The 143840-nt window shown below is 44.4% G+C and overlaps 4 protein-coding genes, 2 long non-coding RNA genes and 1 other non-coding gene across 32 annotated transcripts in view; 2 read left to right on the top strand and 5 right to left on the bottom strand.

Annotated features, from left to right (window-relative positions):
- Positions 1-10398, bottom strand: part of Dclk1 (doublecortin-like kinase 1) — a 293874-nt gene extending 283476 nt beyond the window's left edge. For all 10 annotated transcript variants that reach the window (XM_039103249.2, XM_039103254.2, XM_039103247.2 and 7 more), the window contains exons 1-2: positions 9966-10398; positions 5235-5630 (exon numbers count right to left, since the gene is read on the bottom strand). In XM_039103249.2, the coding sequence (XP_038959177.1) occupies positions 5235-5610 (376 nt within the window). In that variant the 5' untranslated portion in view covers positions 5611-5630; positions 9966-10398. The remainder of the gene's footprint in view (positions 1-5234; positions 5631-9965) is intronic.
- A 32350-nt stretch (positions 10399-42748) lies between these two features.
- Sohlh2 (spermatogenesis and oogenesis specific basic helix-loop-helix 2) lies at positions 42749-65203 on the bottom strand. Its single transcript, NM_001034961.1, has 11 exons — positions 65124-65203; positions 57875-58089; positions 56891-56952; positions 56704-56808; positions 54948-55044; positions 52028-52138; positions 50403-50550; positions 50194-50282; positions 48494-48615; positions 45289-45533; positions 42749-43813 (listed from the first exon to the last, which is right to left on the bottom strand). The coding sequence occupies exons 1-11, from the start codon at positions 65169-65171 to the stop codon at positions 43667-43669; spliced, it is 1389 nt and encodes a 462-aa protein (NP_001030133.1). The 5' UTR covers positions 65172-65203; the 3' UTR covers positions 42749-43666.
- LOC120101148 (U6 spliceosomal RNA) lies at positions 48979-49085 on the top strand. The gene has a single exon (XR_005501545.1). It is a non-coding gene; the product is annotated as a U6 spliceosomal RNA (small nuclear RNA).
- Positions 65204-76287: 11084 nt separating the features above from the next.
- Ccdc169 (coiled-coil domain containing 169) lies at positions 76288-105851 on the bottom strand. 14 transcript variants are annotated; one of them, XM_006232368.5, is made up of 9 exons: positions 105673-105851; positions 103532-103611; positions 96744-96854; positions 96624-96664; positions 91661-91759; positions 89750-89803; positions 85601-85677; positions 77905-77965; positions 77328-77499 (listed from the first exon to the last, which is right to left on the bottom strand). In XM_006232368.5, exons 1-9 carry the CDS (start codon positions 105753-105755, stop codon positions 77452-77454), a joined length of 654 nt encoding a protein of 217 aa, XP_006232430.1. In that variant the 5' UTR covers positions 105756-105851; the 3' UTR covers positions 77328-77451. The 14 variants fall into 14 exon arrangements, 10 of the variants coding, with proteins under 10 accessions (NP_001102654.1, XP_006232430.1, XP_038958814.1 ...); XM_039102886.2 differs by having other exon boundaries at positions 96763-96850; positions 105673-105723; XM_039102885.2 differs by having other exon boundaries at positions 96744-96850; positions 105673-105721.
- Positions 105852-108224: 2373 nt separating this feature from the next.
- Spart (spartin) lies at positions 108225-134843 on the bottom strand. Of its 4 annotated transcripts, none has more exons than NM_001106433.3 (9): positions 134755-134843; positions 129097-129899; positions 125352-125549; positions 122479-122664; positions 120973-121096; positions 118403-118597; positions 117644-117802; positions 117436-117526; positions 108225-110113 (listed from the first exon to the last, which is right to left on the bottom strand). In NM_001106433.3, the coding sequence occupies exons 2-9, from the start codon at positions 129895-129897 to the stop codon at positions 109843-109845; spliced, it is 2025 nt and encodes a 674-aa protein (NP_001099903.3). In that variant the 5' UTR covers positions 129898-129899; positions 134755-134843; the 3' UTR covers positions 108225-109842. The 4 variants fall into 4 exon arrangements, with proteins under 4 accessions (NP_001099903.3, XP_006232429.2, XP_006232427.2 ...); XM_006232367.5 differs by lacking the exon at positions 134755-134843 and adding an exon at positions 134543-134684 and having other exon boundaries at positions 108231-110113; XM_006232365.5 differs by lacking the exon at positions 134755-134843 and adding an exon at positions 134120-134567 and having other exon boundaries at positions 108231-110113.
- LOC134485916 (uncharacterized) lies at positions 134735-138896 on the top strand. The gene is made up of 2 exons (XR_010064285.1): positions 134735-135113; positions 138704-138896. It is a non-coding gene; the product is annotated as an uncharacterized LOC134485916 (long non-coding RNA).
- A 3724-nt stretch (positions 138897-142620) lies between these two features.
- The window catches only part of LOC134485736 (uncharacterized), a 4052-nt gene continuing 2832 nt past the window's right edge, over positions 142621-143840 (bottom strand). Inside the window, exon 2 of the long non-coding RNA XR_010063998.1 lies at positions 142621-142793. This is a non-coding gene — a long non-coding RNA (uncharacterized LOC134485736). The remainder of the gene's footprint in view (positions 142794-143840) is intronic.

Genomic DNA, 143840 nt, shown 5'->3' with positions numbered 1-143840 from the left:
TGGCCAAGAGGAAGACAGTAACTTTGGAATGAAGATTCACCTTAAGTGGCTACCTCTGGGTAAGACTCATGTCAGAACATTTCACTGAAATAAGACCCTGAGGATGATTTAAAGTTACTCCTGGAATCCCTACATTAAATACTCAATCCTGAACTGATTTGCTTGCAGACGGACATTCTGCAGGCTAACAGAACAGTATTCAAACTCTCAAGAGTTGTCCCTGCTTGACAGAGGTCACAGACATGGCAGCTGAATACAATGTCTGGTTGTACAACAAAGGCAAAATCCCCAACCGATGTGGGGAAACTGATGGGGCTCAGTTGCTGTGTCGCTGTGTCCTGTTCCTCTGTACACTGTGTTAAGTTGTAGACCTTCCATTACGGAAGCTGGTCAAGGGGAGAACAAGGCACCCATCCTGTGATTCTTCTGTGAAACCAAGCTAATTTCTACATGAAATGTTTGTAATTTATTCAAATGATTTCATTCAAAAATAAAATCTAGTCCTCAATTCACATACTATGTCAATATTTCTCTTAATTAAAATGCTTTGATTAAAATACTACAAGAAAGTAAGGAGAAATGACTTCTTGACCTCAGAGCACACAGTGCATGGCATCCAGCAGGCATGAAAATAAAGCCATAAATTGAAAGACTTGTATATTTAATTATGCAATTTTATATAAATTTGCATGACAGAAAACACAATCAACAATGTCACTGGGTTGAGTTGAATACAGGAAAAGCTCATTCATTAAAACAAAGGAATGACACTGTAAAAAATAGATCCTATGTCAGTAAAGATGATCCCCATGTGGCAAAAAGGGACAAAGGTTACAAAGCAAAAGGCATAGAGAATATTTAAATGTCCTTTAAACACATGAAATGATGGAAATTTAAACCATAATAGGATAGACGTGTTTCCTTGATGGGTTGGCAAATGGCAAACCATAACAATGTCTCCTTGAAGTAGGCAGGGTGCAAACTGGAACCACCTGTGTGAATAGACACCAATAACCTCCAGTAACCTCCAGTAACCTCCAATAACCTCCAATAACCTCCAAGAACCTCCAAGAACCTCCAAGAACCCCCGTACCTTCACCCAGCCATTTCCTGTGCAGATCCTAAAATAGCCTCTAACATGAACAGACAACAAACCCAAGTGTGCTCACTGCAAGCTTATGCGTGGCAAAGGGTCACAAACATCCTGAAACCTCACCAAGAGCAGGCTGGTTAAGTGAATTAAGGTATATTCCTATGAGAAGTAATGGATCTCCAAGGTTACAGGAAAAGCAAAGTGCAGAACCGGACACATGCGGAGTTACCATTCTGGGTTGATTACATGTAGATTGTAACATGTTGGCAACACTGAGGAAGAACTTGCCTCTGGGACTTTTATGGAAAGCCTGCATTAGAGCTTTACAGGCATTAATTTTTAAATTTTGACATGTCAGAGAGAGAGAGAGAGACAGTGAAAGTAAATGAGCTACAGAAAGAGAAAAGTTAGAAAGAAATCCACGCTGAGAATCAGACAAGCGGAAGTCAAGACAGAAGAGAAATCACTTAACTGTGAGATGAAATTCGGTTCATTGAGCAGAGCCTTTCTATAGTCTAGAGTTAGACAACTCCTGAAAAGACCAATGAGAGGCCAAGACGCAAGCGGGAAGAGAGAAAGAGGCGGATTCCACTGTTTCTGACAGAGCAGACCTACTAAGCACCTGACTTATTGATATCCAGGGACTGGGTATCTGTGTCATTTGTACCCCGAGAAAGAGAGGCTCTGACCTCTCACGCTGCCTCACAGATATGAATGCAGAGGAGAAATCAGCCAGCCATTGCTCGGGATCTGCTACATCCCTCCTGAGAGTTTGAAGGATTCGGGTGTGGTTCTCTAATTTATCCACAACAGCTGTATCCCCAAAGTAGACTCCAAAGGGCTCAAAGCTGGAGGAGGAGGCCACACCCCAGGTAGACACTGCAGTGCACTACAGCTGTCTTTAGTGAGCCTTGTGGTTTGTGGAAACACACCAAGACCATTTTGAAACATGTGCTAACATACCCATATGTGTGCCCGCCGATCCAGTCATATATCCACTTGTTTGCACAAACACACACTCACTTGTTACATAATCTGAGCCCAGAACTGCTCTCTCAGTGTGCCTCAAGTATGCCTGTGCACAGTGATGAGAGGCTAATAATAAAACAGAAAGTGCCCGTAGCATTTATAAATAAAGCCCACATTTGTCAGAGTTACTTGGAATTTTTAGCCCGAGATCAAGTGCGAAAGAACAAACTTTGAAAAATAATTGCAAGCCGAACACTCTTGTCATTGCGTCGACTAAAGAGGCTTAAATTAAAACTCAAACAGTGTCGTACCAGGAGGAGAAGCAGAAAGCTGATATCATGAACTGATGTTTGCATAAATTACTATGGAAAGTGAGGGATGTGGGTCTAACGAGGATGAAGCAGCGTCTTGCATTTTAATGGGCTAAGCAAAAATGTAATAGACAAGAAAGCAAATATCAATGAATTTCCAGCTATTTAAACACTCAGTGCAGCTGCTTGCTAATTGTCAGTATTATGAAATAGAAAAGAAAGTTTTAACTGGAAATTTAAAAAAAAATGTAGACTCACACATGCAACAAAGACATCATTCAACCAGAGGGGTGGGGGGGGGAAGTGTATTAAAAATAAAAAGTTAAAACAATTTTAAACATCAGAATATTCCTTCAATAATCACTTTTTGTTGAGGGGAGTGATAATGGGAGAAAATTCAAAAGATGACGTCAGAAGCTGTAAAGTGAGCTCAGTGGTTAATAGCACTTTGTGCTCTTACAGAGAACCCAGGTTCAGTTCCCAGCACCACATGGTGTTTCATACCATCTCTAACTCCAGTTTCAGGGTATCCAACACCCTCTTCTAGCCTCTGCAGGCACTGAACACATGGTATAAATACATACACACAGACAAAACATCCATACATATACAATAAATATTTTAAAGAGATGTGTTTCTGATATCAGCAGTTTCCATTTTTAAAATTAAGTGAGTAATAAAAACATTAGTAAAGATAAAAACAAAAAAACTTGTTTTTTTAAGAAATAGTAGAGCAAAAATATATTTTGGTGAGATCCACTACCAGGGATAGGAAATAGTGGTATTTAGATAAATTTGTGCTAGAATATCTACCTTCCCAGTACATCGGAAGACAACATATTGAAACAAGTACAAAGGAGCCTTTTGTAGGAGCTAAATTCACAGCATAACACATCTTAGCACCTGTCTGACTGGGTTCAAATCCTACCTCTTCCACTTCCTGTTGTGTCCTTTCACAGGATCACTGTGAAAGCCACAAGGACTCACACATTCAAGAGGGCTCTGAGGGCTGAACCCACACTCATAACTTCAGCCATCATAACTGTCTTCAACCAAGACAACAGTAGCTCGGAGCAGGCATTATATTAGTATAATTATATTATATTGGTAAAATGAACAGGAGAGTGAGGAGAGGGGGTGTTGACCAGCCATGCCATTGCTAGGAAGGCAGTGCCATCATCATCAGCACCTTCCCACAGCCACTCTGACCAATGGGAGTGGTGAGTGCAGATCAATTTTGAATGGAAAAAGCAGAATCAGCCCAGCCTTCAAGATGCCACCCAAGTGACTCTCGGATAGAAGGAGGCGTCAGTCCCCAGATTTCTGAGGACATGCTGTGATCTAAGCACATTTTTCTACAACACCAGTACCCCACACAGGATGCCTTGTTCACTGGTCAGATACCTGACTCATCTGCTCTTGCTACAGAGCCCTTGGAAGTCACCAAATGTTTTACTTTCCCTTGTAGTTACCAAGGTCATACGAAGGACGTGGCACAAAAAAAATCAAAGTTGACACAAAGAGACTTCATGTCACTCTTTCCCTTTAATTTGCTGGAAGTGCCGACCTCTGAATAGAAGGAAAAGAGCCAAGGCTACAGGCGTCTTGGCAGGGCGACAAGCCACCAAAGATGTGAATTCCCGAAAAGTAAACACACACAGCTCAGGCTGCTGGGCACCGGCTAGAGTCCAGTCCTACTGTGCCTGGACTGGCACTCCTGCCAAGGGACCACGGGAAAGCAGGGGGTGGGGTGGGGGAAGTCACATGCAAGCTCCAGCCAGTTCTAGAGGAAGACAAGAGGGACTCTGCCAGAGTGCAGCCATGCGACTGCAAACCTGGACTCCAATCCAGCAGGATAGGATGCTCCCTGCTACCTATGCAAGCCCAGGACGCAGCTGGACAGTGGGGCCTGGCCAAATCCTGCAGGAAGAGAGACAAAGTCAGAGTAGCATTAGACCGGATTCGTTCTGATGACGGTGCCACCTTCTTTGTCTTTGCCTTCGAAACTCAAGCTCAGGAAGACTTTCCCAACGGAAGCTTAGGGACGCTCTCACCAGTGATTGCTCCCAACGTCATTAAAATAGTTATGATTCCTTTGGCAATGAAAGACTTCATGCTGTGTTCAAATGATGGCCAGCCAAGGCAAACATGAACAAGGGCAGACAAGCGTCTCATTTACAAGGAACCAAGGCTTGTCCCTGGAACAAAACTGTCCCGTTCTCACATTAAATGTCCACAACAGATTTTATGTCAACATGAACTGGATTTTAAAATAATACGAACAGACTCATTTCCTCCTGTTCTTGGATGTCCCTGGAAGACAGTAAGCCTCCTCAAGAGGCACCCAGTGGGAGGCATTGTCAGATGACCCTATTTTGGGGTCACCACTAACTTACCATACAACCATAGACATATTATTTCACTTTTCTAGTCTCAGGTCCCCAGTGAGAAAAATGAATGCTTTTTGAAATATCTTTCTCTCTACTCTAAAATTCTCTCTCTACTCTACAATTTCACATCCTTGGTTCAAGACCTTTTGGACATCACGGTCCAAAAGCTCAGTTGTGCCTAGAAACACCCCTGAACTCTGAGCTATACGACTGAGGACAAAAAATGAGCTTTTAAGACGAGCAGGACGTGGGTTTGAGAGAACAGACAAAACACTCTGGGATTTGATAACCTTTTCCTTCTGCCATCATCAAGGGCTACTGGCTGAATACCATTCACTTTTTTTTCATTTTGCCAGAACAGTAAATTTAAGCATGTTAAACAGCAGAGGCTCTTAGCCATGGGCTAAAAGACAAGTGACCCTCAGTGACTTTTGTTGCCTGCAGAGTCCCCAGAGGCTCTCAAAGGCTTACCTTCCACCAGCTGATCCAGGCTGGAGATCTTCTTGAGTCCATCGATGGTGTAGATGGTTCTCACCCCCTGGGGCAAATTCACATTATCCGAGAGAGTTCGGGTCAAATCAGCCAGCAGGGCCTCGAAGGATCTGAAGCGGTCTGGGGAGATGGCATACACAATTCCTTTGAAGTAGCGGTCGCCGTTTCTGTAGAATCGAACCTTTTTGGCTTTCTTCTCGGAGCTGAGCGTCTGCAGTGTGCGGGTGCGGTAGAAGCTGCAGTGGGCGCTGTGTGTGGGGCTGGGCAGGCCATTCACACGGGACCCCCTGCTGTACCTCTGAGCCTTGTCCCGCTCATCAAAATGCTCCAACTCCATATCTCTGCCGAACGACATGACTGGCTTGTGTATGGAACCTGTGAGCCCCAAAAAGAGATACAGACTGGTTATGTGAAGATCGTGGGTTGAGAGACTCTGAGAGCAGCTGAGTTTAAACACTGGTGATGTATTTGGGTTGTGGTGGGAGAGAATGAGGAGGAGGAAAAGAAGAAGCAGCAGCAAGGAATGGAAAAACAGATCTCAGTGGTAACGGCCTATTACTCAACCACAGTTTGGTTATACACAACTCCCACCATTGTCTGCCTATCAATCTCTCAGGCAGCAGTCACAACCTCTCAAGGTATCACCCTCCCTGTTTATAGGTCAAGAAACTGAGGCCTGGAATATTTCCTCTTAAATTTTCTGAAGTAAGAGATACTTCAACTGAAAACACCCTCTCTCACCCCCACACCCCAGCTTTGCCTGACTATCATGCTCACTGTGAACTGTGCCTAGGTAGTGTGCCAATCCCACAAACAGGTTTAAAAGAGGAAGGAATGGCTTTCATATACTAAGCTAGGGATTGGGAGGATGAGGAGTGGCGGGAAGTGGGGGGATCAAACTGTAGAGGCTTTAATAAGTGTGCACTTCTATGGCCAGGCGGAAAGGAAATTGAATCCAGAGAGTCTATGCACTTTTAAGAAAGACTTTGAACATAAATGTGTATCCCATATGCTAAAATGTGACTTCATCTCAACCCTTTGCTTGTGCTTGGTAATAAAATGGAATGAAAAAGAGAAGATGACAAAAAGATGGTCGGGGGAGAGAAAGAGAAAGGGTAAGATGCAGAAAGGAAAGGAAAGGAGGTAGAAGAGGGGAAAGGTAGGTTAAGAGAGTGAAGATGTCATTCAGGCTGTTGGACACACTTGACTTAGTACCAACTGTACAAGCTGAGAAATCTACTTGATTGGCACATGTAAGACTCACAAACAGAAGTAAGAATAGTATCTACTTCATTGTTCATATTCACTATTAATACCTATAAAGCTTGTATATGAGGAGCATTGATTTATTTATGGAAAATGTGGCACAGAGATAACCAGGGGAAACAGAATCATCTAGTACCGCCTTTTGCCAGGAAGGCATCTGCTTATTGGATAAATCCACTCTCGCTAGAAGTGAACTGATAAGGAATTGTCACCCTTGAAGGAGTATCAGTGTTTCAATGCGGCAATCTGGAAACAGGGAAAGCCTCTATTAGAGGGTACGCTTTCTTCACGATAAAATTTCAGGCACACTGAAATAGACTACGAGTGAGGTTGAAATCTGAAGGAAGAACTGAGCTTCCTACTACTTCCCAAGTCACTGGTGTGAAGTTCAACCCAAACTCAGCAAAATGTCTGCTTCTTCTTGTGACTTTTCCTGCACCTTCAGCAAACTGACCCCTCAGCCATTCAGAGACAGTAGAGTTTACCTATCAGTTGAAAAGTCAATTTAATTTAAAATGTGTATAAACTGAGCATGATGGGCCATCCTCAGCCACAAACAGTAAGTTCAAGGTTAACCTGGGCTACATGAGTCCCTGTGTCAAAAAGCTCTAACTTTAACCAGTTAATTACCCAAGACTTGCCATAAGAAAACTCACACGGGAAATCATAGTGAGAGAATCTGTAGAAATCATTCCAGAAATGAATCAAATAAAAGAGACCAATATTGATGACTCGGTGGTTCAAAGATCAGTGATGAGAGAAGAGAACACACAGAACCCTCTTCTAAAACTCACCTTGCTCCAACAAGGCAGCTAGTCTCATTAAAGCTGGGTCTGGAGACGGGGTTTACCCAGAGTCTCCAAGTTACAATTAGGGAGTTGGATTTTCGAGCTCAATTTATCGGGATTCCAAAGTTAGTGCTTTTGCTCCCCAGCCCTGTGACACTAGGTTCTGTTCCTATGGTGAACACAAGTTTTGTCTAGACTTTGTACTGGACACCTCTCTTCTGTTGTTAAGTCCACTGAGAGGTCTGGGAGCACAGGGGAAGGATCACATAATTAAAACCCTTCCTTTGAATTCAGAGTGTCTTCACTACAAGCAGAAAAGCTGTCTCTTGTGCCGCATAAACAGCCCATTGTAACCTAATTCTGCATCTTTACAAAAGCTCTGCTAGCTGTGAATGGTTTTGTTGGATTTCAAGTAAATAACTTCAAAATGGTCTCCACCAGGACCAGTCCTGTGGCTATTAGCTGCATAACAGAACCAAAATTGGTTTCTGCTCCTACTTGGTTCATACATTGGTTAAGTGATCGGTCTCCAAAAAGGTGTGTGGGTTAAGTTAGGAAGGCCATGGAGGAGACTGCGATGCTATGCCCACACACTAAGCTCGTCATAACTTTAGTAGTAAACGCCAAGGTGACTTCTGATTGCGTTTGTTCTCTTTTTAAAGGCACTGGCCATTCTGCCATTCCCAGGGGCTTCCTCCCAAGTTGACCTAAGCAAAAAGGAAACACAAAGAGGAACCCAGCAAAGAGTGGCACAGTTATGTGACCAAAGATGATCAGGTCCCAAGGGTCTTCAGTGACTCACAATTGGCAAAAGCCAGAAAAGTCTTGGCAGCAGTTTGAACTGGGAATGCTTTTAGGAACAAGAACCCACACTAAATGAAAAGAAAATCTATTCCAAACAGAAGGGTTTGTTTGCTTTCGTCACGGGTTCACCCAGGGCAGGCATTACATCTTCTACTTCCCCTCAGTGAGCAGGCAGTGATGGTGCCAGCATGGCAGAACTGTGCTGGAAGTGAAATCGCTGTCGAAGCCACAGCTTCCACCAAATGAAAGTTAAGGCCCACTGTGCACACTTTGGTCTTCTGGAGATCATGTGTGGAGTGGAAACAGGTGCCCTGCCCTCCCCTCTGCTGGCTCAGCTTTCAGAGTCTTAGTCACATATGAACTACGAACTCTACAAGAAAATTCTCTGGGCTCGCACAGGTTCACACTTCCTGTAGAGGAAGCTAGCTAGAACACACTTGGCCAGCATTCACAGAGCATGGGTGGCTAGGAGACTCTGGACACAAGGACAGGCACCAAGAAGGTGCTCAGAGCTCTCAGCCGCAGAAACTACAAACCATGGGTGGGAAAGAGCTTGGACTCTTACCGTTTTCTGTAAATATTACACAGCCAGAAAAGCAGTGTTGCTCATTGTCAGATTTCTCACCATTCTGAGGAATATCTATATTCACCTTTCTGTGAAGGAGCTCCCATTTCAGCAATTTACACACACACACACACACACACACACACACACACACACACACACACACTCACACGCATCTAGCATAAATCCTAGCTATCTCATATTTTAGCAGTTGGATTAGGATTCAGGTGGATAGAGAGGCATAGAATAAAAGACATGCATGTGTATCTTCTGAGTGCGTGCACCACCCCGAGCCAGCACATCACAGGATGTGTGAGCTTCTTTTACATTTTCTTACATATAACCTCTCAAAACCTCTCCTAACCTGCATTCATGAAACATTCCATACTTAAAATGCTGCCCTACTTTCCTTTCCCATTGAAGGGCGATATATTTAGGAACAGTCATGACACGGTCGTCGCCCCCCACCCCCACCCCCGCCCCGGTCCCCTTCGGAACACCCTGCAGTGTGGCAGCTGAGGGCGCTTGCACAGTAACCTGGGCACACGTTCACAGATGCAGTCAGAGAGGGAGCCCTGTTTGAATGAAACCTTCTTGTTGCTTCTCTCACCCACAAGGATTTCCTTGCCAAACCCAGCGGTGATGCCTCACAAACCTGGTTTTCAAAAGCAGCCTCTTTTGTGGGGCAATGCGGCGCTGTGTGTGCGCTCCCCCTAGGAGGAAAATGTCTTTTCCTCTCTGCATGCTTTTAGCACTGCAGGTACTAATTCGTACACGAGGCTGCCTGGCTGTCCCCAGAGGAACTTGAGGCCATGCAAAAAGGTACTTGCAACGCCTACACTGCACCAGGCACATGCCACCCTCCTGGGCACTCAGGAAAGCATACACACAATAAGAGGCCAGGCCCAGCCACTCCTTCCTTGCCCACTTGGTCCTAGCTCCACATCCAGTCCTGACAATGACAAGCGCCTCTCCCAGCTCCTCCGCGGCTCTCTATCTCCAACAACAAGGCGATGGAAAGACTGGAGGGCCCAGCCCGCCAGACTCCCTATTTAAAGCCAGTGGCACCAGACAAAAGAGGCAGGAGCCAGCAGCCGTGGGGCCGCGGGCACACAACGCCTCCTGGTCGGACCAAACTAGCCAGCCCAGGGCAGCCTTCTTTCGAGGAACGGCGGGCGGGGCGGCTGCTTCCCAGTGGGGTCCACCCTGGCCAGGGCTCCCAGGGCTGTGGTCAGACGGCACCACGGGGCCTGCCGGCACCTTCCCCAGCCCAGGCTAAGCACGCACCGGTTGCGAGTGGAGGCTGGGTCGTCTGTGGCCGGCTGCTGGAGCTGTCCTCGCCGGGCTGGGCGCGGCTGGGGCGGCGGAGCAGGAGCGTCTGGAATCTGCGGCCGCTAGTGCACTGATGCGCTGGAGCTGGTCCTCATTGAAATGCGGTTCTCCGCTCAGCTTCACTCCAGCCTCTCTCCCGAGGAGGGCGGTGGCGCGCAAGCTTTTCTTGTGTCTCACTCGCTCACATGCCCTCCCTTCTCCCTCCTTCTCCTGCTCCGCCCTCCGCCCTCCTTGGCAGGGCGCGCCCACCGTGGCTGAGTCCAGGGTCCTCCCTCCTCTAGCCAGGCTTCTGGCTGCAATGATCTTGGTGATCTGGATTGCCTGGACCCCCCTCCGTTCCCAATCCTCCCCAGTCCCTAGAAGGACTTGCCAGCGGATGGGGGCAGATAGGATGGTGGCTCAGAGAACTGAGAAAGAATATGGACAGAGATGGATCTGAAGCAAGTCATGTGCTAGGCAGAGAGGTGGACCAGTATTGAGGTTGCCTTCCTCAAAGGAGACCAGAGGAACTCACCCACCTACCCTCACCCCCACCTACCCTTACATCTTTTGATTTGGCATCGTGGTTTGACACACCCTTCCCAGGAATAGAGAATAGGAATAGAGAAGGATTGCCCTTCAAAGCTGCTTTTTCTGAAATGTCCTGGGGGACCAGATCTGGACCCCTCAAACTAAGCACTGTGAAGTAATCCCCAGCACTCCTACTTGGGAAGGGCTACATTCCACTAGTCATCTGCGATGGACCCCAAGACATGAGTCACTGTTGAGATGGTGACCTCCCGCTTAGGGCTTTATTTCACAATAAGTCTTTGATAACTTAGGGCCACAGTAGACTACTCTTGGAGGCCTCTTGGCTGCAAGACTGGCAGTCTGTCAGGGTGGAAAGTCCCATAAGCTTACACAAGCCTTCCCTCCCCGAACAAAAATGTTCTCAGAGCCCAGATGGTCACAGCTTCCTCTGGATTAAAGTATCCTTTGGAAACAATTCTAGGGACTGCGAGCCCATCCCAGGTGTCTTTGAAACATTTGCATGGCTCAGTATGCAGCTTAAATATTTTTAAAAAAGTCATTAGACAATACATAGACATACGCCAATATATGTATTTGTTTGTGTTACTGCTCAGTGGAAAATACAAAATTAATTTTCCCTGCCCACTGGGTCCAGTTATGTATTTTACTATTTATTATTACTAAAAGTTATCCTGCAATACTCTGGAAGTGTTTGTTCATGCTAATTACCCTTTGTTAGAAATGCAGCTAACCGAGCTATTTATTACATATTCAATCAGTGGTGGGATATCTACTTCTGGGCTACTTAAGAGGCCAGAAATGAGTGTACAATGTACTGGCCATACTAACTAGATGTACAAATACTGCACTCTGCTTCTTCAAATTCTGATGCAAAAGTTAGCCCCGAGGTAAGCCAAGAGATTCGCAGAAAACAAGTCTGTTTATTAAGACCAGAAATCAGGACCTCTTGCCAATGATGAATGCTGACTGATTTCTGCCAAGTGTCTAACTAACAGAGATCCCACATCAAACCTCCCCTCAATGTACACGTTGTCAAGATAATTTCATCTTTTTAAATGATTCATTTATTTCAATTCTGTGTATATGGCTGTTTGCCTGCATGTATGTATGCACAGCATGTGTGTGCTGTGCTCCTGGAGGCCAGCAGAGGATGTTGTATCCTCTAGAACTTGAGTTGCAGGTGGCTGTGAACCACTGCGTGAGTGCTGGGAACAGAGCCCAGGTCTTCTGCAAATGTAATAAGTGCTTCTATCCACTGAGCCATCTCTCCAGCCCTCTCGGGGTAATTTATTAAGCATTTCATATGACTCACCCACCTCTTACCATTGTCCTAGTGTTATAGGTCTGCTTAAATCCATCATAACTCAAATACCAGGTCAATGAAGAAGACAAAAGTGTATTGTAAGCGAGCTGCTACTAATCAATCAGGGCCTCAGAACAGACTCGGCAGCTGAACTGAAGCAAACAGCCAGAATATCACAGATTATTTCAGCTCACAAATCATAAACACCTATGCCAAGCTGTTGTTACATTTTTCCACCAGTTAGGATAGGAATTGGTTCTTGGGCCTGGGAACATGACATTAGGTCAACCCTGCCAGCAAGATGGAGTTGTCTATGAGCAATCTGGATTCAGACAACCGTCTCCTTACAAGTTATCCCTGAGATGTCTGGACTCAGACAAGTGTCTCATTTCAATAGAAGCTGTTCAGCTATTGGGAAGTCCCCAGTTCCCCTAGAGCCTAGAACCTTGACTTTCGTTTGCCCCTGTGATTAGGAGTCTGAAAACAAAATGGCAGTATTTAGAAGAAGTTGTGTTTTGTTTGATTGGTTTTTGCTAATTCTCATTCAACACTAGGGTGTTTACTTGAAAAATGAGAATAATGTGTTAAAATAAACAAGATTGTGGTTGACTTTTTTTAGTGGGAATATCTTCTAGACATCATTTACCTTCTCCCAAAACTATAATAACAAGTGAGTGGATGGATACCCTCAATAGTACCCCGACCACCAAGCTATGGCTGTTTCACAGCAGGAAAGCATACTGGGTAAGCCACACCAGGAATCTGACTAAACCGAAGCCTACAGCTGTCCCAAGGTAGCTTAAGTCTTCAGAGAACATAACTCATGTTCATTAAAAATTCCTAATTTAAAAAAATTCCTAATTTTAATGAGCTGTAACCAGTGAACAAACAACTCAAGGAATTTTTATTTGTATTATTTTTATTTGTATATTTTATTCTTTGAGACTTTCATATGATGTAATTTGATCACATTTACCTCTCTGCTCTACTTTCTCCTAGATTTACCCTCTCTTCCCTACCCATTCAGCTTCACGCTTTCTTTTAAATCCATCCAGCTGCCTTGTAACAGCTTCCTCCAAGACTGAAACAAACATCCCGTCCTTCAGAAAGCTCCTTTAGCTGTTTTCCTAAAGTGACCCAACATAGAGAAAGTCCTGAAACTGATCAGATTTACTAACTTCGGCCAGTGTAACCAGGAATGCCGGAGAGTCCTTCTCAGACAAGCAGAGCTGCAAAGACAACAATGAAACCGTACCCTGGTCAGAAGGAGGTTTAGATCAGAGGCGCCCAGGAAGAACACTGTCCGCCCTGCTGAGCTGCCTGTTAGCCACTTCATTTTCCTAGACTTCTTGAGCCTTCACTTATGCTTAGTGAACCTTGGTGGCACAACTGTCACTGAGTCATTTCTACTCCTGTAAGTAACCCAATAAAACTCAATGGGTCACCAAGTTAGACTTTGGGGTATCCATACATTGGTCTGTTGTGGGTTCCCAATCTGGGGTAAATAGGTGCGGGTAGGTGTCACATTTCCCAAATATGTCTTGTTACACACCAGTCCAGTTTGTCTTACCCAGCTATTCTGGGAAGTAGGGCCTGCCCTGCAAAGTCACTTACTTACCATGGTCACACATGTTTTTTTAAAACAAAAACAAAAACAAAACAAAAACAAAAAACAGACTCTTTCCCAACAGAGGATGCCAGCAGATCCTCAGCTGGAGTGGGAATTTTTGTGCCCAGCTCCCTGTATTGGGATTGTGCCTGTCCTGAGTTTTTCCTGGGTCTTGTGCACTCTACCACAAGTCACTGTGAGTTCATATGGGCAGCCATCATGCTGTGTCCAGAGAACATGATTTCCTTGAAGCATCACCACCTCTGGCTCTTAGAATCTGCCTACCCTGTATTCATCAATGGTTCCTATGTCTTAGAGAGAAAAACGTGGTAAGTGTTTGTGATGCAGGGTCTCGCTGTGTCACCTTGGCTGGCCTAAAACTCGCATACAGACTAGAATGACCTCAGACTCACAGAGATCTATCTGTCTGCCACCACCACCCTAGTATTGTGCCACCAAGTCTGGGTCAAGAAAGTTTTTAAATTGACAGTATTCCCTTCTATAAGAAGGGATTGATCCAAAAATTGTATATGCATATATAGTCTGGCCTAACAGGTGTAACCTAAAGGGGGGGGTATTCTTTTTCACTCAAAATTTCAAGAAATATAGTCCATTATGTTGATAAATGCCAAGTCCAGCTCCACTTTCTAAAACTACCCGTGTTTTGAAATTCAAGTCAATTTTACCACTGCCTTGGTCATTATGCTTACAAGGCAACCCCGGATTCTAGTGTGTTGTGTAATCTTCTCTAGAAAATGCAGTCTTTAAATCAAGGAGCTTATCGGGGCTGAAGAGATTTCTCAGTGGTTAGAGCATTGGCTACTCTCACGAGGATCCAAGTTTGAAACCCAGCACCTACATGGCAGTTCCCAACCATTTGTAACCCTAGTATCAGGAGCTCCAGCTCCTTCTTCTCTCCTCCATGGGCACTAACCACACAAGTGGTGCTCATACATGCGCCCAGGAAAAACACCTATAAGCATAAAATAAAACAACTTTAAAAAAAAAAACAGTACTTGCTATATAGCTTTCGTATGCAGCCCAGACTCATCTGCCTACACATGGCGTCATACACGTGGCATTGCACACGTGACATCACACACAGTGGTCGGGGCCCTTGTGCACTGATTAGCAATCAAGAAACACACCCCACGGACCTGCCCACAAGCGATCTGATGGAAGGGTTCTACTTTCTGGAGTTTCCCTGTTTGTCCCAAAATCCACTTTTGAGGGACTCTGGTCAGCTCGGGTGGGTGTGACAAGCATCGCTCTGGCAGACCTTGCCTTTCCCCCAGTCCCTCTGTAGAAAGCTAGCCACCAAGGTCTACTTCCTTCCTCCTTCAAAAGGCTGCCTTCCAGCTCTCAAAGTATTGACGTCCAGCAATCAAAAGCCCCCTTAGTTCATCCAATTAACACGCCTAATCAAAATATACCACCACAACCCAACCCGTTCCAACACAGACCACTTCTTTCCTCTCCTTTAAGAATTACACCTGCAAGGTCATTGGCTGCCGGTTTTTTGCTGGAGTCAGAAAGAAGCCGCTTTGACTTTTCTTCCCTGCTTAATAAAGGATCTCACTGTGAAAACAGGTGCTTGGGTGTGGCTTGTCCCTGATCCAGGGTTGGAGGGAGGAGGAACCCCCACTGTGCTTCACACCCTTTTCACTTGCACGTGATATTTCACACCCCCACTGCAGGCTCCTAAATCCCCCTTAGTTATGTGGGGAGCCTCAGCCTCCTACTCTTTCTCATCGTAACAGTTTGGAAGCCCTGCAGCCACCTGACCCTTGCCATCTCCCTACACGTTGTCTGCTAGAGACCTGGATGTGACAGGGCAAGGGTGGTCCCCCCAGGGAAGAACTAGGATTTCAAAGGGTATTGACACACTGTTCCTATTGACGAACCCCAACAGCAAATCAATGTCCCTGACAAACATGCCACGAAATAGACTCAGCTAGCGAGTTAGAATCTCCGAACGGGTCGGGTGTAAGTCTTCAGATCCCTCATTCTGTGTCTTCTCAGTTACATTTAGAGGAGCCTAGGTTCTCTCTCAAATTTCCTTTGAGTTACATATTGTTCTTTGGTCTTCTTGATCCGTACCGTGAGGTCCCTTTGGACTCTGATTGTATCACCTTGCCCCTGAATAGGCCCTTCAGCTGCCCATCAGGCTGATGGGCAATGCACCAAGGCCCTCATCTCAGTTGCTAATGAAAGCTGTCAGCAGGAACACAGTCCCAGCAGGCATGATCTCGATGCAGGTAAATGGTTGATGCCCAAGGACTCTCTCAATACACCTGGGTAATTACATAGCTAGACATGGCCTCCTCTGCAAATAAATACAGAGAGCCAATGGTGTCTAAAACTCACATTTATACACCTAGGAGTACATGTTTGGTGCCAAATCGAGGCCGTGACTATCTACAGAGCACCTGATTCTGCAATCATCCATCCAATAAATAAGGTCTGTGTCTTCCCAACACATCAGGTACTGTAATTTGGTAAGAGTAACTCAATCATGAGACCGAGTGATAAGAAATATGTGGCCTGCTGTGGCGGAGCTTGGAGGGAGTGTAATGTTAAACCTACACTTACACGAATAATCATTTAAGTTCTGCTAGGAGGAGGAGAACAAAAAGAGGGTTGTTTTCCTTTACCCAGTGAAGGAGTAATGTATAAATAAGACCTCAAGCCAGCTTCACAATAAGGTGTAGTGTAATCAGAAGGACACTCAAGGTGAAGGTTCTGGTAGGAAGATGTGTGCTTACTAAAGGAACAAAAGTCTTGTGTGGTCTGATGGAAAGAAGACTGGGAAGAGGCAGCTGAGAGGGCTGGCAGGCACTGGATCTTCAGGGCCTCGAGCAGGAGGGACTCTCCTATGAAACAAGCGATATTACTGAAGGATTTTAAGCAGAAAGCTATTACAACCTAATATGCACATCTGAAAGCACTGCTGGCTTTCCTGGCTGTGTTATAGTGAAGAAGGACTAGAGTGTGGGAGCCATTTTAGTGTCCAGGCCGTGGCTGGAGAGGGTGGAAGGGAACCTTTAGTCATTACTCGCCTTAGCTTATAAGTATATCCAGATCCACACAGCTTTGGAAACTGATTGGTTAAATATGACAACTCTTCTTAGCATGTAGGCTTCCAGGCTGTTCTTAACAACAGTTGTTCCATGCAACAACTTCATTAAAAATATCTTGAAATCATTTTTGTACACTTTGTGTGCGTGCACATGGAAGCCAGAGGGCAGCCTTGGGTGTCTCTCCCTTGTCTCATGAGACAAGGATTTGTCATTCAGACGCAGGGGCTTGTGACTGAGGCTACACCGCCTGGTCCCCCTGCCCCAGTGCTAGTGGAGGACACACACACACACACACACACACACACACACACACACACACACACGCTTTAATGTTACCGAGGCTAAGAATTGAACTTTGATCTTCACATCTATACAGAAAACAGTTTACTGACAAAGCTTTCTCCCCAGTCACATTACTTGAGGGTCTCCTAGAATTTAAGGATCCCAAAGTTAACCTTTCGAAAATTCTAACTTGAGTGAAATTTTTTTCAACTACATTCTGCCAGAAGTTTATTACGAAGACAAGGAATTCACTCATTGTATTCACGTCACGAAGACACTTATATTAAATCTACTGCTTTGCTAATTAGCATTACCGGTGAACTCTTGGTAAGCTTATAGAACACAGACATAATGCTGAAGAAGACATAAACGGTGACCTAATTCTCTGAGAATGTAGCACTCCAGAAACACCACAAAAATTTGGACCTGAAGCTCAGAAGTCCTCTCATTAGATAGATATATCTACCAGATGAAGAAGTTCATCCAAAATGTCAAAGAACCTTGAGCAGGTTTTTAACAAATCCCAAGGTGTAAAATAAAAATATAAAATAGTAAATTTAATTAAATTTAATTTTTATTTAGTATAACTTCAACTTTTAGAAGTAGATATGTGTGTGTGTGTGTGTGTGTGTGTGTGTGTGTGTGTGTTAAGCATACTAGTGCATGGATGCACTTGCCTGTACAACAACTACATGTGAAAGCAAGGGGCTTATATCAAGATATCTTTCTCAATCATTTCTGCTCCTTACCTTTGAAGTCTGATCAGACAGTCTGTCTCCAAGATCTGCCTGTCTCTCTCTCCCTAAGCCCTGAAGTTACAAGAGGATGCTGCCACACCTAGATTTCTACGTGGATGCCAGGGATTTGAACTTATGTCCTGTGTTTGTGCATCAAGCACTCTGCCCATTAAGCCATCCTCTAGCCCTTGAAATTGATTCTTAATGTACTTTCTAGGCATCAAAGCATCATGTCATCATGTAGAATTCACTCTCAAGAGATTTTCAGTTGAGTTTCAAAAAATATCACATGTCTAAGTCATTTTCCAATGTTGTGTTGAGCCTCAGTAGTACCTATCCTGGGAACATGTAGTCTGTATGCCTCTGGTCAGATAAACTTATAAGGGGATAAGGCATGTAGCCCAGTGAAAAAGCACTCCCATAAGGCCCTAGGTCCAAGCTCTAGTTCGGGGAAAAAAGTAATACAGCACTTGCTATAATTACACTGCTGATAAACTAAATTAAAAATATTCAAAACGTGTGTTTCTTTCACATGTACATAGAGCAAAAATATAATTTTAAATAAAATGTGAAATGCAAATGTTATAATGTTTAGCACTCTTCTTCATTTAATAATTGACTGTAAACATGTTGGATCGAACCTTAAGGGTAGACATTTCTAAAACACTTGGTAAAACTTCCAAACAAAGATGAAGGAAATGAACCCTTTGTGACCTTTGGCTACACAGAGGTTCTTTAAAGAAAATGCAAATTTGAACCAAACAGAAATCATTAAGTTGCCTTCCACAAAATTTTAAGGCTTACACTCTATACAACTCCTAAGAAAAAGAAAAGGTTATCACAAAGCAGAAATTATTTCCAAAGCATGTTGAGAAACGAATCTCAATGTCAGAATAAAGATCCCTTATAGGTCAACAATAAAAACATAAAAGGGGGGAATAGCTGAATAAATACGCCACACAAAAGGACATAAGAGTGTTCAACATCATTAGACACCAGGAGAATGCAAAACAAAGCCACAATAAGACACCAGTACAGCCCCAACAGCAACTCCCTGTAAGACTGTTGGAGTGAAGGAGAGGACAAAGAGCCACTGCTGGAACTTGTCACTCTTACTCATGAAGACAGAAAGTTACACAACTATGTTTAAAATATGTTGCTGGCTTTGTAAGTACACACACACACACACACACACACACACACACACACACCTGCCACTCAACAATTCTGTTCCTTGGCACAAAGGCTGGCAAGCAAATTTTCGTGGAAGGTTTTATTCATAGTAGCTAAAATGTATCCAAATATCCCTCTGATGGCAAATGGGTAAACAAATTTGGGCTTAGCCATACAATGAACACTATTGAGCTAGTTTTAAATTGGGTAAACTGGAACTCAAAACACACAGTGCCACAGATCTCAAAGCAGAATAAGAAAGTATTAATTGAAAGAAGTCTAGCCCAACTGAAAAATCAGCACTGACAGGAACTGTAACTGGGAAAAGCTTGACTGTAAACGACACACATGAAATTAGAGGGATAAAGAAAATATTCTATATCATCACGGCTTCTGGCTACAGGGCAGTACCCATTTGGTGAAACTCGACACATTACACACCCCAAAGTTGTCTTTTTAAACACATGGAAATTATAGCTCAACAGAGCTGATTAAAAATTTTCACATGTCAAATACAAAGTCAAAAGGCAAATGACAGCCTGGGAGAAAATATTTGGGAGGTGTAGGGCCAACAAAAGTTTCTGATTCCTAACTGAAAATTCAGGTCATCATAAACAAGACTAAAACACAATGCGTTTTCTCTCACCAACCTGGCATCTACGGGAAAGATTTGATAATTATTTCTAGTGAAAATGTGAGGAACAGAGATCCTGATGCAACCGTGATAATCTCTGTGGGAAGTAAATGGTAAGTAAACAGAGCCTTGGATTCAGTAGACACCATTCTACAGAGTTAAAGGTATCTATCTATGAAGATATGAAAATGCTAATTTCTGTACTTTCCCAGTTTGTAAATAGGGAAATGACAGGTTACAGAGCTACAGAACATAGTGAGCTATAGAATATCACGCTGCTACTGAGGGCATGTGTTGTTAGGCTGAATGCACTGCAGGAATGAGTGCGCTATTCTGGTCTATGGAGAGTAGAGCTATAGAAATGCATATGGGGTGAGCATTACTTGGCAATGTGAGCGAAGAAAACCTGCATTTTGTATCTGTTTGCATATGGTCCTGCGAGTTCATAATATTAAAAAGATAAGCGTCTGGCTGAAGGAGTCAACCCCAGCTCCTGGAGAGGAGGGGAGAGATGGGTTGTCGCACTTTTCTTTGTGTATCTTTCAAGTCTGTCCTGCTGCAATGAGGACTTGCTGCTTTGACAATCTGAAAGGGAAACAGTTCTGAGACCTGGGTGCAGAATGAATCTCACACCTTCACTCCTCTTCTTGGGCACTTTCAAAATTCTCATGTGCCACAGGCGCATGTGACAAGGACCCTGGAGTTATTCCAACCTTGGTTCCAGTGATAGAGGAGGCCACTTCATAGCATCCTAGGAACTTTTGTTGATGTTATCATTTGTTTTTAATTCAGAAGGTGAGGTTCAAATAGCAAAGATACGGAGTGATGGGAAAGAAGATAGACTGGGATTAATGAAGACTCTGGGACTCAGCTCTCACGGTTTTAGGGTGAAGCATGGGTAGGTTGACACAAAACCAGGGAGCTGCACAGGGCCGGGGCCTAAAAGGGCCGTACCCTCAGGATGATGCTGTCTTAATGTCTGGTGCTAGCCAAGGCTGCCGACCAGACTGGCTGGGTGGGTGAGCACACTGTAAGGATGGGTCCATGCTCTCTTGACTCTTTCCGTATTAGTCTCTGCTGTTCTTTGGCATGTTTGAGTGTAGGATAAAAATGAACGAATCACCCCAAAGGCATGAAATAGTTCTAAAATAAAAAGCAAGGCAGGGATTTCTCCTGAGGCTCTATAATAAGAGCCCTGTGGGAGAAAACAGTGTCTTAAATCTTCGCAGTAGATGCAGCAATGAACTCCAGAAGACTCCTTCGGCTCTGATCGATACACAGGGACCTGGCAGCACATCACAGTTGAGCTCATCAGGAGGCAGTGTGGGCAAGTGGGATGCAGAGCCCACTTTCCATCCCAGGGTGAAGCAGCCGTGCTTTGGACATGTTTTCGTTTGCTTGCTGCTGCTGTGGTAAACACCATGGCCATAAACAAGTAGGGAAGGGAAGGGAAGGGAAGAAGGGAAGGGAAGGGAAGGGAAGGGAAGGGAAGGAAAGGGGAGGGGAAGGGAGGGGAGGGGAGGGGAGGGGAGGGGAGGGAAGGGAAGGGGAGGGGAAGGGAGGGGAGGGGAGGGGAGGGGAGGGGAGGGGAGGGGAGGGAAGGGAAGGGAAGGGAAGGGTTTATTTCACTCTATACTTTACAGTCCATCATGGGGGGGAAGTGGGGGAAGGGAGCTCATGGCTGGAACCTGAAGGCCGGAGCTGGAACCGAGGCCATAAAGCGGAACACTGCTTACTGGCTTGCTTCCTATAGATTACTCAGTTTGCTTTCTTAATAGTCCAGGACCACCTGCCCAGGGGTGTCACCACTCACAGTGAGCTGGGTCCTCCAGCCTCAGTCATCATCCAAGAAATGACCCACAGATGTGCCCGCAGGCCAATCTGACAGGCAATCCTCACATAGGGTCCCTTTTCCCAGGTGAGTCAAGCTGACAGCCTTTTAGGTAGTACAGGGTCAGGTTTTATTATGTGGTTCAATTTGAAATTTGTTCTTTTTCTTTTATTTTTAATCTTGGTTTTAACTGACACATAGTAGCATTCCGGTGAGATCATGCAGCTTGTCCTTTTGGGCCCGATTTATTTCACTGAGTCTAACATCTTCAGTTCAATCTATGTTGCCATAAATGACAGGGCTTCCTTCTCTGTTGGGAGGAAGCAGCACCTTGCTGTGTTATTGATACTCACTGCACCTCAGGCACGTGAGCACATTCATTGATGAGCACTTAGCTTGATTTGGTATTACAGGGCTGTGACTAACACTAAAATAAGGCTTGGTGTGGTGGCACACAGCTTTGATCCCAGCACTCTAGAGGCAGAAGCAGGAAGATCTCGGAGAGCTCAAAGGCCAGCCTGATCTATGTGGTAAGTTCAAGACCAGCCAAGGCTGCAGAGTGAGACCCGGTCTCAAATAAATAAACAAACAGGCAAGCATCCTTGTGTTTCCATGGGAGATGGGAAGTGGGGACCAAGCAATGTCTTAGAAGCTGGAGGGCAACCTAGTAGGAACAAGAAAGATCCTGCCTCAAACAAGGAGGGAGATGGCTTCCTGACCTTTATTTGCACAGGATAGCAGACGCACACATAGTCACTATCTTCCTTCTCTCCTCTCCCCTTCTCCACCCCAGGCACAAGTGTGCACAAATAGCTTTTCTGTTCTAGTTTTCATTCATGTGTCTATGTGCATATGCCACATGCTTGTGAGTGCCCAAGAGACAAGAAGAGGGGTTCAGGTTCCCTTAGAAGTAGAGTTGCAGACAGAGGTGAGCTGCCCCATGTGGGTGCTGGGAATTGAAATCTGTGCACTCTAGAAGGGAAGCAAGCACTGTTAGCCATTGACATCTCTCTCAGTCCCTGAAAGGAGAATTTAATTTTATGTGTCTGAGTATGCACCTCACTTTGTGCATGTGTCATGCAGAATTTTAAATATTTCAAATCACTTTATGCTTCAGGAAGGTTTTCATTTTCAGTGGATGTTTTATGTTTTTGTTATTTATAGCTCTATTAATCAGGATCTCTTATTTTTTCTTATTTAATAAGTACTTTTGCAGCATTATCTCCATTCTGTGTTTTTATTCTACACACAAATATATTAATTTTCCATCTTGTGCTGGTTTCCCTCGTTGCCTGTTAGATGAATAAGCTATGTAGGAATCCCAGAAAGGGTTTTGTTTGAGTTATCGCACATGCAAATTGTTTTTTAAATACTTTTGGTAATTGGCGGCCATTTTAGCTATGTTAAGAAGTTCTGGCATTGTTTTTTATTTCCCTGGGATTCTGGGAAGTCTTGCTTTGTGATTACTGTCCCTGCAAGTTGAACTTAGGGACTATGGTAACAACCTGGCTCTCATACAGGTAACTTGGCTTTCTTTTTTATTATTATTTTTTTCCTTTTTTTCTTTTATTGGATTTTTTCTTTTTTACATTTTAAATGTTATTCCCTTTCCCATTTTCTGCTCCAGAAACCTGCTATCCCATCTCTTCTCCTCCCACTGCCTCAATAAGGGTGCTCCCTTATCCACCCACCCACCCACCCACCTCCCTGCCCTGGCATTTCCCTACACTGGGGCATCAAGCCTTGACAGAACCAAGGGCCTCTACTCCCATTGATTCCTGGCAAGGCCACCCTCTGCTACATATGCAGATGGAGCCATAGGTCTATCCCTGTGTACTCTTGGGATGGTGGTTTAGTCCCTGGGCCCTCTGGGGTTTCTGGTTGGTTGATATTGTTGTTCTTATGGAATTGCAAACCCCTTCAGCTACTACAGTTCTTTCTCTAACTCCTCCATTGGGCACCCTGTTCTCAGTTTGATGGTTGGCTATGAGCATCTGTATTTGTCACACTCTGGCAGAGCCTCTCAGGAGACAGCTATATCAGACTCCTGTCAGCATGTACTTCTTGGCATCTTCAATAGTGTCTGGGTTTAGTGTCTGCATATGGGATGGATCCCCAGGTAGGGAAGTCTCTGGATGGCCTTTCCTTCAGTCTCTGCTCCACACTTTGTCTCCATAGTTCCTCCTTTGAGTATTTTTGTTCCTCCTTCTAAGAAAGACTGAAGCATCCACACTTTGGTCTTCCTTCTTCTTGAGCTTCACATGGTTTGTGAATTGTATCTTGGATATTCCGAGCGTTTGGACTAATATCCACTTATCAGTGAGTACATACCATGTGTGTTTTTTGTGACTGGGCTACCTCACTCAGGATGATATTTTCTAGTTCCATCCATTTGCCTAAGAATTTCATGAAGTAATTGTTTTTAATAGCTCACTAGTACTCCATTGTGTAAATGTACCACATTTTCTGTGTCCATTCCTCTGTTGAAGGACATCTGGGTTCTTTCCAGCTTCTAACTATTATAAATAAGGCTGCTATGAACATAGTGGAGCATGTGTCTCTGTTGTATGTTGAAGCATCTTTCAGGTATATGCCCAGGAGAGGTATAGCTGGGTCCTCAGGTAGTACTATGTCCAATTTTCTGAGGAACCTCCAGACTGATTTCCAGAATGGTTGTACCAGTTTGCAATCCCACCAACAATGAAGGAGTGTTCCTCTTTCTCCATATCCTTGCCAGCATCTGCTGTCACCTGAGTTTTTGATCTTAGCCATTCTGACTGATATGAGGTGGACTCTCAGGGTTGTTTTGATTTGCATTTCTCTGATGACTAGAGATGTTGAACATTTCTTTAGGTGCTTCTTGGCCGTTTGAGATTCCTCAGTTGAGAATTTTTTGGTTAGCTCTGTAGCCCATTTTTAACAGGGTTATTTGGTTCTCTGGAGTCTAACTTCTTCAGTTCTTTGTATTAATTGGATATTAGCCCTCCATAGGGTGTAGGATTGGTAAAGATCTTTTCCCAATCTTTTGGCTGACATTTTGTCCTCTTGAGAGTGCCCTTTGCTTTACAGAAGCTTTGCAGTTTTATGAGGTCCCATTTGTTGATTCTTGATCTAAAGAACCTTTCCATTTTCCTAGGATATACATCAGAATTAATCTTTGCAGGTTCCCAATCAACCTGCCCATCAGCAACCTAGTTACTCTCTTATTGGTAGAATGATTTCTTAGGTTCTGTATTTCAACACTATTTTGTGGGTTATCTGCTCCTTAGGAAACCCTCTCAGTATGCCTTGGCCTTTCCTTGTCTGCTGCTCCATCTCTTTTCCTCCCGCTGATCCTTTCTGCTTTCCTGTCATTGCTTTACTTTTCTTTGCTGTCTTCCTGTCTTGATGTTTATTATCAGATTTATGTTTAATTCTACTCTCACTTGGTCACTTTAAGCTTATCCCATTATCTACTTCTGAAATCAGACACTGTAAGACAAAAGGATTACCAACATCGAGTAGAAAAATAGGTGTTAATGGGTGATTCAATCTATATAATTTATCTACTTAGGTTCTGGGCTACTTGGTGAGGGCACCAAGGCCATAGGCATGGTCTCTGCTCTCGGGGAGACAGATCAAGTGTGCTAATGAGCAGAGATGGAGGCCTGGTTGAATCTAGACAGAGGACTGTGAAAAGCTTTTAGATGACATCACACAGCAAGGGGTATCGGAATGAGAACACAGGTGACCAGTACATTATTGTGATTTATGCTGGGCCCCAAACTCCATTGTCGACAGGAGGCCCAGGAGACCTGCTTGCCATCCATCCACACCAGCGTGTTCCAAACACTTGTTTTATTCCAAGGAGACTCACATCCTCACCTCCACATTCCTGGGTTCCCTTTTGTACTCCAGCGTTTTCCCCAGTTTTTAGTGTTTCACATGGTAATCCTGCTTATCGAACAGGGAAATAAATCTCCAATCTTCTAAAGCCAACTAAGAATCTGCCTGGCTTTTAAAGAGATCTAAATCTACTTTAAAAGGCAGTAAACAGGGCTGGCGACATGACTCAGTGGTTAAGTGCTTCCTGGCAAGCATGAGGACCCGAGTTCAATCCCCGCACCCGTATAAAAGCCAGGTGTGGCAGCACACTCCTGTTACTCCAGCAGTGGAGGTGGAAGACAGACCGAATCTGGGAGCTCACAGGACCAGCCAGCCATCCTAACCAAAATACCAATCTCCAGGTTCAGTTAGAGCCACTGTCTCAAAAATTAAGGTGGAAAGGTTGTTGAGGAAGCAAGTCCACATTAACCTCTGGTCTCCATGCAAATCCACTGGGGTGAGTACACCCAATACACACACACACACACACACACACACACACACACACACACACACACACACCAGGCCTGCAGGAATTGAAGTAGAATGCATAAACATTGACTATGAAGGTTCCTGCTGCTCTGTGACACTCCTCCGGGGAATACATCTATTATTATCCTGTCTTCCCCGAGGCACTAACATACCACCCTACGGTCCGCGATGAAGCCTCTGTAATCACCCAGCTACTGCGACTGATGTTGGATCAGATTAGCGAAATAGTCTTGTGCCTTAGCTCCTTGGCCTAAGCTAATTCTCACCCGTTCTCCTCTAAAGAAAGGGAGAGCGGGCCACAGAACCCCCAGACTCTAAATCAGGACCCGGAATGTAACAACCTCCTGGTAAATATGTGTTGAACAAGCAAGTGACAAGGTTAAATCCAGAGACATCTGGGTGAGAAGTATTACTTTGAAGAACGTACTCAACAGAAAAGCAGGCTTCGTAGTAACTTGGTGGTAAATAATCCTGCGGTTTCCACGGTTTACATTGATACTATTCTACAGGTAGGACCATTGAGAAACAGAGAAACGTTTCTACCAGGGTGCGAGGCACTGACAGAATATAATGCTAGCTTTTTCCCCTGGACATATGTCATCTTGTCAAAGAGGAACTGTGTATTTGGAAGGAGTCGGCCCTACTAAATTTCAAAGTGGGCAAGTTACAGGTTTTATAGCTAGATTTTGGTACCGATGGATAAAGATATATTTTTCTTTTCTATGTCGTAAGCCAATATGCACAGAACACCTTTGAAAGAGTGTTACTAGGTAGCATCTCTGCCATATGTCACGATTCTATGGACAAGAAGGGCCATTTTCACACGCTCTGACAGTTTACTGGATCATTTGTTTTAGTGCCCAGAAATTGATTTTTTTAAAAAATTTGCAGTGACTTTGACACTATATCAATCTGCACCACCCACTGAGTCACCTTTTATACACGCAGGAAAATATTCATTCACATAAAGTAAGTCAGTCTTATAAAGAAGAAAATAAACATATGCATAAAAGTCAATCATACAAATTCAAACATAACTGTAGAAATAAGGCGTACTGTGAATCTGCAATCCTCAAAAGGAATACAAACAGCATACACATAATTTACACTTGCATGTGCTTGAATACACACACACGGCATGCTAAGATGAAAATTTAGCAGTAAATGACAATAACTGTCTTACTTAATAGTATCAGATCAATAAAAGAAAAGACCATGTTCTATCATGTGGTTATCAGTTCTGGGGGAAACACAGCCCTTACACACAAACAAACGGTTCCAGGGTTGATTAACCCCTGGGGCAGAAACAGAGGCAGTGACAGTGAGGGCTAAGCATGGGCTCATGAAGAGCTCAAGGCGGCTTAAGCCACTTCCACAGGACTGTCAGCTTTCTCCGTGTCTCAGCAGAAGTGGCCTGAAGATCTCTGATGTAATCCCTTACCATGATGGAGTAAAGGTTAGCAAAGCCAGTACAGGGGAATTCAATCAAAGCTCATTTTCCCGTGCACTGCGGTAGAAATAGTGATAGGCTTGTTACTGACATTAAGGTGAGGTGGAGTCCACACATGATCAGAAAAGCCGCTTAAATTTGGAGGCTTATCTTAGAATTGAGAAAGCTGGGGGCCAGGAGTTTGCACCCATCAGCGGTAACTCCCACAGTCCGGTTATTGACAGATGCGACAATCATATTCTGTCACTGTCCTTCTGGACAGAAAGGGGGAAAGAACTGAGAGACAGACACATGTGACGGAGGTGGAGGTAGAATTATTCCTCGGGGAACAGGGCTTTTCTGAGCTGTAGCATGGTCTCCAACCCAGGGGAAGAGCTGAAACCCCACAATTCAATCCCATTTCAAATGCAGAAGCCTCAGAGAGCTAAGTCAGGTGCCGCCCAGTGGGTGGTGTCAAGATGACTAATCTCTAATTACACCCTAGAAGTGACAGCAGAGGCGGGTGAGCGCAGACACTCAGCTGTCAGGCGAAAGAGCAGAGGTCAGGAGGGAGTGGCTGGTGACAGGTGCAGTTGGGGGCAGGCCCAGAGAGGCCGGGAGGCGGTTGTGGGACATGCAGGGCGCAGTCTGGAAGCTCTTCAGTGCTCATTGCCTGCAAGCGCTGCCTTCTCCAGGTTCCCAAATAGCAGTGCACCTCCCCCCGCCCCACCCTCCTCCCCTCCCCTCCCCTCCCTACCCCTGCTCCCTCACTGCAACCCTTCCCCAGCCAAGGTTCTTAAGGGCTCTGTCAGTCTTCTCAGAGCTGGGCTAGACCCACAACAGCTGCTCAGGCCACGTGAGACCCACAAGGTCTGAAGCAGCATAATAAGGGGATGAATATTTCCACGCAGGAATTACACGACTGGATTAGGGAATGTAAAACACACAGCCTCACAAATAAATAGCTTTGTGGGTAGAATGCTCAAAGTTAAGTCATGGCTTCCCAGACTCTCTTCGGACATCAGCCCTACTTAACGTTCTGAGAAGCTTGGGAGACTGAGGAGGCCGCACCCTTGGCCAATCGGGCTGGTCTGCGTTTCTCTACTTCTTCAATACAAGAGTCTTGATTTTGTGCTTCCCTGAGCAGTTTTCTGTAATTGAGAATCCCTGAACTAAGAGCAGACAAAACACAACCAGCCGAACAGTACTAGCTAGAAAAACAATGGTTACAAAGGCGAACGCCTGTGCTTGGATTTAAATTCCTACAGTCCTCACGTGACCGGCTCTTTAAAATAAGAAATGCTTTAAAAATGGAAAAGCAACCATGTGTTGAAGATAAGGGAGAACAAAGAAAATTTACCTCGCCATATCTTTAAGACATAAGCTTTCCATCTGGGCCCTTAGACCCTTCTAGAAACGAAGCATATTTGACCTTGCAACTTGCTTGTGGGTGTTGGCTGCAGAAACGAAGACACCCATAACGTAGGGGAGGTTCCTATCACAGTGAGCCCTCTGAACAAGGACCTGAATAGAACGTTAGCTACGCAATGTCTCCAAGTAAGTGGCTCATGGGAGAGAACTGTAAACACAATGGCCTTGGGGAGGCCAAATCCAGGAGCTGAAGCGCAGCATGGGAGGAAAAGAGCTGTGAGAAACGGTGTTGTCCTGGGAGGACCAGGATTGTAAAAGGACTCCTAACCTTGTGACCAGGATCTTGTTTTCTCACTGAATGGGTTGAGACCCCACTGCAAAGGGATAAATGGGATATTTGGAGGCTGGGACTATCGCTCAGTTAGCAGAGTGCTTGCGTGGCTTGCGTGGCTTGCGTGGCTTGCGTGAGGCCTTGGGTTCTACCTCCAGAATCCCATGACTTGAGTGCAGCAGGACATGTCTGTAAACTCCTTACCTGGGAAATAGAAGCAGGAGGCTCCCAAGTTCAAGGTCATGCCCAAACAGTGAATTTGAGACCAGACCCTGTCTCTACTAGTAAGTAAATAAATAGATAATCAGATTTAAAGTTTGAAAGACCATGCTAGCTAGTGTGGGAACAAAAGCGAACTTTTTGTAGCAGGGGGACTGGGTGAGAGCATTTCCAGTGACCATGGCTTAGATCAGGGTGACCACAGCAGAGTGGTTGAGACGTAGCCCGGTTTAGCAATCCAGTGCTTAGAAACGAAAGGATGGGCCTGCCAAGCAATAACCCAGGCAGTAAAAAGATCCAAGGATGAGCCAAAGTCTCCTGGCTTAGAAACAGTGGACTTGCTGTCGGTGCTGGGATAGAGGGCAAAGGTAGAACAGACAGCCAAGGGGTCAGCCTTTGTCTATCTCAGAGGCCTCTCCTAACCCAGCGTCTTCCCACACAGTATGTTAGTTAGCTATAAGTCCATGGCCACCTTGTCCTTTAACTGACTTTGGATTTTCTGCATCCTGCTCTCATTTCCGTGGACAGAAAAAGGTTGATTGAGCAGTATTTTCAATGGAGTCTTTTTTATTTTTTCAATCTTGTGCATGAGACATCAAAGAGTCACCTTTTTTTTTAATTTAAGCAATAAATCCTGTTTTCCAAGCAGATTCTGAACTGTTAACAAGACAGCAAACTTCAAAGCCCTTTCAGTGCAGACAGAGGCCGGAGCACTCACAGGGAGCACTCACAGGGAGCATTCACAGGGAGCACTCACAGGGGGCCTCTTCTGGGATCGAGGCTCCAGTGCTGTGGCTTTCAGACTCTTGTTCTCTACAGCTCTATAACTTCTCAGGTAAATGAGACACTCGCTTGTATAAATCCACAGAAAAGAGACTGAGGCCAGCATCCTGAGAAGGACAATGGTCGGTTTAATGCTATTATTATCCACGTCAGGGGTGCGGGTTTTCAGACCTGTCAATACTTTCCTTCCCATCATGCTCCTTTCCTCTTTTGCTTCTCCCCCTGCTCCCACTCCCCCCTACCTCCTCCCTTCTCCCCATCCCCTCCCCTCCTTCTCCCCCTCTTCCTCCTCCTTCTCCCTTCTTCTTAAACCCAGGGTACAGTTATCATCAAAGGTTTTGATTTCTGTCTGGAACACTCAGGAAGTGGCCTAGCAGCTGCTCAGCAGTTCTGGGAGGAATCTATCGGTGCAGACCTCCTTGCTCCCATTGGCTTCAGATAGAAACAGCAATGACAACATCAGCCTTACCAATAACAACAGAAGCCGACACATACGGTGCTTCTGCGCACTTGGCCTGTTCTCTAATCTGCCCACAGCCTTGCCAAGAAGGTCTATGGATCCTGTTTTAACTGATCAGGATGTTGAAGCGTAGGGGTCTAAGTGACCCTGTCTGTTCACCCTACCCCCAAAGGTCTTGACCATTGTTTCCGGTCCAACCCAGGTTAACATTCTCATTTAAATGATTTTGTTTTCTTAGTCAGAAGACAAAGCAAAGGAATTATCTGCAGAAGGTAGATAGAAAGCAAACAGCTCATTTGAATTATTGGCATAGCAACAGCCATGTGCAGGGCTTTACCTTGACGGGTTCACGATGGAGACAAAAATCTGGATGAATATAAATGACCCCCTTGCTCTGAGAGAGCACTTCTTTAAAGGGTGTCCACGCTAGTGCCAAGGTATGGATGGACAGGACATTCCGGTGAAGGCAGCAGCCATGGACCTGTGGCTAGGAAATAAGCAAGATCATGTTTAAGACTGCAGTGGGCCTCGGTCCACCGACCATGACATGACGACTGCCATCTTCAGTCAGAGCAATATGAAGGAGACATTCATGAGATCACGGCTGTTGCCTTACCCCAGACTTAGGGAGTCATCGGACTCTCATTTGAGGTTCCAGCTACCACTCCCTCTTAACCCCAGCTCAGTGTGCTTTTGTGGGGAGATACGAAGTTGATTGTGGTTTGGGACCACAGTGATTTAGCTTTCCTGAGTCATCTCCCATTCTGGGGTAAGGATTTTCTGTCGTGTCTGTTAGGACCAATGTTGGGGTTTAAATCTTGGCCCACACCCGGACAAAGCACACCAAACCAACATGGTTCCATGTGGAGAGTGAGAGGAGAGTAGAAGAGAGGAAAGGTCAGCCATGGGCACAGGGGGTGGGGGTAAAAAGGGGGATAGGGAGAGAAAGGACAGGGACAAAGAGGGTGTGAGAAGAGGAAGAGCAAGAGAGAGAGGAGGGGGCAAGCAGCCCCCATTATAATCAGGCACAGCTGGATGTTGCTAGGCAACTGTGGGGTGGAGCCTACCTGGCTATTGCCAGGCAGCTGTGGGGGTGGAGCTTAGGCAGAATACCAACAATGTTAATCTTCAGAGTCATCCAAGTTTCTCTAAGTTATCTGATTAAATTCATTAGCTCACCTAGCTGGGCTTGGATGACATTGGGTTTTGTGGCCTGGTGGGTATCCCATCTCAGGCAACTAGACACTTCCTATTACTCCTCAGGAGAAATAGTCCAGTGGGGATCAATTAAAAATTAAATCACATTTATTTACTGAATGTGATCCCAGTAGAATACCATGTATGTGTAGATGTCAGGAGACAACTTGTAGGCATCGGTTTTCTCCGTCCAACAAATGGATCCTGGAGATGGAACTCAAGCTATCTGGCTTGGCAGGGAATGTTTTTACCTGCTGAGCCATCTCAGTGGCCTTGAGATCAGTCTTTGGATGTTGTCATGCCATGAAGTAACTGGGTGTCTCTACAAAAATTCCCACTGGTCTCACTGCCCCAGGCAAGTTACAGAATTGGACAAAGCAGGGGTGCTATTAATGCCAAGGTTCTAGATTTAAAATAGATCAACTTACAGGCCCACTTTTTCCCCGAGTTCTTTGAAAACAACATAGACTTAAATATATAGACTGATAGACAAGCAGAATGCTAAATGAGACTACTAAATGGGCATTTCATCAGCTTGGAATACTCAGCACCAAGAAAAATATGCAGGCCTAAATGAAAACTAGACTTCGACTTTGTGTGGGTAAAGTAATGGCTCTTGTCCCCAAAACCCCAAGACTTTGTGATGCTTCCAATGTTAAGAATGCAGAGCCTTGGGGCTGAGCTGTGGCCCAAGGGTTTCTAGAGACCCTGGGCTTGCTTCCTGCATGGTGTCTCACAACTGTCTGTAATTACAGGTCAAGAGGGCTCTAACACCCTCTTGTGGCCTTTTTGGGCAGTGCACACACGTGGTGCACAAACACAGGCCAAAGCACTCCCGTACATGAAATTTCAAACAAATCAGAGGTGTCTGTGAATAGCAATGCAAACTGCCCGCCCTGGCCAGGTTGTGACTCTGCATCTCTAATTACCATCTCCAGGGGATCCATATTTTCCCTATGGCTGATCAATCTCTAAGGGATCCATGTTTTCCCCATTGCTGATCCATCAGCCATGTCCTTGCCTTTATAACTGAAGTTATTCTGGTCTTCAGGCCTTGAGTAAGCTCCCTGTGTTTGATAAAGTATTGATTCTACTATCCAAGGACTCAATATCGAAGCCTCTATTTATTCTCAGCTGTAAAGTATCCCATTCTCATTTTAAGAATTACAGTTGTTTCCGAGAGCTATTTTTGTTGTGGAGGTGTTTTCTGGGCTAAATCCTGGAAGCTGACCTAATTATCACAGGTCCTTGCCTGAGGGTTGCTTTATGGCTATGACTCAGCTCCTCGGAGGGATTGACCTAAAACTTTTCTTTTTAAAGCTGGAAGATGCAATCCTACCATTGGTTTACCACAACAGTTTCCACCCTCTGGGCCTTCATCCTCAACCTTATCCTCCAACCCACAGTCTGCCCTCAAGGTAACAACTAGGTGCAAATCCAGCCTGACCCTCCTCTGTGGAAACCCGCACACACTCAGGAAAAGGAGAAAGACAACTGATCAGGCCCTGAGTGGCTCCTGTTCGGTGTAAAAAACCACTCATGGTACTGGTAAAGAGACAGACAAGCAAATCAATGAAATAGAAATGAAGACCCAGAAATGAACCCACAGATCTATGGTCACTCGATCTTTGACAAAAGAGCTAAAACCATCCAGTGGGGGGAAAAAAGATAGCATTTTCAAAAAATGGTGCTGGTTCAACTGGAACTGGCAATCAGCATGTAGAAGAATGCAAATCGATCCATTCTTATCTCCTTGTACAAAGCTCAAGTCCAAGTGGACCAAGGACCTCCACATAAAACAAGATACACTGAATGTAATAGAAGAGAAAGTGGGAAGGAGGCTTGAACACATCTGCACAGGGGAAATTTTCCTGAACAGAACACCAATGGCTCATGCTCTAAGATCAACTATTGACAAATGGGAACTCATAAAACGGAGGCAAAGGACACTGTTGTTAGGACAAAATAGCAACCTACAGATTGGGAAAAGATCTTTACCAACCCCACTTCTGATAGAGGGCTAATATCTAATACATACAAAGAACTCAAGAAATTAGATTCCAGAGACCCAAATAACCCTATTAAAAATGGAGTACAGAGCTAAACAAAGAATTCTCAACTGAGGAATCTGGAATGGCCAAGAAACACCTAAAGAAATGTTCAACATCCTTAGTCGTCAGGGAAATGCAAATCAAAACAATCCTGAGATTCAACATCACACTAATCAGCATGGCTAAGATCAAAAACTCAGGTGACAACAGATGCTGGCAAAGAGGTGGAGAAAGAGGAACGCTCCTCCATTGTTGGTGGGATTGTAAGCTAGTACAACCACTATGGAAATCAATCTGGTGGTTCCTCAGAAAATTGGAAATAGTTCTATACCCAGCTATACCACTCCTGGGCATATACCCAAAAGATGTTCCAACATTTAACAAAGACACATGCTCCACTATGTTCATAGCAGCCTTATTTATAATAGCCAGAAGCTGGAAAGAACCCAAATGTCCCTCAACAGAGGAATGGATACAGAAAATGTGGTACTTTACACAATGGAGTTCTACTCAGCTATCAAAAACAATGACTTCATGAAATTTATAGGCAAATGGATGGAACTAGAAAACATCATCCTAAATGAAGTAACCCAGACACAAAACAACACACACGGTAACATGGTATATACTCACTGATAAGTGATTATTAGCCCAAAAGCTCAGAATACCCACGATACTACTCACAGACCATATGAAGCTTAAGAAGAAGGAAGACCAAAGTGTGGATGCTTCAATCCTTCTTAAAAGAGGGAACAAAATAATCACAGGAGATAGAGGGAGAGAAGCACCTTGGAGGGAGGGGGGAGAAAGGGGGGGCAGGATCAGGTGTGAGAAGAGACTGGAGAGAAGTACAGGGGTCAGGAAATTGAGCAGAAGTGTGTAGCAGTGGGGGATGGGGAGCAGGGGCAGCCACTAGAAAGTCCCAGACGCAGGGAAGCGAGAGGCTCCCAGGACCCAACAGGGATGGCGATAGCCACTGTTACTGTTAACATCCTTTCAAATGTCTTTTTTCCTTATGTTGCTCCTTCCTTAGTGACAGGCTAGCTATGACCTCTGCCCGTTTTTCTCTCTGATCACTTATCTTTTCTGTATGAATTTGAAGAGCACTTTGCATGTTAGGGAAACAAGCCATTTGACAGTCATATTTATTGAAAATGTGGGCATGGGCGGGGATGTGTAAACATGTAGACTTAGGCGTCATTGTGACTCTTTGAAAGAAGCCAGCACTTCGTTTATAAAAATGGATGTCTGTCTTAAGGGCTTTTACACCTTCATTTGTAAATTCCCAACATCTATCGAATATCACATATTGATTTTGTTGGCTAAAATAAAATACAGCTTTATTTCTGATTTCCCCCTCTGAGCGGCTAGCCAGTGACCCCAGGTCCCCTAGTAGATTATCCTTCTTTCCCCTAGCATACCCAACTCTACATGCCCCAGTTTTGTTTTGTTTTTTAGCATCTCCTGCTCTGTGACAAAGGCTACCTATGCATGCTATTTCTTCTCTGTCTCTCAACCAGTCCAATCAGGCAGTGACTTCACCAGCCCAACAGTACTGTTCACACCGGCCTCCTGTCACCAGCCATGACCAAAGCACCAGAGTTGGCCAGTTGCCTGGACTACTGACAACTTGCCACCCAACATTCTGCTCCTGTTCCCTGAAGTCTGCATTCTGTCCAGCAGTCAGAGCACATCCATCTCTTCTTCCATCGGCTTCTGTCTAGGAAGAAGCCAAGGTCCTGACAGAGGCTCCTGGAACCCAATATCACCTGAGTCCTCATGTCTCGTTCATCGCCTCCCTCCAGCCATACTGACCTCTCTGCATCTTCAGGGGCACTGCCAAGCGACGGACCTCGAAGGCCCTGCTCTCTTATCTAGAATGTTCTTTCTCAGAGCCACTGCCTGGCTTGCTTTCTCCTTTTACTTGCATCTCCTCAGACATCCCTATCTCAAATAACATCCTACCCCAACCCTGCTTCCTTTTTCTTTAGGTATTTAAGACTGCTCAAAGACAAATGAAAAGGCATCTAAGGTCCATAGCCATTTATTTATAATCTCATGGGTTCCCCACGAGCCCACCTCCTTAGCATGCCCCGTGGTGTCCTAGCCCACACCCTGGAACTTTATTCCACCGATTCACCCCTAAGCATCCACAGCCAGCTAACTGACATTTTACATTAATTTTTTATAAATTTTATGAATTTCCTGCTAGACCATTCATCTCTTTAAATGAGGGATGGGGCCAGAACACTGACTGGTCAATAATAAAGATTCAGTAAACACTTAACTATTGTAGTATGTTTGTGAAAACATACAAAGTCAGGAACCATACTCCTATTGTTGGAAAACTAAATATTCTTTGAGATATTCTTAAAACGGAATTCTTCAGCAATTAAGAAAGGTGAGATCAGAGGAGATCAGGTGCATTCAGGGTGGGGTGCTTCAGTCCTTCTTAGAAGGGGGAACAAAATACTCACAGGAGGAAATACGGAGACAAAGTGTGGAGCAGAGACTGAAGGAAAGACCATCCAGAGGCTGCCCCACCTAGGGATCCACCCCATATACAGACGCCAAACCCAGACAACATTTTGGATGCCAAGAAGTGCATGTTGACAGGACCTAGATATAGCTGTCTCCTGAGAGGCTCTGCCAGAGCCTGACAAATTCAGAGGCGAACGCTCATAGCCAACCATGGACTGAGCACAGGGTCCCCAGTGATGGAGTTAGAAAAGGACTGAAGTAGCTGAAGGGGTTTGCAACCCCATAAGAAGAACAATACCAACCAACCAGATCCCCCAGAGCTCCCAGGGACTAAACCACCAACCAAAGAGTTTACATGGACAGACCCATGACTCCAGCCACATATGTAGCAGAGGATGGGCCTTGTCAGGCATCAGTGGGAGGAGAAGCCCTTGGTCCTGTGAAGGCCCAATGCCTCAGTGTAGGGGAAAGCCAGGGCAGGGAGGCAGGAGGGAGTGGGTGGGTGGGTAGTGGGGTAGAGTTTGTGTACACAAAGTGCTCATAGAGTCTGAACGGGGTTTCAGGCTGTTTGTGAGCTGCTGAGAGCTGAACTCAGGTTCCCTGCAAGAGCACTCTGCACTCTGAACCACGGAGTCACCTCTCCAGCCCCGGAAGTGGTTACTTCTAAAGAGCAAACAGCAAGGGAAACTGGAGAGTCTCGCTCTATTTTGAAACTCACATTACTTTCATCACCTGGATTAAAATATTTTTTAGACAGACAACAAAGTACCATTTGTTGACGTTGTCTATGATTCTGATTAAGGCAGGCAGGCAGAAAGCAAGTGAAAACTGCAAGGGGAACCCTCAGATGCTACATTCTTGAGAACAAAATTTATAGGAAAAAGGGAGCAACTGGGTATCATTAGCACATTTTATTTATTGATCCTTACTATGAGAAGATGCTGTCCTCGTTGACGTTGTATCTGTATGTATATTCTTTAAGCCTCAGAACAAACTTGCAAGTTAGGGATTAGCTCAATGGATGATAGAAATAAGGCTCAGGAAAATGATCACTTCCAATCTTAGAGTTGAAGCCAAGTGTTATAGAGCTAGGATTCCTACCTCCAACACTGGCTGTCAAAGACACAAGCCCCAGAAGCAGGAGTCAGGCGGCCGACACAAGTCCTGGAAGCGGAGGGAACTGACCCAGACGCTTGCAGAACCCACCTACACCTTTGCCCTGCTGTGTTAGCGTCTTGCTGGAGACTGAGTTTGGTGGAATTGTAGAGTGTGTGGGAGAGGGCAGACAGAAGATGGAACAAGGCAGACAAGAGTGTGGAAGGGGGCAGACAAGAAGGTATCACATAGAAATGAATTGTGGTGCTAGTAACTGAAGGGGGTGGCTGATACAGGACTTCATCCATTTATTTATTTTATGTGGATGCGTGCATGGCTGAGTTTATATATGTGTTGCCTTTTCCGTGCAGTAATCTGAAAAGGTCAGAAGCTATCGGGCCCTCTAGAACTGAAGTCATAGGTGGTTATGAACTGCCATGCAGTGGCTGGGAACGGAACCCAGGTCCTCTGGAAGAGCAGTAAACACTCTTAACTGCTGTGGAGTTTAAGGCTTAACAAGAGGGAAAGACTCCTAATGACCTGATGACCTCAATGCCCTTGCACTTTAGAGTCCTGTGGAGCTGGGAGGAGAGGTGCAAGTGACGTAAGCAATGAGGTCTGGTACAAGCATCTTAGTGAGCACACAGATCGCTAGGAGGCAGGTGACGTGAGAGATGCCTTGCACTGAGGGTCTGATAGGTGTCAGGAACTTTATCAACTGCAGCCTCAATCTTGAACGTTGATAACGAAAGTAATATGGTTATTAATGTTGTCAAAACAGATAAAGGAAGAGAAGGAAGTTACCTGCAGATAGAGTAGTGGAATAAAGTTTATGGCATATTGTGACCTCCAATCCGGTGCTCTTCCCCAGACACGAAGCTGCCTCTCATGGGAGGCTTGCTCATGTGTCTCAGCAGTGGACAGGCATCGGTCATTGGATGATACAGAGAAGATGCTGTATTCATCACAAAGGGGAGGTTGGAAAGGGGAGGTATTAGCAACTTGGGGAGGTGGGGCCTGGATATGGGGGAACAATTGCCAACGGTTTTACCCTGCTTTTGTGTAACAGGGAGCAAACTAACCATGCAGCCGGTGAAGGGCAATCTTCAGCTGGAAGTTTGCCATGACTGGTGTGGCTCTGATTAGTATTCTTGAGCTCTCAGTAGCATCTGTAGCAAATACCCAAGTGACACAAAGCCAATTCTAGTAGCAGAGATTTAACATTTTAACCCAATTTCTCTAACCCAGTTAATCTGCATTGAATTGCTAGTCAGGCATTCAATAAGCTTTCAGTAAGCTATTTAAGTCCTCAGTGACCAGATCACTTCCACAAACATGCGGGAATTCGCCTTTGCTGAGACAGGCCAGGACTTTGATAGGATGTGCCTCCTCATAGAGGGGACTCTTACTGCAGTGCTGGTGGGGCAGACAATTGGGTTTACTTTTCCAGCCTCGACTGGACCAGGGCCAAAGGTTTTGTATGAAAATATCTTAGCATGCTCTCTCTGAATCTGCCCTCTGCTGACACAATCCCACCATTTTTGTGCGTGCATACTGTAGACTTTCCATTTCAGGCAGAATTGACATCAATACAATACATAAACCGTTCTCTATCAGAAAAATACTAGGGTAGGTTTTCTAAAGGTTCTGAGAAGTCTTGTGGCCAGCAATAATATTTACATTGAAATCCAGTCATCTTGATACACAGGGTAAAGGCAACGGTGGCCAAGAAAGGAATTCCTTTCTCCATATTCAATTTCCCACAAGTCTCAAGATAGCTAGCAAGGATTTTGAGCTCAGTAGATTTTGCAGGAATTTCTCCCCGGCACAAGGTTGAAATTAACCCTTTAAAGTCCTTTTGTTTCTTAAAAAAAAAAAAAAAAAAAGCTTTTCTGGCCTCTCACTGGTCTCTTTCTCTGCACTCAGTCAAAGACTTTGGAACATTTTTGCCCAGCTTTTGACTTACTGCCACTCTGGAAAAAAGCTTACTACAGCATTGAGAAATGAATCTTATAGAACACCTTCTAGCAACAGGTTTAGAAATCAGGATTGGGGAGCTGGACGACGGGTCTGTGACTAAGAGAATTGGCCGCTCCTGCAGAGGATGCAGGTTCAATTCCCAGAGTCCACAGGGTTGCTCATAGAATCTGTAACTGCAGTCTCGGAGGATCCAGTGCCCTCTTTTGACATCTTCAGGCACCAGACAAGAAACTGGTGCATGCATACATGAAGGCAAGACACATAAAAAATTCTTTTAAAAGTCAGTATTTAGTAAAGATAGTTCAATCACAACATTCTGCTAGGAGATAAAATCAGCATGTCAATGGCGGGTTTTTTTTTTAATATAGTAAATAAAATAAAGTAAAATAAAATAGACCTCCAGAGTTTAAACCAGCAGGCTTCTCCTTACTATTTTCTGGGCATGAGTATTAGCATGGTACAGGAGAGTGCCAGGTTGAGCCTAAAGCAGGAGAGAGATCAATACCCTCTTGGCTCTGTGTACTGACCCCAGGGCACATCCGGTATCTTACTTTCCAACAGTTCCTAGTTCAAGCTTGAGTTGAGTCTGTAGGGAAAATAATCTTTGGGACACTTGCAAGGTTGAAGCCTGTTTCAGGTGTTTTTAAAATGATGCAGTTTTGCCTAAGCCCTAAGCCTGGTTTCTAAAATTAGGCTATTATTTTGAGGGCCATGGGAACAGCCCATGGCAGGCTGGAAGGACTAAGATTTTAATGTTTTATAGAACGCTATCAGTTCCTCTCTCGTGCATCCTCTTGCATATCTAGGAAAAAAATTAAACTGACAAGAAATATCTCAAAACAAGCTGAGTATTACAGAAACCCATTTCTCTGAAATCTTACTTGGCACACAGTATACCTGCTTCCCAACTGGACTCCCTAGTTACCTTCCTGTTGAGAAAAGCATTCTTTAAACGCTATATAAGAGTCTGAGAAACACTTAGCAGTGGACAAGTTCCTGTCCTTATAGCAGTCCCAGCCACCGCCTGTGTTCTCCAATTATTGTATTGTTCTCAGAGAGATGATTATCCTGGAATGTAAAACCAACCTTGAAAAATAAAGATAAGGAGTCCTGCACAGGGGTTCTGTGTTTCCATGGTGACGAGACCAGCTCCTCATACCAGATTAACCAAGGTGATCCTGGGGTTCCCATTCTGCTTCCTCATTCCACATACCAGGGGCTCCACAGAACTGAGAGGGAGGGCCAGAGGTACTCCTGAGAGCTCGGCAGAAACCTCAGGCTAGTATCAGTCTGCCAATGCTATCCAGCATTCACTGTTTAACAAGGGTAGTCTGCTTTAGACAACACCTTTAATACAAGTTCAAAAGCAGCTTTCTTCACAGTTTCCACTCCCTATAGATAGTCCCTAAATCTTAGCTTCCCCTCTCCCGATGGAATCAGAATGGTTTTGTTGTTGTTGTTTTAATAAATCTGCAAATGTTGCCAGATTTGGGGTCAGTGAAAATGCCTGCATGCCCATTCTTTTTCCGTGTCCACTATAGGCATGTGCATCTGTTTAGGTGTATAGGGAGTGTTGAGGTAAGATAATCAGATGCACACTAACACTTCTGTCAGTGCAGAGTGCTAGGTACCAGCTTAGCTAAGTCTACCAGATCTGACTGGGTGTGTGTGTGTGTGTGTGTGTGTGTGTGTGTGTGTGTGTGCGCGCGCGCGCACATGCGTGCGCCCTGGAACTTGATCGAACAAGCTCCCTCCCACTCCTGTGGATAAGTGATTATTCATACAGGAGAACCTCTGATCTTTAAGGACTCAAACTAATTCCAGGCATGTCATCCCAAAGAATTAAGCAGACCAAGTAGGAGAGTGACCGAAGGGAAGCCAGGAGTCCCATTCAAAGGTTTATTTACTGTGCAACAGATAGCTTGCTGCTACTTTGCATACTAGACAAAGACCTAACACTGTCAAAGCTTTGAAACTTCTAGAAGCTAGAAATAAGGAGAAATCTAGAGTCACATGATTACAACAACAACAACAAAAACCCCACTGCTCTCTTGTGTTGTCTTTGAGGGTTTTACCCAAATACATGAAATCTCTGGAGGCTGTCACCATAGAACGCCATGAGGAGCCTGACCAAGTGGCTCCTTGGGATGAGTTACATAGTATCAGAAAAGGATGACATCATCAGCCATTCAGGTCTCCTACCATACTGTATGTATCTGGATGTAAGCAGGTAGCATCCTCAAGGGCAACCCGCAAATACTAGCTAGGATTGCCGTTGCCCGTTCATGACACTGCCAAGTACAGCTCTCCTGGTTTCTCAGTGAACTTCATTACTGGCCCCAGAACACGGAAACATGGGTGTCTGCCTTCACTCTTGCCCCTCCATGTTGGATAGCTTCCACATTCCGCAAATTCTACCACTGAGATCTAGAAGCTACCATTTACTTCAGACAACCTCCTTGCACATTTTTCATGAAGAAAATGCTACCATACTGTCTCAGAACCTGCCAGCTTGATTTTTTAAAGAAAATCCTGAGGCTGGAGAGATCAGTGGATAAAGGATGTTCAAAACTGAACACGACCATGTGTGCTTGTGACACCTGCTTACAGGGGTACACAGAGGGGAATCTGAGACCTGGCCTAGATGAATTAGAAGCTATGGGTTCGATGAACGGCCCTGGCTCAAGGCAGAGAGCAATGGAGAATGACACTGGACATCTTTCTCTGGCCTCTGGATGTGTGTACACAGGCATATATGCCTGCACGTTCACGAGCATGCACCACAGACACATAACATACACCCACACACAAAATTAAAAAAAAATATCGTATGGGCTGAAGCCTGCTAAGTCTTTGGTTGGGAGGTGAGCTTATCTGGAAGAGAATGATTTATTAAAAATGAAATTTCACTAGAAGATTTTGGACACTTGCATGAAGTTTAGCAGTCTGGAACTGGCTGTTGTATGCGACTTTCCTCCGATAGCAACCACCATCTTGGGAATTCAACACTGCCTTGATTGCACATGGCTTTGCTGGGGAGGGGGGAGCTGGAGTATACAGGCAGACGAAGTTGAGAAAGGGTGCTATCTATATGTGGCTACAGACAGCCCTCACCGCTGATGGAGAATTTTTAGGTACAGCTTTTGCTGACTGGACACCAACACCCCTGAAATAAACCCTCACCTGTGCTTTGTAAGGAAGCCTAATAAAGTCATTGGCTGCTCAGAGAGAACTTAGGGGAACTGCACCTTTGTCTGTGGTTGGGGCCTTGGGAGTAGATGTTCCCATGTCTCCCCCAGGGATGGAATTTTAGCACTGACAGCCTCGAATAAAAAGGTTGTAAGTATGAGTCAGGCAGGCTCCTGTCCTCATTGAAAGGAAAATGGGGACAGAGGGAGCGGACAAATGGCTCCTGGAGTCAGGCTCAGTGAGACTTTTCTCCTAGAATCCCTGGCCACCGCTTCTCTCAGGACCCAGGTGTCAACCTGGAGAAACTCCCATCTGAACAGCGTTTCCAGCAGTAAAAGAGGCCAGCCAGGGAGAGGTCAATGCATAGAGAGCCCAAGACATCTCTACACCTTCTCTTCCAATGCCAGCCAAAGCAGCTGCAGCTGGCTGGAGACAGTCATTACCCACCCTAGAGGCATAGAACCTTAGTTGGACACATCGAGGCGCTCCACATCGTGTATCCCATATCCACAGTTGGTCATTTTGGTATCTTCAAAGAACTCATAACCAGAAAAAAGCCAAAGTAATTATTAAGCTTCTCAAAAACTTAATAAAATCAAATTCCGTGCACACTTACTAAAAGAGAAAGTATTTTATTAAACAAAACAATGGATTACACTTTAACAATAAAACGTTTGTGTAAGAACATTTCAGTGAAATATAAAACCACCCCCCCTCTCTTTCCTGGTTTCCAGCAAACACACGTACAAGGACAGGACCAAGCACTTATCTGTGGCCCAGCAAGGAAAAGTAAGTGCCCCTCCTGGCTGCCATTCCACTCACAAGATTGCAAAATGCAATCAAAAGCATATCAGTTTATCTGGAATCACCAAATGGACAAGCACAGTTGCTCCACATCTCCCTGATTATTTTAGTGTGGATGATGAATGAAGAAGGGGGCTCTCCAAAATGCCAAATCTAGAGAAGATACCAACTAGAAATCAATGACAGAAGCAACCCCCAGGCTACAGCTACCCTGGGACGTCCTGGTCTTAGATGTTTACCTCCACATAGGTATTCTTTGTAGTATGTTTTTCACAACGTGAACAATTATATTTTTGGTAAAATGAATTTGTGTGTGTGTGTGGGGGGGGGGTGTCACTCGGCCTGCAGATTCCTGATGCATTGGGAAATCCCGACATGGATGAAGATGCCTGAGTGACAAGGCTGTCACTGCCATCTACTATCTTTCTATGTATCTTTGGAAGGTTCTAGCACATTTATCAGACAACACGATCAGCAGCTTTCAAATATCTTTCTTTGTCCCTTCTTCCTCAACTGAACAAGTGTGCCCAGTATGTGGTCTAGAACATGAGCCCCACACACGGACTGTTTACGCCCCAAACTGTTGGGAGGGAGGGAGAAGAACACAGTAATTGAGTCTAACCCATCCTTACTCACAATGTCACAAATGCATTTCTGTATCATGAAAGTTAATAAAGCCAACTGGCGTCTTCAGGCAACTAAACTACATGTTTACAAACATTAATTTTTCTTAAAAGTAACTGCTGTCTTGAGGCTGCAGAGACGGCCCAGTGGGTTGCTGAGAAGCCTGGTGACCCGAGTCTGATTCTCGGAACCCACGAAAGATGCTGGATGAGGCAGTGCGAGAACTGGCTGGGAGCTCATGGCCGGAAGTGCACTGCAACAGAAACAAGAGAGAAGCAGAAACAAGGAAGAAGTAAGAAACAATTCTCAAGAGTTGTCCTCTGACTTCCACATGTGCACTGCGGTGAGCACAGACACACGTGCACATGCATGCACACACACACATACTTCAAAAACCAAAACAAAATAAAAATAGCAAAAATAATTATTTTCTTATAAAAACTCTAAAACAAAAACATATAAGGTAAGTACATGCCAGCAACTAGAAATTAATGTGTTAGGTTGGTGTGTGAGCTGTAAATCCCAATATTTGGGGGGGGTGGTTTAAGCAGAAGGATCACTTGAAACCAAAAGTTCAAGACCAGAGCAGACAACAAGGCAGGATCTCATCTCAGTCCACTCAATCAATCAATCAATCAATCAATGAATCAATCAACCCATCAATCAGTACTATAGCATCCTCTTCATTTGTCTTGGCCTTTCTTTTCTGACTATTACTGGCATGAGTATTCTAAGTTTTCTCTAATTCACGTTGGCACGTCTTTCTCACAAGTACGTCTTTACACAGTCACTATTATTCCTGTTTCACAGAGGTCACATAGAGATGATGACATTTTTCTTTTTGCCCTAGAAGAGTTATATTAGGTGTCATTAGACCATGGCTTTTAAGTACAAAGAATAGATGACCTAGTATGGTTTCCACAAACAACTTCACTGTATGTTGCTGGTTCACCTACCCCTAAACTCTTTTTTCTCTATTTATCTCTGATTCCAGACCCCTGTGAGGTTAATCTTTGTTTCTAGGTCTTGGCTTAGACTGTAAATACTTCTCCACCAGTCAGCATTTACTCAACTATATGTCCTCTACCTTCACGCTTCAACCCATATCACTGCTGCCTGCCTCTCTGCTTGTATCCCCGACACTTCATGAGTGTGAGTGCAATGTCTGTAGACACTACTTCCCCAGAAATACCAGCAAGCACAGCGTCAGAGCACAGGCTGCTCAAACAGCCGGTCCATAAAAGCCGGTATCTGAGCTCTGCCCGATGGTGAATGAAGGATGGGTTTCCATCTAGTGCGGGTGCCTTCTGATGCCGAGAGACAACAGAGGCAGTTAGGGGGTCAGCTAAGAATGAACTGCTCATAGAATGGACTGTCGAATCCAAGGAATTCTGGGTAGAAGCACAGGGGAGAAGGAGAGGAAGAGGTAACTAGATCCAAAAAAGCCAGTGTCCAACAGGTCACCTAATGCTAGACTAGCTAGACCGCTTCCACATTTGTGACAGCAGGCATCCAGGTACCAGGTCTGCAGCGAGAAGAATAAGGGACTGGGTTAACTACAGCAATTATCAGCACTCAGATAGTGACTTAGAAACCAACACAGCCCTTGGGGTGCAGACTCTGAGCTTTGAGACCAGGACATTATCAGCCAAGGGTGGCTCAGGGCCTTCGCTGGCTGGAGAGGATCCAGTCTTACTCAGAGACCACAGGAGTCTCTTACTCACTTACCAGACAACTGGAGCTGGCTGGGCGTGTTGGGCAAAGCATGGCATTGCAGTGCTGAGGAGTAAAGCTGGACACACTGGGCCCAGTGGGTGGTAAATAAATGGAAATGTTCTGGTTTGTTCTGGCAGCTGCCTCATGGGGAGAGACGGGTCCAGAGCAGTATCTGACAGCATGGAAGGAGTTCAGAGAGAGAGTCGTGCTGGGGACTCGAGTCTTATAAAGATCCTCTGAAACAGAGCCCGGCTGACCTGTAACAAGAAAGAAAACAGGTGTCTGTGAGCATTGTGCACACTTGTGTGGCTCTGACTACAGCTTTGGGAATACATGGCCCTCTATCTCACTTCCTCATATTGCACACAGCTACTGCACTTAAACACTGGTAGGAAAACCCAGCCTGCTCCTGTAACAGCTCAATATAAACACTGCACATTCGTGTCTCAAGCGGTTTCAGAGGACGGTGTGTGTGTGTGTGTGTGTGTGTGTGTGTGTGTGTGTGTGTGTGTGTGTGTATGCATGTATATATTAGTATAGTCAGTTACTTTTTAAATAGGATGTGACTAAATTGAGGGTTCTGATTCATTGATCTCCCAGATCTCTTTGAGGCTGCATGTCTTGTAAGTGTACAATCCTAGCATAACTCTGTCTTTCACAGAGTGGTCTCTAGGTGACGTGATTTCACAAAACACTCAAGTATAGAAAATGCTGACCTTGTTGTCATCAACACTGTTTTTACAGAACATAAACAGTATTGTATATAAAGGTGTATATATATATATATATATATTTATATTGTATATAAAGGTGTATATATATATATATATATATATATATCCTTAAGAGGCACTGAGCATGGCCCCACCTTAATTCAGCTTAATTTGGATGACTTTAGTCATCACATGCCACACTGAGCTACAGGCACTCTGAATAGCTTAACTGGTGACTTTTTCCTATTCTCCTCCATTCTCCCCAGGTGGTCAAGAGAAAGGCCTAAGTAGAGCATTGAAGGGTCCTGCATTTATTTCCTTGATTGCAGGACCAAGGAGGGCTGTGTTCTACTTTGGCCCCTTCTCTTCTGACTTTGGACACAACTGAAGGAATGCCATTTGTCCCAGAACTCCCCCTGGTCCCCTAGACATGCATGCCATGTCTACATGCAAGTCACAGTTGGCACACTGAGCAGACCAGTTTGCTTTAGTGACCCTGTCTGCCACTGAGGTCCACACGAAGAAATAACTGCACTCATCTACCCGTGCACTTCCATCTCTGAGGCAGGGACGCCAAGCTGAGAACCAGAGGGACAGTGATGGATAAGGATGCTCCCAACACGGTGGGATGCAATGACAACATAGGTCTCCTTAGGAGGAAGGAATCAGGAAGAGTCACAAAAGACAAGCTGAGGACAGGAGACTTCTTGTCACGCAACACCAGCCACTCTATTAGAAAGAAGTCTACATTCTACTGGGTCCTGCGTGGAGACAGTAGCCTTCAGGAACACTGAAAGCCACACACTGGCCCTGGATGCTTTTCCTCTGGCTTGGTTCATTCCCACCATTATTTCCATAACTACGTGGGAACACCAGGGATTGCTGAAAACCTAACAGCAGTGCCTCTGGAAGGAGGTTGCGTGTGTCCACATGGGTGTTTGTAGTATATGTAGTATTTCTTGGCCTCCACTGCTCTAGTGTGGTTGCTCTACTAAAAATACAGCAATGAACAAAACAGGAGCGGAAAGTCCCTCCCTTCACGGAGCTGGCACTGTAGTGGAAGAAGACAGCAATAACAGAGCACACACAGAAAAAGCACAGGAGGTAAGAACCAGGAAGACAGCCCAAGAGGAAAGTGGGCTAAGAGTGGCTGAACTGTGTGTACATGAATTGTGTGTACATGAACTGTGTGTACATGAACTGTGTGTACATGAACTGTGTGTACACACTGTAACAAGTAGCTTTAACCAGGTGGTTCAGAAGGACTCAGAGTAGGGCCTCTAATTAAAGACCTGAAAGAAGTAAATAAACATTGTAAATGCACAGCACACAGTCAGCACTGAATTAATGAGCAGTCGGTCCTCTATATCATTGGGCTGGGGATCCAACTAACCATGGATTCAAAGGTTTTTGTTTTCTTTAAAATCAACTACAGTGAGGTTATACAAAACATGGACAGACTTTGTTCTTTAAACAATGTAATATAACAATCATTTGTGTAAATTTACATTGTATATCAGGTATCATCCTACCCACAATAGACTTCGAGTATAAGCAGGAGTATACGCCCAGGTTCTATGCAAATGATATTCCATTTTATGGAAGGAACTTGAGACTCTGAAGATCTGGTATCTGCAGAGGGACTTGGAACAAATCCTATACGGGTACTGAGAGATACTGTGATTCCCATTAGACTTCATCTCCATAAGAAGTAAATTTATCAATATACTTATCATCTGTTAGTAAGATATTTTTTGGAAATTATGTTCAATCTGAGGCAGTTTCCAGGATACCTTTTTAGTGTGTGTGTGTGTGTGTGTGTATTTGCATACATTCATGTGTGTTCACTATGTGTATGCAGTACTCAGAGAGGCTCTGGAACTGGAGGTACAAAGGATTGTGAACTACCATGTGGGTGCTGGGAACTAAACCCAGGACCTCTGCAAGAGCAGCCATTGCTTCTGCCCCTAAGATACTCCTGTGGTTGAATCTGAAATGCCACCCAGTCTTGTTTATAAAACTTGCTCCCTGGCTAGTGGCACTGTTTTGTGGATCTGTGTAACCTTTAGGTGATAGAATATAGATGGCTGGAGCTGGGGTCTTCCACCTCTGCTTCCTTCTTGCTCAGATTCCTGACCCCTGCTTTGTGATGGCCTACTGTGTGAATCCTGCTCTGACTCCTGCTCCCCTGACTCTAATGTCCTACTGTGTGAATGGTGCCACACTTGCCTCTGCCATCACAGACTATGTCCTCCAGCATTAGGAGTTAAACATTTCCTTCCTGGGGGCTCTCTGTCAGGAATTCTGCCAGTGACACAAAAGAAACTAAAGGACTCAATTTAAATACTTCAAGATGGTGAAGCCAGGACTTACTGGACAATGTTTCAGCTCCACTTGACCACATGGTTATGACAGGAAATGAATGGGGACTTGGGGGAAACCCAAGGGCTGCAGAGCCTTCATTCACATGCACTGTGAGCTACAGGGCGTTAGGCATAGCTCACCTCTCACAGCTTCCTCCAAAGGTCCTCCTGCAGCAGGCATGGAATAGACATTCAAGCCCTGGTCAGCCAGGAGCTGGATCTCTTGCACAGGTGAGAAAGCACTTGTCAGCATAGCATCTCCCCTGGAAAGAAGAAAAGATTCACTTTGCACCTCTCTCCGGGTAGAAATATCAACAGTGCTAAATCCAAAGGCTTTTCTAAATTGTGTCTAAAAAGATTTACTTGTTTATATTATGACTGTTTGCTTGCAGGTACGTCTGTGGACTGCCTATGCAGTCCCTACAGAGACCAGAAGAGGACACCAGGTCCTATGGAACTCATGTTACAGTTGGTTGTAAGTTGCCATGAGATTGCTAGGAACTGAACCCAGGTCCTCTGCAAGAGCAGTCAGTGCTCTTAACTCCTGAGTCATCTCTCCAGGCCCTTTTCTATTAGTCAAGCTCTAAAAAACCCTGACAAGTCTCAGTTATAAATTATTTGAATATGTGTTCGCATCGGCAGCACATATACTAAAATTGGAACGATACAGAGAAGATTAGCATGGCCCCTGCGCAAGGATGACACGCAAATTCGTGAAGCGTTCCATATTTTTACAAGAATACCCTTGGCAGGGAATAGGGAGGCAAAGATTAAAACAGAGACAGAAGGAACACCCATTCAGAGCCTGCCCCACATGTGGCCCATACATATACACCCACCCAATTAGAGAAGATGGATGAAGCAAAGAAGTGCAAGCCGACAGGAGCCGGATATAGATCTCTCCTGAGAGACACAGCCAGAATACAGCAAATACAGAGGCGAATGCCAGCAGCAAACCACTGAACTGAGAACAGGACCCCCATTGAAGGAATCAGAGAAAGAACTGGAAGAGCTTGAAGGGGCTCGAGACCCCTTATGAACAACAATGCCAAGCAACCAGAGCTTCCAGGGACTAAGCCACTACCTAAAGACTATACATGGACTGACCCTGGACTCTGACCTCATAGGTAGCAATGAATATCCTAGTAAGAGCACCAGTGGAAGGGGAAGCCCTGGGTCCTGCTAAGACTGAAGCCCCAGTGAACGTGATTGTTGGGGGGAGGGCGGCAATGGGTCGAGGATGGGGAGGGGAACAACCATAAAGAAGGGGAGGAGGAGGGGTTAGGGGGATGTTGGCCCGGAAACCGGGAAAGGGAATAACACTCGAAATGTAAATACTCAAGTTAATAAAAAAATGTTTTTAAAAATTATTTGAATATAACATAGTGGTACTTGGGACCTTTGAGGTTCCTTCAAAAGTTCTTTTTGTTTCTCTTTGCTTGCATAGACTTATACGACTTGAGTGAGGAAGTCATCTCTTGGCATGTCACATTTTGTACCTGTGAGTTTCAGGAGTACTTACTATCTAGTTCTAGATGCTCCACGGTCCTTAACCCTGACAGAGAACAACAACTACAGAATCCATCCTGCCCCTGCTGGACAAGCGGAGTCACTGAGATGGAGGCTCCATTTCAAGGTTCTCAGGGCTAACAGGGTGTGTGTCCTAGGACACTGGGTGTGTTCACCACAGTAATAAGATGTGCAGTATTGGCAGTGGGAGACACTCGTGAATCCCTAACGAACACCAAGGCTCTCACGGTGTGTGTTCTCGGTTCCTGCACAATCACCCAGCATGAACAAGGTGGGGAAACAACACAGAGACTCACACGCCCTTGCCATACCTCTGTGATGTGGCTGTGCAGGGGAGGAACAGCTCGATGGGCATCTGTCTCTTAGAAAACCTCTTATTGCTCTGAAGGGATTCTGTAATCTAAACAAGTACAGAGACACATATGTAAAAACAGACCTACAGACACACGGATGTGCAGCTACAGAAACAAAAATAAAAACTGGGCATGGAAGCATGGATAGGGCTTTAGAAACTGAGTACCTGGGCCATAATGGCTGGCGAGAGAGACTCCCGGACCTGCTTCACATAATCAACTGTGGCCTCGATGACGGAAGCCACATCACTCTTCCTCCCCTTGACGTATGGCAGGAGGGTGCGCAGCTGCTCACAGCAAAACTTGATGCGCTCTCTGTTCAAACAGTCATGAAAACAACGACGCATTATTTCTCTGTTCATCAGAAGGAGCAATTCTTCCTGGGTTTTTGTGAAAATGGACTGTCTCTGTCTTCATCTGATCCCTGTTTAAGAGGGAGGCCAAGAGCCCCCCACAAGTCCTGAAATCACACTGACGGGGTCCTCACTCAAGGGGGCAACTGCCAAAGCACAGAGTCTGTGCCATGCTAGTCCCAGTTCCCTCCATGAGGCCCACTGCTGTGATGTCCAGGGTCCCAGACAGTACAAGGCACACCCCTTAAAGCCCACCAAGACCTGCAAATAGTCTGCCCTCAGGAAAGAATCACGTGCTGTAGAGACATCGTTTTTAAGGTTCATAGTAGAAGCCTAGCAGGCCAGGAAGAGTCAGAATCTGGGTTTGGACCATATTTTTATAAAGATATAATTTAGTATCTTGTACCATGTGAGTTTCACATATCATGCTGTGCCAGAGCTGGAGGAAAATGAGAAGAAAGTTTTCCTAAATGGATGAACTAAAATACAAAGTCAATGTCCAGGCTAGCATCCAAAGGACACAAAATCTTGAATGAGTCTCAGGAGAGACACGTGGGAAATGTAGGTGTAATTGATTCAAAATCGATTCAAGCCCTTGGCATTTCCCCTAAGTACTTGTTTTGTCCAGTGACAGCCTTGACATGTGTGGGTGACTGACAATTACTACCTGGAACCTTAGAAAAGTCCCTAAGTTTCTCTTCATTTCAGAATAGAAGAAAAACAGACTGAAAATGTCTATCATTCAGCACATAGGGTAGGAAATAAGTGGTATTCTTATTGGGCGTCAGGATCTTTGGGGCTCTGCAGAGTTGTCTCAGGAACTATTCTGGGGGTAGAAAGCATTGAGGAGCTAACAGCTTTGGAAGCCTTTGAATGTTTCCCACAGAGAAACTTCACTTACAGAAGAATCTAAGCTGAGACACACAGGAGAGTCTGTGGGCAAGGCAGTCTCAGTAGAATACGAGAGGTTGCCTCATAGTGCATTATGGTAAACCAGGTCTTCCCAACATCATTGGCAGTGGGAATAATACGTTAGAAGCAAGACTGAAAAGGGGGGGAGGGGACAAAACCATCAAGCCTTTGTTATCTATAGATGACTCAACTGTTACCAATAACTACCACCTTGTCTGACAAACGCCATTACACATCGTTCCAATGTGTATTAAGGAAACATCTGAATATGCAGGGAACTTAGGAGACCCACAGACGAGTATTTCTATCCCCACCACGTAGAATCGTTACGTTCCCCAGTCACGCTGCGGTGATGGCACCTGCTCAGCTCTTTCTCCTCACAGTGATCGAATACCGCATGAGTGGCCTATATTCAGTGTCACATTCACTAGGCCCATCTAGACCTTCAGCAGTGTTAAAGTTATGGTGGACGTGGTTTCTCTGTGTGAAGAAGTAACCCGGCGACCACAGGTTCCACGGGCACCCACCGTCTCAGCTTTTCTTTGCTTGAGTGAAGAAAAGAAGCCTTTTTGTTTCTCTCTGGACTCGACAGCGGGGCCTTTAATCCAAGTCCAGTGTCATTGTTCAGCAGTTCAGAGCTACAAGCAAGTGAGAATCATGTCACCATTAAAGAGCAAGCTGCCAGGCAACTGCAGCAATGAGCAGTGACTCACGATCAGCCAGAGAACATCTCCTGCTTCGCACAAGGGAGGAGAGTTTATCAAATCCCCGTACCTGCGCGTTTGGGGCTGAATCTCCTCCTTAAGATTTTAAAATATCATACAGTCAATGATCAAAAACCTAAAGCACACTGATTAAATACAAATATAATCAGGACTAAGACATTATAATCGTATCAATCATGGATATTCTAAATTACAAGCAGTCACTGATAGCACATTTTTTTAACTTTATGGTGTTGTAAAAGCATTGCAACACCAGTCCACTTCTCCTTCCAGCCATACTTGATAAATTACATATGACAGTTGATGCTTTGACAACCTGCTACAAAGCAGACTGACTTAGATGGCTCCTGCCCAACTGTGAACTAGCATTAAGTGTTCTGAGGATGTTACAGAGCAAGCTATGGTGTTGGCTGATTGGATGAGTTTTTACTCACAATTGTTTCTACTGGGTCTTACAGCCTCACTGCAAATCACACCACAGCTGTGTCTACCCTTAAAACATTACCACCCACAGGGCTAGAGAATGGCTCAGTGATTAACAGCACTGGAGGGACCTAGATTCAATTTCCATCACCCTCGTGGTGGTTCATAACCAGCTGTAACTCCAGTTCCAAAATATCTGATACTCTCTTCTGGCTTCTGAGAGCACTGAACGTCTGTGGTACACAGATATACGTCCAGAAAACACACCCAAACACATGACATACATTTTTAAAAGTTAAGGTCCATTACAGAGAAAAGAACAGAGAAACTTTACGTGTTCTATTCCAACTTGATCAGCAAAGGTTTCTCTTCCTTGTAAACTCTGTCATTTAATGGATGCTGTTCTGACTCCACAGTGGTTCTCAACCCCTCTGACAACCCTCTATCTCTAAAAACATTTATATTACATTCATAACTATAGCAAACTTAATTACAAGTAGCAACAAAAATAATCTTATGGTTAGGGTAAATCGCAACATGAGGAAAAGTATTAATGGGCCATGGCACTAGGGAGGTTGAACTAGAACTTTATGTTCTGAACTATTTTATTAATTTTTATTTTATGGGTATATATGTAACACATGTGTCTGGAGCCCATGGATGCCAAAAGAGGGAATAGGACCCCTAGAACTGGAGTCACAGACAGGGTGACTGGGTGCAGGGAACTGAACCTGGTTCCTCTAGAAGAGTGGGCAGTGCTCTTAACTGCTGAGCCATCTCTACAAGCCCTTTTTATACATACGTGTGTGTGTGTGTGTGTGTGTGTGTGTGTGTGTGTGTGAGAGAGAGAGAGAGAGAGAGAGAGAGAGAGAGACAGACAGACAGACAGACAGACACAGAGACAGAGACAGAGATCAACCTTGGTGTCTTTGCTCAGGGGAGAGGGAAGGGGAAGGACAGGAGGAGTAAGAAGGGGAGGGAGAGGGAGCACAATCAACCTTGGTATCTTTGCTCAGGTGCTGTTCACCAGGGTCTCTCACTGGCCGGAAGCTCCCCAGTGGGCTAGGCTGGCTGGCCAGGTGCCTCAAGGAGCCCCTCCTGTGCTCATCTCCCAGGTACTGGGATTCTGAGCACTCATGCCTTAAAGCTTTTGTATTTGAGTTCTGGGTCTGAAGCTCAGGTCCTCATGCTCGTAAACTAGTACTTTATTGACCAAGGTATCTCCCTAGCCCTATAATTCCATTTTCTTTATCCAAAAGGGTAAAACTTGACTGAAATTTTTACTTTAATTATGAAGGAGTATAAAGAAAATTCAAAGTAGACACTGAAAAGTGCTTTCATGTAGCATATAAAAATCACGAAACCTCGAAATACCCTTCCCTACCTCATATGCCAGATAAGGGGTCATTTTTCCATGAAGCTCTTTGAGGCTCAGCTGCTAAATAAGACTCACAAAGCTTTTGCTATCCATGTGCCTCTTTCGTCTGCCACATGAACGGGCTCCAAGTCCCTCCCTTGTTCTACCCAGTAGATGGCCACATTCTACACATTCTAGAAGTGCCTCACTGAGAATTTTCACCGTCATCAGCATCCTTGGGCTTCAGCACTTGTCCATCCCTGCACTCTAAGCCCTATTTAAAACCTCCTTGGTGTAAAAAGAAGGCAGCAGTCACAAAAAGCTGATTTTTATCAAACATGCAAAGCTAACAAAGGAAGAGTCTGACCCATGTTCAACAGCCTGTAGGAGAACAAGCAAGATACACAGAGAGAGAGAGAAAGATAAAGACAAGACAAACACAGAGAGAGAGAGAGAGAGAGAGAGAGAGAGAGAGAGAGAGAGAGCGCGAGAGTGCTATAAAAATCAAAACAAAGCACTTCCTTCATGGGATATGTGAGACTCTAAATCCCAGGTAAGTAATAGTTGAAGTTTTGAGTTTATGAGTTCAAAACAGACAATGGGGGGGGAAGTGCTGTAGGCAGAGACTAGGTAAGGCTGGCTTGTCCAAGTATCAGAGTTCAAATGTGTGTTTGAAAAGGGGGGATCTGCTGTTACTTTATTTGACTATCAGTGTGCTTTCTAATACTGGGTTGTATCACCTATGAGATGTACCCATGATCTCGACTCCAGAATCTGAAACAGAAGACTGCCATCTGTCTTCAGAGAAGAGCCCTTCTCTCTGCACCACACTTGGCACTTGGGCTGGTGTCCTATTATCAAGTTCTCCGCAGTGTCGTTAATAAAATGTACACGGTAAACACAGGTGACATGGAAAAGTTGAAAAGAATAAACAAAACTAACCAAAGAAACAGATCTGTAGGGAAATGCCCTCCGAGTTCGCTGCAGGAAGTCTGGAAGTAGAGTCTGCATTCTGGAGGCAACTCAGTGTTCCCCATATCTATTGAAAGTTTGGAAAGAAGCTCGTTTCAATCATAAAATCACTGCCAACTATTTTTTACAAAGCAGGGTTTTAAAATAGAAACAAGTGATAGGTTTCAGTCCATGAAGCATAAAACCACTCAGATTAGAAAATCCCACTGAAAGGCTGCACGCACTGCACCCAAGGACACCCTCTCACCAGTAAGAACCTGCTAAGTGACATTTTATAAAGCATTCCCAACTGAGTTTATGTAGCACCTTCCTATTTATAAGTAAATGTCAAGCAACTGCACTGTCAAGTTATGGCCTCAGGGCCATAAAAAATCTGCAGCTGTTAGTCCTGGGACCAATGATAAATCAACTGGAGAATGTTTGGGGTCCATCAAAGGTGCTGGACAGGTGATGGGCAGCTGCTGTGTGAGAACAGATTGCACAGGCCTTGACCACACGCTTAGTCAGACCAGGGCAGAACTCTGAAGCCACAGGGGGTAGGGGTGGGGAGAGGATGTGGTGACAAGAGGTGCTACAAAGAGAACTCACTACTCGGACCATTGAAAACTGAGCACACAAAGAGGCAGACACACTGACTCTAGAATGTAAACTTAGATATATACAATAGTCCTCAGTATGTTCCAAGACAATATGGAATTTAAGTTTTAAACAGGTCTCAGCCTTATCGAAATATAATGGTGAGTGTGGTGTGTGTGCAATGTGTCTACAATGAACATATACAATGTAAAAATAGCACAATCAAGTTAATTAGTGTGCTCATCATCTTCCATAATCATTTTCTTGTGCATGTGTTGAAAACACTTAAGATGGTGGGTCTCAGTAAGTTACAAGTATCCACAGAGTATTGTTAATACAGCCATCAAACTGTATCTGAGGTCTTCAGATTTTACTCATATGAAGACATATCCACTCCTTGCCCAATGTTCTCTACATGATACCAGCTTAATTCTGAAAGATTTCTCAGCTAGTATCCCAGCTCTATCAAGCAAAAATAATTATTGAACCACATTAATTCCAGGAGTTGGAGGCTGCCTCCTGCCCCTTTAGGACAAGCTAATTTAATTAGTGTTTAAATGTTGCAATGCACACAATACAATATGTAAAGGGAATACAAAGAAGAGGTCTAGCTGAGGCGTTGTCATTACTGCTTTGTATCTAAAACTATGGAAGAGAAAGAATGACTCTTATGCATTAAAGAGGTAAATAACTATAAAAATGTTTTGCAACAGAGTTACTGTGTAATTCCAGGTTAATGCTCTACTTTTTGGATATCTCTGTAATGACATAACCTGATCGTTTGTATTTTAATAGCAAAGATATGAGAGTAGCTAGGTTATCAAACGGAAAGAAACATAGTAACAATCCCAAACAAAACAACAACAAAAGCCTTTCATCACCCAGCTACTGTGCAACTAACTCATTTGAAATTTCTGAACATTTCAGCTTCTCTTGCAAATAAAAACAAAAGATTTTTCCTCCTTATTTAAACATATTTTCTAGCTATATTAAAAACACACTGTTTAAAAAAATACTGTTATAAAATACAGAGCAATTTGTTAATTCACAATAAAAGGCACAAGTGGGAAATCAATTTAGAGATGTTCAAACATGGTTTTATAGAATGTTAATGACTATTTTAAACCTTTATACATGTATTTTAACTCACCCGTATTTGTGAAATACGTTTTCCAGTAGTTTATCACAGTGTTCACTTTTTCCAAGGTCAGTGGCTCATTGAAACTAATATCAGCTCCATAATCTGAAATATAGCCTACAGAGATCACGTTAGCACCGACCTTGTAATTGCTATTTGAAAACAAAACACAAGCGATAGCAGACAGCCACATACTTACCTCTAAGTTTTTCAGGTATTACAAAAGCAAACAGCAAATGTGTGTTTTTCTTCTTGCCAGATCTGAGGGAAAAGTGTTACAATGAAGCAAAATAATCACTCAAAAAAATGAGAAGAGCTTAACTTACTAGAAACTAAATAGATGCCTTTTAACTCTTGAGAATTTAAAATGATGCAAAAAATGCAAAACTCTCAAATCAGTGAGGATATGATGAACTGGTCTTCCTTAACGAAAGAAAATAACCTCAACCTTATCCACATTTTCAAACCCCTTATTAGTTTGAAAATGTTGAGGAATAGAGGACATTTCAAGAACACTAACTACATGGTAAAATCAGCAAAATCTTGATTTGGGAGATTTACATAAAACTAAAATCCCCTTAAAACAAATACCCATGTGTCTGTTTGAAAAAGATACACATGTATTATTTAAGACAAAAATAAACCCAAATAATACCAGGAAGAGAAAGTTGAATTTTGAATTTTTAGAATCATAAACAGGAAAGACTCAATGTTGGTTAGATATGTCAACATTAAAGAATTGTTAATGCTCACTTGCTTTAATATCCACCATACCCCTTAATAAACTCTGAAAAGGGGAGTCATTGTAATGACAGTTATTTAAAAAGCATACCTATGGGGCTAATATCAGCATTATATACCAAGTAATGATCAATTAACCCCTCTGATGTCACTCACGCCGATTCCTGCTCAGGTTGACATGCTAATTCTTACAATGACATGTCAAACCTGCCACAGAGCTGCACTATGAAACTTCCACTCATGAAGACATATTTCAATTTAAAACTCATAGTGGACTAACTTGATGTCAAGTATGTCAATATATTGTATATCAATCAAGTATTTCAATATATTATAGCTTATCTATTTAGGATATCAAATAAATCCATATACTTTATGCATTTAAGAAATAGGTTTTAAAAGCAATTTTCAAGACACTAGGTCGAGATTTGAACAGTTTTACCTAATCAATCTGACGGCCTCCTGCTCCTCTGCAGTTAAGGTAGAAGTCACCTTCAAGAAGATTATGTCAAACGAGTTAGCAGCCAGAAGCGCAGCTACCTTCTTCACGTTGCTAATGGTCAGGGTGATCTGTGCTGTGCTGGAAAAGAATTTCTGCACAGAACCAGCCAGGAAATATCGTGTGGCATCTCCAACTAGCAAAAGGTCTACTCTTCCCTACAACAGAAGGAAGAAAGCAGAGGCCACATTAAATTACCAAACAAAAGTGAGAAATAACTCAAGGAGCAGGGCAGTTGGCCCTAAACTAAGCACTTGAGGGAAGGAAGCTATTCCCTGTCTCAATGCCCAGGCTTGTGCTCGGGTCTAAGTATCCTGTTACTTAGTTAAGACCCTGCCACTAGGGCCATTATCACATTATAGTGGGGCTTCCCCAAATCTCTCTTACTTCATTAACAGGCAATGTTCTTTATTATTGTTGTTGTTGTTGTTGTTGTTGTTGTTGTTATCAGCAGCAGCATTATCATTATTATTATTATTCCATTAACAGGCAACGTTCATTATTATTATTATTGTTGTTGTTGTTGTTGTTGTTGTTGTTGTTGTTGTTACTCCAGCTTTTTAGAGACAGGGTTGCTCTACGTACCCATGGCTGTCCTGGAACACAATCCGTAGATCAGGCTGGCCTTGAACTTATGAGAGCTGCCTACCTCTGCCTGCTGAGTGCTGGGTCTAAAGGCATGAGCCACCACCCAGCAACAGGTAAGGGTCTTTTGATCCAGCTTCTTAATCAGACTTTTCTCCTGGAAAATGTGTTTTGTGAGAAATGCAAATTGGCAAGTCACACATTATTTATTTTGGTTTAGAAATATATTCCAAAGAACAAATTTTTTTCAAAATTCTAAATTTGGTGCCGGAGTGATGGTTCAGTGGCTAACAGCTCTGCCCAGTTGCTGCACAGTACCCAGATTTGTTCTCTGCACCCATGTGGTAGCTTACAGCTGTTGGCTCTCTCCCAAGGGTTATGTTGCCCTCTTCTGGCCTCACAGGCACCAGGCACACGTGCATGCAGACAAAACACTTACACAAAAACATTTCACAGTGCTTAAAATGAGATTATGACTGTGTGTTGGGACTTGGTCAAAGCACAGGTTGACAGTGAGACCCTTGTCTCTCTCCATACAAGGCTGCACTCCTGATGGGAATGTCTTGGACTTAAGGCTTTATTTGATTTTTTTGTATTTATAATTAATATTCACACGTAATGATTTCTGTTGTCATTTCTTTGATCTGGAATGTTCCTTGTAGCTTATATTTGCTTCTTCCTGGGATCCACTTTATTGAATTTCAGTATAGGCTCAGGAGATTCTTCCTGCCTGAAAATACTGTCACAGTGTTCTGACAAGTCAGGACTAGCTCTAGCTGGTCTGAGTGTGATGTTTGAAGATGATGATCAGAGTAGCAGACAAAAGCACCACACAGCTTGGCTTTCTTTGGGTGATTTTGTTTTCTTTTTTATCTTCTGTGTCTGAGTATAAGCACCTATTATCCACTCTGGAAACAGATATTTCTTCAATCACAGATCACTTTCTCCTCTCTGTTGTCGTTCTTTCTTTGGAAATTTTTTGTGAAATGCTAGATACCCAGATAGATTCTTTTCCCCCATTTCTCTGTGACAGAATAGCCTTCCCAGAATGCTTTCTCGGTCTTTAGTCCTTTAAAAAGTACTGAATTTAACGTGAATCCTGAGTTTTTAAAGTTTTATCCTCTAAATAACCCATTCATTTTGGAATGTGATCACCTCTCTGAAGATATAGATTCAAACTTTACTTGTGTCTGTGTGTGCACACATGTGCAGCTATGTGTACAGGTAACAGGAAACCTGAGTATCATTTTTCAGGCATTGTCCATCTTATGTTTTGCGCTGGTCTTTTATTGGGCTTGGAATTTTCTAAGTATGACAGGTTAGCTGGCCAGGATCCTCCATATCTCCACTTTCCCAGAGCTAGAATCACATGAGCACACCATCATGCCTGCTGTGTGTTAATGTGGGTTTGCCCGTGTGTGTGCCTTCAAGCAGTGGGTGACATTCTGCATGGGATTGCTTCCTGTTTCTCTCCATCTCATTTCTTTGAGGCAGAGTCTCTCACTGAACCTAGAGCTCCCAGATTTGACTAATCTGGCTAACCAGTGAGTTTCGGGGGGCTCCCCGCCTCTGCCTTCCCAATTCAGGGAGTAGGAGGTTGCAGGAGGCCTGAGCCCCTGTGCCTGGTCTTTGTATAGAGGGGTCACAACATCACACTTAAACATAAGCACTTTACTAACCACACTATCTCCTCAGCCTTGCAAATTAGAACTCAAACATTTGTATTCTCTTTTGTCCTAGCCTTTCCAACTTGCTATTTTAAAAGTACCAAAGCAAGGCTGCTTATGAGCAAAACAAATTTCTTTCTTGCCACTCTGAAGACTTGAAAGTCCAAGATAAAGGTGTTGGCAGGTCCAGCATCAAGTGAAGGTATGATTTCTGGTTCAGAAGAGGCAATGTCTGGTGTGCTCTCACGTGGTACAAGGGCTAATGAGTCCACCTTGGGCCTCTTTTTCAGGAACATTAATCTTATTCTTAATGGTGATGTACCTTTGTGACCTAACCACCTTGGAACAGCCCCACCTCCTCTCTTCAGCACATTGGGATGTGAATTTCATAATAAAGCAGGTTACACAATGGGTGTGACTGATGTCACTGCACAGCTGTGCAGCTGCAGCGCCTATGCCTAAAAATCTCATGAATCAAAGGACTGAGGAGCTGTGAATATGGTTTGGGTCCACTGTGAGAGAGCAGGAACCTGGGAAACAGGCTGGGGAGCGGAGTCCAGCACTGTGGCAGTGCCTGGAAATTGCCCACGCTGGGAACCCGAGTCCCACCTGCAGCTCGTTTTCCATGGAGAGCAATTCACAGGCACACCCTGGAGCCAAAGCATCCTTGTTCCAGGTGTTCTGCATGCAGCTACTTCCACAGCAGGTGACCAGCCTCTGCACATGTGTGGACCAGTCCGCCCTCTGCTGCACCCCAGCAACTCTCCTCTCCACATCTTTAAAGCCATAGCCTTCCTCTGAGTGGACATGTGATCTGTCCCTACCTAGACTTTAAGTCTGACTGTGGCTTTTAGGCTGTGAGAGAAACTGCTGTGTTGCAACCAAGATTCTGTCGAGAACTATGCACTGAATTCTGTAGTTGACTCTGGGTAGGTTTTAATGTAGGATGGCCCCCTCCCCTTCCTTATTGTGGTATTTACTCGTGGGAGGCTTCATTTTTCAAAAGTGCCTTCTGCTGTGTAGTTTAGAACAGAGGAGGTGGGGGAAGCATTTATACTCAATCCACAGGCAGGAGCCCCACTCTCACCCTCCAACATCAGGAAGGATAAAAATGCCCACTCATTAACATGGGGGCTTTGGTTTGTTTGGTTGGTTTTGCTTTTGTTTTTTGCAATCTGACATCAGCCTACTTCACCAAACTTAGCTTCTACTTTCCTCAAATGCCCTAACATTTTCAAAACATAGCATAACCTTCTCCTTTAAAAATAATTTGTTAATTGAGACAACACCCTCGGTATGTTGCCCAGGCTGGCTTTAAGGATGCTATCCTCCTGTTTCAGTTTCTGGAAACTGCAGTGACATAGGTATTATACTGAGGCCCTTGCGACCTCTTTGACTTCCTCTGAAAACCACACCATAGGTCTAGTTGCATTTTGGGTGCAATTATTAGTGTCTGTTGCCCAACAATACTATATCACATGATTAATTCTATTCCATCACCTTCCTGAAACCCCTAAAGCCGAGCTGCTGTAACAGTAATAAGTGGTTGTGAGAGCAGCTATACAAGGGTTATAGTTTTGTTATTTTTAAATAACGGATTTAGTTGAAGCAACTACCAATGTGTCAATATAATCTACCTGATGCAGATAAGGCTATCTTAAAGTGATATAAATGTTTCTGTTGAGTGTATGTGAAATGTGGTATGTATGTTGTGTTATGGTATGTGTTTATGTAGTATGTATATAATATCTGTATGTGGTGTGTATATTGGGTGTAAGTGTATATGTGGGGTGTGTGGGTGGTGTGTGTAGGTGGTATGTGTGTATATAAGGTGTGTGTGCATGTGCCTATGTATGTGATGGGTGAGGGTATGTCTTCCTTAGTTACTCTCCACCTTGTATTTTGAGGCAAAGTCTCTTACTGAACTTGGGTTCCCCCATTGGGCTAGATTGGCTGGCCAGCAAGCTCCAGACATCTCCCGGTCTTAGCCCCTCTCCCCCAGCTCTGGGGTTACAAAAGGATGCTGCTGCATCAGCTCTGATGTGGGAACTAGGTGCCAAACTTGGGTTCTCATACTTGAGCTGCAAGCACTTCACCAACTAAGCCACCCACCTCTCCAGCCCCCTAATTTTTCTTTTATTTTGATATGGTTGGTTTGTCTCTCGCTGGGCCATTTGAGAATAAAACAATGTGGTGAGAATAATGACACTAAAAATAGGTATAAATCAGGGATCTGGGGAGGGGTTAATTTGCAAAACTTTCCTTTAGGAAGTTCTGTTCTCTTAGTCTTCTTAAACATCTTTGCACTTTGTGTTCTGGCTTAATTGTGCTTGATAATTACAGTCACCACAGGCAAAGTCTACTGGGCAGTGGCAGTAAACACAGGTTCCTGTGCATAGGGCCTTCCACACCTTCTCTGTAGCCCAGGGCACAGGCTTTTAAATCCTTGAAATGCAGAACAGTATGCGAGCCTTGGTTACCAGCCCATACCAACAGTCTGGTGTGGGGCCAAGGGAGCAAAGGCGGGGACCAGAATCTGCTGCCTCTTGGTTCCAAATATCAATCACTACTGGCTCTATGTAAGGGAAATGAAGGGCAAACTCACACACGGTGAATGGTAGACCCCCTCTATATTTTCTTAAATACCAAACCTGGGCACAACACACACACACACACACACACACACACACACACACACACACACACACACACACACCCCTCCCCCCCCTCTCTCAGACAGGATGAGAAAAGCAATTACAGGAAGGATGCATTCAGGCTGGGCAGCGGAGACAGCTCCAGGTAGCTCTGTTCTCAGCACTTCCTCTGTCACAGGGCTCTGAGAAGGGCAGAGAACGAAAGCAGCCACATATTCAAACCTTTTTCTAGGTGGCACCTGGTGCTCTAACTACATGTGACCCCTCCCAGGCTCCACTCTGAGGGTCCCTGGCTTTGTGCAGAAGAGTCAAGAGCTAGAACTGGGGGTGGGAGGCAGAGACATAGAGAGGAGTTGAGGAGTTGGGGAGGTAATACAGACGGGTGGAAAACAGCAGCATGGGAAGCCATGCTCTGAGCAGGAGTCTAGGGTTTGCTTCTTTCCCTGACCTACGAAATCAGAGCTACAACGTGCTGAGGGTGTCAGCAGTCACAGAGATTAGAACACTAAGGTTACCAGTTAAGTCCGCTCTCCAGTCATGTAAATTTAGCGAAGAAAGTGTAAGCAACACGAATCTGAATATTTACTTAGCATCTTGTTGATGGTGTCACATCTGAACACCGGCAATAGGAAGGTATGCTAAAAATAAAGACATGGAAAATCCCAACATATCCTCATTCGCGAAATTGCATTTTAACAGGTCTGTGATTCCTACCTCAGAACACAATTGCCTAGATTTCATTTGACAGCAATTTTTTTCTGTATGAACTGCTTAGTACACTTAAAAAAATACATATTCATTGGGAAATTTAAAAAAAAAATGAAGTGAAAATGAAATCCCATGCTCTCTTGGGGTATGGCTTATTAGTGCCCTGCCAAACACTCTTTAATTGTGGGCAATTTTATAAGGTCACACCACGGCCAATGTCCTTATCTACTCTGTCTCATTTCTGACCGCCTATTCAGGGCACTGCAGTCTCTACGATTATAAGGCACTAGATTTCCATCTGCAATCGGTGGCCGTCTAAACCCTTAATTAGTAACAGCAGGTGCTGAAGTGCTTAGAGCAAATCACTCCTACATTTTACTGAGTTGTTATTTATGTCACTCTTATCACGGAGAGCAGCGCTGAAGATCAGTAGCAGCGGCTGCCTAGGCCTGAACTCTCAGAGGGCAATCACTGGCCTCCAGTTTCCCAGAAATCCAGGGAAATCTGTCTGCAGAGACTGAGCAAGCTGCTGTTTTTGCAGAGGATCGCAAAATTCAGCGGGGACACCACGCTACGTAGTGTCAGAATTCACAATTATTTGTGTTCTAGATAATCAGAATCTAGAATTTCATTTTGTGCGGCTTTGCTTCATCCGCCGCTGCCGAAGTCCCTAAGAGCTTTCTGCGCATGCACAAGCACCTCACCTAGAATTATCGAAACCCGTTAAATGACCTACGGAAATAATTCGGTTTCCAGAAGCTTGTTCTTAAGGGGTCAGAGGATTAAGTAGACAAAGCCTTCCCTGGGTGGGGGTGGGGGGGCTAACAAAACTCATCTAGGTACAAGTGCCCCCTCGTATCTATCCAAAAAGATCTGTGAGCAACAGATAACCTCCGCTGGCTTTGCTTTCCGGGGTGAGTAATGTCCTCTAAGCTTCTCTAGCCAGGCCATCAGTTTTCCCACTCTGTTTTGTTGTGTCTTACAAGCAGGGCCTCACACTATAGCCCGGAGTGGGCCTGGAATTCACAGCGACCCTTTCGGCCATGAAAGTGCGGGCAGGCGGGCGTCGTGGGTATAAGTCACCCGGCCTGCGGTTCACTTTCCACTTTTTAATCTTGTACAGTTACCCCGTGGGTCACCAAGGGTCTAGTCGAGGTGTGTTTCTGAGTCCTCTATCCGCAGGGTACGGATACTGCGTACACTGGCAGGCGGGCTTTGTTTGAGCAAGGCCACTTTGGGTCGCCATCTTCGTGAGGCCAACAACTCAGGGACAGGAAAGCCGGAAATAAACGCAGATAAAGGCGCGTTCCGTTTCTGAAGCCCAAACATTTCCCTTTCCCGTAGCAAAACTCAACTACGGTCACCCACTTCCAAGACCCTCCCGGGGCTCTGTTCCGAGCTCCAGGGTCAGGGGTTTGAAGTCTGGCCCTGTGGCCTGCTTGCCTGAAGTAACATCCCCATTCGGGAGCGAACGGCCCCAGGCCCTTGGTGGAGTCTGTCCTAGGTGCACCCTTGCAAGGCTGGGACTGCTGGTCTAGGTTCGAGAGATGCTCACAACCGCCTCCCGCCAGGTCCTACCTGCCCCGGCCTCCGGCCTAGCTCCCCAGTGCTGATCCTGTCGGCCATGGCGTCTACTGCTCTGCAGCTTCTTGGCGGGCCCGCGCTGTGAGGGGCGGAGCAAGAGGCAGGGAGCGCCCAGGGACTGTGGGAGCCCTGGGCAGAGTGACGTGGACACCCCAGGCACGCCACTCACGCCTCGGGCTGGCCTGCAAGGCTCGACTACGCATGGGCAGAGGGTGTGCTGAGACGCTTGGGTGGGCCAGCAGCTTTGCTTTCTACAGATGCGCGCGTTCCTCTGATAAGATATATTTGTTTGATGCCTGCGCGAAAGACGTCTGTGTCTATGTATGGACAGCGCTCTTATGGACAGTTTCTTTAATTCAGTATTTTTTGCAATTGCTTGGTTTCTTACTGAGATTTATTACCCCACCCCTTTTCTCATCTTAGAAACTGAGGCAATGAAGACGTTCTGGTGACTGCTGACACGAGAACCAAACGCATTATTCGGCTCTGGTTCAGCATTTTCTGGAGAGCTCTTGAAACAAGATCTTTTCTCTTGTTACTGTGTCTAGGTTTTCCTAATGCTTAGAAACCTGTTTTGTGGTGACGCAGCTCACTTGAACACAAACAACACAGAAGAGCTTTGTGTGTCCCACCACTGCAGGTGGTCTGTCTCCCAACAAGCCCCCAGGGTCTCCTGAGCTACTGTTGCATTCCTCTCTGAGGGTCTGATTTAGGTCACCAGAGTATACACAAATAGTCTTTCCTGTACCGCTATGCTATTTGGATGGGAAGAGATGAGATAGTTTGAAGGATCCTCCTTCATCCATGATTCTACCAATCTGAAAATACTAGAGAAAACTGTCCAGATGGTGTGGCAACCACCTTTAATCCCAGTACTGAGGAGGCAGAGGCAGGCGGATCTTCTGAGGCCAGCCTGGTCTATCTAGCAAATTCCAGGACAACCAGAGACCCTGTCTCAAAAAGAAAAAAAAAAAAGAAAAAAGAAAAGGTCATCATTATTAAACAAGTGTAGATCCCACCCCCTTTCTCATTCCCTAAACAATATAATACTAGCCACTATCTGCATCATATTAAATATTAAGAGGTGAGTGTTCCTTATCTAAAGGATTCAGGCCTGAGACTTTTAATGGATGTATGAATGTTTTGTATATAAAAGGAGACCAGATTCACTTTAGGCAACACAGCAGAGATTCAGCCCTTACACATAATGTACATTTATGTTCATAAACACCATATACTTAGAACCTTAAGGTGATTTTGTACAGATTTAAAAAATAATTTTGCATGCCTCCCCATATGTAGAAGGGGATGGAAAGGGAGGATCGTGTCAGCAAAAAAGTTTCAAATTTTAGAAGAGTTTAGGTTTTCAGATTAGCTATGCTCCACCTGCATTAGCAACCTAGAGCTGACTTAAAGGAAACTGGATATTGTTTATATGCAAAACCAACTGTGTTTTGTATAAAGGACCCGAACACCAACAGATCTTCATATCTACAGAGGGCCTGAAATCAATCCTCTGATTACACAAGAGTGAAGTCTGTACATGCATGCATTTTATTAAACCTGAATCCCACCTGTCTGCTGCTTTCCACTGCATGGGACTGAGAATAAGTAAATGTACATGAAGCAGATGGCCCTTTCATCAGTCTGAGATGCGGGACAGGGGTGAAGTCAGCCCAGGCATGGTGTGGTATGGACTGAGCCACTTAGAACATTTTTCTCCGGAACAGTAACCAACTTCCCTTTGTTCCAGAGGTGAGGAGCAGTAACTGTGACTCTAGAATGATTAAAATGATTAGCTCAGACATATTTAGTTCAGATGAAACATGGCCCTGAGATTTTGTGAATGCCATTCCAAAGTTGGGGGGAGTAACTTATATTTTCATCTATCTATCTATCTATCTATCTATCTATCTATCTATCTATTCATCTATTCATCTATCAATTTGTATCTAGAATGGGAAAGTCCAAACTTAAGAAGTAGCAACCTAGACAGTTTCATTTTCAGCATCTCAAAAAAAAGCTTAATTTTAAGTGGATATATATTTAGTGTTTTACAGTGAATCTCCCTGAAGGGGATTTTTGGGGGGGGCATGCCCCTCCCCTGCCTGGTGTGTGTGTGTGTGTGTGTGTGTGTGTGTGTGTGTGAATTATATATTTATAGATTATATATAAGATTTAGATTCCTTGCAATAAGCATGACGACCAGAACTCCACTAACCATCAGATTCCTTGGTAGAATTACACTTCTGATTCAGTTCTTGTCTCCTCCCATCTTCTCTGGCAGTTCAACAAAGAGTAGCCAGACCCAGACTTAAGACAGAAGCCAGAGGATGAGCTCCTTGTCTTACGACCACCACTGGAAATGTTCAGTAGAGGACTTGTCCTCTGAGACGCTCTCATCTCTCTGACTCTGCGTCTACCTCTCACTCTCTGGTCCTGATGTCTTCTTGCTGTCCCTCCTTCCTCATGCTGTTTCTCCACCTTTTTCCACTTCATAGTTCTCTGCTGGGGTGGGGTCTCCTGGGGTGCTCCTATCAGAATGGAGCCCCTTACTCTATTTTTCTGTGCTTTGTTTGCCTCGATGTAGATAGCACATTTTCCTTCTTCTTATCTCTAGAGTAAAGGCCTAGAAAAATCCTGACTCACAGCTGTCATTAAAATATTTGAATCAAAGAACATATTATGGAGCTGGAAAGGTGGCCTAGCAGTTAGGAGCCCTGGCTGTTTTTGCAGAGGACCAATGTTCAGTTCCCAGAACCCACATGGCAGCTCATGACGATCTGTAACTCCAGTTCCAGGGTATCTAATGCTTTCGTCTAGCCTTGCAGGATTTCTACATGCATATGGTACACGCACGCGCGTGCGCGCACACACACACACACCTCTCTCACACACACAATACACACATGTCTCTCTCACACACAATACACACACGTCTCTCTCACACACACACAGTCACAGGCATATAACTCTTTCACACAATATGTATAAAAATAAATATATTTTAAGAAAAAGACAAATTAAGGACACTCCGCAATTGATTGACAACACTGGACTTTGTTTACATCTTTAGAGATATGAGTTTATTGATGCCACCCATTGTATAATAAAACACAAAAGATACAGTTTGTTGGAAAGGGAAAACTGTGTAACCAAAACGAGTTCATCATCAAAGTGAACGTGCTGTCTTCACATGGAAAGTGTCACAGAGGGGAAAAGGACACTTTTCATCTTGTCCTTTCCATACTTAAAAGTCTGCAAGAGCTCTGCTTATAAACTTAAGGTCTCTTTCTCAGTGTGACAGCAGGGCCCGCTCTATTCTCCCCACAGCAAGCTGTCGAGACTCAGGGTTTACACAGGGTTGACTTTCAAGTCACCAAATTAGTCTCTCTTCCTTCACAGTGTCCCAGAATCCTCACAATGGTTTTCCAGTACAGGACCCGCACAATCAGGCTGGAGGAATTTCTTTGGAGCTGTGGTAATAACTGGGTGAGCCCTCTGAGACCCAGAGAAGACCCCGACTGCCCTTAAAGACAGCATATGCCAGCAAACCCCTGTGAGCCGGTTCTGACTTGGGGATTGTACTGGACATTCCTCTGAGCCTCCTGAGCTAACAGCTAATTTGCTAGTCATTCTCACTTCTGCCTGAATTTTTCCTGCCTCCGAGAGACCAGACACTCACTCGCTTGCAAGTCTTCTTCCTGCTTCTTGCTCAGTTCTTAACCTGGAAGTGCAATTTTAACAGCTGCACGCTCTAAGTTCACTATGCTTAGCTGTGAGCATCTTCATCTGCAACGGCTCGTTCTTTTGTAGAAAATCTGGGAAAACAAGAAAAATTGCAACGTATCCCTAATTCCCTCTGCTGCTCATAGTACACGTATCCCTTAAAATTAATCTGGTGAAACCGCAACTCTGAGATGATGGTATTAAAAGGTGAAGTCTTTAAGTGATCATTGTGTCATAAAGGAGCCTCGTTAATTACATTGGTGCCCTTAAGGAAAGGATGCCTGAGAGAGGTCCCTCGACCTCTCAAGGCAGTGAATGCACAACGAGACGCTGTGTCCGTAGAGTTGGAATCAGACGATCCCCAGTCCACTGGATCTTCCAACACACTGATCTTGGACTTGGCAGCCTCCAGAACTGATAGAAATAAAATTCTGGCTTTTTTCCTAAGCCAACCTCTAGCACTTTACTAGAACAACTATAGTAGGAACCCTCTTAGCCCTCTGCTCAACAATGACAAGTATTTTCAGATCACATGGCGCAGGCTGTCTTACCAAAACTCATATCGCAGTAACCAGTCAGTTGATAATAAGTTCATGCCCCCACCATAGCTTATGAAGTATTTCCCTTAGGTGGCAAGGAAAAAAAACTCACATAGGAACTGATTATGCCAGAAGTAGACTGTACTAAGTCTTGACAGCTTTCCAATAAACTAATATACTAACGTTCAAAAGCAGGAATTGGTTGTGGCAAGTATACCCCATTTTAAACCTCGGTGTCTTGTAAGAGAATATAGAGCTAAGCAGAAGTGATAGTAAAACCGAGGCTAAGGCTGTGTCACACAGAGTCCAAAGTGGCCCCCACTCCTGGGCAAACCATGCCACTGAGACATTGGAATCAGCAGATTCCTCAGAGCTTCTGTGGCTGTGCTGCCTGAGAAAACAGTCACAAGGGGACTGGTTTTCTTTTAGCCGCAGTGACAGCTGGCCTAAGCTAGCAGGAATTTCTGTCACCAAAAACTCAGGCAATCTTAAAGGAGAAATGTCTTGTCTATGAATGCCGGGGATGGTGTGAAGTAGAAAAGGAGACATCTTGTGAATCGTTGAATATATACTGACAGGAGAGGGAAAAAGAAGTCTACTGAACTAACTTTCAGGTTTACTATGAAACTTCCAAATGCAAGTGGTGTGCCTATGTGTATAATATATAAAGATGTGGGTACGTCCCTAGATGCCTAGAACAAATGAAACTCAAGACGGATGATCAAAATGTGAATGCTTCACTCCTTCTTTAAAAGGGGAACAAGAATACCCTTGGCAGGGAATAGAGAGGCAAAGATTAAAACAGACACAGAAGGAACACCCATTCTGAGCCTGCCCCACATGTGGCCCATACATATACAGCCATCCAATTAGACAAGATGGATGAAGCAAAGAAGGGCGGGCCGACAGGAGCCAGATGTAGATCGCTCCTGAGAGACACAGCCAGAATACAGCAAATACAGAGGCGAATGCCAGCAGCAAACCACTGAACTGAGAATAGGACCCCCGTTGAAGGTATCAGAGAAAGAACTGGAAGAGCTTGAAGGGGCTCGAGACCCCTTATGAACAACAATGCCAAGCAACCAGAGCTTCCAGGGACTAAGCCACTACCTAAAGACTAAACATGGACTGACCCTGGACTCTGACCTCACAGGTAGCAATGAATATTCTAGTAAGATCACCAGTGGAAGGGGAAACCCTGGGTCCTGCTAAGACTGAAGCCCCAGTGAACTAGATTGTTGGGGGGAGAGCGGCAATGGGGGGAGGATGGGGAGGGGAACACCCATAAAGAAGGGGAGGGGGAGGGATTAGGGGGATGTTTGCCCGGAAACTGGGAAAGGGAATAACACTCGAAATGTATATAAGAAATACTCAAGTTAATAATAAAAAAAAGAAAGAAAGATAGATGTGGGTACGTATTGGTGCTCCATCCTTTTTTTTTTCTTTATTAACTTGAGTATTTATTTACATTTCGATTGTTATTCCCTTTCCCGGTTTTCGGGCCAACATTCCCCAAACCCCTCCCCCTCCCCTTTTTATGGGTGTTCCCCTCCCCATCTTCCCCCCATTACCGCCCTCCCCCCAACAATCACGTTCACTGGGGGTTCAGTCTTGGCAGGACCCAGGGCTTCCCCTTCCACTGGTGCTCTTACTAGGATATTCATTGCTACCTATGAGGTTAGAGTCCAGGGTCAGTCCATGTATAGTCTTTAGGTAGTGGCCTAGTCCCTGGAAGCTCTGGTTGCTTGGCATTGTTGTTCATATGGGGTCTCGAGCCCCTTCAAGCTCTTCCAGTCCTTTCTCTGATTCCTTCAACGGAGGTCCTGTTCTCAGTTCAGTGGTTTGCTGCTGGCATTTGCCTATGTACTTGCTGTATTCTGGCTGTGTCTCTCAGGAGAGATCTATATCCGGTTCCTGTCAGCCTGCACTTCTTTGCTTCATCCATCTTGTCTAATTGGGTGGCTGTATATGTATGGGCCACATGTGGGGCAGGCTCTGAATGGGTGTTCCTTCTGTGTCTGTTTTAATCTTTGCCTCCCTATTCCCTGCCAAGGCTATTCTTGTTCCCCTTTTAAAGAAGGAGTGAAGCATTCGCGTTTTGATCATCCATCTTGAGTTTCATGTATTCTGTGCATCTAGGGCAATTCAAGCATTTAGGCTAATAGCCACTTATCAATGAGTGCATACCATGTGTGTTTTTCTGTGATTGGGTTACCTCACTCAGGATATTTTCCAGGTCCATCCATTTGCCTATGAATTTCATAGTCATTGTTTTTGATAGCTGAGTAATATTCCATTGTGTAGATGTACCACATTTTCTGTATCCATTCCTCTGTTGAAGGGCATCTGGGTTCTTTCCAGCTTCTGGCTATTATAAATAAGGCTACTATGAACATAGTGGAGCACATGTCTTTGTTATATGTTGGGGCATCTTTTGGGTATATGCCCAAGAGAGGTATAGCTGGGTCCTCAGGTAGCACCATGTTCAATTTTCTGAGGAACCTCCAGACTGATTTCCAGAATGTTTGTTTGGTGCTCCATTCTTAACAGACTCCATATATGTACACACAGACACACACACACACACACACACACACACACACACACACACACACACACGTGTATGTTTGTGTATCATATAATTTGTTTTTACTTCTGTGGTCGATGAAGCCCACCTTGATGACTGTATAACAGAGAAAACCTTTTGTAACAGGCTCCCCAGATAAAACCTTTTGTGTGAACCTTCCAACTCTTCAAGTTAGCTGCTGCCTCAACAGAATACTGAAGCAAGAGGCCTTAACTCAGCAGCTCTGGGAGACCCTAGACAGAGCAGAGATTGGAAATCCGAAGACTCCTGTTTTCCATAGAGGACTAAGTACTTAGCACATTGGAGACCTAAGACAAATCTTAGTAGTGTGAGGTATATTCTGTTGCTTTTAAAAAGCAAAATGAGTTTGAGTGCCAGTAGCCCATGTACAAGGAAGACCTAGAAATGTAGAAATGTAAAAAGTATAGTTTAATTACCTCCAGGGTCCCTGAAGCCAAGACTGAGAAGTGTTTTGTGAACACCACGAGGACACAGACTGTGGCAGAAATCAGCAAGACTGGCAGATTATTTTACATATGTTTGGTAGTTTTCATGAGGTAGAAAAAATGGGTCTAAGAAACAAATTATGGTTAGCCATTATAACTATTATATATAGAATTCACTGTTCCTTATTAGGTGGTGTGTGTGTGTGTGTGTGTGTGTGTGTGTGTGTGTGTACACACGTGCATGTATGGGTAAGTGTGCGTGTACACTCATGAAGGCAGAGGTGGGTATCTGTCACTTCCATCATTCTTTTTGAGACAGGGTCTCTCACTGAACCTGGAGTTTAAGAACAGCCTGCATTGGCTGACCATTGAACTTTAGAGATCCTCTCATCTCTGCTTCCCCAGTGCTGAGATTTCAAGGTCCACATCATGCCTAGCTTTTTACTCATCACAGTCAGACGAGCACTTTAGCAACTGAGCCATCTCCCTAGCCCTCTGTTACTATGTAGATGGAATTGTATTATCCCAAAACCTGTAAAATTGGAAACTGTGGGTTTTTTTTTTTAAAAAAAAGTGGCACTAAAGGTACCTCTGGACACCCATGTTTGTTCAGAGAATGAGCTCTGGAAGTTGTGCATGCTCTAAGGACAGTATAGTCCTTGGTGCCTGCTTGAAATGTGAGCAAGATGATGGGGAAGAGGGAAAACCAGAGTGAAGCAAAGGTCACTGAGAAAGGGTGGACAGGAGAGGAGTGTTCCCCTCAGAAAATAGTGTCAGGACCCAAGCAGGAAGCCTGCCAGCTCCCTGGGAAGAAGGTATTCGCTGTGTCTGCCTGTTGGGGTTCCATAAATGCCACAAATCAGTGAGGCTGGACACTGCTCTCCCAAGTGAAGCTGTTCTGTGCGTTTCCCACTCAGTCATGGACTGTGCATTATACAACTGTTTGGGCCCAGCTAGCATTGGGCTATCAATTTATAAAGCACCTATAGCAAGGCTTAAGAGAACTTTCATTATAAAATTATTAATGGAGATATAAAAACAAATCGTCATTCTTGTTGCCAGAAGATCTGAAAGAGTTGGATTCAGTTTTGAGTGCTAGTTAAGAATCCCTCGGCCAACAACACTCCTGTCCGTGCACAGCCTGATATATCTGTGTGACTGCAAAGATTTTGGTAGATCATATTATCTACTAAAATACCCAATACTAAGATTAGAAATTTTGTTTGGTGTGATATAAGTGAGAATAGGTTACTTACTATAGTTAGTAAAATTCAATTATTGGTGGCCAAACACAGAACCCAAAAAAGTAGGGATGCTTTATTCACAAATGAGGATTAGCGTTGTGAATGGAATAAATACGTGAAATTTAATGATTCAGGGACCCGAGTCTTCCACACTGTGAGGCCACTGCACACCAGGGCTTTGAGATTGGCTCTGTGGGAATGTTTGGTGTCAGCATTTCAGGAGACTCAGTTTAAGGCTAGCCTAGGTATTCGTTTGCTTTTCTGTTGCTGTGATGCATAGTACTGACCAAAAGCAACTCACGGAGGGAAGGGTGCATTTATTTCTTTTTTTCACACAATCTTCAATTTGAAGTCAGTGCTAAGGGCTATGCCATCCTTTGAGCATTCAGAACTTCCATGGCTCATTCTCTGAACAAATGTGGATGTCAAAAGGTACCTTTAGACCCCCTTTTAAAATCACCATAATACTTTATATTTTTTTTTGGCTAATATAATTCCATCTGCATAGTAGCAGGGGGCCCGGAAGATGGCTCAGTCAGCAAAGTTCTTGCCTGCCTCAGGACCTGAGCTCTATCCCCAGCATCCACATTTAAAGACATCATTTAAATGCTTGCAAGGATGAAGCTCAATAAAATTATCAATAGCAATGCAATGCACGGCATCCATAAAATTATATAATGGACAGAAAATGAGATCAGAAACCAGGGGAGAAAATCGGCCATAAAAACAGAGGGGAGAAAGAAAATGGAAAATAAGCACATTAAACCCACGGCTGTGCTTACCATCTATCCAAAAGCCATCAGAGAAGATCAGGGTGGGGAGGAGGCACAAACCAAGAATGATGATCTTGGGTGCCTTGGTGGCCCAGTCCTAAAAATGGCATACATGTCTTATGCTTGGATTATTGGTCTGACTGTGCATGGTAATACAGGTCTTTGGTGCCAGCACTCAGCTGAGGCAGGAGGATGGCAAGTTTCTGGCTAGGAGTTTTTTTTTTTCTGCTATGGTTATAACACTGACAAAGAAATTAAGGAGAGGGGAGGGTTTGCTTAGTTGACATTTCCATGTCACAAGCTGTCATTGAGAGAAGTCAGGGCTAGAGTCTGAAGTCGAGACCATGAAAGAATGTGGCTCACTGGCTTGCTCAGCCTGCTTTCATATACAGAATAGGGCTCCCTGCCCAGGTTTGGCAATGCCATGGTGGACTAGGCCCACCTCTACAAGTTGGCTATCCCCAAAGTGCCCTTCAGACACTCCCAGAAGATAATCTGATGGGGATTGTTCAACTGGGGTTCCCTCTTCCTAGATGTGTCCAGTTTTAAACTGCGTAACGTGACACTGTCTCAAAGACAAAAGACAAAACCAAACAAACCTACAAGAACTACCAGAGAGAAGGCCCAAAGGGCCTTATCTGCTTGATACAGGGTCATGTACAATTCTGCACCGTGGCGTGCTCCTGAGCAGTGTTTCTACCACAAGTGCTTCCCATCAATGAAATGTGAGCCACGGGTTCGTTCTTCAGAGAAACTGTTCACTGAGTACAAAGCAATCTGGATCACAGTCCACTAGTTTCATCACCAAAGACTTTTTTTTCTTCAGATACTGCACAGAGACAAAGCCTTCTGCATCCCCTTTATCCAGGTGCGACTCAAAGAAATATAATGAAAAAATAAAACGGATTTTTTGAACTGTGTATGGTGGTTATTTTCCTTTTTCTCTTTTATTTTAATAATTTTATTTTTCTTGACTATTTTATATATTTACATTTCAAATGTTATCCCCTTCCTCTCATCTCTCATACCCCTTCCCCCTCCCGCTGCTTCTATGAGGATGCCAAAATGGATTTTTACTACTTTGTCTTTTAATACATTTCCTTTGCTTTAAAAATATTTTAATAGCAAGTGAATGAGTTCTTCAGTTCTGACCCTGAAAGAGTGGCAGAGCCAAATTTACCCATGCACTGTGACTAAACAGAAAGGTAGATAAAAATACATGAAATGGTTGTTTGCAGGCATAAGAGAGGGATCCGTGAGAAGGCAGCAAACCCTGCTGCCCCCTTAGTTCCTCCCCTACAGCACATCACAGACTTCAGAGAAGGAAGTCCCATGGTGACAGGTCCATTTCCCACCACAGAAGAGACAGAAGCTGGTGAAAGAGGCTGATGTTGAACACAAAGGCCTGTACAGAAACAGGCCCCAAATCTGCACAGGATACCATGAGCCCCTGCAGGACACCAAGGCACAAACTGCAAAGTGGTGAAGCAGAGTTGCCTGTAAGTCTCGAAGCTCCAAGTCTGGACCAGACAGAGCTATGAGTCTTCACTGACACTCAGGGTTTCTTTACTAGGACCTCAAGCTAGCTATATCTTAATAACCTCACTCATGGGAAGTCTTGTCACTCCAACTGAAAGGTTAAACAGAACTGTAAGTAATTTAAATGCTCATACAAACATTGCAATCTGCAATGTAAAGTTATTAATTCCCCATCTCCAATAAAAATTGTATAGATATAAGAAGCAGAAAAGAAGACACAAAGCCAGAAGAAAGTCAGTCTCTAGAAACAAACTTGGAATAGAAATAAAGAAAGAGAAAATAAGTACATTAAAGCCACTATCATGCCAATATTCCACTTAATTAATATATTTTATTCTTTGATAATTTCATATACAATGTATTTGTTTCATATACATACTGGCTTTCTCCCAATTCCCAGATCTCCCCATAACTCCCTCCCAATAGCATATCTTTCACACATGTATACATTGTATTTGTTTCATATACATACACACTTCCTCCCAACTCCCAGATATCCTACATATACACACATATATACATGTATACATATATTCCATTGAAATCACTTAGTATTGTCCATAAATACATGGATGTGGGGCCATCTACTGGATCATTTTGAACCTACCAGAGACCACACCCTTAAAAGGAAGGACTCTCCCTCTTCTAGAAGCCCTCACTGTCATCAGCTCCTCAGCTAGGGGTGAGGCCCATGTGTCTGTCCCTCCATCACTGGAGTTGGAATTTTGGCTATCTTGATCTTGTGCAGGCAGACACAGCTACTGCAAGTTTCTGAGAACAGCATTATGGTTCTATTATCTACACATACATGTACATATTATGCATAATACATGGATACATACATACATACATACATACATACATACATAAACATAAACCCCTCAGGTGTAAAGGACACATTACATATAAAATGAAACAAATGACATTTCTCATCAGATACAGGTCAAAACATCACTTGCTTAAACATGCACAAGAAATTTAAATTGCAATAATTTCTCTTAGTTAAATGGGCAAGTAAGTTATAAGGATCTTCTTGACCTAGATTACAATTACAAAAAAAATTCAAGTCACAAAACATCCTAAACATGAATAAAACTCGACAATGTCCTAAAAACAATGTCTTATTCGCCCTCTATTTCCTTCTAGTCTCCAGCATTCCAAACTCTTGCAAAGTTTGGTCCAGAGACAAGACCATTGTTCTGAGTTAGTAAATATCACAAAATGACTTTAATGCCACTCACAAAGTGGCAGGCCCCTGTGACTGAATAGGCTTTCTAGAAATCTTATAAACTTTACCATAGTCATTGTATAGATGTCGGAAATAAGCACGAGGCAATAGGATTGGTCTTAAATCCTCAAGGTTACCATCGGGGGTTGGGGGTTGGGGTTGTCCAAGAACAATGTAGTACATGGTGAAGTTATCCGCAGTATTTCCCTGAAACTTTCCTATGCTTGTCATCTGGGATTATGATGAAACCTTGATTTTAAAACGCTGAACTGAGCATGATGCAATCTAAAATAACAAAAAGGTAGATATATATTATTTTATATCTATATAATGTATAAAATAATATATAGTTTTACTTAACTGTCATTTTAGAAGCCAAATACAACATACAAGTGCAATCAGAGTGTATCAGAAACACTCTACTGAGAATGTCAGAATGATGTCAACCTTCAGGTTCCCTCCTAAGTATTGTAAGAACTACAAGCACATGTACTGGATTTTTAGAGTCACTGGAGACATGTGACTTTTATGCAGGCAGAGGAATCAACTTTTGAAAGAGCGATTTCCTCCCCTGAGGAATGTAACTCCCTAACTGAAGACGCTGACTGAAGAAAGAGATGGATAAAAATAGAAGTCTGCCCAGTTCTGGAATCACGGGTTGAGTTTTGGAAGATGGTTTGATCTTGAAACCTTTTTAACTGGTCCTTTCTTAGCATTTGTTGTCTTCTGATTCACGGAACTGTGTCTTCCACTGAAATAAAATAAGCATCGATCATAAGTTTTCTGTCACTGCTGTCTGCAACAAAAACAGTGTATGCTACATATGGAGAACTATGGTTGACCCATCTCTTCCAGTCTGGAGCAAGGAAGTCTTCATCTGCACATGTTCTGCGTTCAGCACAGTCTTAGGTGACTATGTCATTGTCTCACTGCAGATATAGGGCAACCACTGCAAAGGCAGGCACTCAAAAGATGAGTGTCCAGAAACAGCCCATCAGATACCCAGTGTGGACGGCCATGTCTAAAGAGAGGCGAGGGGCATCAGTCTGCTACTTACCTGGAATTAAAGTCAAGAACTTGGAGAGGCCAAGAAATAGAATAGGGATAATAAGATAATACTAACACTGTGATTTCCATTCTCAGATCACATAGAATCTTCTCTTACAGACTTATTCAGCCTGCTGCAGGTGACTTCTTTGTGTCCTTCTGTGAGATCACAGAGGCTGCTTCAGCTCCTGTTCTTTGCAAATATATCTTAGAGAGTGGTCTCGGCAAAAACAACCAAGTAAAGACCTGTCATTTTCCTGTCAAGGAAAAACTTTCTCTCCCCCATCAAACCAGAGAAGTTGGCCAGAAAGAATTCCAAAGCAAGTGGTTTAGAATTCTAGAAATCAAAAATGTGTTCTTTCAATTCTCAAGAATTTATAAAACAACGAAAGAAAGTTGGGGGCTTGGTGAGAACACTGAGTTGTGTGGAATTTAGTTTCCCCTAGCCCTACACCTGCCCCTTACCTCTGAGAAAACCAATGGCCCATAGCTAAGGTAAAACCAGGAGCCAACACACACTACAGGAGCCGCCAATCACTGACTGCAAAGCTCTTCTTCTTTGGCCTTCTCTGGACATGGTCCAGCATGAACACTTCTCTTGGAGAATTTGCTAGAACAAATTGAAGCCATCATTTAATTTCATGGCACTATTATTTAAAACTAAGCTAACCAGGAAAGTTAAAAGGCTGGGGTAGGTATCAGTAAACTCCAGCACCAGTCTTGGGATCTGGAGTGCCATCCTTAGGTACAGCTAGCTATGCATGCCTAGGCTCATGTGTGTCTTGACTTGAGAAGGACCTAAGCTTTTGCCTCTGTCAAAAATGTTGGTATTGCAAGAGCAGAAGTGAAGGCAAAGGCAGAGTTGAGATTTTCCTTGGTTGGCTGTGGGGAGCCTATCCAAACACATATGCTATGTCCCCCCAGGGATGAAGAGGTTTATCGATTCCAAGTACTTTGAATGTTTCTGACAATCCTAAGGTAACCATTTCGTTAACCCAGCACACTATGTAGTAACCACTCATGATAAAGAAAACCAACTTCACAGGATGATTTTAAAATGTCACCACATAATAGCAAACCTCACCTGGGGAAAAGCGTATCTGTGATACAGAATAGCTATGTGATATTATACAAAATGCCCAGTTTTGGAAAAAAAATGGGTAACCAAAAATGTGGACACAATATAACTCTAAAGAAAAAGGTGGAGTTGTCAATAAAACCTCAGTTTAAAACATGAAATGCTGAAACTGCCATACTTAAAAATCAACACCAAAATAAAAACAAATAAACAAACAACAGAAATAGCAATAAGAATTGATTTTCTGCATAGAAACTCATCAGCAAATGGGGTCACAGGAAATTATGAAGCTTCTGTGTGACAAGGAGACGGTTTGGCGGGGGGAGAACCACAGACTGGAGAAAGTCCTGGCCCACTATATCTCAGACGGGGCATTAATATCTAAAGTATACAGAGGAATGTAAATGTTCATCTCCCAAGTCCGCAAACTGCCAGTCAATACATGGGCAGTGAACTGAACTGAAGATGGTTTTCAAGCAGGAAAATGGTGAAGCAAACATTGAAAAGATGTCCAACATCCCTATCCATCAGAGAAACACAAATAAAATGACTTTGGGATTCCCTGTCACCCAAGCAGGAAAACCGATGACACCAAATGTTGGTGAGGATGTGGGGAAAGACGACACACCCCCCTCGTTGGTGGAGTTATCCAGCAGTACAGGCATGAGGGAAAATGGTGTGATTGTTTCTCTAAACACTAAACCTCAAATTGCCATATGACTCTGTTCTGATACATAGGCAAGGGACTCTAACCCCGTGACAGAGATGTGTGTGCACCCATGCCTGCAGTCGCCGTGTTCACAACAGCAAGATTACGGAATCAGTCTAGGTGTGCATCATCAGATGAATGGTGGAAATGCGGTACCGACACACAATGAAAATGGAATCAGCCATGAGGAAAAATGAAAGTGGAAACACTCAAAGGAGGTAACTCGGGACGAGAGACAAGCAGCACGTGCTCCTTCTCATACGTGGATCTCGGCTTCTCATTTTTGTGTGCATTTACCTGGAAGTGAGAGTGGGTGCTAGGAAACTAGACAGAGGTCCTCCGGGGGAAGATGCTCTTATGGAGAGGAGTGGAAGGGTATCAAAGTGGAAAGGGGCATCCTGAGGTTAGAGGAATACAACAGGAATGCAGAGACGGAAGAGAGGAGTGGATGGGACCGGAGAGACCACTCAGACCTAAATATATATGGAAATGCCACAAGGAAGCCTGCTACTTTGTACTCAAATAAATAAATAGCACGCATAAAACACGGTCAGGAGTATCCATAGCAACATTCTTCACATTACCAGAAATGTATAAATAATTCAAAGCCCCATCAACTGATGATTAGATAACCGATGGTCTATAAAAATCTGGGATGCTAGCTAATCAACACAGTAAATCTGGCTGTGCTCTACATGGATGACCTTGAGTGGCACACTGCATGTGACCCAACAGTAGGAAAACCCCCCACGTAAACAGATTGGTGAGCACCAGGCAGTAGACGGACGGTGAGGTGCATGGCACCACACTTCTATGGGAGTTGGAGGAGGAGGATGTTCTTGAATCAGTGGTGATGGTTCTAGTGGAGAATACACTAAAGACTTTAGTGGGTGTACTGCAGACGCTTCAGTTGTATACGAATGTATATGTGGGATACCAGGTAACCATATTGCTTAGTTGTGCTCAGGAAGGTTCAGAAACCACTTTATATGTGGGCATTACATGAATGATACTAGTATAAGTGTTACGTAGTTGTGGTTTGTGTGCTCAAATTATTGTTCATCCTTATTTTTCTCTCTTCGCACAAAAGGGTGTTCTCTGATCTTGCTTGCTTAGTATACTTACTAGCGTGCTACCCTTCGGAAAGGAATGAACTTTGAGAATATTTATCAAGTTAGGAGTTTTTCAAAACCTTCTATGTCTTCAACCAACCTTCTAGTTCAGGTTCACTCTCACAAGTCTACAAGGGGGTAAACTGAGTCTGGGAGTGACTGCTCATATAAAGCCACATCGGATAGTTTGATTGGAGAAAATTGATTTTTGTCTGCTCTGAATCCAGATCAAAATTTCATTTGCCATCATGCTTCTTGCATTTTTTTAGAGGATGATACTGAATATACTGTTAACTTGGACACTTCCGCAAGCTTGTTTATGATAGATTTTTATCTTCAATTATTACTCTCATCAAAATGATAAGAAACTGCACACTTCACAGACAATACTAAAGATGAATAAACACAAATCCTCATGCCACCATCAGATTATTTCTACACCATACTTTCTATTTACTATTGTAACCTTTTCTGCATCAGTTATATATTCTAGCATCTGCAGTCTAGAGTCTTCTAGAATTGATTAGAACTTCGTAATCCTGTCATAGCTTATTAAATTAATCTCTTAAGACTGCAGATGTTGGCTGTGTATCTGCTGCTTGTCTCAAAAGTAAGCTCCCCAAACAATCTGTCCCTCAAGAAGCCACAATTAATCTCCCAAGTGTGCTTTTATTCTGGAGCACGAAAGACCACTCTATCTTCCTCAAGGGCCTTCCATCGCTCCACAAAGCATCCACACTCCACCTTCCATCACTCCATTTCCATCCACAAAGCAAAGAGGAGGTCACATAGCAAAGAAAAAGAAATGTCACTGTTGGTTCTTTGATGAGCTGTTTCTGTGTATCCATCACCACTTGAGATCCTTACTTGCAAAGCCCACAATTCATAGTTAATATATCCCATGGCCTATAGCCCAAATCTACCTGTCACCTTTGTAGAATTTAGGGGCAGGTTCTAAACCTATTTCTAAAAGGCCTTTCCCCTAATTATTCTAGCAATCCTTTATAAACAGTATGTGCAAAGATCTCTTATTCATTTACAGTCACAATTTCATGAAGTCAGGAGATAACTGGTGATATTCAACAAGGCAGAATCATCTTTTGATCAATATTTTAAACATCATCTCTCTTAAATGGGTTTCTTCCGGTACTCTGATTTATTCAGTGTCGAACAATATCACAAGCCAATGTTAGAACATTAGTACTGCTAATATGGATGTGGCCTGTCACTCAGACATCGGCGTGCTAAGGATCCTTCCCCGCCCCCAGCAGCGTCAGTGGGAGGGAGGCTATGGGGTCTGCAGGAGGCTGGGTCTGGTGGCAAACCTTGGGGTCACTGGAACCATAACTTTGAAGCCAACCACCGATCCAGCCCCTCCCGCTTCCCCTTTCTGCCTGCCTCTTGTGTGGCAGTTTTGTTCTGTCTTGCACCACCAACCATCAGTGTGCAGCTCAACACAGGCACAGCACAGGGAGGACAATCAATCATAGACAAGACCCTTTTAAACAAAGGCTAAAGTAACCCTTTCAGAAAAACTCATTATGCTAGCCTCTGTGTTACAGGTGCACACATGAGACTGTCAACGGATCAAACATCAAGGCCATAGCACTTGAGTTTTAAAAATATCATGCAAAAACATGACATGTTCGAAAGTGTGCAAACCATAAACTCACAGTTCAGCGAAGCACCGTAAAGTTAACATCCAGTAACTATTCCCCAGGTTCATAGATAAAATGCTGCCATCTTATTGATGGTCTCCTGTACGTCCTAATTCTCAGCCCTGTTTGTAAGGACCATCCTGTGTTCCCACATCAGATTGCTTCAGCCTCTTTAAACTTTATGGGAATGGAAGCACTTTAACAAATTTCCTTATAGAAGACTATGAGAATTTTCTAAATGTTGTATAAGGTTATTTATTACTATTACCTATATAGTCTGTATGCATAGATACTAGGAATATCCATTCCCTACTGATGAACACTTTAGATTGTCTTTTCACCTTTCACTATCATGGAAAAGGTGTGGACATCCATGCCCAGGTCTTCTGGTGTAAACGCTCCATTGTATGGAGAAGGAGAACTGTTGAAAACAGAGGAGGTGTAGGGGCAGCTGTAGAAGTGAGCATTAAGCACGGTTCCCCAGCATCCATGTAAATCCACACTCCGCAGGCTCCCACTCCACTGCTGTGACTGAGCCTCACAGTGGCCACTCTGACCTGCACACAAGGGGTGGTGCGAACACTTCCCCCTGTGCTCAGCACCACCTGGATCAATGCTGCTCTGATGTGCTTAGCCCAGTGTCCATTCGTTATGACTCAGGTTTGAACAGTCAACAAAAGAAGGCTATCAAAACTCCACGGTCAGGTCAGTAACTCAGACATGATATTTTAAGGCACTCTTAACTACTTAAATGTATCCAAATACCTAATCAGGAAGATAGAGGTGATTCTGTTGGGTGAGGTCTGAGTGTTGCTTTTAGTTTCAGAGAGTGAAAGCCGTATTAGTCCAGCTGCTTGACCACTTATCAGCTCAGTAATCTATTCAAGGATTATTAAACAGCAATCTATGGTGGACAATCTCTCCATATTCAGATTCATCAGAGACAGAATGGATCTGGGTGGAATGGGCAGTTCTGAAGGTCCTGAGGCAGCTAGCTAAGTGAGAGTCCCAGCCTATGGCATCCACCCCCTGTACAGCACCTCAGGCTCAGCTCAGACCTATGGCCCAGAGGCCCCAGGCAAGCAGATGGAGGCATGGTGTATGGCTATTGCTCCATAAGGAGACAGGTGGGGCTTGGCACCTTGGTGATCTCCTTGGTATCCTTCAGTCAAACCTGACGAGATCTTGCAGGAAGTGGGCACCTCGCTATGGTGACTGTGATTTCAGGGTTTATTCTGAGACAGCCGACCTCAAGAGTATTCAGTGAAAATCCAGACTGTCTTCAGAATCACAGGCTGGGAATGTTTATGGATATGTGTCATGTAATGGGAATAAGGCCTTAGTTGAATCTTCAAAGTACCGCTTCACGGTCAAAGAAAACTTTTAGTTCAAGACGCAGTAGTGCGTTTTTAAAAATAGGATTGGATTAGGGTAAAGATAGAGGGTAGCTGTGTAGGCTGCTGTGCAGAGAGGAGCTGAGACAGTAGCTCAGGATTACTGTCCTCGGGGAACCCTGTCCACAAGGCTCCTAGTCCAACAGTTCCTTGTCCTAGTAAAACCTTGCCCTAAATGGTGAGAATATCTACACCATCACGAAACTTGCTTATGTGGGATATTAGCAAAAGTTAGGTAGATGTGCAACTCTAGCCAACAGAACCTTTGGGTGCTACAGGCAGTGAGGCTCCCCAGGAGACCAAAACCCACTGAGCGGGTGCTACCTAGGCAGTGAGATCAAAAGCTAATGTGCTGTCAGCTTGCTGCGGTAACTCACTCTTGGAGAACTAAGCATGTCAGCAGGACTCTGCCTAGACAGGACTTGACAAGTTGCCACCTAGTCCTCCTAAACTTGACTCCAGGATCTTTTCCCTTGTGGATTGCAATGGCATCTTTTCTCTGTGATACATCCTAGCACAAGTACAAATATGTCCTGAGTTCTGGAACCTACCATTGAGTCTCTTACCACTGAGATGATCTTGGGAATCTCAGATACAGTGGTTTGATTCTTTTTTTCTACCATGGAGGTCCTTTGTCAAATTTTAATATTTAAACCACACTACGATTCTATGATGAATATGTGTAAAGATAATTAATTGCAATTTAAATAAGTAATGACTATTAGTAAAAAAAAATGCTTTGATCCATCTATCTGAGAATTGGGCTAACCCATTTATCTTTTACCAAAGAAACCTGTCATAACACGTATCCTTTGAGAATTTTCCCTCTTGACTGGAGCTAGACAGGACTAATTTAGAACTAATTTACAACTTGGTTTAATTTTTCAGTATTATATATGAATATCCTTGTCATATGGACCGGATCAGGTGATTCCATGTTTTCTATAGGACCTGGAAAGCTCAAAAGTATACAAAACCTCAGAAATACCTAGAAGTTCCTTCATTCTTCAGCATAAAGTAGCTTCGTTTACATGGGATCCATAGTTTAAACTGTACCGTATCCATAGCAACCAACATGCTTCTCTACTGAAAAGGCAGAGTCACCTGTGCCTGCTGTGTTGGTAGGAGTGTTGTTTTAACTCTGCCCGGGTTATCTGCTGCTTTACTTTAACACGCCGCCCCCTCTGGAGAGGAACAGCGCTTCTGGGAGCTCCAACCTATGTACATGGCATGTGACGCACTAGATTCTTTGCAGTCTCTTCCCATGTGCTATGTGACACATGGCTATAAAATCCAGAATCTCAGCTTCCAAAAGGTAATGGACACCTGTCGTGTGAGTGCCGTGGGAGGGGCGAGCATAATTAACTAGCAAGGGGACCTAGACATACGTTTTCACAGGACTCTCTTTCATTCTAGGCAGCGGGTCCATCTGTTGCCTCTTAGATACTTGAGTTAAGCCAGAAACCTGAAACACACACACACAAAAAAAAAAACAGCATGTTTACCTTTTACTTCCCAACTGATTTCTGGGTTGAAAGAGTCAATTTTCTGTCAATTTCTTTCACAAACATGTCTCTTAACCAGCATATGCAGGAGCTAAGAGTGATAGGAAGTTCAGCCATTTTCTAATCAGATAAACCTTTTGAAGTTTCTGTACAAACCCTCTCGTGGCCCCATAGTCTGCATGACTTTTAAATTGAATATGGGGGAAACTATGAAAGCCAATCACCTCATTTGGTGTGCACCAACCACTAGGAATTTTTGTAGTCTACATTAAACACACATAAAACACATATCCTAACAGCAAGGCAGAAAAGGCAAAGAACAGTATATCTGGTAGGAAAACAGAAAGGTAAGATAGTATTTCCATTGCATTTATTTTGTGATTTTCCCCCACAGGGAAGGCAAATGGACGTCTCCATGATTCAAGAACACTGGAGGCTGAACAGCTTCAATATGACTACTTAAGCCGGGAATGAATGAGTTCTCATTCAAGAGCAACACCAGAGAGAAGAAAGTGGTATAAACAGTAGACGATAGTATCTGAGGGACACCATGTTAACAATAGGGAACCCACCTAACGCTATCGGTGAAGATCTGTCTGTGAGTCACAGCACCAGCCTAACCTAGGCTCAGTGAGAGGGCCTGGCATGAGGGGATAAGGCAGAGAGTGGGATACTCATCGTCCTCTGGCATATATACTCTCTTGGTGTATATACCACAAGTGAGCACAGATGTGACACACAACACACTCATACCCAAAAGACATCAAAAGAATTTAGAATAGATGGACAGTCCAGCAGTAGAGACTGCTGCAAACCAAAAGCATTTATATTTAACATTCTCATGCCCTTTGCTAAAATTCTGTTATTTGGAACAGACAGCAAGACAGCGCACGCACGGGCATACACACACACACACACACACACACACACACACACACACACACACACATACACTGTGTAAATGAAAAGACCTGTGGAGGGAGAGTGGGTTTCAGTCAAAACACACCTATTTTGGTTGTTAAATGACAAGTTAGATATTAACAGGCTTGGAAGACACGGGGGCTGGACCCTCCCTCAAAGTCCATAACTTTAAACCAAGAACTAAAACAACTTTAACTACTGGCTAGAAAAGAAACCCAAGTCACGTCCTTGACCTTGGAAGGAGCAGGACACAGAGCTGCTTGGAGGACCTTCCAAACCTGGCTGAAGGAGTCAGGTTTATGGGATTACACTATAGCCGGAGGCTTTCTGATAAAGAACAGAGATACACCACTGCCTCCTTAACTAAGCAAAAATCCAAACAGGCCTGTCCATCACCCGAATAGGACAAAGCCCCTCGGGAGAAGCTGCTTGTTCTAGAGATCTTAGAAAACAATATAATGGCTGCCTAGCAAGTAGGTCAGGCCAGGGGTCTCCTTGGCCATTGTCTGTTCACACTGCTGGAGAGCGCATTTACTCTGCAGTAAGCCATGCCTGTCTTCTTCACTTCTCTGTGTCTGCTAAATTCTTCCCATAGAGATCACAGGAAGGGAGCCAAGGAAGGCAGAGACTGAGTCAGGAGACAGCCAGAACGTGTGTTACAGAAGCATCTACCACAGACTAAGCAAACACAGATCAATTCTTTATTCATTCAGTGTGGAAAGAACAAAACTCACCCATTAGCCTGCCCAGGTGCCATAGTTTATGCATGGCAGAACCACCTTTGATGATAAACATTAACAATTCACTCTAGAGTGAAATCCTCATTAGCATTTATACTGGGGACAGGATTCATGCCTTCCTGGAAAGCTGTTGGCTTTGACTGAACATTCGATGAGTCTGCAGTTAGCAAGATTAGTCCATCCCAGTGGCATTTTTTTAGACAAATAAAGGTAAATGGATGTTTCAGGAGCAAAAGACTTTGACTTCTCACCTTAGACAAAAATCTCCAAGGGCGTTTTACATGAACAGACTTTTTCCTAAAAATGGGCTTTTTATTGTCTGTTGTGTAAGTCTTCATTTAAACACTGACTGACACTCTTCATAGTAAACAGTAAGGCGACAGGAAGGGTCAGTCACCCTGTCTGACCTCCACAGGGAATACCGTTGCGTAAAGCAAACACATGCGTTAGCTATAAGAATCCAGAGGGCACGCGGAAATCACACGGCAGAGCCAGAATATCCAAAGACCAGGAAGGAATAGGGGGATAGCATCCTCCAGTTACTGGAGTTTAGAGCCTCTGAGTCAGACATTTCGTTCTACAGTTCAGACACAGGGCTCTCTGAATACTCCCAGCCCTGGAAACTGGTAGTATTGTATCTCCCCCAAAGGGAGGCAAAGAAGGTGAAGTCCAGAAGGGTCACACAGCCAGTAGGGACTGGGGGATGTCTCAGGGGCTGAGAACATATAGGAACATAGAGTTGGCAAGCATGAGGACCTCCTTCAAGTTCCCAGAATTCAAGTAAAAAGTCAGGCGCCTGTGTATACCTGCAACTCTAGCAGGAAGAGCCCTGCAGATCCCAAGAGCTAATCAGATAGTCAGCTGGCCGAAATGACGAGCTCCAGCTCAAGGGCAGACTGCCTCAGGGCAGCAAGGCCAAGAACAATGGGACACAGCAAGTAGTCTAGCTTACTTCATGAGTGTGCACGTGCCCGCACACGCATGTACACTCACAGGCACACACACACATGCACACACACACACACACACACACTCACTTTTTAAGAAGCTATCACAGCAAGTAAATGGAGAACTGGATTCAAATCTAGAGTCTGTCTGGCTTCGTGGTCTGTGGTCTTTCCATCAAGTCAAGGCCTCATAGAAAAGATAATGTTCACCAGAGACCTCCAGATGGAGTGGAACAGACTTGGATGAGAAAGAGTATGTTCCAAGCATAGTGTGGAGTTAGAGGACAGGCAGGAGGAGCAAGCCTTGTTTCCCAGACATTGCCAGGGACAAAGAAGGTGGCATTGATTGTGACTATGAGGTGAGAGATGGCAGGGACTGGTCCATCTTGTTTCATTTCCTACAAACCCTGTCGACACTAAGCTCCAAGCATCCCTTGCCACTGTAACCCTAATATTCATTCCCAAATTACTGCCCTACTTGGCCTTCTCCATATCCCCATACATAGGTCCTCCTCTGATCTGTTTCGTAGATCACTGTCAATGCTTTGTAGCAGATGCCCCAGCCTGCCCCTGGGTCCCCTCCCTCCCCCCCTGCCTAGCTGCACTCTCCTTCTGGCTCCCTTGACCTCACCATTGATGCTCTTCAGAACTATGTCCTGAGTTGCATTTTTTTCATTTTACACGTGGTCTCTACTCTAACTCATTCCCTCACGTGTCTCCAATTACTCTCCGTGTGCCAATATTTTCTAAATGTCTCTCTAATCTAGAACATTTTCCTGATAATTTAAACATCGACCTAATATCTAGGTACTTCTGTCTGGATAATATCCGTTGAAAACTGAGCTCATAATCTTAAAACATATATCGAAATAGAGTTATATAAATTAAATGTGCATGAAAGCATCAAATATCAAGATATACACACACGCCGAATGGTGTGGTGGGGATGTTATAAAGCTTTAAGATGAAGACAGTCTTTTAAACCATGAGGGGACCTAAGTCACAATGCTAGTGGTGTAAAGCACGGCCTCTGTAATGTCACCAGATGAAACTGAAAACCAAATGGAAGCTGTCAAGAGCCAGGCATTGATCACTTTCCTCTCAAGGCAGTGCTTGCCGTGTAGCTCAGGCCCCCACAAACAGGAAGCGACACGCCTGGGATTTTCTGACACCTGAAGATTATCAGGTTGTCTGCCTCACAGCGATTATGAATTAAACTATGCAAATTATCTTTTAACTGGGGATACCCTTTCATCTCTTTATAAAAATCATGTCTTTTCCTTTCTACTTTCATATTTTAAAACCCCCGGTCTGTTTCCTTCCATAATTCCAGCATCTGTTTCTCTGCCAACCAAACAAGAATGGGCAAACAAATGACTTGTAGTCAGAGGAAACTTAGGATTTGCAACAAAAGGAGGAGTTACCTGACTCATCTCCGAGATGTAGGAACGGCGCTCACTGTTGGTCCTATGGAATACCTATTAAAAGATACCAGGTAAAGCCGGGTGAGGGAGGGAAAGCCACACTAGCAGGTCAGACTTTACATCTGCTTTTCATATCAAATGAAAATGCTAGCACGGGGACCCTAATGGAGGAGTTAGGGGAAGGACTGAAGGAGCTGAAGGGGTTTGCAACCACATAGGAAGAACAACAGTATCAACCAACCAGTTTCTCCAGAACTCCCAGGGACTAAACCACCATCCCAAGAGTACACGTGGACAGACCCATGGTTCCAGCTGCATATGTAACAGAGGAAGGCCTTATCTGGCATCAGGGGAAGGGAGGCCCTTGGTCCAACGGAAGCTTAATGCCCCAGCTTAGCAGAATGGAGTGGGTGGGGGAGCACCCTCATAGAAGCAATAGGGAGTGCAAGTGGGATAGGGGGTTTTTGAAGGGGAAACCACAAAGGGGGATAATGTTTGAAATGTAAATAAACAAAAAAAACAATAAAAAATTAAAAAGAAAGAAAGAAAATGCTAGCCTTAAGAAGAGACAAGCCCTGCCTGGTGCCACATGGCCTGGGCAGGCAGACACCCTGCATGATGTCACACAGGCAGGGCATGGGATTCCTAAGACCACTCCTGAGATGACCCCAGACACCAGAGACCTCAGGCACCACTATGATGTAAGTAAGTGGTGGAGCGATGAAAGAGAAGGGAAGCAGAAGGATGTGTGCATCGTGAAGAGAGACAGACAGAACTGGAGACTGGAGGGGAGTGAGGAACAGCCTGATGTGAGTAGCCAGTGCTGCCACCTAAGGCCATGGAAAGGTAAGGTCTTGGCCCGTGTGGCCACCTAGTACTGTGTCTGGGTCCATGGCCTTGCAGCAGTGTGTGTGTGTGTGTGTGTGTGTGTGTGTGGCAGGAGGGGGTGGGGATGGGGGTGTTACCACCAAAGGCAAGGCAGACTTCCCTGGTCTGGCTGCTGCCTGGGGCCATGTTGATGTCTGAGAGCTGTACAGAACTGATCTCACCCCTCACCTCGGCATTGTGGGAAAGCAAGCCCCAGGGTCATGAAAAAGGAAGAACTAGTCCTGTCCCTCACTGGCTGCCACACTTACACGAGAGCAGACCCTGTACCTGTACCTCACCTAGGCAGCACGGTAGAGCTGGCCCTGCTGGCATAGGTGGAAGTCGGGGCGTTGGGGATGGAAGTGGGGTAAGCTGGCCCTGAGGGCATGAGAGCAGGATTGCTGGCTTTGCCCCTTGCAGGCTGTGGCATTGATGCACTACTGAGGCAGTACCGGAGAGCTCACCCTGGTGTGGGGGTGAGGGACAGCTGCCAGGCTGACCAGCTCAGATACCTCTCAGGCCCAGATCCAGGGCTTCAAATTGGCCCAGTCCAACAGCTACCCCATTGGTGAACTGCCGGAGCACATGAAGGGGCCGGTCCTGCAGATCCAAAGCTGCGGCATCTCCATGACAACAACAAAGTATCTGAGAGGAGTCTCAGTGAGGTTCCAGTATCAATAGAGTAGCAGAAGACAGAGGCATCAAACCAGACCAATGGCTCATTGCAGTGAACATGTGAAAACAAAGAAGTGTGGACAAAGGATATACTGTGTGACACACTGTGACACACAACAGCTTCCACAAGGAGATTTTTTTTTCTTTAGTGGGATAAGTTGCAAAGGCAGAGGGCGGGTATGAGGGGGGGGGGAGAAGAGTGAGATTTTGGTGCATGATGTGAAATTTACACACACACACACACACACACACACACACACACACACACACACACTAAATAATAAATAAATAATAAATAGTTTTTTAAAAGAAAATACCAGAAATAAATGGCAGCTCCAAGAACACTGCTTCATACGGAATTAAACCAACCTTTGATTCCTGCTCCAGTTTAAGTGCATAATCTTTCACTTGATTCTCAAGACTCCTTTTTTCTTTTTCTAGTTGTTTAAGTAATAGGTTTAAAGATTCCTGAAAATGCAAACAGAGAGTTTTATGTACTTGTGGTTCTAAGAAACAATTAAAAATCATTAACATCTTCCCCAGAGAATGACTGCCCAGAGCCAAGTCCAACTGTGAGTCCATGGGCTGCACCAGGCATCCTTAAGGTAAAGCAATAATTACATAGAATAGTTGTCAGATTCTGAGGTCCGCGTGGCGAATTACATTGAGCCCCTTCTTGATTTATTTCAAAATTAGATCTGTCGTCCCAAGGTCTCCAAAATTGAACTAAGACTCAGAATTGTGTCTCTGCACGGAAGTTTCTAGGGAAAAGTAAAGATTTATAGGATCTAAAGAGAAGTCAAAATATATGTATTTTCCATAGATGACTTCATTTGGTTTGCATCACAGGTCATGGGATAGCCCATCTTTCTGTTTAATGTAGAGAAAATTGCAGCACGAGGGTTATTAATTATCCCAAAGGTATGGCACTGACCAATGGGAGTACTGGAATCAGACTCTGGTCTGGTTCCCAGGGTCACACATGCTGTCATTTCTCTGGTATCTGATGTCATAGCCAAATCTAAAAGCAGAGCTCTGGGTGTCCATCCTCGATCTTTACTTGACACTTCAAGCTCAGTTTCACCAAACCAACATTATGGTTTCACTTACGAAATTTGTATCCTAATACGCTCCTTGTCAAAAACCACTAAGCGTGGTTTTCCAACTTTACATCAGCTGTTGGTTTGGACTAGATGAGAAGAGATTGTGAATTTTTTAATTAAAAAAAAATCAAGGGCCTACATTGGCAATGGGAGGGTATATAAGAACGAATCCAAAACTGAGAAACTACAGTCTTCCACTAAAAATTAAAAAACAGGGTTGGGGATTTAGCTCAGTGGTAGAGCGCTTGCCTAGCAAGCGCAAGGCCCTGGGTTCGGTCCCCAGCTCCGAAAAAAAAAAGAAAAGAAAAAAATAAATAAAAAACAAAGCGTTGTCAGAGTCCAGGCCACACACACACACACACACACACACACACACACACACACACACACTCGCGCGCGCGCACGCACACGCACACACTGCTCTGCCTCTGTCCCCCTCGCTTACTCCACAGCAGAGTGTTGGCTAAAAGAGAACATTCTATCCGAGAGGCACAGCAGAGCTGCCATTTCAGTGACAATCCACACTCAAACTAGGAATCCTTAAACAAACCAGGCTTGAGATAGACCACCCACCCTGCTGTCTGAGCTTAGGAATCCACTGCTTTCCCCATCTGACTGTGCGCTCATCTCCCATGTTAACCAGCAGCTTCGGATCAGTCGTCTGTTCCGTCCTGCCCTGACTTCCTCCATTACCTTCTCCTGTCCCTTGCCTCCACACAGCCCACACAGAACAAGGCGTGTTCTCAGGCTCCAGCTGTGCGTGTGTGGCGGGGGATGGGGGGTCCCGGGCTGCATCTTTACTTTCCTTCCTCTACCTGCTATGAGCTCTGCCCCCTCTCATGCACGAGTCACACACACACACACACACACACACACACACACACACACTGATTTAAAATTACAGCACAGCTCAGACACGAAGCTTTGCTCAGCAGTCCGGTGGGCATTAGACCAGCATCAAAATTAGTTCTGCATTGGAGAAACCAAGACCTTGTTCTGGATTTCTCTAGAACACCACTGTCATCAAATATCCGAGAGCCTAGACCACTACAGGATAATTACTCTATTCAGCAAAAGAAATCCTTGAAAAGTACTAAATTATTCCAAAATAAAGTTAGGGTCCACTCTGGATTTTGATTTTTCCTGATGACAAACTTACTAACCTGAATATTTGGGAAGTGATTTTTATCAGAGGGTGGACCTGTGCCAACATCCACAGGAGGCCCTGACCTTTCTGAAATAAACTGACGGAAATGTTTCTGGTTTTCCCAAGCTGGTGTATCTGTTTGCAGAAATCAATGGACACAAACCAGAAAATTGTCCAGCAAAGACAAACCACAGCTAAAGATGCTCCTGGAGACGAAATTCCCAAAATAGACACCAAGCTTTCGCGCTGCTTCTATGAGGAACTGGTTTTGACAACAGTTGCTTCTTAGCATTTTAATTAACCATTTTCCACCTGCATTTTTGCTTTAATTTGCTTTGAAAAGGCTGCGCTGCAGGGCTGTGTTTGCATACCTGAAGTAAAATATACTCAGGATTTAAGTAAAAAGAAGAAAAAAAGCCTACTCCTCCATCCCAGGCAGAAAAGAAGCCCTAACAGCCACCTATTTTTTTCTCAAAACTAATGTTAATTGTTGCACTGAAGAATTCAACAATAGCAATAACAGGCAGAGGTAGGGAGCTAGCTACAAATTAAAACACCCCGCTCCAGGTTTTAAGAGAGAGAAACAACAATATGACTCAGTTAACCCAGACACCCCTCAGCCCCGATAGAAGGTTCTTCACACTGACCTTACAAGTGCCCCCTTGTGGACAAACCTAATTATTACACTATATAGCACATTTGTTAACTTCTCTCTGGTTTGATGTACCCGTCTGCAAGTAAACTGCTCTGATCTTCGGGGAGAATGCAAATTAGTGGGTGCATGGAATGATCATAGGTCTACCATAGCCAGGCGGACAATGGGAATTCTATATCCTGCTTTTGTAACTGAAGATTCCTTTGTTCATCCTTTCATGATACAGTTGACAAAGCCACTTAGTACACCTTATGCAAAACGTGAACTTGCTTGTCAATAGGGCTGTAGAAACAAAATTGGCACTCAGGCTAACTGGCATCAGTCTGTGAGTATGTCGGTGGGAGTTGCGCCTTAAGACTGATGATTCATGACAAAGACAGGCACAAACTGGGAGGGGCTGGAGAGATGTTTGGCTGGGGAAAGTCCTTCATGCTGTAGTAAAACACCGGAGTCCAGTTCCCAGCATGCACATCAGGAGGCTCAAAACCGCAGGATCTCCAGCTCCAGGGAACCCAGTGCCCTCTTACCTCTCTGGGCACTGCACATGCATGCTACCCATGAACCCATGCAGACACACACTCATACTCAAAAATAAAAGAGTAAGATAAACCTTTTCTAAAGTCAGAAATGTTGAGATGTTGTATTCGTAGTCCAACCCAAAAAAACTAATTTTAACACACACACACACACACATATATATATATCACACGCATATGTGTGTGTGTGTGTGTGTGTGTGTGTGTGTGTGTAATTATTATGTCTGAGCAACACCAATTCTGTCCTTTCTTCTGAAAACTAAGACATCCTGTCTTTGCTCCTTAGGGATGGGTGATCGAGAGACTGAGTCAACAGCACTCAGGTCTCAGTGCTTGCTGCTCAGTTCTTGGTGAGCAAGAACACTTCCATGAGCACGGGCCTTGTTTCTTGATCCTTGTTACCAGATTCCCAATCCTTGCTGCTCAGAAACCTTCTTCTCTATGTCACCAAGAAGAAATGCTTAAATCTTAAATGTTCCTTATATGAGCTACAGAGCCGTTCTGAGGGCAAGGTCCAGGCATGGAGAAGCAGGTGACCAGCCAGTTTGCTTCCTTGAGGAGTATTTTACAGGTCACACTACATATATATTTCCTGTTAAAATTCTCCCTGTAAACTAAGGAAGGCAGCCATATCTAAAAGTGCCACAAGATGGCGACATGAGCCACCAGAGGAGAGAAAAGTCTGGTTTTTCCAATTTCAGAGAGAAGGAGGAAGGGTATTTTCCTGACCTTCAAAGACATTTAAATATTCTAGGTCAGAGGTAACAGAAATGTAGGAAAATAGGCTAATTTTTCCTCAATTTGTCATTAACAAAAATGACAAGTTTCTCTGTACTGTTGACTAAGGAATGACAGTTACTCAAAAAAACAAAAACAAAAACAGAAAAACCCTAGGGGCCTATAAAAGTACATATCGCTCTGCCAGTAGCTGCTGAAAACTCGAGTGTTAGCTCTGTGTGGCGGGACTGGAGAGGGTGAGTGTGGCTGAGTCCACGTTAGGCTGGGTGGACCTGGGCAAGCCCTGCCTCCGTTTACACTCAGTATTACCTGCTACAGACAGCTTTTAGCTTTATCTCACTCGATGTCTGACAAAGGAGATTCGCTTACATACCTCGTATGTTTAATTAAGGAAAATAATTACTATTACAATACTGATCCTACAAACTCAGCTGAGAATTGTATTAATATTCTTCCCCCTAAGTGCCTTTTTCCCTTTCAGCACATCACTTAGGCTTTTGTCTCAGTTGTTTTTCAAGTAAAAATTCAGCATGGGCTCTAAGGAAAGTCTGTCCCTTGGCAGTGAGGACTTTCATGAGTCGTGACTTGAGAGACTTTTTTTCAATCCTCCTTTCAAGGATAAATTCACAAGGATAACAAAAAATGGGCCTTATTAAAGGATAAACTATGTGACTGGGATGTACCTGGGCTGTAAAGGAACATTAAAGAGGGAGGGGATGCTAGTGGGCAACATTGAGAAGAGGGCTCTGTGAAGCTCTTTGTCAGCATCGGGCAGACATGGTGGCTGTGCTGATTCTGTGTGTATTGTGTATCTGTGAGTGCTCCTGTGTACACACCTCTGTCTACACATGTGTTAAGGTGGAAACAGAATGCACACACTTTGAAAGTGGAGGACCCGGTTCAGTGTTCGGCGGGCTTCTTCTGATGGGGAGAAGCGGGTACCTCCAAGTCCTTAGCCAGCCTGGCTATTTTTTTTAACTCCATGGTGTTTGTCTTTGCCTTCCAACCTGGCCTGGCTTTTATGGGGCGGACTAGCCTGAAGGCCTTGGTCTTTGTCCAGCTCCCCTGAACTCTATTCAGGTTTTGCATAGCCCTGACACTTCTGTACAACTTTCCCCAGGTGACTCTTTTCACTTAGGCCCCCTATACTTACCACCGGCATCTTTTCGTAGACACGGATGGAAGACAGTCTATCTGCAGAAAAGCAAAAGGAACAGTTGACATTCCCGAGGTCCCCCTCTGCCCCACAACACACCGACCGTAGCGTCTGTACCTGAAGGGTTCCCACGGACCTTTTCCATTTTCTCTTTCAGAGACACGATTTGCTTTTCCAACTGGTCGTTCAGTTCCAGCTGGGTCTCGTATCGGGTTTTCCACTCGCTGCCTGAATAAAAATGGGGGAGCGAGATCACCCCCAATGCCACTTATTTGTTTGCTAAAAGAATACAAATCAAGGCCGGGAGATGGTTCAGGCCATGCCATATAAGTTCAGATCTCAGCAAACACATAAAAATGAAGTTAGAGGGGTTGGGGATTTAGCTCAGCGGTAGAGCACTTGCCTAGCAAGCTCAAGGCCCTGGGTTTGGTCCCCAGCTCCGAAAAAAAAGGAAAAAAAAAAATGAGGTTAGAAGTGGGTTTCTGCAATCCCAGAGCTGGGGGAGGGGCAGAGACAAACAGACCCTGTCAGCCACGATCACACTATATTTGAGTATTTTTCTTTTATTCTTAAAGCAGGTTTGCCTCCCTCGCTCCCAACACACACACACACACACACACACACACACACACACACACACACACACACAGAGTCAATGACCTCTGGTAAGAGATCTGCCTTAAGAGACCCTGCCTTTAAAAAACTTAGCAAATAAATAAAAAGAGATGGCAAATGATCAAGGAAGACACATATATTGGCCTCTATCGCTCACATGTACACCCACCCCTGCACCACATGTAAACACATATACAATACATGAACCAACTCAATTGTCCATCGTTACTACCTGACTTCATGAGTAAAGCAAGTGAATGAGAAAAGAAATCATTTTAAAATATTTATCTCTAAGATAGAATTTCCTAGACCGCTGTGGTTAGACCCACCCTCACGCCATCTCTCAGTCTCTTTGCTATCTCAGGACAGCCTCATTGCCAGAACTCGGGACAGCCTCTGTGTCTCCTGTACATCTTGTTCTTCTTTTTTTCCTGCCACTGTTTATCCTTCACTCTCTGTTTCCTTATTGTATGTTCTACTAGGGATGGGGGAAGGTATCAGGAGCCTGTCTCTTCCCTTGAAACATCCACACAGCACCCTAACAAAGAGTTCCAGTATCCCATCCAATGTCTGAAGCTGGTCTTACCACTTACGTACTTGCTACAGGGAACACTTCGGTGTTAACTGATGCAGTGGTCATATTTGAAAAGTTAGTCATTCTACTAATGAGGAAATCAAGGCTGGGAAAGGTTGAAGATCATTTTCTAAGATGTTAGAGCTAATGCTGGTCTTGATGGCGCACTGTAGCCCTGTGCTCTGGGGCCTGAGAGTCTAAGCCAGTCCTGGTACATTGGGAATATGGAACCAGGTAGGCCTACTTAGCAAGACGTTGTGTCAAAAACACACTGATAGATAGGTAGGTAGATAGATGGATGGATGGATAGATAGATAGATAGATAGATAGATAGATAGATAGATAGATAGATGCAAAAGTAGAGCTAAGAATTGACGTAAATGAATACAGCCTAGAGCTGAAAGTTCCTTGTCCAACTTCATAGCCCAGCACCTTGAAGTTGGGCTTTGTAAAAAATAAACGTGGTGTCTTGTTTTCCCCTTCTCTTTAACACACTGAGCTGAAGCCCAGAATCCGACAGTGTTGGAGTCTGAGGGGAATGAGTGAAACGGCAAACAATCACCATGACAGACGGGACCTTGTTACCAGGACGCAGACCATACTCCACATCTGCGCTGCTAGGCACAGGCAGTCTTCCACCACTGGAATGCACCCCCCCCCCCAAGCTGAAGTGCAGAGTCGCTGCACCAGATTCATCAGGGAAAAGGAAGAAAGGTGCCCCAAATTACTGAAGAGATGCCACTGACCCCAAGTAGATTGCAATTCTATCTCTGACAACATAAGTGAGCCGTCTTTCCCAATTTGCACCACGACAACAGAAGCTTTATAGATAAGAATGCTACCAAAATAATTAAGTTTTTATTTATGTGAGCATATTTCATCCGTTTAATAATATGCTACATCCTACCATAGATGTGTTTCCGCATGGCTATAAGTTACAGAACTAAGAAAGCCATAAGTTAAGCTATTTACTAATGTACTGGTACGTCCATGGATAGGTAGGATACAGAAAAGTGGAGTAATTCTATGGTAGCCTTGGACACTGTCTGGTCACATTCTTGGCTTTTGGATTGGTGGAAGTTAGGCATCTGCTGGGAGTGTATTGCAAGGCTCTACTTCATAGTCAATGGACATTACATTAGATTCAGGGATAAGACATGAGGTTATCATGCCCAACATATGCAAATCATTGCATACAATACAACACGGACTGAAGAACAGCAATCACATGGTCATATCAATAGAAACAGGAAAAAACCATTGACAAAGCAAAACATCCCTTCACAACAGCACAGAAGAAACCACCAAGAGAAAGAACGTTTTTCAGCACAATAAAGCATACAGCCAACAAGGCTGAGTGCAGAAAAACTGAGAGCATTTCCTGTGCAAGCAGGAACAGACAGCTCCCTCCCTCTATTCTTGTTTAACAAAGGACTCAAAGCCAGAGCTGGAACACCAGAGAGGGGAGGCCGAGGTCAGAGGAGCGTGGCAGCTGATAGGGTGGATCCAAGACACAACAAACAGTTCACCAAAGTATCAGGAAACAAAGGCAAACAGAAAAAGTAACGACTTTCTAATCAGTTCTAATGACCTGGCTGGGAATTCACAGTAACTTCAAGGACAAAAGAAAACAGAAATCCTAGGAATGTATTTTACTAGGAGGTGAGAGACTGCTAAGGGGGAAGCTTTAAGACCAAAGGAGACACCGGAAGTCCTACCGTGCTCACTGCTGGCAGAAACAATATTGTAGACTTTAATTATAAAAATGATCTGCGGACACAACACAACCCCCATCAAAATTCCAAAGGAAGTCTTTGTGTGAGTGAACGGTGAAAAATTCACATAGAAACATAAAAGGCCCCGAGCCGTGGCGATTTTAAATGGAGAGTAAAGCTGGAGGTTTAAGACTGACTTCAAATTATATATACTATATAGCCCTTAAAACACTGCATGGTATTGGCACAAAAACAGGCATAGAACCGTGGAATGGAACAGAGCAGCAGTTCTCAACCTTCCTGATGCTGGGACCCTTTAATACAGTTCCTCATGTTGTGGGGACCCCCCATAAAAGTATTTCATGGCTACTTCATAAGTGTAATTTTGCTATTGTTATGAATCATAACAGCAAATCTCTGATATGCAGGATATATGATATTGTGACCCACATGAAAGGGTCATTTGACTCCAAAGGGCTGAGAACCACTTGAACGCAGGCTGAGAAACACACACACACACACACACACACACACACACACACACACAGCTAAAGCCATCAAGTCCTCGGCTCTATGGGTGATGGAGTTTTTCAGCAGTTTTAAGGGAAATGCTGATCAAACAGTTTGTTCAAAGTTCTGCACCTCTAAATTTCCCAGCTAGGTCACCCCAAGGCCTACTAACAACAGCCAATGCTGCCTTCACAGGTAGAGCCTGGCAACTGGCCCTGACTAGGGCAGATCTCGGTGCCTCAGTCTGAGCAGAGCAGTGTGTGTGTGTGTGTGTGTGTGTGTGTGTGTGTGTGTGTGTGTGTGTATCTGTGTAAATATTCACTGATCACATGGCAAACCCTGGATATCATATCATCAAACTGAAAATTGTAATAATTCTCTCTTCCTAATTAATAACTACACTCATTTCTTTTTGGCAATTCTTTTTGGCATGACTACAACTTTTAAACAGATAACATCTTAACAATGGCAGCCAGCATCTGTGGGGTTTTTTCCCCTAACGAATAATGCAATTCTCTCTAATGCTACACCTTTAAGTATTGGGCCAGGTTAAGATCAATAACATTCTTTTCCGAGTTTTGAAACATGAAAAATTGAATTTTATGAAAACACTTTAGCATACACTGCTAAGGCCAGTCTAAAAGTGTTTGATCCCTTAATGACTTGGCCTGATAACCAAAGGGCTCTGAATTAAGACCAACTACAAATGAAAATCCAGTGGAGCTCAAAGGGGAGGCCCCAGGCCTGTCATCAATAAAGGGTGACATTGACCCCACATAACCAAAGAATATTACCCAACGTGGTGTACATATTAAAGAAGAAAGGAGCAAAGCCTGAGGCATTCCAAGTTGGGTTTTGTTTTTTTTTTAGAAACCTCAAGTGCTCAGTGCATAGGAGGCTGAGAGGTTCACATCCCAGAGGCCAAGAGAACAGAGTGTTTCAAAGATAAGTTTCTAATCGATGCTGGGCCAGGCCAAAGGTGAGGAAAACCTGAGTACTGGCTTGGCACACAGGGCATCACTTGTGACCCTGAAGAAGAGCTCCAGCTGCCTGGAGGCCAATGCCCTGCCTAGTGAGTGTGATTGTGGAGGGGGCAATCAGGACCTTACTGTGCAAACCTAGCTTGTTTCCCACCTCACACCCTGATGGTGGAAACGGTCCCCAAGCCTCAGCAAGCCAAAGTTCCTGTCTCCAGGTAAAAGTAGATCAAAACAAACAAACAAACAAACAAACAAACAAACAAAACAAGAAGCGGATGACTATTTTATTGTCTCCTTGCTGAGGCCTGAGGTGAAATTCAGATGCCAAAGGGCTTCAAGGAGCCTGTTTCTAAACTGGTTGTGTTTGCTCTCTCACCTGTGAATTAATCCACTTATCAAGCAGATTAGATACAGCAAGAGACAGATAAGAGCACAACTCAGAAAACCACTGTTTTGTGAAGTGTGTTACTGCACAGGGGGAGCATGGGGGAAGTCAGCTGAAGAGATGGATCCATCTCTCATTACAGGAGGTTGGAGCTGCCCCGTGTGGGTGCTGGGATTTATACTCGGGTCCTCTGGAAGGGCTATCTCACACAGGGCACAGTGAAATGTGACCTTCCCTTTGTTACTAGTTGAGCTCCAGGCTTTGCCAATGCTCTGCGCTAAGCTCCAACCCCAGCCTGTGAAAGCGATGGATGGCGGGCGACAGTGCACCTGCCTCCATCCCTTGAGCCCATGACTGCATTCTCCAATGGCATACGGTGGCTCTCCCCACTCACCATCCCGGAAGTATCCTTCTCCTCGCCCAGCAGTTTAACTCCTGTCATTTAGAACGCTTGCTCTGGATTATACTCTGAGAGAGTGGAAGACAAAAGAGCGGCCCTGACAGACGACCCAGCTGGGCTTCGACATCACACTCCAGCTGTTTGCCTAAGTCATCTTGGATGACCAGCTCATTGGAGCCTTTGCCGAACCCCAGGTGGCACCGGGCTGCAACCACAGGGACCCAGCCACCCCAGCCAACCGCTGGATTACAACTGATTTTATGAGAGGGTGGTTTGCTACACAGTAGCAATAACCAGGACTGTCCTGTGTGCTGACATAAGTATAAATGTGGCGGTTTCCCATACCTAGGAAGGTCCCTGAGGACACCCCAGCCAACGTAACTGAGTGAATGAGGCTAAAGGCTGCTCCTACAGGGCCAGTAATTGCATACATATGGAGGTTAGCAGAAGCTATTAGAGCCTTAGCTAAAACGGTGTTCTCCAACTACTAGTCTTTCATAGGAGCTTGCTGTTTTAATCTGCTTCTTGTTGCAATGATAAAACTCCGTGACAAAAGTGACTTGGGGAAGGGTTCATTTCAACTTACAGCTCACAGCTACTGAGGGAAGACAGGCTGGCACTTAAGGCAGGAGTTTAAAGCAGAAACCACCATGGAAGAATGCTTCTTCCTGGCTCAGTCCCTCTGGATTTCTCAGGTACCTTTCTTATACATCTCCAAGCCCACCTGTGTAGGAATGGTGCTGCCCACAGGGGCTAAGCTGTCACTCATCCATCAGCGATCAGTGATCATGGACATGCCTACAGGCCAATCTGATGGAGGCAGTTCCTCCACTGAGATTCCCTCTTCTGAGTGAGGTATAGGTTTGTGTCAAGTTGACAGAGACTAACTATACCATTGGTTACTTAACTTACAGAACTGCATTTTACCTCAGATCTGGCTACAAGTCTATTTATGGCTCTCCAAGAGGAATAGAGATGAAAAACTGGCTTTAAAACCAAAGTCCATTCCCACAACCCTAACAAAAGCCTAGCATTGAGTTCAAGCACTCGTTGCCTCCAAGGGTCACTCAAACATGTCCACTTCCCATCTCTTCTCACAGAGAACTTTTCCTCACAAGAAGATTTTAGCCTGACCTTTGCTCCCAATCATCAGTCAGCTTCTTTTTAAAGGAAGAAACAAATATCCTTCGATGTATTGGCACGTGACAAAATCTTGGCCAATATCTGTGTGCTCATAGATTGACTATGTGACAAATTGTAAAAAAGTGTGTGTGTGTGTGTGTGTGTGTGTGTGTGTGTGTGTGTGAGATACCCCTTCCCTCTCCTCATATTCTTTCTATTAAAACAGACAAGCCCCGATTTTAATTATGGTCTACGTCCAATAAGACACAAGAGGCTGGGACTTGATTAAAGAGACTTGTGACATTTTGTTACTAAGAAAATTACATAGGTGTCACATAACTAAATAAATTTGTGACATTTTATTACTAGGCAAACCACATACTGATGTCATATGACTAAACTTTATGTATGGGCGAATACTCTTGAGCTTACAAGGTAGAAAAACATAGAGTCAGAGGCTTAGCGTTCTTAAGCAGCCTCTGAAAACCTTCACTGCAGACTGCTGAGCCACCAAGAAGCAGCACTGGTATCTTACTCAGTGTGCGTCACTTCACCCACACCAGCCAGCAGGCCTGAGTCCCGTGCGCAAACGTCCACTGCATACCTGCAAGGTCAGTGTTGAGGTTGGCCTCCAGCTCTGCTATCTTATGCCGTATCTCAAGTGTGGAGAGCTGCACGACATCCCTGTTATTAGGAAGATTTTTGTTAATAATGAATCAGTTAAAGACGATGTGAGGAGATAATGTCTAGCAACCCATTCATACTTCAGGCCCAAATTACTGTGAAAGATCAATTCTAGACATTGGTAAAATGCACCAAAGCCAGAATCTCCTGTAACCAGTGTGTGTGTGTGTGTGTGTGTGTGTGTGTGTGTGTGTGTGCGCGCGCGCGCGTGCGCTTCAATATGACCCCAATGACACTGTTAAATGCTTCTCCGGATCCAGCTTCATATTAGCATAACGAATAGCTATGGTAATAGGTAACAGCAGATAACCCCAAACACAGATGTGAGAGGCACTAATAAAGCACACAGAATTAAAAATTTAAAAAGTCAAAAGCACTCAGACATGCTCACTTCAGACATGAGTGAGGCCCATGTGGCCCCGATACAGGATGATGAGAGAATTGTCCATCCAGCAAATAGTTCCAAATGCCCATTGTGTGAATGTCTAATCCAGAGGCAGTGCAGGCTGGCGAGATGGCTCAGCAGCAGAAGGCACTTGCTACAAAGCCACAAAACCCGAGTTTGATCCCTGCAAACCACATGGTGGGAGGAGGGAATCCACTAGCCGGTCCTCAGCCCTCAGCCCTCAGCCCTCAGACCTGTGCCCATGCACTGTGAATGTGCAACCACATAAACACAACAAACGTAAAACAAAACCAAACCAAAGGGAGCCACCCACAGTTCAGTGGACATGACACGGGGGTGGCAGTTATTGTCCCTGAATATTGACTGAATGGGCTGGGCTACGAAACTACACTGGGGCCTAGAGTTCCTGGGCGACAGAGCTGAGATGTGACTTCACACACACTTGTTCTGCACCCTGACTGCGTCTGAAACACTAAGGTTGTACTAAGAATGCTCTGGGTTTGGTATAAAACTAAGAAGAGCTGAAGGGGTCACATCGGGGGCTGACGTTCATGAGGCCCGTGGATAGCTACTCAAAACACTCAGAGTAACGGCAGGCATAGTGGTGCACGCCTTTAGCCCCAGCACTCGGAAAGCAGAGGCAGGCGGACTCTGCATCGGAGTCCAGCCTGGTCTACAAAGTGAGTTCCAGGATAGCCAGGGTTACACAGAGAAACCCTGTGGAAAACAAACAAACAAACAACAAAATTAAAACCCTCAGAGATTTTCAAGATCCTATCACGAAATACTGTATTACTTTTGCCCATACGAAGAACTGAATCCAGGGCCTTGCGTATGCTGTGCTATTCAGGCATCCCCAGCCCTTGTCTCATCTTGAAACAGTGTCCTGTGTACCCTAACTGCCCTCAAGCCCCACACCCTCTTACCCTGAGCACCTGGGTTTACAAGTTTGTCACCAAGCCAGGATAAACTAGCACCCCCACCCCCCTAAATCATTTAAGACATAGGATACAGCTCAATGGCACACAGAACTCTGACCTAGTGTCACGAGCCCACACTTCCACACCTCCATCCTAGCCTCTCTCTAAAATCATAGAGAGGCCCAGAGCTCATTTTTACAAAAACGTCCGGGTTTCTGAAGTTCTTCAAAAGGAACAGAAAAACATGGATTTCACAGAACTGTTCAAATCCAATCGCATCTTTTCTTCAGGATAACAGACAATTCTTCTACATTTGATCTACAAAAACAGGAAAACTTGTATTTCCTCGGCCTCCATTAAACATAAAAGGTAAACAGGGATGGTACAGAGGGCTCAGTGGTTAAGAGCTGAGGCCCTAGAGAGGACCCAGCTCAGTTCCCAGCACCCACAAGGAGGCTCACAAGTGCCAGGAATTCCAATTCCGGGGGAATCTGACGCCCTCTGTTGGGGACCACGGGCACTGCACATATCTGTTGCACGCCACCCCTTACACCAAGCTCCTCAGCACGACTCCCCAACACACACAAAGAACCCTCCATCAACACCGCTTTGAGTGAATGCCTAGTGAGACTGCATTAATTCCCATGCAAAGGGGCCTTGTCGCGCCATCAGAGCTCCTGCCCCTCAGAACGGGGGAAGCCTAGCAGAGAGACGGAGCCCACACGGCCTACTCACTTCATGTGGATCTCCTCCAGCAGCTCCAGCTTCAGGCGGTCTGTGCTCACCCCCTCGAAAGTGTCTCCGTGGCCCTCTCCCATCGCAAGACCTCCCACGCGCCCTTCCCCTGTGTACTACCTAGAGCTTAAGACCTGGGCACGCCTAGGAACCCTAAAGGAAAATGCGTTGCCAGGAGTCATGGCTTGACGTCATAGGGTATTGCTCATGTCTGCAGGCCCTCGTAGGAGCTAGGTGTAAAACAGTCTCAGGGCGGGGTGCACCTTTTCTGACGCCCCCTTTTCTGTATCGCCTTTGTGAACAGTCCCTCTGCAAGGCCAGAGTTCTGAGCCAGTGAGTTGTGCTCAGAATATCCGACTTTTCCCGACCCTCTAGGGCTGCTGGCTTAAGAGTGACTTCATTTGATTCAGTTCAGTAGGTTAGAGTTTGAAAAGATAGTCTGAACTTTGACGATTGTGATCTTTCAGGCCTGAAATTCTGCGTTGGAGTTTGGGCAGCTCTGTGCACTGACCTGCTTATCATGTTTTGCCTTCTACTCTTGAGACGTCTCAGTTTTAAAACTGTCTCCTCCCTCATCTTTTACCAGGCAGATGATAGGCTCTGCCCATGTGTATGAGTTGTCCCCATAAAAATTCACGAATCCAGACAACTGTTAAGAACTGATCAGAGCAGTTGAAATGGCTCAGCAGAGATGAGCACTTGAGCTGTTAGAAATGGATCTGGGGTCCCAAGAAAACGACAACGCAATCCAAAGTACCTCATCAAGGTAGTGTCTCACTTCGGCAGAAGGGTGTGTAGCCAGTCATGTCAGTAGGCAAGCACACCGAGTGAGGGCTCCACTGGGTATTCATTCCGACCACAAAGGCATCCTGTGCCTCACTTTGAGTTGTCAGAGCTGGACCTCTCACACTAACACTAATGGGTAGGGCACAACTGATAAGCAAAGGACAAGCAAACGAGGCAACTGTCAACACGTTTGACTTCAAGAAGTACTGACCCAAGAGTTCAGATTTCTGCCAAGTGATTTACCAGTTTTCTAAAATGGAGATTTGTCTTATTTCTTTGATCAGACATTACATTTTTGTCTTTCTCACACAGCTTTTGATGAGGACGCTGGTTTCCAGCACTCCATGGATGTTGGACCATCCTGTTCTGGTCTCAGCAGGCATGCACACAGGCAAAACAAGGTTTCCCCATGAATAAACTTCGTGGTTAATGGGTTTGTGGGTTGTCTAGAAGCCTGTTTACCCTGGAATACCTCTTCCCCCTGGCTCTCCCTTTCAGGTGCCCTGCACCCACCTTGGGCATGACATCCGATACCAAGTAGAGGAAAATGGCCACCCTGGGATTCCCCAAAGATGCTGAGTGTCCTGTGCTAGGATTATGCTGGCTGAATCACGAACTTTCCTTTCCTCTGTACTAATGGTTAGACATGAGAGGTACCTCCTAACACTCCATGTTTTCTTTCTCCTCACTGTCTAGTTTTCTCCACGTGTTCAGTCTCTGGGTTCCAGAAAGTGCTCTTAAGCAGACATCTTGTTTTACCCTCATTCTTGCATCCCTCCACTGAAAAGAAACAGCAAATATCCCAGCTTTCCTTTTCCCACTCTTCTCAACAAATCATAGGCTAATCAACGTGCAGCATCCACATGTTCTTTCTGCACTGAAATTCCTTTCTTACGGGGCAAGCTCACAACTGCCTGCAATTCCAGTTCCAGGGTTGGGATTGATGCCCTCTTCTGTCTTCACAGATATTACACAAACATGGTACACATGAAGACTTGCATATACACAGAAATAAAATCAATATTAATAGATAGTCCTAGTACTCGGTTCCTGACAAAGCTCCCAAAGCCCTTGAAGATTCACAGAATATCTTTGATTATTCCTAATTCCTTTTTGAGCATACCAGAGGAGTTTAATGTTAGAGATGACGTAGAAGATGGGACTAGTTGCTGTAACTAAGCATGCAGTGAGGAAGTTGGAACTTTTGGCTCCTTTGAGCCCACAACCTTAAGGAGAATAAATACAAGATGGACAAAGTTACTCTCCAATGGCCAACAATTTAACTATGCCTATGTAATAGGGCTCCTTAAGGACCTTGAATGGTGAAGTGTGGTTTGCTCCAACTCTATGGAGATGGAAGTGTCACCTTCTTTAATCGAAGATGCGGTCAGTACACTTTTCTGTAAAGAGGTCAGTATTTTCAGTGTGAGGGCACTATATTCTTACAGAAGCTGCTTTCCTATGCAAAGGTGTATTGGCCAAAAGCAGCCATAGCAAATGCCCAGTGAGTATAACTGTCCCAATAAGAATTTATTTTTGGAAACAAGTGTCTAGTGGGTTTAGTCAGTGGAACATGCTTGCAGATACCTGGTCTAGAGAAACTATTCAAACCATTCTGTTTCTTAAACCTGTAGAAAGCAGAGACTGACTGGATGGTATTTGACAATCCATTTCAACAACTAGTACATTGTCCTTAGCCTATAAGAAAAAAACCTCCCCACTAGTTCTATATTCCTGAAATATAAGTCCAGTGAATACACCTGAGGCCCAGCAATTCAGAAACCATTTTATTCGCAAAGCACATTCACTAACCAATTCCAAATGAAATCCATATGCTAGCCAACTACAGGTTCAGAAATGACTACAACAGGCAAAAACCTTAAAAACCAGTATCAGCCTTTTAAAGTTAACAGAAATAAAATGCCATGAGTATTTAAGTATATATTTGTAACTTAAAAGAAAACTGGTAAATGTCCATCCTGTGTTCTGCAGAAGTGGGGACTACCCACCAAAGGGTACCATGTTCTTTACTGTGGTAAAGACAGGATTCTCTCATCACTTCCTGGCTTTTAGTATAAATTCTAATGACTGACAGATACATTACACTTAGTAAATGCAATGTTTGTGTTTTACTTTCCAGAAATTTAGGAAAAATTTACAGAAGCAGATATCAAAAAGTGATTTAATGCCATTAACAATCAATTCAAATTTTAAGAGAATACTAATCATATTTCAAAATTCCCTAGTCTATACCACACTCCTCCCCTCCCATAAAGCTCAGGGAACATGGAAGAAGAGGAGTGAGAGACTGTAAGAGTCAGAAGTCCAGGAGGCATGGATAAACTGACATCTTCTGGGTACAATAGGACCCTTACACTCATAGCAGCTGAGGCCACCTCCACAGGCTCAAACCAGCCAGCACTCCAGCTTGCAGTGGGCAGGGTCTCACAAGCCCCAGCCCAGCTGAGGAGCTACTGACAGTTGGTGGCTTCTGAGGAACAAGGTCCGTGGCAGATGAACCAACCTCCAGTGGATGGCCCCACACCCATGATCATATGGGCAGCACAGACTGGATTATTTAAAACAAACACACAAAAGAGAGTGAAGCTGGGAGGGGGGTAAGGTGTGGACCTGGGGGAGCTGGGGGTTGTAGGGAGATACAATCAAAACACATTTATATTTGTACAAAATTCCCGAAGAATTAATAGAAATCATTCTATCAAAATAGTGCCTAGCCTCAACCCTAAAGACTTAAAGATGCATTTTCTTCAGTTTAAACTACAAGGCCATTTTGGTTTCCTAGGAGGCAGGAGAGCTAGCAAGTAAGTGAAACATTACAGAGCTTCAAGGCACTTTCATGGCCAAGCTCTTCCCCATTTGAGAAAATTTTCTAGAACATCATCTGAGAACAAACTTTAAGATCACAGTTTTGTTTAGCTTATATGCTGCTGGGCATCTCAAAAGACCCACAATTAGTGCAAAAGAAAGGCATCGACATTCAGTCGTTTCCTGGTAAGACCAGAGCTCAGGGGGCTGTAGATCATGTGCAGTTTCCTACTGTGCCTTCTGAAGGCTAGCACATAGAAAAATAGATGGACATTAGGTTTAAATCACATATATTACAAGCTTTATTTAACTGCAAAAATACTTTAGCCACATTTAAGGGAAAATAAACTTACTGAGACTACAAACTGCATATGTCTAGAAGCCAGATGTAAGAATACTGATTATTTTCCTTGTAAGTGGATACATGCCCCAAACTTCCAACAGTCACTTGGTAGGAATGAACTGACAGAAGATGCTGTTCTTCTGTGGAGAATCCACATCCTCTCCACACCCCTCCATCTGGTAAGGCTTTGGTGCGGGTCACTCCCAGAACACCTGTTATTTATCTTTCTTTTTTGCCCCTTTCTTCTCTTCCTCCATCTTCCTCTCCACATCTCTTGTCCCTTCTGTGCTCGTTGCTCCTCCCTGACTTTCCCTCTGAGGGCTCTCAATGATCTGGTAGTCCTCAAGGAGAGTGTGCCCTGTCTGCTTGGCAGTTTTCTTCACCATGGCTTTGATACCGATGTTGTCAATATTGTAGGCAGTGACCCCAACATTGATAGCCGAGTCCACCGCATTATGTGTAGCTTCTCCTGCGTTGTGCCCATACCTTTAAAAAAGGTGAAAATGTAACAATGACATTAGAACACAGTATTTCTAAGGAGCATTCTTCTGAAATCAGTAGTAGATACATTATCTATTTCCTGAAAGCAGAACTGAAGCCTAGGTTTCAATTCAGTTAATAACTGAAGACACAGGAGAGAACAGAAACCACAGCTGCTACAAAGCTGCATTCTCCCTTTTAGCAAAAACGGTGAATGAGGATTAAAGACTAGCTAGAATAGTAATAAGATGGTGAAAAAAACTAAATATAAATTAAAACACATGTTGTTACTCATTTGTTTAAATCTCCGTCTCTTGAAGTAACTGCAGCACAGACGTCCAGCATCGCAGATGCTCCTGACACAAGCATCTGCTTTGTCTTTAGCAGAGATACTGTGGTGTTCTCCTGGCAGCCCACGCCACTGCCAACTCACTGGCCTCTCGCTGTCTTTAAACCCAAACCCATGAAGTACACAGAAGCCCTGGTCCTCTGCTCTGTCTGGCCTCTGTCCAGACCTGCATGGCTTGTGGCCTCGCAGCCTTGAGCAGTCACTGCTCCCGTCCTGGAATCTCACCTGTCTAGATGGCTGTGGCCCATGTGCCCACTCCATTGACAGCCCTCTCCTCCTCCTGCACAGCTTGCCATCGTCTACACCATGAGCCGTGTTAATGACAGCTGCTTGCATCCTTGCTTACCTCACTAACATATAAACCCACTGCAGAGGGAAATCTGCTTTGTTCAAATGTACCCTATGCTTCTGAGTGTCTGGCATCCAGACAGCATTTAATGAATGAATGATACAATCATGTTTGGCCTTATCCCCCTGCCTTCTCTCTTCCCTTTCCTCCTGTCCCCAGTCCTCCTTCCTGCATAGCCTGAGAGCACACTCAGTCTCTTGCCTTGCACTGCTGGATCACATGCAGGTAACCTGTCTCCGATCCTTCCCTCCGTGTGAACAGTCACTGCACACCCATGCTCACCACCACTTTTTGCAGTAGTCAAGTGATCATCACTGGATGAATGGAGATAGAAGATTGACTGGAAAAAGAAAGCTAATGAGCTATAAACACAGCCCAGCTTTTGTGAAATGCAGAGGTGAAACGATGGTGTTAAAAGGAGAGTGGGCAGAAGCAGAGAGGGCCATGCTCGGTGAGAGATCCAAGCTTACAGAGACCACTGCTGAACCATTTCTCTGACACATCGACTCTGAGAATGAAAGAGAGTCTACCAGGGCCATGGAAGAGGAGTATATGGGTGTGTTATGTGCATGTATGGAAATGTCATAACAAAATTTACTGTGTGCACACTTAATATACTCTAATAAAATACATGAAAATTATAAAAGCACACAAAAGTACTTATTATTGACAATGGTAGTAAGTCTTTACTACCATTGAGTCTCCGAGAGTAAATCTGAACTGTACAAGGACATCACAATACCCATCTGCACTGCTTACAGGCACAGGCTTTCCGGTTCTTGAAAACAGGACTGGAGCCCAATTCAGCACCATCTCTTCGTGGCCTCCACTGTGCTGGAGAGGGAGCGTTCTCTGGGATATGTTCTGGTGTCCTTGCATTCTCTCAGACTCAGCTTTAAAGATTTACTGATTATCATGGTCAAATGATGGCCACTTTCCTTCCCATGCTGAAGCTCCCTCCTCATTCTTTGGATCAGTCATAACTTAAGGATCTGCTAAGGGTTCCCTAGGCTGCCGTGCCCTCTCTTACAACACGGGTTGTTTCTGTGTGCAATGTACTTCTAAAAGCGACACCATCCTTGATGTTAAATAAGTGTCTGTGTCCACTGAGTGCTTGTTCTTCAGGCTAAGACAACTGCTGCAGGTGAAACCTCACACCAAGCAGAGAGTCAGGCAATGGCTGTGCAAGCAACTGGCTGTATGCCTTTGCCCAACTCTCCCTGTCTTTGCATCCCAATTTCTTATCTCATAATATGAGATCAAAATGCACTGCTCAAAACTCCTAAAAATCAAGGATCTGTGTAAGATTATAACACTGTTTTGATTTTTTTTTACTTTTTAGTAAATGAAAGCTTTAGCTACACTTCATGAACAAATTCAACAACTGAAGGACAATGCAAGTGACTGTGAAGCCATCCTGGGTGAGAGAGACCCATGTGTGCACCAGAACATATCCCAGAGAACGCTCCCTCTCCAGCACGGTGGAGGCCACACGGAGATGGTGCTGAATTGGGCTCCAGTCCTGTTTTCAAGAACCAGAAAGCCTGTGCCTTTAAGCAGTGCAGATGGGTATTGTGATGTCCTTGTATAGTTCAGATTTACTCTCTGAGACTCAATGTTAAAGACTGATGCCTACAGAGACAGCACCAACAACGCAATGAGTCAGGATCTTACAGATCAGTGCTTCAGCATGACATTTGTCACCTCAATCAAGTGGTGTGCAGCCGTCAATGCTATGCTCAGAAATAGTGACCTGAAATATCTAAAGGAAAAACATCTTTTTCGACTATTTATTGAAAGTAGTTTAGGAAGGCCTTATAAGTAAAGCTAAAATATTTAAGTTTTTCACGAAAGCAAATGGGGGAGAGATAAGCAAAGGAACGGACTGGTCACATGCATGTTGAGCAGATCCCTCTGACCCCAGAGAAGTAGGAACACAAGCGCGGGCAGGAAACAAGCTGTGCACCAGACAAGAAAGGGCAGGGTTCTGTCTAAAGGAGGGAACACACAAGAGTGTGGGGTCAAGTCTATGACAGCAGGTGTGTAATTGGTCTGAAGCTTAGGACAATAGACTTAAAATGTGTTGCTACACAGGTCTAAATTACACCCACAGACATAGATGCCTGTGATAGTTTTATTTAACTTGATACAAGCTAGAGTCATCTGAAAGGAGGGAAACTCAATTAAGAAAATACTTCCATAAGACTGGGCTGTAGGCAAGCCTGCCGGGCATTTTCTTAAGTAGTGATTAACATGGGAGGCCCAGCCCACCATACTAGGGTATGGCAGTCTAGGGTTCTGTAAGAAAGCAGACTGAGCAAGCCAGTAAGTAGCACACTTCCATGGCCTCTGCATCAGCTCCTGCCTCCAGGTTCTGCCTGAGTTCTTGTCCTGACTTCCTTCAGGATGAAAAGCAATGTGAAGTGTAAGCCAAATAAGCCCTTTCCTTCCCAGCTTGCCTGTGCTCATAGTGTTCATCAAAGCACCAGAGACCTAAGACAACGACATTATCTATGAAACAAGGAAGCAGCACTAAAGTAAGACACCAGGAAGAACCGATCTGTAATGAACACAGCTACAAGACAACCCTGGTGGAGGGTGATGTGCCGACTGCTAACCTCTGGTCTTATTGGCAGTAAGGACTGCGGCAAGGCTGGTTAGGATAGATAACTGCGCATGCAGTTGGACTTCATCCACAGAAACTGGCGGAAAGACTAAAGAGCACTAACACTGGGCAGAAAGCAGCAAGGTGAAACTAAGCAGGCAAAGGAAAGGTCTCAACTGTAAACAACACAGTGAGGACCCGAAAACAGTACAGGCTCGGGGCTGGAATGCAACTTAGAGGCAGAGCAAGCACCACCTGGCACGAACAGTCTGAGCTCATTCCCAGCATTAAACAGACAAACACAAAAGGTCCCATCTCAATGGTTTTCTTTAAAAGTGTCAAATATGATAAAAATCAGTAAAGACTGACATGTGTCAGTGTCTTTTGTTCCCTCATCAAGAGCAAAGGTGATCAACACAGGAGCAGCGATCCCACGAATCCTATCCTATCAAGCATCCATCTGTGCGCCCAAGTCAGCTCTGGCTACCTTTAGAGTATTTTTAGAAAACTAACAAACCTGTCACTAAAATGAACAGTGATGAGGAGATAAAAGACCTTGAAATTATATTTACAATTGTTCAAGAAACGGGAGCATTCAGATAAGAAAAAACAAGAGAGGAGTGACAGTGCTCTTTAGACGTCTGTCCAATCTGTATCTGACAGAGGAGAGCAGCTGCAACTCCTGAGCAGAGATCATGGATGTCATGGATGTCATGCAGACCTGGTTTCAGAGACCATGACAACTGTCACTGGAGTTAATTCATAAGCTCTGGAAACTTATGAGGTATTTAAATTAAGTTTTAATTTAATTAAACTCTAAACAAACCAATACAATCTAGTACCATCGGAGAGAAAATTTCTTCCAGGGAAACACTATTAACTTATTTTCAACAAACAGATATTCAGAGATAGATTCTACAGACAGACCTAAGCTGCTGCAATGACATCAACACTGACGATGCAGAATGGAGCTAAGAGGAGTGAGGGTTAGTCAGCAGGCGCTGCTGCAGCTGAGCTGGGGGGTGGGGGGGTTAAGTTGTTTACTGTTTTCCATTATTCCTGTAGCTCTTCACCTGCCTCAATCTAAAAATGTGAAATGTTAATGTAACTGACAAAAAGTTCTCTATATATTCACCTGAAAAGTTTCCGTGTTCCTGCTCCCTCATACAACGCCCGCAGACACGGGTACGGAAGCTTTTCTAAGGCATTAGTTTTCTCTCAGGCATAATGCATGTGATGTCAGCAGATTTTAAACTCTGTGGGAGAGCAGTGCAGTCAGGACACGGCTTCAGTACACTGACATGAGCAGAACGCAAGCGTGCATTCTACTTCCTGCAGTGTCAAAGATTAAGGATAGAGAGAGTGTGTACATTTAAGTAATAAGAACCAAAGTAAAGGAAGGAATTTAGGAATGGCTCTCCACTCTCCCATCCTATCACTGAACTCTTATTGGCTCAACAGGTCTGTCCCTTTCTACTCCTGGGCCAGATTACCTCTGCAGGTGAAAATCTGGAATAGTGGGGCCCAATCTTTAATCCCCCAAGATTCTATTGGCATAAATTAAATCACTTTAAGAACAATCACTCTTGGGCTGGAGAGATGGCTCAGTGGTTAAGAGCACCGACTGCTCTTCCAGAGGTCCAGAGTTCAAATCCCAGCAACCACATGGTAGCTCACAACCATCTGTTATGGAATCTGATCCTCTTCTGGTGTGTCTGAAGACAGCTACAGTGTACTTATGTATAATAAATAAATATTAAAAAAAAAAAGAACAATCACTCTTGTACTCACAAGTCCACTGCTGGGCAACTCTGCCTTATTTATTCACACTGTGTAACTCTGGAGAACAGAATAAAGTAACACTAATAGACAGCACACAGGAGTGAGTTCACTCAGAACCTTGTGAAAATACCTGGTTCATCACACCAGGCTCCTCCATAACAATCTACACATATTCAGAGAAAATAAAACAAACACCTTCACTTTCTGTAGTAAGAACGGTAATCATAATTTTCTCTGTATTTGCTTTCAGCTCTCTGGTTAAAACTGGCAGCCAGGTTGATCTGTTGTGTCCCTTTGATTTGAAGGCACACCCACACTGAGAGAACAAAGCAATTTAGGACGGAAATCAAATGTAGTACTACCTAAGCCAAAAGCAGTCTAAATGGTGGCAGAGGTCAACCCAGAGCACTGAAGTTGTGCAGAGAGCTCTTCAAGGACAGAGAAGGCACAGCACCCTGCCCTGACTGTGGGACATGGGACCTGGTTTACATCACAGCTCTGCCACTCAACTAGGGATGTAAGCTCTAACAAGTTTTTAACTTTTAATGTTTTTGTTTCCTTGTGTATAAAACTATAGAAATGTTAAATTTATATAATACATGAGAAACCCTGAGCACAGTACTAATATGAAATAAAAACTCAAATATTAATCCACTTTCTACATGTGCATATTCTGTGCATGTTTGCATTCACACGTGTGTGAAGGCCTAAAACCAATGTAGTCCTTGATTGCGTTCCCCTTTGTTAACTAAGCTGAGCCTCTCACTGAACCCAGCGATCTCCAGTTCCATTTTGCTGTATGACTGCCCTGGACTCCATCTGCCTCCCTTGCTCACGTGTTGTGTGACCTTTGTTAGCTGGGGGTCTGAACTCAAGTGCTCAGGCTTAGGCAAGAGCTGTGTCCACTGGACCTCACTGCAGCCCGCCTGTCCCTCTTCCTAAGTAAAGCGTAAGAGTCAAACTAAGAAGAAAACAGCTTGGGTCCCACTAGATCTAGTTTTTTAAGGTCCAGATTTCTGTAATTCAGACAGAAGAAAGAAGGAGAACATGACCAAAAGTATAATCCATGCACATATGAAATGTTATAAAAACAAAACACTATTTTGTACATATACACTGTTTAAAAACCGTAAGTTCAAACAAAGAAGACACACCCAAAATGGCATTTTAAATTTGTTCTTTAATAACATTGCCCAAGTATTTGGTTCTCAAAAGTAAGTGGAACCAGAAGTATGGTGCCACTTCGGCCTAGTTCAAACTTTACTCTGTATGTAGTTTGTTGGTGACTCAGCAGACTTGTTCCTCTCGCTGACTTGATTCCACAGCTCCCATTCACAACTGCTGACCACTAACAAAACAAATGGCTAACTCCAGAGTCCTGAGTGACTTCCCCTTCCATGGTTTCTCTAAGGCAGCTGGCCTACCTCCCCACCCCTCACACACACACACTAAAGCCCAAATGCCATGGACCTTAATAAAGTCGCAGGCCCTCTTTGCTCTCCTCTATGGAATGTCTGTCCCCCTGTGCCACCTGAGGCCCCACTGACTATGGGGTCTCCTCTTCTCTATGGGCCTGCAGTGAAATGCCTTCAACTTCCTGTGAGTCATCGTGCTGGCTCTAAAGTGTCTCAGCAGCACACAAGCAATCTCGCCTTCCAATCAAGAAGCTCGACACAGATCTGGGGAGCCTCCTGGGACACATAGCTATGAGACGGACATAGCCTAGGTCACCTGCCAAGGGGATGAGGTCTGGCAGCAACCAGCAAGGCACACTGAAGTTACCTCTCTCCAAAGACCTCAGAGCCAACGTAGAAAGAAATCATACACCAACTATCAGCTCACTTCTGTCCTGTCTACCTAATGTATCAAACAGAAGGTAACTGTCTCTTTAGCCCAATATAAATGTGCAATGGGAATCATAACTTAGCACATGAATGCACTAATGTTAAAAGGGGCCTCCAATTCAATCAAGTCTGTTTTCTCCTTCAAGAAATACTACTATCAAAATTATATAGTTAAAAATTATACATATTCTTTGTATTAATGAACATTTATAACAATTAGTAGCACAAATCAAAGCCACAAGAGTTTCATCAGTATACTAAAACTGTTCCCTATTTAGAAAATAGTGAATGGGGAAAAATAAGTTTATCAGAAACAACTAAAAGAAAGCACATAAGCCTCAGCCATGCAGATTGAGCTGATGACACTGGAGATTCACTCTCCAATGACACTGTACTTACTTGTATCTGACAGTCTGTACAGTTTCTGCAGACACGTTGTTAACGATGCATTTAGCTGCACATTCCAGTCCCTGCCAGACAGTTGAGAATCCTGTAAACACAGGTCCGTCAGTCTCACGTGAACAACAGTCTGCTGAGCTGCTCAGGTAGCCCAGGGCCCACCCAGAACACAGCAAACATAAACAAGACAAACCCAGACCCCCGTTACCTTGAACACTACTTGCTGCCACAACCATGGCGCCATCCAGGGTAGACTTCCCATCTTTGTCTCTCTTCAGAGATTCTGGAACGAGTTTGCTTCCATGCTTCTTGACATGTGGAGCGAGTTCTTTGCCAACACAATTCGCTACTGTGCAGACGCCATCAACTAATACAGTCATAGAGAAAAGACTCAGAGAAACCAGTCCCTTGATTTCAGCATCTGCACTGAACAACGTTCTCAAATGGCCACCCATAACTGCTTTTCTGCACGGTGTTACTGTGTCTGATAGGTGAACCCTGGCTGGCCCTAAAGTGATTTGAAGCTCTGTTTGTGGTGTCTACAGAGACATTGCCCCTCAAGCTGAGTTCAAATTGAAAGAAAATCATCCACTTTTATTTTTCTGACTCAAAGACTGAGTGTGAAAAGGATAATATTAGTCAAATTAATGGAAATCCACTAAAGATCTATAAAACTATAGAAGAGCAAATGTTTGTGATTCTAAAGTGTCACCTGGGGAAACAGACACCAGACCCACTGTGTGGCAGACCCACTGTGTGGCAGACCCACTGTGTGGCAGACCCACTGTGTGGCAGACCCACTGTGTGGCAGACCCACTGTGTGGCTGGGCTGCAAGTTTAACTGTGGGGAGGTGGAACCCCACATTCCTCACTCCTTCTTTGTGAGGCTGAGCTATTTATACAAACACTGGCCTAATGTGGATTAGCAGAGTTTCTAGCTCAGCCTAGGGGAAGCACAGGCACTTACCCAGGAACTGACTGACTTTTGCGGCTCCTCCAGTTGCCTGCTTCGCTATGTAGAGGCCCCTGGTAACAGCTGGACTCACTTCCACTGGCTTTTCCTCTGGCTGAATGCGCTCTCTGAGTTTAGAAGCACCTTTCTGAATTGCTTTGCCAGTAAATTCAGCACCTTTGACCAAACCCCAGCTCACCCAGGAAGCACCTTTTAAAAAAGGGAAGTTCAAAATTACGGAGATTAGGGATAATTGTCTCTTTAAATCCTTTAATGACATCAGCAGAAAACACAGGAGTTCAGTAGTAGATCCTAATGGGCCATGAACATGCCAAGTGCACACCTATGGCTTCCTTGAATAATTATTTCGCTAGCAGAAAACAAAGATTTTTTTTTTATTTTATGTGTGCGTGAGTTTTTGCATGAACATGTGTGCACTGCATACATGCAGCACCTGCAGAGGCCAGAAGGGGGCAGAAGACCTCTGGGAGTGAAATTACAGGTGGTTGTGAGCCACTATGAGGAGGCTGGGAACTGAACCCAGGTCCTGTGCCAAGTGGCCAGTGGTCTTAACACTGAGTCATCTGTGGGGCTCTTGCTAACTAAATTTATCTTCACTTAGGCCACACGTCTCTCCAGAACGGTTTTCTGCACTACTCGGAGCTGCACCACAACACACAGCAATCTGCAACTGCTCACAATTTTCTATCATCAGCTCCTGGTACTGGATTCTAAACTCGGGTCACTAAGGCAGCACCTGGCAGGAGGAATGAGCACTCACTCTTGTCCTTCCTACCTTAGGCCAGGCAACACTTTTCCTTGTGAAATCCCAAGAAAGACAATTCAAGCCAGAAACCAAAGGACCTGTGTTTTAAGAAGCAGGAGAGCTGTCGCTTGCTGTAGACTACAGCATTAACTGGGCAGGGATCCTGGTCTCTCAGTCCTACTCTGTTTCCTGGAGCTTAGCACCTCTCAGTGTGCTGCACCTCATGACAACAGTGTGGGCACACTGGAAGAGACAGGAGCAGCCCGGACCACAGCTGACTCCGGCACAGGCCCACCCTTAGCTGTGTTAACGCCTCCCACCCCTGAACTACAAACGCCATTGCCACAGAGACATCAAGATGTCAGGGCCTTGTGTAGGAGGAAAAAGAGGTCTTTAGCCAGTGGGCAAAAGGGAAAGGAGCTGGAGAAATATGGAGAAGCAAGAGGAGTCCCCTCTTCCTCCTCCTCTTCGGATAGTTCAGTTACATCTCTTTCCTGAGCGGCTTCAGAACAAAGGCCCTTGAGTACGTACAGGAGATCTGCAGCAGCAGACATCACAAGGTCACATGACAATCACAGCTACTCAGCCACAGTCCCAGCCATCCCGTGGCGTGCAGCAACTGATTAGAAATTGTCTTTTCCTTCTTGACCCACTCAGCCCGATCTCAATCGCTAACCAAAGACCACACAGGAAGCAGCACAGGCAGAGGACTGGCTACCACCCAGGTGAGGAGACTCCAGTAAGAACAAAAGCTGGAGCAAAGTCATCCTAAACAGCGTGTGTGTCAGGGCTGGAGGGACTTGGCAGGTAAACGAGTGCTGCTCTGTTCAAAGACCTGAACGTAGCTTAAGACCACGATAGCTGCAGGAAATCTGATGCCCTCTTGAGGCCTCTAAGGATACTGCACTCACATGAATACACACACACACACACACACACACACACACACACACACACACACAGAAGGGGGGAAGGGAGAGGGAGGTGGGGAGAGAGAGAGAGAGGGAGGGAGAGGGGAGGGGAGGGAAAAGAGAGAAAGCACACATAAATAAAAATAAATCTTTTTAAAAAGTGTGTGTGTAGAGTTCCTGACTTAAGAGGTTGAAAAAAAAATTTAAGCCTGATTTGAAGAACTGAGACATCACAAAATAAAAGGTAATGGAACAGTGAGTCTACAGTTAGAATTTATAAGAAATTCTAAAAAACAAAAAACAAACAGGAAAATTCCTTTGTGTAGCAGGAGAAAGTTAATACACCTCTAACAATGAAGAGCGAGCAGTTATTCCTTCTCTTGGGAGGTATCTCAGATGGTGCTGCTGTAATAAACACTACAAAACTGTAGAGATAAGCAACAGATTCACCTCCTGTGACAAGTGTGGGTAAATGCATCCCTGAGGACCCCTTCCAGGTTCACTGAACACCTGAAGAAGCAAGGCAGCCTCCTGGGCCCTTCAGTGAAGTCTTGTTCACAAAAGTCTTCGAGCTGCTCAAAGACCCCACCTTCTAATTTTGTGACTTTGGGAATTGACACTTCAACATGGAGATCTTAGAGGACAAAAAGACCAGAACACAGCTCTGGAGGGAGGCAGAGAAGGGATGAGAACTCAGGGGACAGAGTCAGGATTTATGCTCACAGCTCTTTGATAGCTGAGGAGCCCTAGAAGAACACACATTTACACAGCAAGTGTGACCTGCTCAGAAGCCTAGTCTTTCCACCTGCCAGTATTTCTAAATCAGTTATTTAAAACATAAACCTCTAAGCAATACTGTTACTGGTTCAAGGCCCTGACTGTGGGGTTAACAAACAGCCCTGGGATACCTGACAGAATGTTGTGGGCCACTTTCTCGCTCCATTCAGGCAGGTCTTTCGATTTTTCTTCTGAACTCGGCTCACAAGGCACGATCTGTCTCAGATTAACTTCTTCACTTGAAGAATCTTTAGTCTAAACAGCAAATATGTTTCAAAATGTAAAGGCTAGTAAAGTCCAAAGGAAAGAAACTAAAAGCATTATATGATAAACTATTAACAAATACTAGCTGAGGTTAGTAAAAAATTCACCTTATCAATTGAAAAATGCAAAACCAGGCTCCTCGGATGGGCTCTGAGCAGAGCTGTAACACCAACACTGTCTACTGAACCACATTCAAGCTCACTGTATCCTCTTCTCCCAGTTTACGACCCATCAGAGTTCACCCCTCAAGGTTGCATGTATATGGTCAGATTAACAGATTGAAGGACTCAGTCAGTAAAGAAGGATGTATGTAAGCAAACTGGTTTTGACAGAAGAAAAAGTCCAACTTGAAACCTGAATATCCAGATACACAATGGCCCGCCCTCCACTTAAATGGAAGCAGCAGGACTGCACTAGACAACTGCCAGGGTTTGGCCAAGGCCCAGAGTCAAAGTGTTAGAACTTGAAAAAAATCAAAGATTTTTCTGGGCCCAACAGATGACAAAGACGATGACTTAAAATACAGAGATAAACAGATTGTGGATTCACATGCCAAGAAGTCAAACTCTTCTTTATGGAGAAAAGCTTCCTGTCAGTAAATCCAAAGACAATCTGGGTGTCACATCTGCATCGCTGGGGACAATGTCTCTAACATATAACCCCCTGGAGACTGAGAAGAGAAAGACTAACGACCCAATAGTAAACATGGGTGAACGGGAGGACTAGACAGTATAGAGTACCCAACCTCGTCCAAAACAAAATGAATGTCAACAGCAATATTCCAGATGTCAAGGGAAAGCCCTGGCCACCCACTCTTGCCCAGGCCATGTGAAATGAGTACAGAGCTCCCCTAACTGCAGGAGACCCAGTGGGTGCCTGGTCAGAGACAGGGCTCAGTCCTGAAGATAGTAGGACTAGGCTTTTTCATATGTATAAGGGGTGTGTGTGTGCATGTGTGTGTGTGTGTGTGTGTGTGTGTGTGTGTGTGTGTGTGCGAAAGAGAGAGAGAGAGAGAGAGAGAGAGAGAGAGAGAGAGAGAGAATGTTTCACAGGAACAAAAGTAGAATGACTTTTTCTTCTTCCCAGTTTCAGACAATCCATTCTTCATTTATTGTTTATTGGATGAAAAAATACAGACCCAGAGCAAGCTGTCAGCCAACAATCAGAAGGAACATAAAAAAGTTATGTGGTCCTTATTGTAAAAATAAAAGTCTTTTGAAAAGTTGAAGAAGAGTCCCTTCCCAAATACAAGTCTCAAAGCAGTGTGAGCACAAATGTGTGACCTTAGTTGTAGCTGTGATCTGTTTGTGACACACTCTAGCAGTGTATGGCCATCAGACTGGGGCACACTTCCCACTGCTTCTTTAACTTGCCTTTTTCCCACGCTTTCCTTTATGGCGTGCATCCTTGCTGCCTTGGTCTATTGAAGAACCTGAAGAACTTGACTGCCTGACATCAGTGCCAGACGCTTCCTTTGGTAGTTCCTTTACTCTCCCAGGGATTTGGAATTCATCTTCTTCTTCTTCTTCCTCTTCTTCTTCTTCTCTATTCCAGTTGGCCTAGAGCATAAAGGACTAAGCTTAGCTCAGCCGGCCTTTGCAGGACATTCCTCCAGACATACTATTCCAGGTACTCATGACACATGTTCAAATACAGTGTGTCTGATTGCATGGATAACAACTGTTGTCATGGTGTGTGTGTGTGTGTGTGTGTGTGTGTGTGTGTACAAACACGCACACATGTGTTTGTACAGCCGTATGTGCTGATGCCATGGAGTACATATGACAGTCATAGGACAGTCTTGGGTATTGGTCCTCACCTTCAAACCACCATTATTTAAGAGGATCTCATGGCTTCTGCTTGGCTAGGTGTCCTTTGGGTTCATGGAGATTTTCCTACCTCTGCCTCCCAGGCCCAACAGGGCTGTGCTGGGGTTACAGATGCTGCTGCTACTGCATGCGTCTTTTAGCATGTTCTGGGACCTGCTCTCCAGTCACCAGCCCTGCAGAGCAGGTGCTTGCTCTTGGAGCCCAAGAGCCTGCTTTCTTATATCTAAACTACTGTTCACTTCCGTACCAAACCTTAAAACTCTTGAGAGTTCTTCGGGTTACACATATGGCTGACAGTGAGCTCAAAAGGAAAGGCATAAAAGACGATCAGCAGCAGTCCCACATGCAAGTTAGCTTTAAATCAATAATGCAATAATAAATCTGAGAAGATACAGCAAGACGAGAATGTGTTCAAAGGCAAGGAATGAAAGAAAGCCACGTAAAACTGCACTGTTAGAAGGCAGGAACCAAGTGTTTGCATTTAATGCCACAGGCACCACAGCATCTCGTACTCTGCTAAGTGAACAAAAGCTTCAGTGTAAAACTCAAGCCCAACACTTCTAGTTCACAACTGACATTTTGGAACAGCACAAAGCCAAAAATAAAATAGAGCCAAAGCGTGAGATGAAGTAGAGCAGCATCCTGCAGCCCTGGAGTCTACCTAGCTTCTGTCCGGAGACCTGACAGTGAAGGCCCAGAGCTGGGGCAAAGCTGTCCCGTACCACGTCAGTGAGCACGCAAGTTACTACAGTGAGCATGGAGCTTTCTCTTGTCAGCCTCACAGGATTTAAACCCTCCAAGGAGACAAATCTCTGGGCACAGGGATGAGGTGTTTCAGAACTACATTAACTGAGCCTGCAGAGGGATCTGAGTGGCAGCTCCCTGCTCTCTCTGCTTCCTGACTGGGGATGTAACAGGACCAGCTGCCTCACTCTCTGCTGCCATGCTCGCCAACCCCAGCCCCACGATGGACTACACTCACCACCTGAGTGAGCCAAAATAAACCTTTCCTTCCAGAAGACGCTTTTGTCAGGTGTTTGTTGCAGCAACAAGAAACTAATACAGCAAGTAAGCATGGAGCTGGGATGTGCTGGGATCCACTCAACCACGTCCCAACCTTCATTCCTTCCTAAGGATATACAAGGCAGAGCCATACTTCATGGAGGTTATGAGTTATGGTAATAGTGATTATGTATAAACTCACACAAAGAAACACCTACATATGACTACATAGCCGTGATAATCTTTATATTCACCTGTTTTTGCTCTTGGCACCCTGCCATTTAAGAGTTTAATTGGTTGTTAAAAGAGTCCATGCTTGGTGACTGAAGGAGAACAAAAGATTACCCTGCCATGTTATCAACTGAATTTGGCTACAAATAACTATCAATACTCACAATGTCTTTTTAAAAACTAAAGGAAACTATTACACTCACTTAGCCTAACTTTTTGGCAGACAAAAACGCAGACAGAGAAAACAGGCTAAGTAGGGAGGGTTTGCAGGTTGACTTCCATGGTGTGCTTATGAAGTGTCCCCCAAAGGCTCCAGTGCGGAAGGCTTGGTCAGTCTCCAGTGGATGGGTCCTGTCACTCACAGGGATTTGCTTGTGAGGGGTCTGACATAAGTCACCGAGTCATGTGCTGACAGACATGTAATCAAATGGACTATCGGGACCTGGGTAAAAACTGGAAGACAGGCCTGACTGAAGGAAAGGGCCTCCAGGGAGTGTGCATTTGAAGGGAGAATCTAGTCCCTGGCTTTTCTCAATCCCCCTCTGCTTCACAGCAGACATGAAGTGAATAGTATTCCTCTGTCATGACCTCCTGTCATGTCTCTGCCTTGCCACAGGTCTAAAGTATGTACCAGCAGTGTGGACTAAAACTCCTTGGAAACATGAACCTAATTAATGCTTCCTCCTCTGGTGACAAAAAGCTACCATTCACAATGAACATATATCACTTTTTATGCAACTTCTATTCTCCAAGAGATTAAAGATCATTCTGTCCACCAAAATCTCCTAAATACCATTCAAATATGTAAAATGTCCAAACCTACTAAAGCAGAATTATCTTCAAAATGTTATACTTTAGGCCAACCTCACTGTAAGAGGGGTCAAACAAACAGGCATCCTTTACTGGGTATGACCACCTGATAGCTGTCAAATGAGACCTCAGTTCATACACTGTCTTGTGGGGTGGGCATTATCACTGACCCCATGTTTTCGTGAGAAAGCTACAGGTAGAGCAGGTCGGTAACAGCTACGGTTAACAACTACTACACAGAAAACTTACCTCCAGCACCTACAGTCTGAACAACCAGTGGCAGCCATGAGGAAAGTCTCCTCAAAGCTTACTGTGGGTCTCTGAGAGCAGCGGCACTCACACTGAAGCTGGTTTTACCTAGGAATCCACATTACCTGGAGCCGAAGGTCAGACATCTGTCTCAACAGATCTTCAAACAGCTCTCTGTCATCTTCTGGGAGCTCAGATGAGAGAACAACCCCCACAAAGCACCCGGCAGCTTGTAACATGGTGTCTGGAAACATGTATGCTCCCACGGTGCACTTGAGAACTGGTGACCTATCAGGAACTAGAGGGTATAACCAGTCACACACCTGGAAGTCAGATGAACAGAAATCAGTAAATAGATCTCCATGAAATCGTTATGTAAAAGCAAATATGTCTGTTTGATGCATGTTAAAGATTTTGCTCCAATTTATATAAACCATCTTCTGTCCTGATCTTCCTGCATTAAAGTCTTACAGCTTTAAGTGGTCCTGAGTTTGACATACAATGATGCTAGCTTTAAATAAAAGATGGTTAGTATAAAATGGGAGCTGATTATTCTACTTAGATCCCTTTGTAGCACTAAATTATTTTCTAGTACATTATTGGACAATATTCATTTAAACCTCACAACATTCTATCAAATTGACTAGCAGTTTTTAACTTTTAAATAATAAAACTGTGAACTTGTATATATTAACAGGACAACCAGTGATATTTTGATGAATGTTCGAATGTTTAAGGCAAGTTAAACATATTGTCTCTTCAGAAACCCATTATTGCTTCAAAGTGAAAACCCAAAAGCACAGTTGGTCATTCCTAACTAACTTAGTATCCACAGATTAACCCTTTATCTCCCCCATCAACTTGGCCCTCACGTCTCCGCCTCAGTAGCCATCACTGCACTCTCAGCCTTTAGATCGTCTGCTTCTTGACTGTGTCAGGTGATTTCCCTTCACAGAATGACCCCAGGTGCATCTGTGGTACATAGTGTCCCACCATATACATATGCCACACATTCTTCATCCACTCATCCCCACGAACAGCTAGGTCATTTCCACTGTGCAAAGGTTGAATCATAGTCATTTTGTCACAACAACTGAGCCATAGCCAGACCACGTAAGTTTCTCAGTCCTGGCAACTACAAAGCGCAGCTTGCACCTAAGTATACACTTGGTCAGAAGTGCATGATTATTAGGTCTTGCTTTTGTTCCAGAAAACCGGATGTGTGAACACAGAGCAGAATGTTGTGTGTCACTAACTAGGACATTAAAGCCAAACGATACTGTGCTACCACCTGGAGGTCAGTTTGTCCCAACACTCAGACTTACGCTCATATCCTGGCTATCTAAATCAGAATTCCTAAATGTATTCATTCCTCACATATTACACCCCTATAGCAACTGAAACATAACCATCCCAACCTTAGAATGCTGTCTACCATAAATAAACCTGAGGGATCGCTCTATAGAAACAAGCAAAACTCAGACACATCCCCCTTTGCTGACCAGCAGAAAATAAAAGTGCAGACTACAGCAGTCAGGACTGACTCCCAGTAAGTGCCTGACAAGCACTGTCAAATTCTTTTTTTTTTTTTTTAATTAATGGGTTTTCTTCTCTATCTCAAAAGCCATTCAGGTAGATTAGAATAAAGCTAACTACAATGTTTTACAGAGTATAAGTGGTGCCAGGGACAAAACAAACCAAACGCCCAGTGGTTAATTATTTAATATGTATTAGAAAATCTACCTATTGAAAATAACCCTACTCTCATGTCCTAAATATATTAATAATTTTTATGTTGTTACTATTTTGTTGTTGTTTGTTTTGTTTTTTAGGATAAATAGATTTGGTAGACATGTGTTAACTCCTTATCAGAACAGTGCTGCCAATCGCTAATATCTGAGTGATGGCCGATTAAACTTGGGGTACAATTCTACTTTTTATTTAGAATCCTAAACAAGGTCAAAAGCCAAATTAAATAAATTAGACAAGACAAACTGCTGGTGGAGCCAAAACAAAATCCGTAGCTGAGATCTCGCAGACAAGGGTGGTCCTTTTGGTGCCCAATTCCTGCTCCTGCAGTTTCAAGGGCCCAGTGTTCTTGGAGCCCATGACTATGCCACACTGTTACCAGACTGGCAGAAACTCTGCAGCCCCTCCCCGCACCTCAGCCATGAGCCCTGTAAGACTTCGTCCTTAAGATAACCGAGTCAGTCAGTTCTTGTTCACCAACGAATCTTTCAGCTGTGCCCAAGAATCTGTTTTCCACACCTCTGATAAGCTTCCAATTCTTGTTAATGACTTTCAAGTTGGCTTCCATAACAATCAGGGCAAAGTGGCATTAGGAGGACAACAGAAGGCCAATGTCTAGCTAAATTATCATATCTGAGTCTGGGTACAGGTAACTGCTTTGTTGAAACACAAATCCATTAAATGTACCCTATGACCCAGTTTCAAAAGCCCATCTCTCTGCACCTATGCCCAACCTTATCAACCAGACTGCTGCTGTATCCTAAGACACCCCCACTATACCCAACACACATCTTACTTTAGTTTTTACTCTTGGACCAACTGCATCTGCAATTCAGCCCTCTAGGCCAGGGCTTCTGAACATTGGCCTGACTGAGTTTAGGGACTGATGATCTTCCTCTCAATAAGGCTGTACCCTGTGGTCATTTAGCAGTTTCTCTGACCACTGTCAGCTGTTGTAGTGGCCGGGTTTGTGTGTCAACTTGACAAGGGCTAGAGTTATCAGAGAGGAAGGAGTCTCAGCTGAAAAAATGCCTCCAGGAGACCCAGCTGTAAGGCATTTTTAATGATCAATGGGCAAGGGCCTGGCTCACGGAGGGTGGTGGCATCCACAAGTTGGTGGTTCTGGGTTCTTTAAGAAAGGAGGCTGAATATGGGAAGCCAGTAGCAGCACCCCTCCATGGCCTCTGCATCAGCTCCTGCCTCTAGGTTGCTGCTCTGTTTGAGTTCTTGTCCTGACTTCTTCCAATGATGTGATCTGGAAGTGTAAGCCAAATAAACTCATTCTTCCCCATCCTCCGTTTTGGCCATGGTGTTTGGTCACAGCTATAGAAACCTTGATTAGACAGCTGTGATGACACTGTCACGTGATCTCTCAAGGGGCCAAATTGCCCTTGGCTGAGTGTTCCAGGCCAGTTCAGAACTCCAGGTTGGTCTTGACGACATTTATGGCCATTTAGTTACACAGACAAATCTTTCTCATAAATTCCCTTTGAAATTTAAGTAACTACATCAATCACAAAGCCAAACCAGATTTTCTGTAGAGAGAATTCTGGAACGTTAGTTTCTTTAAAAAACACAAGAATATTCTAGGAGTGTGATTTTGTTTTAATCCCAGGTGTGAGGATATGGGTTGCTTCCCAGCAGCTGATGACTTGCCTCTTGCTCCAGCTGCAGACAGTCGGTGTGATGTCTGCACTTCTGGGAACTTTTCAGAGGATACAAATGCTGGGGCTCCAAGAGGTGGGGCTGGTGGTTAGTAGTCTTTCAGGGGGATTGGCTAAGGTGTGTTAATAGCTAGTGCTCAAAGAAGAAACGAGAAGAAAGGAATGAAATTCAAGAATCCCCCCCCCATCTCCTTTCTCTCCTACCTAGTAAGGAAGTGAACCAGGAGATAGAGATATTAAAGGGTGGGGAAAGAACCCACAAAGTAGCAAAATCCAGCTATAATTCTCTATCCTTAAAAACAGAATAAATCCCAGCAAACAAACACAGATGTGTTCAGAACTCAATGAAATCGTTTTTTCTTCTGCACTTATCCTGGACATGGTACATATCAAAAAACGAAAATGAAATATTCCACTCATTTTTCAACCTATGCTCATGTTGTTTTGAAGGGCTTACCTGGAGAAATCCAGGAGGGCGGTTCAGAACTGTATCCAGAGAATTATCCAAGAACCTCACGATCCGCAGGTAGCCAGGGTATGAGGGAGCACTGACCTCTCCCGCAGGGTTTACAAAAAAGATCTGCACTCCATTTGGGATCAAGATCAGCTCATCTGCATCGAGCCCCAAGGTCTCAAGAGGGGGCGGCTGGGAACGGTTCCTATAGAAGTCTTCTCCCACCGATGAAAACTCCCCAGAGTCTGTCCCGTAGGAAACAGTGTAGTGGCCTTCGGCAGCCTGTGGGGTGTAGGCCGGTGGCGCTTCGGCAGGGCAGCCGGGCGATGGTAAGGGCAGAGCGGAAGGCGCGGCACTTGGCCCAGCACCCGCAGCTGAGGCGCTTCCATCCACTTCAGCATGCTGGGGAGCTGACTCGGCCTCTGGGGACTTCTTGCACGTGCCTTTAGGAGGGAACTCTGGGTATAACTTGGGCACGTCCTGAAGGTCATTCCGTAGAGAAGTGGCGAGGCCCTTCTCCAGGATCTCTAGCCTGGTGCGGACGTTCTGAAGCGTTTCCTTCATTTTCTGTTGCATCTGTCTGGCCGCCTCCCACGCAGGGCCTGTGTGCCCTGGCTCTGCCGCCGCGATGCTGATGCCCCTAAGCAGGTGCCCTATTCCCTGCTTGTAATAGGTCTTTGCCTCTTCCTTCTGCCCTAATTCGTCTGTGTTCAGTCCTTTATTGACAAACATAAAGGCCTTCTCGTACGCCTCCTTGATGATCTTCATTTCAGGAGGCTCTCCATTTTCTGCTCCTCTCTCCATCTCTGCAAGACAAGAAACATCACCTGCAATGACCCAGTCGGCTCTCTGTGTGCTTAGCCCACTTTCCAATGAGAATACATTTCAAGCCAAGGGCCTCTCTTGTCTTTTCCTTTTCACTACTGCGTTCCCAATTCTTCAAAGAAAGCACCCAGTAAGTACTTGGTGAGTTGAGAAATGTTACTGGTAATAGTAGAGGGCTGGAGTGGTGGTTCAGCGTTCAGCTCCAAACTCCAGGGGACCTCTTCCTGAACGCTAACCCCAGTGCTGAGGACGTGCATGTCTGGAACTCACTGGCAGGCTGCCAGTCTGTCGCCTCAGCTCCGGGACAGTTATAGATCCATCTCAAACAAAACCAACAGAATATCCAAAAAATAAAGATATGTATGTGCCCAGAAGGATCCACACACCACCAGAAAAAAAGGTAACAAATTCAGCTTTTGGAATTACACATAAAATAGCTGGGAAGGTGAACTCGACAGAGGGATTAAGAGTTTAAAAAGTTAGAGAAAATGCTCAGAATTGAGAGCAATGAAATAAAGGGATGAATGACAGGGAATATGAATAAAATTAGGGCTTTTTCTAGAAGGCCCAATGTGAATTCTAAAATGCTCTGAGATGCAGAATAGAGAAAAATGACGGACAGAAGAGTAATGGGACTAACTCACAGAAAGCAGATAAATCCAAAAACAGAAGCACAAATTCCCAGGTTTGAACAGGCCTGACAGAGGCTGGACAGTCAGCTGTGGTGCCAGGCAGACCTCACGACAGTTCCTTGCTCACTTCCTGTCCTCTCACTTGGTGACTGGAATCCTAAGCCAAAGGTGGAATTCCCAGTGTTGTTATTAATGTCAGATATCATGCCACACCCGTGCAGAAAGAGCACAGCAAACCAACACCAACATGGTTCTAAGTGGTGAGATTTAATGGGGGAACAAGACAAGGGGAAGGGGCAAGAGAAAGAAAAGAGCGAAGAGAAGAGAGAGAAGTGAGGGCAGAGGAAGCCTGCCTTTTATTTGGAATGTGACATAAAGGTTCCCAAGTGGAGGTATGAATTGAGCCAAAAGGTCTTCTGGGAATGTATGCCCGTTGCCATGGCAATAGTGGCCAAATGGTGTTGCTGTTAAAGGCAATTCCTGATACCCACACCCAGGGTGTTACAAAACAACCAGCTAGACTGGAAGATAACTCAGAAAGCCTTCAGGAAGCAAACACTGACAGTGTCTGGTGTATTCCTAAGTTTTAGGAAAGACATACAATCCTGGCAGAATTCAGGGTTTAACTGGCAAAAATGAAAAATTACAGAGATAAAAATCAAGACAATTAGTAACTCCAGGGAAAACCGATGCCAAACAAAACGAAGAAACTAATCAGGGAACATCCTGCTCCTGTTTTATTTTAGTGCCATGATTTTAAAAATAATGGATTTTGATGTTAGCGCAATGATACACTAAACCATCCTGAGAGAACAGGAACATGGATGGAAAGTTTGTGTGGGAGGATGAAGGAGCCAAAAACCTCATCTTTACGAGTCAACTGCAGTGCCCAAGGCTGAACAGCAAAAAGTAGCAATGTTAGTATACTGCTGAGAGATGGTAAACACCAAGAATTGGGTCAGAAAATTGATCCAAGCTGCCTTCGGTGAGAAGGGAGACAGCTTGGCTTACAAAGGTATTTAATTCTTTATGTATATGGTGAAGCTGAACTACTTACTTTACAAAATAAATGAGAGCTTTGCAGCAGTTTTCTCCAGAAAGATTACACTATGGTCCACAAAATTAATTTTTGTTTTCTAGGAACCACTAACTAGGTAAAATGAAACAGGTGAAACTTCAATGATAGCTTTTATTTATCTAATACAGCCACACTATTATTCTGACTTGTAACCAGTATGCTTTGTAGAATATTTTGCCTTTTTGTGTATTATGTCCTACAAAGACAGCCTACACTGTATTTAAGAGTTTATGTCACACTCAATTGCCACATGTGCCCCAGTTGGTCACTGTGGACTCCTTGTATGTTCTCAGGACAGACAAAAAGAAAAAAAAAATCAAGAGACAGAAGAGTCTCTACACAAAGTCTCTACACAATGAAGGCACCACAGACTTTAGTAGTCAGACTTCCTAGAACTGAAAAACAGGCCAATAGATGGCCCTATCACCCAGCAACTTTACGACAGTGACAAAACAAGCCAGCCCCCAATTCAGGAACTGCGGTATACAAGTGGCAATATAGAAACCCTTATTTGCCCTACCCTGGGGTCACTAGTGACACACTCTCCCTGGAACTCTATTCTGCTGTGTCATCATAATGTCTCATGCGCCCACGGATCCCAACCCCCTTTCTCCTCTCAGAGGCCACAGGGCAAACATTCCATACTTCATTTCCCTTGGGGTACAAGGAGGCATGAACTCAGGAGCGTGCAGCCTTCTGACAGTGTCATTTATATAGTGCTGGGCTGCATGCAGTTTCTCAGCAGCAGGCTGAACTCGTGTGCTTAGAATAAACAGTGTACCAAGCAGTGCCCAAGCATATCTCTAAGAAAAACTGCTTACTGTACGTATTGAAAAGATTGAAATGTTAATGGTTTCATATGCTTTAATTCTCAGTGTTAGGAACAAGAAACGTCTTTGGAGTGCCAATAGTCTAAGCATCAAATAATGAATCAATACCTGTTCTAGATAACAATGGTGGACTTTAAACACTATCTGTCTCTCTCTCATACTTGTGTGCACTGATCTCTGTATGTGAAATGTTGGCAGACACACGCCCCGGGACCTGGGGAGGTTAGAGGACAACCAGGTCTGAGTCCTGGTCTTTCGCCTTCTCTGAAACACGGTCTTTTGTTGGGTTTTTTGTTTGTTTTTGTCTTCCTGTTGGGTAGACAAGGCTAGTTTCTTGTCTCTTGTCTTTGCCTCCCATCTCCCAATAAGAGGGCAGAAATTATAGCTTTATAGTGATAAGGGGGGATTTGAACTCAGGTCCTCAGGGTTAGTCTCCTTACTCCTGTTTAAATTTTCTAATAAAAGATTTAGGAAACACTTACTTTAAACACAGCTATGTATGTGGTTCACTCTGCACCAGAAATAAAGTTCTGATTGAAAATACTTGGAAGCTCAGTTCCATTCCACGACAGAGAAAGTAGCAAATAATTGTGCTTAAGGGAAACAGCCAGTAATAGGAGTTCTGATGCCAGCATGCGTGGTCTGTTATTTTCAAAAAGGGGGGATGGGAAGGGTTTGTTATTCAGATTATATACTGACAAGTTAACATTTATAGGGTACAAAGTGATAGTGAAGTCTGAATTTTGGACTATTCTAATTTTTAATATTTGTTTTTATTATTTTTAATGATGCATATGCATGTGGGGGGGAGGGTGCAGCTGAATGTAGGGGACCCAGTGAAGCTGGAATTAGAGGCAGTCATGGTACAGAAATGGGCACTGGGAACTGACTTGGGTGCTCTACAAGTGTGGTACCTGTTAACTGTGGAGTCGTATTTCCAGCCCCATTATTCTTATTTTTTAAAACATGAAATATAAAATGATGAAATAAAGCTAGTTAACTTACTCCTCACCTGCTCATCTCTCGATAACGTGTACAATAGCCCATGATTAGCTATACCGAGCAGACTGTACTAAGCTCCAAAAGCTACATCCGTCACTGGGTAGGGATCATGGGGGACTGATCATCAGAGAGGGGTTTTTTAAGGTCTCTGTTCAACTTCCATACCATCCCACCAATTCTCACTTGCTAGGGAACTGTGTGTTTCAGATAGCACCGCGCACCGCGTGTGGGCAGTAAACCACATTCCACATTCCACAGAATACAGAGGTCTCCTGTTTCAAACAAGTCCTCCACTAATACAATTAAGACCATCAGGAAGGCGCAGGAACCAAGACCAGTTCCCTCAGAACTAAGAGCACTCTTCTACTGCCGCATTATTCACTTAATTGCTTCTGTAAAATTCAAAACAGTTGCTAAATTCTTAGGTATCCGAGGTTCATTTCATCGATTTAAAAAAAAACCGTTATGTTTATAATGCAACAAAGCAAACCTCCAGGATCCTTAAGCAATAGCATAACTCTGTGGAATTGCGAAACTAGCCGTACACTAGAGCAGTAAAGTAGCGTCACAAGACCACCTATATTCCCAAAGAAAACTTTTCTAGACTGAAGTTAGGCCTCAGGGGTCCTCTGAGACGCTTGAAGCCAGTAAACACGTACTCCAATTACCAAATGCCCGTGCTCCATTCATTGTCAGTGTTGTGGCTCCTGGCGCTTTCAGCGGCCCAACGTTGGAGAAGCTGTACAGGAGCCAGGAAGCCAGTAGGGTTTGGAGAGGGAACCGTGGAGGACGTTCACTAGGGATCACCAGAGATCAGGGATGGGAGGATCCGAATCAGGGATTCTGGGAACCAGGAATAGGAGGACCCAAACCGGAGACAAGCGAGGATCAGGATAGGTACACGCACACCAAGGTTGCCAGGGGGCTCAAGATTAAAGGACCAGCTCCGGGGGATGAGGAGGGGCCACGGATGTGAGGACCCGCACCAGGGATGCACGGGTCCCTGGGGCAGGAGGATCTAGGACCTGAGCGCCGCTCCCCCGGCCAGAGCTGTAGGAGGCGAAGGCTCCTTCAGTACTAACTGGAATACTCTCAGCAGGACTTCTGGAAACTTCTCTGGCAGAAGGGCTCCCAGCAAGATGCCGCGGGGGCCCAGGCCCGGGCCGCAGCCCCCACCCGCGTTGTGCGTCCCGGGGTGGGCCCGGCTCACAAAGCCCCGCGTGACGCCCTCTGGGTCCGGCCCCGCCCTCGCGTCACCACACCGGCGCGGAGCTGAACTTCGGCCCACTCTGACCTTCCAAAGGCGCACGGAGGTCCGCTCCGAGCCTGAGAACCCACGGAAGGCGCACAGCTGCAGGTCCGAAACACCCTCCGGCCTCAGCCCGGCCCAGGCCACGTAGGACCGCGCCTGCGCACTCCGTACGGGCCGCCCTGGGGCCGCCGAAGGGACCTGCAATGCCAAGGCAATGACAGCTTCCGGCCGCCAGGGGGAGACCTGGGTCGGGCACTGAGGATTGGGAGAACAGAGGTTGACTGGAACCTGGGACCTTATCTGACAAGTGTACAGTGTTAAATCTGTGACGTAATACCAAAACAATTAACAAAACCTCCAAAGGCTGGGAGCTGGAGAGATGGCTCAGCAGTGAAGAAGAGGTCATTAGTTTTTATTTGTCTCTATAATACATAAAGAACACACCACAATAATTTATAAAAGCAACAATTAAAAGTGAATAAAAGGTTTGAGGAGATCCCTCCAGACAAGATATACAGACCACCAGAAAGCATATCAAAAGATGGTTAATGTCATGAGTCTTCAGGCTAACTCAAATCAAAATGAGGCGTGACTTCTGTCTCATTAAAATGGCTGTAATCAAAGCATCCACAGTAAAAGGTTTGACAAGATGCATTCCCGTCCTTCTGCATAACTGGTGGGAATGTTAAGTAACCAAAAGCAGCCCAGCAAGTCTACCCCTAGATAGATTTGTTCGTAAAAGTATCCGTTTATCTTGATTCAAATAATTCAGTCGTTATAAAAATTCCCTGAACTCTCTTGACACCACCTGTAATCACCTGGGTAGAGTCCTGATGGGGCATGGTCTATGTTAGGTTGGATGTGTGGGGTATCTTAAGTAAATTGATTGGGACGACCCAGCCCACTGTGGGCAGCACCATTTCCTAGGTAGGAGGCCCTGAAAGACTGGAGAAATTGCACTGGGCACTAAGCAGTCAGACAAGCAAGCACGAGTGGATTCCTTTCTCTGCTCTTGACTGTAGGTGTGATTTATCTAGATGTTTGATTTCCTGCTTGACTTTCTCACATGCTCCTCTAAATCACAGCAACAAATGAAACTAGGACACACTTCTATTTAGTTTATTTAAGTGAATCAGATAGGATTTTCTAATGGCATCCTGCCTTAATTCTTTGAACTGCTTCCAAATCATATGCTCCAAATCACTTTACAATGTCATATCCATAGTGAGTGTGTGGGGGGGTATGGGTGTGGTGTGCTTGCTAGGCAATAAATCCATCCATTTTTTTAGGCAATAAAATTAAGCCACTTGACTACAAAACTACTTGCTACCAACTAATTCTAGCTATTCACACACTCAATTTCTAGGAAATACTTCAAAATGGCTTTACAAAGATTGACAATTTGGAGTGGTTGAGACCTGGTATTTCCAGCATGCAATGTTCAAATTAATGTCTTCATCCTTTAGTGGTATCTAGATGGGACGGACAGACACACACACACACACACACACACACACACACACACACACACACACACATACACTTGCAGCCATCCTCATCCCTAATCTAGCCTCAGCAACAGGTAGGAGAAGTAGGGGGAAAGATGCTGGGACCCTTCCTCTCTGGGAAGGAAATCCCTTTCAATTTGGCCATGGAGCCTGCTCTTGGCTGTAACAGTCTGGGCTAGTTTCCATCTCAAAAAAATGGAATTAGAGAGGGGCCGGAGAGAAAGAAAGACAAGATTCAAATGCAAAAAGCTTCACTGCTCTTATTGGGTTTTAGATTTTTTTTTAAAGGGTGTTTCTTCACTTGCTGCATAGTACTAGGAAATTTGTAGAAACTTAAATTTAAGACAATATCTGTTCCCCCCCCCAGGGGCTTTACAGAGTCACAAAGTAGAAGACCCCACTATCCTATTTTTAACAACTTCAATGAACAGTATGCAGCATATGTAAATAAAATTGGGGTAAAAGTTTCGTCTAGGCTTTCTATCCTCTACGACTTTGATCAATTTGATAGCTCTGCTAAGTATTCCCTTGCCATTGTAAAAGCTCGGCCTGTGGTGTGTCACTTGACTACCTGTGAGGGCTCCAACTTTGCACAGGCCACTTCTAAGCCAGCTCCTGAGAGGTGCTCTGTGGTCATATGTATTATGGTAAAACCCAGGGGCTCTTACCAGTTAAAACCACTGACTCTTCATCTTCTCATCCTCACTGTAGAAACGGATGAAGAGGGCATTAGAAGACAAGACAAGTTAAGTGGGATGAGTGTTTAGTCTTTGTTCTATGAGATATATTTATGTTTGTGATGGCTTCTGTATACGACTAAGCTATTGCTAGCCATAGTGGTGAAACACTGATTTGCAGGACCATTCTCAGTGCCAACTGTAGGCCCAGTTGACCCTCCATAACCATGACATAAATAAGGACACTGTCCAGGGGTCACATTGCTCTTTCATTATATTGCATCTTATAGGTCAAATGTCCCTCAGCCAAAATGCAGGGGAGCAGAAATATCTCAGACCTCATATATTTTAAAATTCAGAATATTCATACAGATATGATGAGGTATTATGGCGATGATGAGACCTAAATTCCAACAGGCTTCATTTATGTTTCATATATAATGCACACACACAGGCTTAAGGTGATTTTGTGCGGTTTTAGCGAGTTTACATCTTGACTGTCACCTACGAAATCAAATGAGGGATTTGGCACCATGGCATCACAAACTTTCCAGTCTTGGAACATTCCAGCCTCCCAGATTAGGAATGACCAACCTGCCCAACATTCAGCACCGTGTGTGCGGAGCACAGACAGGAGCTGAACTTCATACAAAATATAATCTACAGAGTTAGTCCAACCTCTAGGCTCAGACAAACATATAAGCAAAGGCCTTGGGTTTTTTGTTTGTTCGTTTGTTTTGTTTTCCATCAATAGCTTGTCAAGTCCCCTGTCAGCAGGCCTGAGATTTGATAAGTGAGGAGAGATGGCTAAGTGGGTAAGAGGGTTTGCTGAACAAACATGAAGGTATGAGTTTGAATGCCCAGCGTTGATGTAAAAGGCCAGTTGTGGCCGCACCTCAGCACTGTAACTCCAGAGGTGACAGGAGGATTGCATGGGCTTGCTGGTACTGTCTCACTCTGAGTGAGAGTCTGTCTCAAGGTTAAGGTGAGAAATGGTTGGGCAGAACACTGAGTGTCTACCTCTGGCCTCTGCAGTTCACAACCCACAGACTCTCACACACCAATGAATGATAATCAACTAGAATTGTCCATATTAAATGGTGAAGCTGGAACAAATTCTCCTAGATTTCATAACATTGGTCTTGACAAACAATGCTAAAGGAGATGAATTTTACTTACTTACTTATTCTCTTGGAAACCTTACAATGTTTCCTAGAGAAAGATTGTTTAGACCAATTAAATTCAGTAGTTTTCATTTGAGCAAAACAAGATGATTGTGAGTCAGAGGTACAGCACTTTCTGAGAAATACAGCATGATCTGACAGCACTCATAGGCACATGGCAGGCAGCCTAGAGTGATCTAATAAGCTGGGCTCAGTCCACCAGCCCATTGGTTACAGTGTAAGCAGTACGTACAGCTTAGTTAGCTAGCTAAAAGGCCTTTTGCAATCCAGCAAAATCATCTTTCTGAAAAGTTTGTACCAATATCATTTTCTCAAACCAAACAAAGGCTGTTTTATTTCATTTCCCTTGGGCTGGAGAGACAGCTGTGTTCGAGAGCACACAGAGGACCCAGGTTCAGTTCCCAGCACCCACACAGTGGCTCACAACCATCTCTGTCTCCAGCTCCAGGGCATCTGACACCTTCTTCCACGGTTACTGTATGCATGAGGTGTATGTATGTATGTATGTATGTATGTATGTATGTATGTATGTGATATATATATGTACATATATATATATGCAGGCAAAACAACCATAAAATAAAAATAAATATATCCTTTCATTTTTTATTTTTTATTTCAGGCTTTCTCATCCACAAATAAGGCAGCTCCCTCTGACAAGAAGATGAAAACCCCAGAAGTTTGCATTATGGATTCCTGGTCCACAGCAAGTCCCCGCCAGAACCAAGATTTACTCCTTTCAGACCTGTTATTTTCCCTGCCCTGAAGACTGTGTATTCCGTGTGAATGGTTTCATACATCTTCCTTGAATTCAATCCAAACCGTGTGGAATAAGGTTTGTTGACAGAAAACATGGCCAAGGTTTGTAGTTAGCATGACGCATGGCTGAAACTAGCCTCTTTGATTTGAAACCTTGACGTGTCTGAGTGTTCTTTATGCCAAGAGATAATGCATTTCATGAAAATCAGAAAGATCTTACTAAAGTATTTTTGCCAAGGTTGAGGGGGTTAGCTTTAAAAACGGATATATTTAATACCATGGACTATCTATCACAGGGACCGGTATTTGAATCTTAGCAACTTTGCCTACTTCCTGTTTGGAATTAGGCGACCCACTTGCTAACCTCAAAGCCCCAGTTCCCAGTTTATAATGTTGGGATAGCAGTGATTTCTACAAAGGATTATGCTCAGGATTAAATAAGATAATCTATGCAAAGCTCTGGCTCTCTGTGGAAGGGCCAGGCTGCTGAGCTGTCTGTGCAAGAGCACAGACCTTGGAGCCGGTGCCCACACTGAAACTCAGAGTCTGACACTAACCTTTGTGACTGACTGGGCCGGTTTGCTTTGCCCAGCTTCACCTCCACTTTCCCACTGTTAAAACCCAGCAATGACAGTGGCGACCTGCTTCCTATCGGTGTGAATTGGTTAACAGAGAGCCTAGCAGAGTAGATGCACAAAGCTGTTGTCTAAAACAAATTTCTCTGAGGAGCTTGAGAGATGGTTTGGCAGTTCAGTGCATGGGCTGCTCTAGAAGAGGATCTGGGTTCTATTCGCAGCCACCCACCCACCCACTTGGCTGCTCATAACCATCTATAATTCCTGTTCCCGGAGATCTGACGCCCTCTTCTGGCCTCTTCAAGGAGTGCACACATATGGTGCCTGAATATATATATATATATATATATATATATATATATATATATATATATATATATATACACACACACACACATATATATATATGCCTGCAGACAAAACACCTATACACAAAAATTAAAATTAACCTACTGCTATATAAAATGGAGGTTACTCACACTGTGATAACAGGTTAAAATTGATTTCACCCAACGTTATAATTTTGGACTTTCTGTTTTGTCTTTCTTTAGGAAAATAGATAACTCACCATACCCAGAGTGCTAGGCCTTATGGCTACTAGAATAAGGGGGTAGAGTCAAGAGCAGGAAGATGGGAGTAAGGAAAGGTATTAGGAAGGCCTTTTAGGTCTATGTGACAAAGCGATCATGTGACACCCAGTATTTCCTGAGAAGGAGCAGGAGGGTTGTACATAAGAGAAAATGACAGAAGTGCTCTTGTGAGGCTTCCTACTCACATGGCTCTAACGTTTGGCAAAGTGGCATTAAACCATCATGCTGACAGGAACTGAAACTCACTGTGTAACCATATTGTACACAACAGGAATACTGATGTGACCCATCTCAGTTTCAACATTCATGCCGTGGGAACGCAAACCAGAGTCAGGGTTTCTATCCCTGTCTTCTGAGGAGTGCATGCAGGACTCTCAACTCGGGAGCTTGGGGAGCATCATACAGTAAGCTCGGCAGAACCAAAACTAGCAGAAAGAGTGCACTTGCTACAGTTCACAATTCTGAATCATGGAACCTAGATAGTCTCTAAAAAGCAGAGCAGAAGAAACTGCTATTCTGTGTGGGGCAGTAGACCATGCCACCAGACAGAAAACCTGTAAGGTTGAGCGGATTCAGGAATCCCAGCAATTCTCATGGTAGGCGCTTAAATCTGCTCCCCACAGGTTCCAGTCCTGGAACATGTGACCACAACACCCAACCAAGAGGACAGTGACAATCAGATGTGGCAGCCCTCAGACTAAGCCAATAGAAAGCATCTGCCTTTAGATCCCAACCCCAAAGTGTTTATAAGGTCCTATCCACAAAGAATAAGGTGCACACGTTATTTCACCAAAGATCCTCTGACAGTGCCTGTCTTTCTTATTGATCTGAAACACTCCAGGGAAGAGTATGTGACCTTGACCTCAACCTCGGCCGAGTGCTCAAGCCTATAGCAGCCACTTCAGGCTCAGTGGTGGCCCCAACCATGACCCCTAGCCATCCAGTGTGTCACCTGAAGAGGCCCCACAGCCTGGAAGTCTTGCTCCAGCGGCTTCCCGTCTGAGAGCTGCAACTCTTTGGCCACCCCAGCTGGGCCAGAGCCCCGTGGATAGCTCTCGATATGCCGACCAGCAGTTCTGTGCAAATTCCACCAGGTTATAAATATGATGGAACTCTGAGGATTTGCACACTGGGTACTTCTGTGTGGTTCTGCCTCGTGGATCCGCCTCCCAGGAGCATTGGTGTGATTACGTTTAAAATAGCTTTTCACCCTTCAAAACCCCTCTTCATTCTGATAGAAAATGGAGAATGTTCCAAACGTTACTAGGTATCTCTACTGTTTCTTTTAAAATCATTTTACCAATGAGTCCTGCCTCATTCTACCACACAGACGCCTCTCTGTTCCGCCATCTTTCCAGCAGCTCTGGGTGGATGCAACGTAGAGCCTCGGTCTTCCGTGAGTGCGTGGGTGAAGAGCACACACACGCCCAGGAACGGCTTTGGAGAACTGGTTCAGTTTGGGGGTGGGGGTTATTTATGCCCCCCGGGGAAGTGGGTAGAGTCTCTGGAACAAGGTTTGGGGTTATTTATGCCCCAGGGGTGGTGGATGGTTAGGGTCTCTGGGGCAAGGTTTGTGTGGCCATGTTCAATTGGCCAGGATAGGGGTGTAGGAGGATCCTTCATCTGCATACTCAGGGGCTGGGGAGTCCAAGGAAGCAAACCTTATAAAGTCAAACAGAAAATGAGGTCTGATAACCAACCGGCAGGGTAGTAAATTTTTACTGGGGTTGATAGTGTGGCAGCTGACTTTCAGGTGCTGGGCTGGGAGAAGGAGAGAGCCAATGCCGACCATCCTCACATGAGGTGTATTTGGGGTTGAAGCTTTCCTTAAGACCCTTCCTCCTAGGTAATTGCAGTCCCTCACTTTCCCACTTCTCCACGCATATTTATTTGTTCATTGGAAAATGCTGGCCTCACCACCGAGGGCCATGTGGATGTCTGTGCTGCAGCCTGAAGCCATGTTGAACCCTGTGCAGTCGAGGCCATGTCTCCTTCCACAGCAGCCAGGGATTGACAGTGTTGATGTTGGTGACGTGTGTTGCCACTGAGAGCGTTGAGCGTGTCTGCCCTGACCTGTGATCTGTGTAGGCTGTCACCTAAGGCTATGCTAATGTCCTTGGTCTGGGCTATTGTCTTAAGCTACGTTGGTGTCTGTGGGCCCTGATGCTTGAAATTCCCACACATGACCTGGAAGGCCATGTTGGTGTCCTCGATCTGTGTTGCCAATGAGGGTTATGAAGGTGTCTGTGGCCCACTTCAGCAGAGAGCCATGTTGATGTCTGTGACCGAGACCATGCTGATGTCCATGGCAAATGCTGCGGCAGAGGAGGACCACGAGGAAGTCCTTCTGACTGTAAAGGGTAAGGAAGCCACTTCTTTAGTGGCACCAGGGACTGCAGACTCATAGTTGACAAAGAGGGGCAGAGGAGGCCTCAGTGACATCCCCACCCTCATGCCCCCAAAATAACATCCTAGACAGAAAACCATCTTAAAGTGTGTGACAAGGCTGCTGAAGTGTAAGCTCTCCACAAGAGATAGTTTCTGGGGCGGGGGGGTGGGGTGTCACTGAGGGTTTGACCATACTCCAGTGAATATATTGGCAACACAAGCTGAACTTGGTTGTTGTTGTTTTTATTGTTGTTTGTTTTTGTTCTCCTTCTTCCTCTCTTCCTCCTCCTCCTCTTCTTCTTCTTCTTCCTCCTCTTCTTCCTCTTCCTCCTCTTCCTCTTCCTACTCCTCTTTTTTCCTCTCCCCTCTTCTGGGGAGAGGTTATAAGAGTGGGCAGACCCTGAAAGGACAGAGAATTGAGTGTAATTGAGGTGTATGATATGAAATTCTCAAATAATCAATAAAAATGTCATGAATAAATGAATAAATAAATCTTCCCATTTTTGTTTGATTTGGTTTATTTTTTGTGAGTCAAGGTTTTGTGATGTAGCCCAGGCTGGCCTCAAACACACCATGTAGTCCAGGCTGGCTCAAACCCACCACGTAGCCAAGGCTTACATCTGAGGTGCTGGAATTATAGTTGGCTACTAAAAAGTATTCTTGAAAAAGAAAAGATTTTATGTATATGAGTGTTTGCTTGCATGTATGTCTGTGCACTATGTGCACGCATTGCCCATGGAGACCAGAAGAGGGTGTCAGATCCCCTGAAACTGGATTTAGAGATGGTTCTGAGCTGCCACATGGTTGCTGAAAACTGAACCCAAAGTCCTCTGTGAGACTCATCAGCGCTTTTAACTGCTGAGGCATCTCTCTAGCTCCTCTTAGAGGATCCAGATAATAACCAATATGTACTGATTAAAAGTCTTTGGTTTTAAATAAAATTATTGGTTATAAATAGAAATAATGAAATATTTCTGCCTGTGTGACACTTGGAGGATCTCTGCAGGCCCTGTGAACACTGGCCTTTGCAATTTATTTTAAGAAGGTGATACCCTGACTCCAGCCTCACTGGGCAGAAATGGCCAACATTAGCCATGAGAGAGCCTCAGGGGGCAGAGTGTCTGTGAATCCAGATCCCAGAGGTCAAAACTGACAGCAAAGTTTTCCCTAGACCTGCTAGACAAGTGAGTCATCTATTGAAGAAGTGTGTGTGACATCATTTTCTTAAGGAGACATCCCTATCGGATAGAACCAGGTCTCAGAATGCAGACCATGCTTCCCCTCTCCCCTCTGAGCTCCACTGTACTCAGCTCTTCTCAGGAGGCCTCTACCCAGTGTGGTTCAGCACAGCGCCCCAAAAGTGTGTTGACATCCCAGAAATCCCACAATCCCCCAGTCTGATGTTTCTCAGTCTCAAATCAACAGAGAGGAGGAAACCTTTTTTGTT

This window comes from Rattus norvegicus, chromosome 2 (genome assembly GCF_036323735.1).
Source record: "Rattus norvegicus strain BN/NHsdMcwi chromosome 2, GRCr8, whole genome shotgun sequence".
NCBI lineage: Eukaryota > Metazoa > Chordata > Mammalia > Rodentia > Muridae > Rattus > Rattus norvegicus.
The sequence above is the reverse complement of the archived record's forward strand: the minus strand, read 5'-3'. Positions and strand labels throughout refer to the sequence as shown.

Excerpts from the sequence above, each read along its gene's own strand:
- Sohlh2 (NM_001034961.1), bottom strand. The coding sequence starts at position 65,171 with ATGGCCGACAGGATCAGCACTGGGGAGCTAGGCCGGAGGCCGGGGCAG. Across the intron at positions 58,090-65,123 it reads TAGGCCGGAGGCCGGGGCAG|GGAAGAGTAGACCTTTTGCT; the intron begins GTAGGACCTGGC and ends CTTCTGTTGTAG. Across the intron at positions 43,814-45,288 it reads CAGCCAGCTCCAGTTGTCTG|TGCACTTCCGGCCATGAGCT; the intron begins GTAAGTGAGTAA and ends TTTCTGTTGCAG.
- Ccdc169 (XM_006232368.5), bottom strand. The coding sequence starts at position 105,755 with ATGGGAGAGGGCCACGGAGACACTTTCGAGGGGGTGAGCACAGACCGC. Across the intron at positions 89,804-91,660 it reads AACTGGAGCAGGAATCAAAG|GTATTCCATAGGACCAACAG; the intron begins GTTGGTTTAATT and ends ATCTTTTAATAG. Across the intron at positions 85,678-89,749 it reads ACATCTCGGAGATGAGTCAG|GTTTCTGGCTTAACTCAAGT; the intron begins GTAACTCCTCCT and ends TGTGTGTTTCAG.
- Spart (XM_006232365.5), bottom strand. The coding sequence starts at position 134,150 with ATGAATGGAGCACGGGCATTTGGTAATTGGA. Across the intron at positions 129,900-134,119 it reads ACGGGCATTTGGTAATTGGA|AGATGGAGAGAGGAGCAGAA; the intron begins GTACGTGTTTAC and ends CTTGTCTTGCAG. Across the intron at positions 117,527-117,643 it reads GGCAGCAAGTAGTGTTCAAG|GATTCTCAACTGTCTGGCAG; the intron begins GTAACGGGGGTC and ends CTGTGTTTACAG.